This window comes from Mobula hypostoma, chromosome 5 (assembly GCF_963921235.1).
Source record: "Mobula hypostoma chromosome 5, sMobHyp1.1, whole genome shotgun sequence".
Lineage (NCBI taxonomy): Eukaryota > Metazoa > Chordata > Chondrichthyes > Myliobatiformes > Myliobatidae > Mobula > Mobula hypostoma.
Genome location: NC_086101.1, coordinates 104,519,701 through 104,663,879, shown reverse-complemented (window position 1 = coordinate 104,663,879; position 144,179 = coordinate 104,519,701). Strand labels below are relative to the sequence as shown.

General features: G+C 45.9%; 1 protein-coding gene across 1 annotated transcript; it reads left to right on the top strand.

Annotated features, from left to right (window-relative positions):
* Positions 1-80,693: 80,693 nt before the first annotated feature.
* polr2a (RNA polymerase II subunit A) lies at positions 80,694-143,872 on the top strand. Its single transcript, XM_063048688.1, has 29 exons — positions 80,694-81,005; positions 87,623-87,755; positions 89,744-89,880; positions 91,806-91,979; positions 92,846-93,127; positions 94,654-94,815; positions 95,560-95,780; positions 97,092-97,224; positions 98,565-98,689; positions 99,682-99,892; positions 101,345-101,554; positions 101,638-101,806; positions 105,445-105,539; positions 105,628-105,831; positions 106,698-106,920; positions 109,857-110,040; positions 110,788-110,959; positions 111,832-111,937; positions 116,331-116,536; positions 117,925-118,149; positions 120,510-120,756; positions 125,217-125,317; positions 125,735-125,842; positions 137,173-137,355; positions 138,445-138,648; positions 140,542-140,728; positions 141,074-141,187; positions 141,838-141,987; positions 142,613-143,872. Exons 1-29 carry the CDS (start codon positions 80,919-80,921, stop codon positions 143,725-143,727), a joined length of 5,868 nt encoding a protein of 1,955 aa, XP_062904758.1. The 5' UTR covers positions 80,694-80,918; the 3' UTR covers positions 143,728-143,872.
* The last annotated feature ends 307 nt before the right edge of the window (positions 143,873-144,179 follow it).

Genomic DNA, 144,179 nt, shown 5'->3' with positions numbered 1-144,179 from the left:
TGGTGAGTACATGAAGGGAAGAGTGTGACAGTGAGGGGTTAACCAGAGGGAGATGGTGAGTATGTGAGGCGAAGAGAGAGAGTGAGGGGGGAGCCAGAGGGAAATGGTGAGTAGGTGAGGGGTAGAGAGTTGGAGGGTGTAACCAGAGGCAGATGGTGAGTAGGTGAGGGGTAGAGAGACTAAGGGGGGAACCAGAAGGACATGGTGATTAGCTGAGGGTAAGTGAGTGAGAGTGAGGGGGGAACCAGAGGGAAATGGTGAGTAGGTGAAGGTTAGAGAGAGTGAGGGGGAAACCAGAGGGAGATGGTGAGTAGCTTTGGGAAAGAGAGTGAGAGTGCCGGGGTAACCAGAGGGAGATGGTGAGTAGTTGAGGGGTAGAGAGAGAGTGAGGGGGGAACCAGAGAAAGAGATGGGGTGTAGGTGAGGGGAACAGAGTGGGGGGGAACTAGAGGGAGATGGTGAGTAGGTGAGGGGTAGAGAGGGAGTGAGGGGTGAACCAGAGGGAGATGGTGAGTACGTGAGGGAAAGAGTGTGAGAGTGAGGGGGGAACGAGAGGGAGATGGTGAGTAGGTGAGGGGTAGCAATAGAGTGAGGGGGGAACCAGAGGGAGATGGTGATTAGGTGAGGGGTACAGAGGGAGTGAGGGGTGAACCAGAGGGAGATGGTGAGTAGTTGATGGGAAGAGAGAGAGTGAGGGGAGAACCAGAGAGAGAGATGGTGAGTAGGTGAAGGGAAGAGAGTGAGAGTGAGGGGGGAACGAGAGGAAGATGGTGACTAGGTGAGGGGTGGAGAGAGAGTGAGGGGTGAACCAGAGGGAGATGGTGAGTAGGTGATGGGAAGAGAGAGAGTGAGGGGGGAACCAGAGGGAGATGGTGAGTGGGTGAGGGGTAGAGAGAGGGTGGAGGGAACCAGAGGGAGATGGTCAGTAGGTGAGCGGAAGAGAGAGAGTGAGGGGGAAACCAGAGAGAGATGGTCAGTAGGTGAGCGGAAGAGAGAGAGTGAGGAAACCAGAGGGAGATGGTGAGTATGTGAGGCGAAGAGAGAGAGTGAGGGGGAAACCAGAGAGAGATGGTCAGTAGGTGAGCGGAAGAGAGAGAGTGAGGAAACCAGAGGGAGATGGTGAGTAGGTGAAGGGTAGAGAGACAGTAAGGGGGCACCAGAGGGAGATGGTGAGTATGTGAGGCGAAGAGAGAGAGTGAGGGGGAAACCAGAGAGAGATGGTGAGAAGGTGAGGGGAAGAGAGAGAGTGAGGGGGGAACCAGAGGCAGATGGTGAGTAGGTGAGGGGTAGAGAGACTAAGGGGGGAACCAGAAGGACATGGTGATTAGCTGAGGGTAAGTGAGTGAGAGTGAGGGGGGAACCAGAGGGAAATGGTGAGTGGGTGAGGGGTAGAGACAGAGTAAAGGGGGAACCAGAGGAGGATGGTGAGGTGTAGAGAGAGAATGAGAGGGGAACCAGACGGAGATGGTGAGTAGGTGAGGGGTAGAGAGAGTGAGGGGGGAACCAGAGAGAGAGAGATGGTGAGTAGGTGAAGGGAAGAGAGTGAGGGGGGAACCAGAAGGAGACGGTGAGTAGGTGAGGGGTAGCGAGAGAGTGAGGGGTTAACCAGAGGGTGATGATGAGTAGGTGAGGGGTAGAGAGTTGGAGGGTGTAACCAGAGGCAGATGGTGAGTAGGTGAGGGATAGAGAGGGAGTGAGGGGTGAACCAGAGGGAGCTGGTGAGTAGGTGAGGGGAAGAGAGAGAGTGAGGGGGGAACAAGAGGGAGATGGTGAGGTGCAGAGAGAGAGTGAGAGGGGAACCAGAGGAGGATGGTGAGTAGGTGAGTGGGAGAGACAGTCGGGGGAACCAGAGAGAGATGGTGAGTAGCTTTGGGAAAGAGAGTGAGAGTGAGGGGGGAACCAGAGGGAGATGGTGAGCAGGTGAGGGATAGAGAGTTGGAGGGTGTAAGCAGAGGCAGATGGTGAGTAGGTGAGGGGTAGAGAGGGAGTGAGGGGGTAACCAGAGGGAGATTGTGAGTAGGTGAGGGGTAGACAGAGAGTGAGGGGGGTACCAGAGGGAGCTGGTGAGTAGGTGAGGGGAAGAGAGAGAGTGAGGGGGGAACCAGAGGGAGATGGTGAGTGGTTGAGGGGTAGAGAGAGAGTAAGGGGGTAACCAGAGAGAGATGCTGAGTAGGTGAGGGGTAGAGAGAGAGTGGAGGGAACCAGAGGATGATGCTGAGTAGGAGACGGGAAGAGAGAGAGTGAGGGGGGAACCAGAGGGAGATGGTGAAGTGTAGAGAGAGAGTGAGAGGGGAACCAGAAGGAGATGGTGAATAGGTGATGGGAAGAGAGTGAGGGGGGAATCAGAGGGAGATGCTGAGTAGGTGAGGGAAACAGAGTGAAGGAGGAACCAGAGGGAGATGGTGAGTAGGTGAGGGATAGAGAGAGTGAGGGGGGAACCATAGGGAGCTGGTGAGTAGGTGAGGGGTAGAGAGAGTGAGGGGGTAACAAGAGGGTGATGGTGAGTATGTAAGAGGTAGAGAGAGTCAGGGGGAAACCAGAGGGAGATGGTGAGTAGGTGAGGGATAGAGAGAGTGAGGGGGGGAACCATAGGGAGATGGTGAGTAGGTGAGGGGTAGCAAGAGAGTGAGGGGGGAACCAGAGGGAGATGGTGAGTAGGTGAGGGGTAGAGAGAGTGAGGGGTGAACCAGAGGGAGATGATGAGTAGGTGAGGGGTAGAAAGAGTGAGGGGGTAACCAGAGGGTGATGGTGAGTCGGTGACGGGAAGAGAGTGAGGGGGGAACCAGAGGGAGATTGTGAGTAGGTGAGGGGTAGACAGAGAGTGAGGGGGGTACCAGAGGGAGCTTGCGAGTAGGTGAGGGGAAGAGAGAGAGTGAGGGGGGAACCAGAGGGAGATGGTGAGTGGGTGAGGGGTAGAGAGAGAGTAAGGGGGTAACCAGAGAGAGATGCTGAGTAGGTGAGGGGTAGAGAGAGAGTGGAGGGAACCAGAGGATGATGCTGAGTAGGAGACGGGAAGAGAGAGAGTGAGGGGGGAACCAGAGGCAGATGGTGAGTAGGTGAGGTGTAGAGAGAGTGAGGAGGGAACCAGAGGGAGATGGTGAGGTGTAGAGAGAGAGTGAGAGGGGAAGCAGAAGGAGATGGTGAGCAGGTGAGGGGTAGAGAGAGTGAGGGGGTAACCAGAGGGAGATGGTGAATAGGTGATGGGAAGAGAGTGAGGGGGGAATCAGAGGGAGATGCTGAGTAGGTGAGGGAAACAGAGTGAAGGAGGAACCAGAGAGAGATGGTGAGTAGGTGAGGGAAACAGAGTGAAGGAGGAACCAGAGGGAGATGGTGAGTAGGTGAGGGATAGAGAGAGAGTGAGGGGGAACCAGAGAGAGAGATGGTGAGTAGGTGAAGGGAAGAGAGTGAGGGGGGAACCAGAGGAGATGGTGAGTAGGTGAGGGGTAGTGAGAGAGTGGGGGTGAACCAAAGGGTGATGGTGAGTAGATGAGGGGTAGAGAGAGAGTGAGGGTGAACCAGAGGGAGATGCTGAGTAGCTTAGAGGAAGAGAGTGAGAGTGAAGGGGTAACCAGAGGGAGATGGTGAGGTGTAGAGAGAGAGTGAGAGGGGAACCAGAGGGAGATGGTGAGTATGAGAGTGGTAGAGACAGTCGGGGGAACCATAGGGAGCTGGTGAGTAGGTGAGGGGTAGAGAGAGTGAGGGGGTAACAAGAGGGTGATGGTGAGTATGTAAGAGGTAGAGAGAGTCAGGGGGAAACCAGAGGGAGATGGTGAGTAGGTGAGGGATAGAGAGTGTGAGGGTTAACCAAAGGCAGATGGTGAGTAGGTGAGGGGTAGAGAGAGTGAGGGGGGAACCAGAGGGAGATGGTGAGTAGGTGAGGGGGGAACCGCAGGGAGGTGGTGAGTACGTGAGGGGTAGAGAGAGAGTGAGGGGGGATCCAGAGGGAGATGGTGAGTAGGTGAGGGGTAGAGAGAGGGTGGAGGGAACCAGAGGGAGATGGTGAGTAGGTGAGGAGTCGAGAGAGAGTGAAGGGTGAACCAGAGGGAGATGGTGAGTGGGTGAGGGGTAGAGAGAGAGTAAGGGGGTAACCAGAGAGAGATGCTGAGTAGGTGAGGGGTAGAGAGAGAGTGAGGGAACCAGAGGATGATGCTGAGTAGGAGACGGGAAGAGAGAGAGTGAGGGGGGAACCAGAGGGAGATGGTGAGGTGTAGAGAGAGAGTGAGAGGGGAACCAGAAGGAGATGGTGAGCAGGTGAGGGGTAGAGAGAGTGAGGGGGTAACCAGAGGGAGATGGTGAATAGGTGAAGGGAAGAGAGTGAGGGGGGAACCAGAAGGAGATGGTGAGTAGGTGAGGGGTAGTGAGAGAGTGGGGGTGAACCAAAGGGTGATGGTGAGTAGGTGAGGGGTAGAGAGAGAGTGAGGGTGAACCAGAGGGAGATGCTGAGTAGCTTAGAGGAAGAGAGTGAGAATGAAGGGGTAACCAGAGGGAGATGGTGAGGTGTAGAGAGAGAGTGAGAGGGGAACCAGAGGGAGATGGTGAGTATGAGAGTGGTAGAGACAGTCGGGGGAACCATAGGGAGCTGGTGAGTAGGTGAGGGGTAGAGAGAGTGAGGGGGTAACAAGAGGGTGATGGTGAGTATGTAAGAGGTAGAGAGAGTCAGGGGGAAACCAGAGGGAGATGGTGAGTAGGTGAGGGGTAGAGAATTGGAGGGTGTAAGCAGAGGCAGATGGTGAGTAGGTGAGGGGTAGGGAGGGAGTGAGGGGGGAACCAGAGAGAGATGCTGAGTAGGAGAAGGGTAGAGAGAGGTTGGAGGGAACCAGAGGGAGATGGTGAGTAGGTGAGGGAAAGAGAGTGAAGGAGGAACCAGAGGGAGATGGTGAGTAGCCGAGGGATAGAGAGAGAGTGAGGGGGGAACCAGAGGGAGATGGTGAGTAGGTAGAGAGAGAATGAGAGGGGAACCAGAGGGAGATGGTGAGTAGGTGAGTGGTAGAGAGAGTGAGGGGCGAACCAGAGGGAGCTGGTGAGTAGGTGAGGGGTAGAGAGAGTGAGGGGGAAGCCAGAGGGAGATGGTGAGTAGGTGATGGGAAGAGAGTGAGGGGGATATCAGAGGAAGATGGTGAGTAGGTGAGGGATAAACAGAGAGTGAGGGGGGATACAGAGGGAGATGCTGAGTAGGTGAGGGAAAGAGAGTGAGAGTGACGGGGGAACAAGAGGAAGTTGGTGAGAAGGTGAGGGGTAGAGAGAGTGAGGGAACCAGAGGGAGATGATGAGTAGGTGAGGGGTAGAGAGAGTGATGGGGTAACCAGAGGGAGATGGTGAGTACATGAAGGGAAGAGTGTGACAGTGAGGGCTTAACCAGAGGGAGATGGTGAGTATGTGAGGCGAAGAGAGAGAGTGAGGGGGGAGCCAGAGGGAAATGGTGAGTAGGTGAGGGGTAGAGAGTTGGAGGGTGTAACCAGAGGCAGATGGTGAGTAGGTGAGGGGTAGAGAGACTAAGGGGGGAACCAGAAGGACATGGTGATTAGCTGAGGGTAAGTGAGTGAGAGTGAGGGGGGAACCAGAGGGAAATGGTGAGTAGGTGAAGGTTAGAGAGAGTGAGGGGGAAACCAGAGGGAGATGGTGAGTAGCTTTGGGAAAGAGAGTGAGAGTGCCGGGGTAACCAGAGGGAGATGGTGAGTAGTTGAGGGGTAGAGAGAGAGTGAGGGGGGAACCAGAGAAAGAGATGGGGTGTAGGTGAGGGGAACAGAGTGGGGGGGAACTAGAGGGAGATGGTGAGTAGGTGAGGGGTAGAGAGAGTGAGGGGTGAACCAGAGGGAGATGGTGAGTACGTGAGGGAAAGAGTGTGAGAGTGAGGGGGGAACGAGAGGGAGATGGTGAGTAGGTGAGGGGTAGCAATAGAGTGAGGGGGGAACCAGAGGGAGATGGTGATTAGGTGAGGGGTACAGAGGGAGTGAGGGGTGAACCAGAGGGAGATGGTGAGTAGTTGATGGGAAGAGAGAGAGTGAGGGGGGAACCAGAGGGAGATGGTGAGTAGGTGAGGGGTAGCAATAGAGTGAGGGGGGAACCAGAGGGAGATGGTGATTAGGTGAGGGGTACAGAGGGAGTGAGGGGTGAACCAGAGGGAGATGGTGAGTAGTTGATGGGAAGAGAGAGAGTGAGGGGAGAACCAGAGAGAGAGATGGTGAGTAGGTGAAGGGAAGAGAGTGAGAGTGAGGGGGGAACGAGAGGAAGATGGTGACTAGGTGAGGGGTGGAGAGAGAGTGAGGGGTGAACCAGAGGGAGATGGTGAGTAGGTGATGGGAAGAGAGAGAGTGAGGGGGGAACCAGAGGGAGATGGTGAGTGGGTGAGGGGTAGAGAGAGGGTGGAGGGAACCAGAGGGAGATGGTCAGTAGGTGAGCGGAAGAGAGAGAGTGAGGGGGAAACCAGAGAGAGATGGTCAGTAGGTGAGCGGAAGAGAGTTGGAGGGGGAACCAGAGGGAGATGGTGAGTAGGTGAGGCGAAGAGAGAGAGTGAGGGGGAAACCAGAGAGAGATGGTCAGTAGGTGAGCGGAAGAGAGAGAGTGAGGAAACCAGAGGGAGATGGTGAGTAGGTGAAGGGTAGAGAGACAGTAAGGGGGCACCAGAGGGAGATGGTGAGTATGTGAGGCGAAGAGAGAGAGTGAGGGGGAAACCAGAGAGAGATGGTGAGAAGCTGAGGGGAAGAGAGAGAGTGAGGGGGGAACCAGAGGCAGATGGTGAGTAGGTGAGGGGTAGAGAGACTAAGGGGGGAACCAGAAGGACATGGTGATTAGCTGAGGGTAAGTGAGTGAGAGTGAGGGGGGAACCAGAGGGAAATGGTGAGTGGGTGAGGGGTAGAGACAGAGTAAAGGGGGAACCAGAGGAGGATGGTGAGGTGTAGAGAGAGAATGAGAGGGGAACCAGACGGAGATGGTGAGTAGGTGAGGGGTAGAGAGAGTGAGGGGGGAACCAGAGAGAGAGATGGTGAGTAGGTGAAGGGAAGAGAGTGAGGGGGGAACCAGAAGGAGACGGTGAGTAGGTGAGGGGTAGCGAGAGAGTGAGGGGTTAACCAGAGGGTGATGATGAGTAGGTGAGGGGTAGAGAGTTGGAGGGTGTAACCAGAGGCAGATGGTGAGTAGGTGAGGGATAGAGAGGGAGTGAGGGGTGATCCAGAGGGAGCTGGTGAGTAGGTGAGGGGAAGAGAGAGAGTGAGGGGGGAACAAGAGGGAGATGGTGAGGTGTAGAGAGAGAGTGAGAGGGGAACCAGAGGAGGATGGTGAGTAGGTGAGTGGTAGAGACAGTCGGGGGAACCAGAGAGAGATGGTGAGTAGCTTTGGGAAAGAGAGTGAGAGTGAGGGGGGAACCAGAGGGAGATGGTGAGCAGGTGAGGGATAGAGAGTTGGAGGGTGTAAGCAGAGGCAGATGGTGAGTAGGTGAGGGGTAGAGAGGGAGTGAGGGGGTAACCAGAGGGAGATGGTGAGTAGGTGAGGGAAAGAGAGTGAAGGAGGAACCAGAGGGAGATGGTGAGTAGCTGAGGGGTAGAGAGACAGTGAGGGGGGAACCAGAGAGAGATGGTGAGTAAGTGAGGGGTAGAGAGAGTGAGGGGGAAGCCAGAGGGAGATGGTGAGTAGGTGATGGGAAGAGAGTGAGGGGGATATCAGAGGGAGATGGTGAGTAGGTGAGGGATAGACAGAGAGTGAGGGGGATACAGAGGGAGATGCTGAGTAGGTGAGGGGTAGAGAGAGTGAGGGGGAAGCCAGAGGGACATGGTGAGTAGGTGAGGGGTAGAGAGAGTGAGGGGGAAGCCAGAGGGAGATGGTGAGTAGGTGATGGGAAGTGAGTGAGGGGGGAATCAGAGGGAGATGGTGAGTAGGTGAGGGGTAGACAGAGAGTGAGGGAGGATACAGATGGAGATGCTGAGTAGGTGAGGGGTAGAGAGAGAGTGAGGGGGGAACCAGAGAGAGAGATGGTGAGTAGGTGAAGGGAAGAGAGTGAGGGGGAACCAGAAGGAGATGGTGAGTAGATGAGGGGAAGAGAGAGTGTGAGGGTGTAACCAGAGGGAGATGGTGAGTGGGTGAGGGGTAGAGAGAGAGTGAGGGGTTAACCAGAAGGATATGGTGAGTAGGTGAGGGGAAGAGAGAGAGAGTGACGGGGGAACCAGAGGGAAATGGTGAGTAGGTGAGGGGTAGAGAGTTGGAGGATGTAACCAGAGGGAGATGGTGAGTAGGTGAGGGGTAGAGAGGGAGTGAGGGGTGAACCAGAGGGAGCTGGTGAGTAGGTGAGGGGAAGAGAGAGAGTGAGGGGGGAACCAGAGGGAGATGGTGAGGTGTAGAGAGAGAGTGAGAGGGGAACCAGAATGAGATGGTGAGCAGGTGAGGGGTAGAGAGAGTGAGGGGGTAACCAGAGGGAGATGGTGAATAGGTGATGGGAAGAGAGTGAGGGGGGAATCAGAGGGAGATGGTGAGTAGGTGAGGGGTAGACAGAGAGTGAGGGGGGGATACAGAGGGAGATGCTGAGTAGGTGAGGGAAAGAGAGTGAAGGAGGAACCAGAGGGAGATGGTGAGTAGCTGAGGGATAGAGAGAGAGAGTGAGGGGGGAACCAGAGAGAGAGATGGTGAGTAGGTGAAGGGAAGAGAGTGAGGGGGGAACCAGAGGAGGATGGTGAGGTGTAGAGAGATAGTGAGAGGGGAACCAGAGGGAGATGGTGAGTGGGTGAGTGGTAGAGATAGAGTAAGCGGGTAACCAGAGAGAGATGCTGAGTAGGAGAAGGGTAGAGAGAGGTTGGAGGGAACCAGAGGGAGATGCTGAGTAGCTTTGGGAAAGAGAGTGAGACTGACGGGGTAACCAGAGGGAGATAGTGAGTAGTTGAGGGGTAGAGAGAGTGACGAGGGAACCAGTGGGAGCTGGTGAGTAGGTGAGGAGTAGAGAGAGTGAGGGGGTAACCAGAGGGAGATGGTGAGTAGGTGAGGGGTAGAGAGAGTTAGAGGGGAACCATAGGGAAATAGTGAGTAGGTGAGGGGTAGAGAGAGTGAGGGGGTAACCAGAGGGAGATGGTGAGTAGGTGAGGGGTAGAGAGAGAGTGAGGGGGTAACCAGAGGGAGATGGTGAGTAGGTGAGGGGTAGAGAGAGAGTGAGGGGGTAACCAGAGGCAGATGGTGAGTAGGTGAAGTGAAGAGAGTTGGGGGGGGGAACCAGAGGGAGATGGTGAGAAGGTGAGGGGAAGAGAGAGAGTGAAGGGGTAACCAGAGGAAGATGGTGAGGAGGTGAGGGGTAGAGGGAGTGAGGGGTGAACCAGAGGGAGATGGTGAGTAGGTGAGGAGAAGGGGAGAGTGAGGGGGAAACCAGAGGGAGATGGTGAGTGGGTGAGGGGTAGACAGAGAGTGAGGGGGTAACAAGAGGTAGAAGCTAGGTTGGTGAGTGGTAGAAAGAGGGTGGAGGAAACCAGAGTGGAATGGTCAGTAGGTGAGCGGAAGAGAGAGAATGAAAGAACTAGAGGGAGATGAGGAGGAGGTGAGGGGAAGAGAGTGGGGGGGGGAACCAGAGGGAGATGGTGAGTAGATGAGGGGAAAAGAGAGAGTGAGGGGATAACCAGAGGGAGATGGTGAGTAGGTGAGGGGTAGAGAGTGTGAGGGTGTAACCAGAGGAGGATGGTAAGTAGGTGAGGGGTAGAGAGAGTGAGGGTGTAACCAGAGGGAGATGGTGAGTAGGTGAGGGGAAGAGAGAGAGTGAGGGGGGAACCAGAGGGAAATGGTGAGTAGGTGAGGGGTAGAGAGAGAGTGAGGGGAAACCAGAGGGAGATGGTGAGTGGGTGAGTGGTAGAGAGAGAGTAAGCGGGTAACCAGAGAGAGATGCTGAGTAGGAGAAGGGTAGAGAGAGGTTGGAGGGAACCAGAGGGAGATGGTGAGTAGGTGAGGGGTAGAGAGAGGTTGGAGGGAACCAGAGGGAGATGGTGAGTAGGTGAGGGGTAGAGAGAGTGAGAGGGGAACCATAGGGAAATAGTGAGTAGGTGAGGGGTAGAGAGAGAGTGAGGGGGTAACCAGAGGGAGATGGTGAGTAGGTGAGATGAAGAGAGTTGGGGGGGGGGGGAACCAGAGGGAGATGGTGAGTAGGTGAGGAGTAGCGAGAGAGTGAGGGGGGAACCAGAGGGAGATGGTGAGTAGGTGAGGAGTAGTGAGAAAGTGAGGGAGGAACCAGAGGGAGATGGTGAGTAGGTGAGGGATAGAGAGAGAGTGAGGGGGGAACCAGAGAGAGAGATGGTGAGTAGGTGAAGGGAAGAGAGTGAGGGGGGAGCCAGAGGAGGATGGTGAGGTGTAGAGAGATGGTGAGAGGGGAACGAGAGGGAGATGGTGAGTAGGTGAGTGGTAGAGACAGTCGGGGGAAATCAGAGGGAGATGCTGAGTAGCTTTGGGAAAGAGAGTGAGACTGACGGGGTAACCAGAGGGAGATGGTGAGTAGTTGAGGGGTAGAGAGAGTGACGGGGGAAAAAGAGGGAGCTGGTGAGTAGGTGAGGAGTAGAGAAAGTGAGGGGGTAACCAGAGGGAGATGGTGAATAGGTGAGGGGTAGAGAGAGTGAGAGGGGGTAACCAGAGGGAGATGGTGAGTAGGTGAGATGAAGAGAGTTGGGGGGGGGGGAACCAGAGGGAGATGGTGAGTAGGTGAGGGGCAGAGAGTCAGGGGGTAACCAGAGGGAGATGGTGAGTAGGTGAGGGGTAGACAGAGAGTGAGGGGGGAACCAGAGGGAGATGGTCAGTAGGTGAGTGGTAGAGAGAGAGTAACCAGAGGGAGATGCTGAGTAGGTGAGGGGTAGAGAGAGAGTGGGGTGGGGAACCAGAGGGAGATGGTGAGTGGGTGAGGGGTAGAGAGAGAGTCAGGGGTTAACCAGAGGGAGATGGTGAGTGGGTGAGGGGTAGAGAGAGAGTGAGGGGGGAACCAGAGGGAGATGGTGAGTAGGTGAGCGGTAGAGAGAGAGTGAGGGGGTAACCAGAGGGAGTTGGTGAATGGGTGAGGGGAAGCAAGAGAGTGGGGAGGAACCAGAGGGAGATGGTGAGTAGGTGAGGGGAAGAGAGAGAGTGAGGGAACCAGAGGGAGATGGTGAGTGGGTGACGGGTAGAGAGAGTGAGGGGGGAACCAGAGGGAGATGGTGAGTGGGTGACGGGTAGAGAGAGTGAGGGGGGAACCAGAGGGAGATGGTGAGTAGGTGAGGGGTAGAGAGAGTGAGGGGGTAACCAGAGGGAGATGGTGATTAGGTGAGGGGGTAACCAGAGGGTGATGGTGAGTAGGTGAGGGGAAGAGAATGAGAGTGAGGGGGGAACCAGAGGGACTTGGTGAGTAGGTGAGGGGTAGAGAGAGAGTGAGTGGGTAACCAGAGAGAGATGGTGAGTAGGTGAGGGGTAGAGAGAGAGTGAGGGGTGAACCAGAGGGAGATGGTGAGTAGGTGAGGGAGGAACCAGAGGGAGATGGTGAGTAGGTGAGGGGTAGAGAGAGAGTGGGTTGGGGAACCAGAGGGAGATGCTGAGGAGGTGAGGGGTAGAGCGAGAGTCAGGGAACCAGACGGAGATGGTGAGTAGGTGAGGGGTAGAGAGAGAGTGAGGGGGGAATGAGAGGGAGATGGTGAGTATGTGAGGGGTAGAGAGAGTGAGGGGGTAAGCAGACGGAGATGGTGAGTAGGTGAGAGGTAGAGAGAGTGAGGGGCAACCAGAGGGAGATGGTGAGTAGATGAGGGGTCAAGAGAGAGTGAGGGGGGAACCAGAGTTAGATGGTGAGTAGGTGAGAGGTAGAGAGAGTGAGGGGGTAACCAGAGGGAGTTGGTGAATGGGTGAGGGGAAGCAAGAGAGTGGGGAGGAACCAGAGGGAGATGGTGAGTAGGTGAGGGAGGAACCAGAGGGAGATGGTGAGGAGGTGAGGGGTAGAGAGAGAGTGAGGGGGGAACCAGAGAGAGAGATGGTGAGTAGGTGAGGGGTAGAGAGAGTGAGGGGGGGAACCAGAGGGACATGGTGAGTAGGTGAGGGGCAGAGAGTCAGGGGGTAACCAGAGGGAGATGGTGAGTAGGTGAGGGGTAGACAGAGAGTGAGGGGGGAACCAGAGGGAGATGGTGAGTAGGTGAGTGGTAGAGAGAGAGTAAGAGGGTAACCAGAGGGAGATGCTGAGTAGGTGAGGGGTAGAGAGAGAGTGGGGTGGGGAACCAGAGGGAGATGGTGAGTGGGTGAGGGGTAGAGAGTGAGTCAGGGGTTAACCAGAGGGAGATGGTGAATAGGTGAGCGGTTGAGAGAGAGTGAGGGGGGAACCAGAGGGAGATGGTGAGTGGGTGAGGGGTAGAGAGAGAGTGAGGGGGGAACCAGAGGGAGATGGTGAGTAGGTGAGTGGTAGAGAGAGAGTGAGGGGGGAACCAGAGGGAGATGGTGAGTAGGTGAGTGGTAGAGAGAGAGTAAGAGGGTAACCAGACGGAGATGGTGAGTAGGTGAGGGTTAGAGAGAGAGTGAGGGGGTAACCAGAGGGAGTTGGTGAATGGGTGAGGGGAAGCAAGAGAGTGGGGAGGAACCAGAGGGAGATGGTGAGTAGGTGAGCGGTAGAGAGAGAGTGAGGGGGTAACCAGAGGGAGTTGGTGAATGGGTGAGGGGAAGCAAGAGAGTGGGGAGGAACCAGAGGGAGATGGTGAGTAGGTGAGGGGAAGAGAGAGAGAGTGAGGGAACCAGAGGGAGATGGTGAGTGGGTGACGGGTAGAGAGAGTGAGGGGGGAACCAGAGGGAGATGGTGAGTGGGTGACGGGTAGAGAGAGTGAGGGGGGAACCAGAGGGAGATGGTGAGTGGGTGAGGGGTAGAGAGAGTGAGGGGGTAACCAGAGGGAGATGGTCAGTAGGTGAGGGGGTAACCAGAGGGTGATGGTGAGTAGGTGAGGGGAAGAGAGTGAGAGTGAGGGGGGAACCAGAGGGACTTGGTGAGTAGGTGAGGGGTAGAGAGAGAGTGAGTGGGTAACCAGAGAGAGATGGTGAGTAGGTGAGGGGTAGAGAGAGAGTGAGGGGTGAACCAGAGGGAGATGGTGAGTAGGTGAGGGAGGAACCAGAGGGAGATGGTGAGTAGGTGAGGGGTAGAGAGAGAGTGGGTTGGGGAACCAGAGGGAGATGCTGAGGAGGTGAGGGGTAGAGAGAGAGTGGGTTGGGGAACCAGAGGGAGATGCTGAGGAGGTGAGGGGTAGAGAGAGAGTGAGGGGGGAATGAGAGGGAGATGGTGAGTATGTGAGGGGTAGAGAGAGTGAGGGGGTATGCAGACGGAGATGGTGAGTAGGTGAGAGGTAGAGAGAGTGAGGGGCAACCAGAGGGAGATGGTGAGTAGGTGAGGGGTCAAGAGAGAGTGAGGGGGAACCAGAGTTAGATGGTGAGTGTGTGAGGGGTCAAGAGAGAGTGAGGGGGGAACCAGAGGGAGATGGTGAGTGGGTGAGGGGTAGAGAAAGAGTGCGGGGGGAACCAGAGGGAGATGGTGAATAGGTGAGGGGAAGAGAGAGAGTGAGAGGTGAACCAGAGGGAGATGGTGAGTAGGTGAGGAGTAGAGAGAGAGTGAGGGGTGAACCAGAGGGAGATGGTGAGTGGGTGAGGGGAAGAGAGAGAGTGAGAGGTGAACCAGAGGGAGATGGTGAGTAGGTGAGGAGTAGAGAGAGAGTGAGGGGTGAACCAGAGGGAGATGGTGAGTAGGTGAGGGGTCAAGAGAGAGTGAGGGGGAACCAGAGGGAGATGGAAAACGGTGGGGAGGGAATTACCAAATGTTAGAGATTTTGATGTTCATGCCATCAGATTAGATGGCACATGAGGGGATATGAACACAAAAGCACCTCAGTACCTGAACAGTCACTTGTGTATGCGTGTGGAGGGGGTCGGACTGTTTATCTCAACATGGATATGCCAGTGCAGTGCTGGTGGACATTACTGACCCTGGTGTGAGCACTGTTCACTGAATACCTTTTGCACATTAACCCAGGGGTTCAGGACAGGAGTGAGTGAGTATGTGTTTTCAACAGTGTGAGCTGTGAGTGCTCCCCACCTAGACATGGGTAAACATGAAAGTACATCAATAGGTTTCAAAAGGTACATTTAATGTCAGAGAAATAGCTTGTACACCTCTACCATGTCTCCTCTCATCCTCCTTCTCTCCAAAGAGTAAAGCCCTAGCTCCCTTAATCTCTGATCATAATGCATACTCTCTAAACCAGGCAGCATCCTAGTAAATCTCCTCTGTACCCTTTCCAATGCTTCCACATCCTTCCTATAGTGAGGCGACCAGAACTGGACACAATATTCCAAGTGCAGCCTAACCAGAGTTTTATAGAGCTGCATCATTACATCGTGACTCTTAAACTCTATCCCTTGACTTATGAAACCTAACACCCCATAAGCTTTCTTAACTACCCTATCTACCCGTGAAGCAACTTTCAGGGATTTGTGGACATGTACCCCCAGATCCCTCTGCTCCTCCACACTACCAAGTATCCTGCCATTTACATTGTATTCTGCCTTGGAGTTTGTCCTGCCAAAGTGTACCACCTAACACTTCTCCGGGTTGAACTCCATCTGCCACGTCTCAGCCCACTTCTGCATCCTATCAATGTCTCTCTGCAATCTTCGACAATTCTCTACACTATCTACAACACCACCATCCTTTGTGTCATCTTCGAACTTGCCAACCCACCCTTCTACCCCCACTTGCAGGTCGTTAATAAAAATCACAAAAAGTAGAGGTCCCAGAACCGACCCCTGTGGGACACCACTAGTCACAACCCTCCAACCCGAATGTACTCCCTCCACTATGACCCTCTGCCTTCTGCAGGCAAGCCAATTCTGAATCCACCTGGCCAAACTTCCCTGGATCCCATGCCTTCTGACTTTCTGAATAAGCCTACCATGTGGAACCTTGTCAAATGCCTTACTAAAATCCACATAGATCACATCCACTGCACTACCCTCATCTATATGATTGTGTTGGTCATTAAGCAAATGACACATTTCATTGTGTTTCGGTGTACTTGTGACAAATCAAGCCAATCTTTATCAATTAGTGAAGGGTAACCGGAAGGTCCAGGGTTGGGGGTGGGGGGGTGTTGGTCAGAAGAAAGAGACCTCAAGGGAGACACAATGGGAAGAGAGGAATACCAGTCTATAAGCAGCAGTGATAGGGTGAAGGGTCATTTTTTTCCAGTGTTGGGAATTGAAAACTAGACGTTATAACTATAAGATTAAAGGTTTATCCAATCACAGACACAAGAGAAAATCTACCCTCTCTGACCCTCCTCCGTCTCCCCGCACCCTCTCCCTTTCCCTCTCTCTCTTCCCCCTTTTCCCTCCTTCTGCCTTTCCCTCCCTCTCTCTTTCCTCTTTCTCCTCCCTCCCATCTCTCTCCCACCTCTCAGTGGGAAGGGTCAAATGGACAAGGAAATCATGTAGGGAGTGATCCCTGCGGAAAGCAGAAAGTGAGAGGGGAGGGGAGGGAAAGATGTGCTTGGTGGTGGGTTCCTGTTGGAGGTGACATTGGTCCCTCCCCACTGATGTCCCATCGGGCACTTATCCTTGCAAGTGGAACAAGTGCTACACCTGCCCCTACACCTCCTCCTTCACTACCATTCAGGGCCCCAAAGAGTCCTTCCAGGTGAGGTGACACTTCACCTGTGAGTGTGTTGAGGTCATATACTGCATCCAGTGCTCCTGGTGTGGCCTCCTGTATATCAGTGAGACCCGATGTAGATTGGAGGCCGCTTCGCCAAGCACACGAAAAGCAGGATCTCCCAATGGTCATCCATTTTAGAGGGTTATAGAGGGAGGGAGGAGGAGAGAGGGAGGGAGGTCAGAGAATGAGGTAGGGGAGAGGGAGATAGAGGGTCAGAGAGGGAGGGGGATAAGAGAGGGAGAGACACAGAGAGGGAGGGAGGGAGTCAAATAGGGAAGGAGGGGATCAGAGGAAGGGAAGAACAGATAAGAGAGGGAGGAGCAGAGAGAGGGAGGGAGGTCTGAGATAGAAGAGTGAGTCAGAGAGGGTGGAAGAGAGTCATAGAGGGAGGGAGGAGGTGAGAGAGGGAATGAGTGGGTTAGAGAGGGAGGGAGGGGGGGTGAGAGGGACAAGGGAGGTCAGAAAGTGAGGGAGGAGCAGAGAGAGAGTGGGGTGAGAGGGACGGAGGGAGGTCTGATGGAGGATGGAGCAGAAATGTGGAAGGGAGATCAGAGGGGGAGGGAAGGGGTTAACTATGGTGGGATCAGAGAGTGAGTGGGGTTAACTAGGGTGGGTGGGGTCAGAGGGAGGGAAGGGGTTAACTAGTGGGTGGGGTCAGAGGGAGGGAAGGGGTTAACTAGGGTGGGTGGGGTCAGAGGGAGGGAAGGGGTTAACTAGGGTGGGTGGGGTCATGGGGGGAGGGGGTTAACTGGGGTGGGTGGGTGGGCTCAGAGAGGGAGGGAGGGGGTTAACTGGGGTGGGTGAGGTCAGAGAGTCAAAGAGGGAGGTAGGGGGTCAGAGAGGGAGGGAGGTATATCAGTGATTGGGGTAGTGGGTTAGGGAGGGACAGAGATAGGGAGGGGATGTCAGAGAGGGAGGGAGTGGGGTCAGAGGGTGAGAGGGAGGTCAGTGACAGGGAATGGGATCAGAGGGAGGGTGTGAGGTCAGTGGGAGGGTATGAAGTCAGAGAGAGGGATGGGGTCAGAGAGGGAGGGAGTGGGGTCAGAGAGGGAGGGAAGAAGCTAAGAAGAGAGAGGGAGGTAGGGAGTGGGAGTGAGTCAGAGAGAGTTGGTCAGAGAGGGAAGGAAGGGGTCAGAGAAGGAGGAATGGGGATCAGAGATGGGGGCTTCATGGAGGGAGGTCAGTGACGGAAGGAATGGGGTCAGAGAGAGGAGGTGAGGTCAGAGAGGGAGGGGTGGTGATAGAGGGAGGGAGGGTTTGGGTTCAGGGGAGGTGTTGGGTTCAGAGCGAGGGAGTGAGATCAGAGGGAGGGAGAGATGTCAGAGGGAGGGAGAGGGATCAGAGGGAGGAAGTGGGGTCAGAGGGAGTGTGTGAGGTCGAGGGAGGGAATGGGGTCAGAGGGAGGGAGTGGGGTCAGAGAGATGGAGGGATTCAAAGCGAGAGGGAAGGAGGGAGGCCAGAGAGTTGTGAAGGAGGTCAGAGAGGGAGGGAGGAAAGGGTTCATAGGGAGGGAGTGAGGTCAGAGAGGGAGGGAGTGGGTCAGAGGGAGGGAGTGGTGTCAGAGAGGGATGGCTGTAAGTCAGGGAGCAGATGGTCAGAGAGGGAGGGGTGAGGTCCGAAGGAGGGTGTGGGGATAGAGATGGAGACATGGAGGTCCCAGTGGGAAGAACTGGGGTCAGAGAAGGAGGGAAGGGGATCCAAAAGGAAGAGAGGAGCAGAGTGGGATGGAGGGGGGTCAGAGTGGGATGGGGGGTCAGAGTGTGATGGATGGGGGTCAGAGAAAGATGTTGGGTGGGGTCAGAGTGGGAGAGCGTAGTCGGAGATGGAGAGCGGGAAGGAAGTCAGAGATAGAGGGTGGGAGGTCCAGGAGGTGGTGGTCAAAGATGGAGGAATTTCAGACAGTGGAAAGGATTCAGAGGTAAGGAGGTCCAACAGGAAGGGAGGAGAGTCAGAGAAAGACGGAATGGAGTCAGAGAGGGAGTGACGACACAGCCAGCCAGGGTGAGGGGACAGTCAGTTCCAACGGATGGCCAGGGTGAGGGGTAGTTAATTCCTCGCACACAGTCAGGGTGGGGGGGGGAGATGCCTTTGTGGGGTTGATTCACTTTGGCAAAGTGGCTCTGGAAGTGATAAGCTACTAGCGCATTGATATCAAAGTCAAACACATACAGAGTATGCCGATCCATAGTCAGTATTGCCTCCTGTCAGAAGCTGCCATCACAGATGGAGAAGATGTCTTAACCAAGGTGGGCAAAACGGCTGCAGGAAAAAGCAGAGTGGTTGAGGGAGGTTGGGGTTTAGTGAGTGGATGGCGATGGGGAATGAGAGGAAAGTGGGAGAGGAAATGATGGAGAGAGGGGAAGGCAACAGGAAGGGAGAGAGGATGGTGGAAGATATGGGGATTGGAGTGAAGGCAGAGAGAGGGAGAGAGGGAGGGAGGGGAGAGTGGGGGAGATGGAGATTGGAGTGGAGGCAGAGAGAGGGAGGGAGGGAAGAGTGGGCAGAGAGAGGCAGAGGGGAGGGAAGGCAAGGGAAAGAGGACAGAAAGTGGGGGGAATGAGGAGAAGGTAGAGAAGTGAAAGAGGGTGAGCAGGGCAGAGCGAGTGATGTTTGAAGTACTGGAATGTCATCAGTAGTTTTGGAACATTATCTAAGAAAGGATGTGCTAGCAAAGAGGAGAGTCCAAAGCAATTTCACATGAATGATCCCAGAAATGAAGCTGTTAACCTGTGACAAGTGTTTGATGGCTCTGGGCCCATAATCGCTGGAGTTTAGAAGAATGGGGGTGGGGGGATCTGGTTGAAACCTATCAAGTATTGAAAGGCCTGGGCAGTGGACTTGGAGAGGATGTTTCCTATAGTGAGAGATTCTAGGACCAGATGACACAGCCTCAGAATACAAGGACATTACTTTAGAATTGAGATAGGGAGGAGTTTCTTTAGACAGAAGAAGGTGAACCTGTGGAATTCGTTGCAAAAGACAGCTGTGGAGACCAAGTCATCGGGTATGTATAGAACAGAGGTTGATAGGGTCTTGATTAGTCAGGGTGTCAAAAGGCAGGAGAATGGGGTTGAGGGAAATAATAAATCAGTGTTTTGGATTTCAGATTTTTGAATCTGGAAGGAGATAGTTTGGGATTGCCGTAAATCCAACTCTGGTTTTATGTACTACCAGAAAGCAGTTTTTGTCTGACACTTGCTTATCACACATGTGTACTTAACAGTAAAAACCATTACATAACATTATCATGAAAATATAATGTGTGCAGGGTAACAAAAGCAACAGGGAGAATACCTGAATCAGCGGTGGAACAACAAACAACAACAGGCTTTCAGTCTCCACCACGATGCCGTGGTTTGATTACAGTTACAGTTATTTTTATGTTCAAAGTTCAAAGTAAAATTTATTATCAGAGTACATATGTATTCCTGAGATTGTTTTTCTGGGGCATACTTAGTAAATCTATAGAAGAGTAACTGTAAACAGGATCAATGGACAACAAACTATGCAAAGATAAATATAAATAAATAGCAATAAATAACGAGCATGAAATAACAAGATAAAGAGTCCTTAAAATGAGACCATCAGTTGTGGGAACACCAGAAATAGAATGAATGTAGTTATCCCCTTTTGTTCAAGAGCCTGATGGTTGAGGGGTAGTAACTGTTCTTGAACTTAGTGGTGTGAGTCCTGAGGCACCTGTACCTTCTACCTGATGGCAGCAGTGAGAAAAGAGCATGGCCTGGGTGGTGAGGATCGTTGACAGATGCTGCTTTTCTACACTAATGTTTCATGTAGATGTGTTCAATGGTTGGGAGAGTTTTACCCGTGATACACTGGGCCAAATCCATTACATTTTGTGGGATTTTCCACTCAAAGGCATTGGTGTCCCTATACCAGACCGTAATGCACAATTTCCACCACACATCTATAGAAGTTTGCCAAGATTTCGATGACACGCCAAACCTCTGCAGACTCCTGAGGAAGTAGATGCGCTGTGGTGCTTTCTTTTTAATTATATTTATATGATGGGTCCAGGACAGATTCTCTGAGAGAGTGATACCCAGGAATTTAAAGTTACTGACCCTCTCCACCTGTGATCCTCTGATGGTTACTGGCTCATGGACCTCTGGTTTCCCTTTCCTGAAGTTTACAGTTAGTTTCTTCGTCTGATGTATAAAAAACAATCAGTTTTGGTGTTAGATTTTCATTGGCTCCGATCCTCACAAATTCATCAGTGAATTTCTCTCAACACACATCAGAGTTGCTGGTGAACACTGCAGGCCAGGCAGCATCTCTAGGAAGAGGTACAGTCGACATTTCGGGCCGAGACCCTTCGTCAGGACTAACGGAAGGAAGAGCTAGTAAGAGATTTGAAAGTGGGAGGGGGAGGGGGAGATCCAAAATGATAAGAGAAGACAGGAGGGGGAGGGATGGAGCCAAGAGCTGGACAGGTGATTGGCAAAAGGGATATGAGAGGATCATGGGAAGGAGGCCCAGGGAGAAGGAAAAGGGGGAGGAGGGGAAAAATCCAGAGGATAGGCAAGGGGTATAGTGAGAGGGACAGAGGGAGAAAAAGGAGAGAGAGAAAAAATGTGTGTATATAAATAAATAACGGATGGGGTACAAGGGGGAGGTGGGGCATTAGCGCAAGTTTGAGAAGTCAATGTTCATGCCATCAGGTTGGAGGCTACCCAGATGAAATATAAGGTGTTGTTCCTCCAACCTGAGTGTGGCTTCATCTTTACAGTAGAGGAGGCCATGGATAGACATATCAGAATGGGAATGGGATGTGGAATTAAACTGTGTGGCCACTGGGAGATCCTGCTTTCTCTGGCGGACAGAGCGTAGGTGTTCAGCAAAACGATCTCCCAGTCTGCGTCGGGTCTCGCCAATATATAGAAGGCCACATCGGGAGCACCGGACGCAGTATATCACCCCAGCCGACTCACCGGTGAAGTGTCGCCTCACCTGGAAGGACTGTCTGGGGCCCAGAATGGTGGTAAGGGAGGAAGTGTAAGGGCACGTGTAGCACTTGTTCCACTTACAAGGATAAATGCCAGGAGGGAGATCAGTGGAGAGGGATGGGGGGACGAATGGACAAGGGAGTTGCATAGGGAGCAATCCCTGCGGAAAGCGGGGGGGGAGGGAAAGATGTGCTTGGTGGTGGGATCCCGTTGGAGGTGGTGGAAGTTACGGAGAATAATATGTTGGACCCGGAGGCCGGTGGGATGGTAGGTGAGGACCAGGGGAACCCTATTCCTAGTGGGGTGGCGGGAGGATGGAGTGAGAGCAGATGTGCGTGAAATGGGGGAGATGCGTTTGAGAGCAGAGTTGATGGTGGAACAAGGGAAGCCCCTTTCTTTAAAAAAGGAGGATATCTCCATCATCCTGGAATGAAAAGCCTCATCCTGAGAGCAGATGCGGTGGAGACGAAGGAATTGCGAGAAGGGGATGGCATTTTTGCAAGAGACAGGGTGAGAAGAGGAATAGTCCAAGCTGTCTCCAGAGATAGAGACAGAAAGATCTAGAAAGGGGAGGAAGGTGTCGGAAATGGACCAGGTAAACTTGAGGGCAGGGTGAAAGTTGGAGGCAAAGTTAATAAAGTCAACGAGCTCAGCATGTGTGCAGGAAGCAGCGCCAATGCAGTCGTCGATGTAGCGAAGAAAAAGTGGGGGACAGATACCAGAATAGGTTTGGAACATAGATTGTTCCACAAAGCCAACAAAAAGGCAGGCATAGCTAGGACCCATATGGGTGCCCATAACTACACCTTTAGTTTGGAGGAAGTGGGAGGAGCCAAAGGAGAAATTATTAAGAGTAAGGATTAATTCCGCTAGATGGAGCAGAGTGGTGGTAGGGGGGAACTGATTAGGTCTGGAATCCAAAAAGCGGAGAGCTTTGAGACCTTCCTGATGGGGGTCCCTTCCTCCACCATCAACTCTGCTCTCAAACGCATCTCCCCCATTTCACGCACATCTGCTCTCACTCCATCCTCCTGCCACCCCACTAGGAATAGGGCTCCCCTGGTCCTCACCTCCACCCCACCAGCCTCCGGGTCCAACATATTATTCTCCGTAACTTCCGCCACCTCCAACGGGCTCCCACCACTAATCACATCTTTCCCTCCCCCCCACCCCCCGCTTTCCGCAGGGATCGCTCCCTACGCGACTCCCTTGTCCATTCGTCCCCCCATCCCTCCCCACTGATCTCCCTCCTGGCACTTATCCTCATAAGCAGAACAAGTGCTACACGTGCCCTTACACTTCCTCCCTTACCACCATTCAGGGCCCCAGACAGTCCTGCCAGGTGAGGCGACACTTCACCTGTGAGTCGGCTGGGGTGATATACTGCGTCCGGTGCTCCCGATGTGGCCTTTTATATATTGGCGAGACCCGATGCAGACTGGGAGATCGTTTTGCTGAACACCTACGCTCTGTCTGCCAGAGAAAGCAGGATCTCCCAGTGGCCACACATTTTAATTCCACATCCCATTCCCATTGTTATATGTCTATCCACGGCCTCCTCTACTGTAAAGATGAAGCCACACTCAGGTTGGAGGAACAACACCTTATATTCCATCTGGGTAGCCTCCAACCTGATGGCATGAACATTGACTTCTCTAACTTCCGCTAATGCCCCACCTCCCCCTCGTACCCCATCCGTTATTTATTTATATACACACATTCTTTCTCTCTCCTTTTTCTCCCTCTGTCCCTCTGACTATACCCCTTGCCCATCCTTTGGTCTCCCCCCCCCCGCCCCTTGTCTTTCTCCCTGGGCCTCCTTCCCATGATCCTCTCATATCCCTTTTGCCAATCACCTGTCCAGCTCTTGGCTCCATCCCTCTCCCTCCTGTTTTCTCCTATCATTTTGGATCTCCCCCTCCCCCTCCCACTTTCAAATCTCTTACTAACTCTTCCTTCAGTTAGTCCTGATGAAGAGTCTCGGCCCGAAATGTCGACTGTACCGCTTCCTAGAGATGCTGCCTGGCCTGCTGCGTTCACCAGCAACTCTGATGTGTGTTGCTTGAATTTCCAGCATCTGCAGAATTCCTCGTGTTTTTTTAGTGAATTTCTCTGCTGCTTTGTGATCAGCAAAGTTCAAAGTACAGCTATCATCTAAATATATACAATATACAACCTTCAGATTCGTCTCCCATCACAACAAATAGCCAATAGAATCCATTAAAAAACTGACAAACACCCAATGTGCAAACAAAAAGAACAAATCATGCAAACAATAAAAGTGAGCAAATTCCATTCCGAACTAGAGTGAGTTCACAGCCACAAAACTAAACCATTCAGAACTAAAGTTCACTAAAGTGACTTCACAGCCACTGCAGCCGATCCAGGAGCCCGTTAATTGCAGCCCACAGCCTCAGTTCAGTACAGAGACTGAGCTGCGATCCCATTCCTTGCCTCCGACCCTGACTCCCTGACACCCTGACCTTTTCAATCTGGTTTAGCACTCATTCCTCACCCTCAGTCCCAGGCCCTGCACCTCAATTCAGTCCACACATGCCAGGCTACAACCATCCTGCACCTTCAAGACTTCAGCTCATACTGCAAAAAAAACAAGCGGTTCAACACGTTCAGCTCCAAAAGGGAAGTTACATGCAGTGATTGCAGTGATTGTTGTCCAGCAAAATCTGATTAATAGAAGCTTTGTCTTTAAAGTTTTTTAAATCTTTAAAAATGTAATGCCGTGCCTTTTCTTCAATTTCTATAACACACTTCATTTTTCACTTTCTGTTTTTCATTAACCTCTGTTCAATCCATATGTGAGGTCACTTCTCAGAACTGTCTGTGATGCACACAGCCCTGGGAAACTTCCCAGGCCCTATGCAATTTTCCATTTGTGAATTCACGTCAGCACTCAAGAAAATTTTGGATTTGGGAGGTTTTTGGATTTTGGAATTTCAGGTAAGGGGTACTTGTTCTCCTAGGTCCCTCTGTTCTACAACACTCCCCAGGGCCCTGTTGTTCCCCATGGAAGTCTAGTTTGACTTCCAAAATTGCAGCAGCTCGCACTTAGCTGGATTGAATACTATTTACATTATTTAGCCCACTTAACCAGCTAATCAAGGGAGTGTCCTTTAATTTTTTTATCACCTTATTGACTGTCTACGATACCACCGACTTTCACGTCATCTATAAACTTACTAACCTTGCACACTCTCAGCCAAGCTGTTTCTAATCAAAATGAACAACGTAGGACCCTGTGGCATGCCAGTAGTCAGTGACCAAGAAACAACCCTCCACAACACGACCAACACAAGCACAAGAGGTTCTGCAGATGCTGGAAAGCTCCAATTACACACTGATGTTTGTAGTTTTGTGGTAGTACAGTGTAATGTATTAAAATTCCTACGAATTACAATAAGACTATATTTTAAAAGTGCAAAAAATAGTGCTGTTTTGCCAAAAAAAATTGAGAAACTTTTATAGCTGCACAGTGGAGAGCATCACAGCCTGGTATGGAAACACCAATGCCCAGGAATGGAACAGGCTGAAGTGGTGGATGCAGACCACACCTCCCTACCACTGAGTACATTCACATGGGGCAATGCCACAAGAAAGTGGCACCCATCACCAAGGATGCCAAAGCTCAGGCCACCCTCTCTTCTTGCTACTGCTGGTTTTCACAAATAAAACAAAGTGAGCTGTCTACCCATAACGCCAAAACCAAAACACAAAAGTGCACTAAAAAAAAAACCTTACATAACAATGTCATCATGTCAGACCATGTCAGCATTTCTGAGTTTCTCCCAATTTTGTTCCATTTCTCCCAATTACGTTCCCTACACAGGCTCCCCCCACCACCCCAGAATTCACTAAAACCGGCATTGTACGTCTGTCCGGAGCTCAGACAAGCTGCCTGTCTTCGGTCCCGTGTTCCATGGTTGGAGGAACCACAGGTGCCTCCGGCTTGTCCAGAGGTGTGCTGACACGCTCATGGTCATGTCATGATGCCAGGGACATGGCAGTGGAATCCTCCAAATCTTCGTGGGCCAGTTTAAGGCAATCTACCGAAATTTGTTTATGTGTGATAAAAGGCTTTTCTCCCTTCCAAAACAAGGAATGGGCCATCATAAGGGGACCTAAGGGGATGTTGGCATGCGTTATGGTGGACTAAAACAAATGAGATGCAATGTAGGTCAACAGGAACCCAAGATGCTGGGAGGTAGGGACAACCGGTGGAAAGGAATTGTATTTACTGAGGAGGGTGGAATGCTGTTGAGAGGCCGACCAGGTGGTTGTGACATCAGGAATGAAATCACCTGACACCCGTAACAACTGCCCGTACACCAACTCAACTGCGGATGACTGCAGGTCTTTTGGAGCTGCCTGAGCCCCAGCAGAACCCATGGGAGATGATTATGCCAACACTCACTGGTCAGGGGAGTGCTCAGAGCAGCCTTTAAGGAGCAGTGAAACCGTTCGCATAGGCCGTTGGACTGCAGGTGAAATGACGTGGTCTGATGTATCCTAACGCCAAGATTCTGGGCCATCGCAGCCCAGAGATCTGAAATGAATTGGGGACTGCGGTCAGAGGAGCCCAGCTGCAGATGAACGCCCAAGCCACGTCTGCGGTTTTCGTCGATGCTAGAGGGACAACCTCTGGCCACCTGGTGGTACAGTCCACCACGGTAAGAAGATGCATGAAACCGTGGGAGAGGGAAAAAGGACCAACAACATCCACATTGACATGGCAAAGCATCACTCAGGGTACCAATGGTGCCTGAACATATCAGTTAATTTTAGCCCAATTACACACATCCTTTCTGAGGCCGTGTCACATAAACTTTAGCGCAATGAGTTTCCAGGAGGGCTTCCGGCCCAGATGAGAGAGGCTGCATATGGAGTTGAAAACGATCAGTCTTCAGTTTGTGGGCACTATGGGGTGAGGGTGACCGGTTGAGATACTGCACAGGAGAGAAACCCCAGCTTCCTCAAACCTGATGTCAGCCATCTGCAAGCCCGTAACTGTTCTGAAAGCCTAAACCTCTGAATCAGAAACTTGGTCGGATGCCATGCCGACATAGTCATAGTGTACAGCCTCAACTTCTGACTGTGTGAGATAATCAGCCATGACATTATTTTCCCCTTGATATGTTGTGCATCAGTTGTGACCTCGATTATATAAGCCAGGTGGCGTTGCTGCCATGCAGACCAAGAGTCTGATATTTTGGCCATCAGGTGCATGAGGGATTTGTGGTCAGCAAACACTGTGAAATAGCGACCCTCTGGAAGATAGAGCAGACAGCCAGATAGAGACTGAGAAGATCAAGGTCAAATGTGCTGTATTTCCTTTCAGGGGGACAGAGCTGCTGGTTCAAGAAGGGGAGTGGCTGCCACACGCCTCTGACCAGCTGTTCATAACAGCACCCACAGCATAGTCTGAGGTGTCAGTAGTAATGGCTATAGGAGCATTGGGGAGCAGGCGCACCTGTAAGGGTTAGTCAGAAAGAACTCATTTGGTATTATTCAAAAGCCCTGATCATGTTCACTGACCAGTCAAGCACGTGATTAGGGGTATTGCCTTTAATACAGGGGGAGCACAAGTTCAGCAGCTCGCAAGATGACACGGTGACAGAAATCCACCATGCCTAAAAACTCCTGTAGTTTTTTAGTAGTGCAGGGCAGTGGGAAATCCATAACAGTGGCTACTTTTGAAGGGAGGGGTTTTGTACCTTCTGTGGGCATGTGATGGCCGAGAAAGTCAATGGTTGACAACCCAAATTCGCGTTTAGCAGAGTTAATAATCTACCCATGCTGGCTTAAGCGCTCGAAAATTGTGCCGAGAAGAGATACGTGTTCAGATTTGGATGCACTGGTGTGTCATCCAGGTCAACAAAAAGAAAGTATTAGTCTTTTAATACAGAGTCTTATCAGTTATTGGAAAGTCTGTGCTGCATTTTCAGCCCAAATGGCACACGCAGAAACTCAGAGGCCAACGGGGTAATCACAGCTATTTTGGGAATGTCCTGCAAGCACACAGGGACCTAATGGTAGCCCCTAACAAGATCAGCTTTGGAAAAAATTGACTTTCCAGCTAAATATGCTGAAAAGTCTTGAATGTGTGGGACAGGGTAATGATCCAGGGAGGTGGCCTCATAAAGGCATCGGTAATCCCCACATGGGTGGCAACCAACATCAGACTTGGGGACCAGATGAAGGGTTGAAGCCCAGGGGCTATTCGAACAGCATAAAATGCCAAGTCTTTCCCTGTTGACAAGCTCAGCCTTCATGGTTGCCAGCTTTTCTGGGTCCAGTCTACATACGCAGGCATGGGCTGGTGGGCCAGTTGTGGGAATGTGGTGCTTGACCCCATGTTTTGTGACTGTTGTGGAGAATGTGTTGGGCACATGGCCAAGTGGTTAAGGCGTTCGTCTAGTGAACTCAAGGTCGCTGGTTCGAGCCTCAGCTGTGGCAGCATGTTTGTGTCCTTGAGCAAGGCACTTAATTACACATTGCTCTAGTGTCTGTGCAAGGAGTGGCGTGCCATACAGACTTCCAATCTGCGCCTTGTAAGGCATGAAAATGCCCGACACAGGCCTCTCATGGTCTGAGTCCACGTTCCCCCTCCCTGTGGAGAATGTGGGTTTGGAGAAGTTTGGGAATTCACCCAGCAGTCCAGTAAATTCACATATGGTAGTGCATGCGCTTGCCAAGAGTCATTATGGGGAACTTACTGGGGGAGCAGGGTAACGACCCAAGGTCCCTGACATCCACAAGCCGGCAGATCTTAAGAACCACTAAATATCCTCGAGCACAAGGAAATCTGCACCGAGCAGAGGTCTAGCCACTTTTGCCAGGAAGAAGTTCCATGTGTAACATCGCCCACTGAAGCACAGAGTCACCCATCGTGTCCCATAGGTCTGATCCTGCTGCCATTGGCGACCTTCAGCAAGGTGTCTCACTCTTTGCCTTCTCATCAATAGGCGGTGCTGGCAGCATTCACTTGAGCATCCATGTCACACAGGAAGCATTGCCCTGAAAGGGTGTCTGTAATGTATAGTTGGAACCCACAGACCTCTGTTGAAGCCGCAAGGCAGTCGGCACTTCCTAGAGTTCTTGCTAAAGTGCGCATGGAAAACATACAATCCAGCGTTGTCTGTTTCACAGCCACGGGCATGCTTATGTTGCAGAGCTAGGCTGACTAAGCTTATTGAGGTAGAGAAAGGAGGAGGAATGGTTCACTGCTGCCTAGCCGAGTGTAGACTATCAGCAATCTGGGATTACATCCCAGAGTCCTGAAAGAGTTTGCTGAAGAGATGGCAGGTGCTTTGGTCATGATCTTTCAAGAATTCTGGCATGGTCCCGGAAGACTGGAAGATTGCAAATGTCATTCCACTCTTTAAGCTAGAAGGAAGGCAAAAGAGAGGAAATTATAGGCCAGGTAGCCTAACATCAGTGGTTGGGAAAGTGTTGGGAATCTATTATTAAGGATGAGGTTTTGGGTTACTTGGAGACTAATGATAAAATAAGTCAAAGTCAGCATGGTTTCTGTAAAGGGAAATCTTGCCTGACAAATCTTTTAGAGTTCTTCGAAGAAGTAACAAGCAGGGTGGACAAAGGAGAGGCAGTGGATGTCATTTACTTGGATTTTCAGAAGGTATTTGATCACGTGCCACACGTGAGGCTGTTTAACAAGATAAATCCTATGGCCTTACAGGAAAGATACTGGCGTGGATAGAGGAATGGCTGACAGGCAGGAGGCAATGAATGGGAATAAAAGGGGCCTTCTCTGGTTTGCTGCCAGTGACCAGAGGTGTTCCTCAGGAGTCAGTATTGGGACCACTACTTTTCACATATTTTGTCAATGATTTAGATAATGGAATTGGTGTTTTTGTGGCGAAGTTTGCAGATGATGTGAAGATAGGTGGAGGGATAGGTAGTGCTGAGGAAGCAATGTGATTGCAGCAGGACTTAGACAAATTGGAAGAATGGGCAAAAAAGTGGCAAATGGAATATAGTGTTGAGAAATGTAAGATAATGCGTTTTGGTAAAAGAAACAATAGCGCAGACTATTATCTAAATGGGGACAAAGTTCAAACATCAGAGATGCAGGGGGACTTAGGAGTCCTTTTGCATGACTCCCAGAAGGTTAATTTACAGGTTGAGCCTGTGGTAAAGAAGGCAAATGTAATGTTGGCATTTATTTCAAGGAGAATAGAATATAAAAGCAAGGAGACAATACTGAGCCTTTATAAGACACTAGTCAGGCTGCACTTGGAGTATTGTCGACAGTTTTGGGCCCCTTATCTCAGAAAGGATGTGTTGTCATTAGAGAGAGTCCAGAGGAGGTTCACAAGGATGATTCCTGGAATGAAAGCGTTAACATATGAGGAATGATGGGCAGTTCTGGGCCTGTACTCACTGGGGGTAGGGGCAGGGGGAAGGAATCTCATTGAAACCTACTGAATATTGAAAGGACTAGATAGGTGGATGTGGAGAGGATGTTTCCTGTGGTGGGGGTATCCAGAACTAGAGTCCACAGCCTCAAAATAGAGGGGCAACCTCTTAGAACAGAGGTAAGGAGGATATTTTTTAGAAATATAGAAAACCTACAGCACAATACAGGCCCTTCGGCCCACAAAGCTGTGCTGAACATGTCCTTACCTAAGAAATTACCTAGGGTTACCCGTAGCCCTCTATTTTTCTAAACCCCATGTACCTATCGAGGAGTCTATTAAAAGATCCTATTGAATCTGCCTCCATCACCATCGCCAGCAGCCCATTCCACGCACTCACCACCCTCTGCGTAAAAAAACTTGCCCCAATATCTCCTCTGTACCTACTTCTAAGCACCTTAAAACTGTGCCATCTCATGTTAGCCATTTCAGCCCTGTGAAAAAGTCTCTGACTATCCACAGGATCAATGCCTCTCATCATCTTATACACCTCTATCAGGTCACCTCTCATCCTCCATCGCTCCAAGGAGAAAAGGACAAGTTCACTCAACTGATTCTCATAAGGCATGCCCCCCAATCTGGGCAACATCCTTGTAAATCTCCTCTGTACCCTTTCTATAGTTTCCACATCCTTCCTGTAGTGAGGTGACCAGAACTGAGCACAGTACTCCAAGTGGGGTCTGACCAGGTTCCTATAAATCTGTAACATTTCTTCTCGGCTCTTAACCTCAATCCCAAGGTTGATGAAGGCCAATACACCATATGCATTCTTAAACACAGTCAACCTGCGCAGCAGTTTTGAGTGTCCTATGGACTCGGACCCCAAGATCCCTCTGATCCTCCACACTCCCAGAGAGTAATGAATCTGTGGAATGCTCTGCCCAGACCGCGATGGAGGCCAAGTCCGTGGGACTATTTAAAGCGGAAGTTGATCGTTTCCTGATTGGTCAGGGCATCAAAGGATATGGCAAGAAACAGGTGAGTGGGTTGAGTGGGATCCAGGATGAGCCATGACCCTAGAGCATCAGGGTCACCAATGTAGGTTTTCGTAACTAAAATGAAGTGAGGCGTTTTAGGATTAATGAGACCCGTATCACATCTTATTGATCTCCAAACCCAAACACAAAAGTGCACTAAAAATCCTTATGTAACAACATCATCACATCAGACCCGCCTTTTAAAGTGAAACCCCAATTTAAGGTCAGTGGTTGTGAATTATGTACATGTCTCCCAATTACATTACCGAACACTATTAGCATCAGGCAGGGGGTACAAAAGCTCGTGGTCCCAGACCACCAGGTACAGGAACAGTTATTATCCTACAACCATCAGACTGCTCAACCGGTATACTCTCACCAAAACTCTTAACTAATTCCACAATCTTTTTTTCATTTATAAAAATTACTTTCTCTCTCTTTTTTAAATATATATAATTAATTTGCTCAATATCTCCCTTACTGGCCGAAAGCGGCGGAGACAACTCCACAGCAGCCGGCGGCTCTTGACTCTTCCACCACCGTCGCCGTCCCACGCACTCTTTATATAACCTCGGTTGCAACCTAGCTTCGAACTAATTCCACAATCTACAGACTTACTTTCAAATACACTTGTATTCTCAGCATTTTTAAAAATTTGTACAATTTGTGTTCTTTTTGCACATTGCCTGTTTGTCAGTCTTTATTTAAAATTTTTCATAAATTCTCTGTTTGTTTGTTTATTTATTTACTTCCCTATATACACCTGAAGAAAAGTAATCTTGGGGTCGGATATGGTAACAAATTTTAGTTTGAACTTTGAATCCCAAGTACTAGAAAATCCTCCTCAAGCCTCTGATTCTCCATCCACCCGCAAACTTAAAAATGAACAGAGCATTGAATCGCCATCCTAACACAGAACACTACAGCACAGTTCAGGCTCTTCAGCGCACAACATTGTGCCGACCTTTTAACCTACACTAAAATCAAATTAATCCTTCCTTTCCACATGGCCCTCCATTTTTCTATCATCCTTGTGCCTCTCTAGGAGTCACTTATATAGCCTTAATGCACCTGCCTTCTTTGCAGGCAGACTCAAAAGCCCGCAAAGTTAATTCGGATGCAAGGATTTTCGAACAACTCTAACGACTCATGCTGCAACTGTACTGGGTACTGGTGAGGCCGCACCTGGAGTACTGTGTGCAGTTCTGGTCTCCATACTTGAGGAAGGATATGCTGGCTTTGGAGGCAGTGCAGAGGAGGTTCACCAGGTTGATTCCAGAGATGAAGGGGTTAACCTATGAGGAGAGATTGAGTCGCCCAGGACTTTACTCTGGAATTCAGAAGAATGAGAGGGAATCTTATAGAAACATACAAAATTTTGAAAGGGATAGATAAGATAGAAGTAGGAAAGTTGTTTCCATTGGTAGGCGAGATGAGAACTAGGGGACATTGCCTCAAGATTCAGGGGAGAAGATTTAGGACGGAGATGAGGAGAAACTGTTTTTCCCAGAGAGTGGTGAATCTGTGGAATTCTCCGCCCAGGGAAGCAGTTGAGGCTTCTTCACTAAATATATTTAAGATACAGTTAGATAGATTTTTACATAGTAGGGGAATTAAGGGTTATGGGGTAGATGGAGCTGAGTTTACGGACAGATCAGCCATGATCTTATTGAATGGGGGGCAGGCTCGATGGGCCAGGTGGCCTACTCCTGCTCCTATTTCTTATGTTCTTATGACTCAACAACTTTTAAGTCCATGAGGCTTCACAGAAACCATAGAAACTACAGCACAGAAACAGGCCTTTTGGCCCTTCTTGGCTGTGCCGAACCATTTTCTGCCTAGTCCCACCGACCTGAACACAGACCATATCCCTCCATACACCTCCCATCCATGTATCTGTCCAATTTATTCTTAAATGTTAAAAAAGAACCCGCATTTACCACCTCGTCTGGCAGCTCATTCCATGCTCCCACCACTCTCAGTGTGAAGAAGCCCCCGCTAATGTTCCCTTTAAACTTTTCCCCCCTCACCCTTAACCCATGTCCTCTGGTTTTTTTCTCCCCTTGCCTCAGTGGAAAAAGCCTGCTTGCATTCACTCTATCTATACCCATCATAATTTTATATACCTCTATCAAATCTCCCCTCATTCTTCTACGCTCCAGGGAATAAAGTCCTAACCTATTCAACCTTTCTCTGTAACTCACTTTCTCAAGTCCTGGCAACATCCTTGTAAACCTTCTCTGCACTCTTTCAACCTTATTTATATCCTTGCTGTAATTTGGTGACCAAAACTGAACACAATACTCCAGACAACACACATAAAAGTTGCTGGTGAACGCAGCAGGCCAGGCAGCATCTCTAGGAAGAGGTGCAGTCGACGTTTCAGGCCAAGACACTTCGTCAGAACTGGCCTCACCAATGCCTTATACAACCTCATCATAACATTCCAGCTCTCATACTCAATACTTTGATTAATAAAGACCAATGTACAAAAAGCTCTCTTTACGACCCTATCTACCTGTGATGCCACTTTTAGGGAATTTTGTATCTGTATTCCCAGATCCCTCTGTTCCACTGCACTCCTCAGTGTCTTACCATAAACCCTGTATGTTCTACCTTGGTTTGTCCTTCCAACGTGCAATACCTCACACTTGTCTGCATTAAACTCCATCTGCCATTTTTCAGCCCATTTTTCCAGCTGGTCCAAGTCCCTCTGCAGGCTCTGAAAACCTTCCTCACTGTCTACTACACCTCCAATCTTTGTATCATCAGCAAATTTGCTGATCCAATTTACCACATTGTCATCCAGATCATTAATAAAGATGACAAATAACAATGGACCCAGCACTGATCCTTGTGGCACACCACTAGTCACAGGCCTCCACTTGGAGAAGCAATTCTCTACTATCACTCTTTGGCTTCTTCCAATGAGCCAATGCCTAATCCAATTTACCACCTCTCCATGTATACCTAGTGACTGAATTTTCCTAACTAACCTCCCATGCGGGACCTTGTCAAAGGCCTTACTGAAGTCCATGTAGACAATATCCACTGCCTTCCCTTCATCCACTTTCCTGGTAACCTCCTCGAAAAACTCCAATAAGATTGGTCAAACATGACCTACCACGCACAAAGCCATGTTGACTCTCCCTAATAAGTCCCTGTCTATCCAAATGCTTGTAGATTCTGTCTCTTAGTATTCCCTCCAATAACTTACCTACTACCGACGTTAAACTTACTGGCCTATAATTTCCCGGATTACTTTTCGATCCGTTTTTAAACAATGGAACAACATGAGCCACTCTCCAATCCTCCGGCACCTCACCTGTAGACAGCGATCTTTTAAATATTTCTGCCAGGGCCCCTGCAATTTCAACACTAGTCTCCTTCAAGGTCCGAGGGAACACCCTATCAGGTCCCGGGGACTTATCCACTTTAATTTTCCTCAAGACAGCAAGGACCTCCTCCTTTTCGATCTGTACAGTTTCCATGATCTCACTACTTGTTTCCCTTAATTCCATAGACTTCATGCCAGTTTCCTTAGTAAATACAGACGCAAAAAACCTATTTAAGATCTCCCCCATTTCCTTTGGTTCCGCACATAGCCGAATACTCTGATCTTCAAGAGGACCAATTTTATCCCTTACAATCCTTTTGCTCTTAATATACCTGTAAAAGCTCTTTGGATTGTCCTTCACTTTGACTGCCAAGGCAACCTCATGTCTTCTTTTAGCCCTCCTGATTTCTTTCTTAAGTATTTTCTTGCACTTCTTATACTCCTCAAGCACTTTATTTACTCTCTGCTTCCTACATTGAGTTCCTGATGCACAGCCCTCAGCCAACAGGAGAGGCCACACAAGGTTTACCCAAAACATGTGCAGCCAGCAGTTTTGTAAGACAGGACAGAAAATTAGCATCAAACTTTTCCAGGGACAGCTCAGGTTAGATGCAGAGTGAAGATCTTTCTACACCACCCTGTCATACACTCCAGGGCAAGGATTGCATGGGTTAGATACAGGGTAAACCCCAGTCTATACTATCCTATCAGATCAGTAGGTTAGATACACTGTTCCAATACACAATCCTCGGCTAAGAACAACAGTGGTTACAGCCTCTGTTTGAGTATCTGAAGTTTGAGTATCACTTTGACTATTGTGAACAGTTTTGGGCCCTTTATCCGAGAAAGGATATGCTGAAACTGGAGAGGATTCAAAGGAGGTTCACGAAAATAAAAACAACAGGAATTCTGCAGATGCTGGAAATTCAAGCAACATACATCAAAGTTGCTGGTGAACGCAGCAGGCCAAGCAGCATCTGTAGGAGCACTTGATGGCTCTGGGCCAGTATTTGCTGGCATTCAGAAGACTGAGGTGGTGAACTCATTGAAGTGGATACAGCCCAGTCCATCACGGGTACAGCCTTCTCAACCATTAAGCATATGTACATGAAGCATTGTTGCAGGAAAGCAGCATCTATCATCAGGGACCCCCACCACTCAGGTCATCATCACTGCTTCCATTTCTGGGAGAACTCCTCGCATTGCCCACTGGGAACTGACATTTTTATATTATGCACACACAGGTCATGCTCTCTTCTCACAGCTACCTTCAGGTTTAAGGTATATTAACAGTTATTGCCCCTCAACCATCAGGCTCTTGAACTAGAGTGGAAAACTTCACTCAAATTCACTTGCCCCATCACTGAATTGTTCGCACAACCTATGGACTCACTTTAAGGACTTTTCATCTTATGTTCTTGATATTTATTTATTATTATTATTTCTTTTTTCCTTTTCTTTATTTTTATATTTGCAGTTTATTGTCTTTTGCACACCAGTTGTCACCCTGTTGGTGTGGTTGTTCACTGATTCTATTATGGTTATTGGAATTATTGAGTATGCCTGCAAGAAAATGAATCTCAGACTTGTATATGCTGACATATATGTACTTTGATAATACATTTACTTTGAAATTTGAACTTGATGGTGTGGGACACAAGGCTTCTGTGCCCCCCTCCAGATGACAGCAGTGAGAAGACAGCATGGCCTGGATGGCAGGGTCCTTGATGGAGAATTTTCTCTCCATTTAGAAAATTGTCGACACTTAAATTTCTTCTACCAAAGTGCATGATCATACACTTCCCAACACTGTAATCTTCCCATCTGCCATTTCTTTGCCCATTCTCCTAATCTATCTAAGTTCTTCTGCAGTCTCTCTATTTCTTCCAACTACCTGCCCTTCCACCTCATTTCATCTGTAAACTTTGCAACAAAGCCATCAATTCCATCAACATTAACATTAACATATAATGTAAATAGAATCAGTCCCAACACAGACCACTTAAGAACACCACTAGACAATGACAGCCAACCAGAAAAGGCTCCCTTTATTCCCACTCTTTGCCTCCTGTTAATCAGCCACTGCTTTACTCATGCTAGAATCTTCCCTGTTATACAGCCTTGTTAAGCAGCCTCATGTGTGGCACATTTGTCAGAGGCCTGAAACTCTAAACAAACCGATTCTCCTTTGTCTATTCTGCTTGTCATTTCTTCAAAGAATTCCAACAGATTTGTCAGGCAAGATTTTCCCTTGAGGAAACCTTGCTGACCATGGCCTATTTTATCATGTGCTTCCAAGTACCCTGAGACCTCATCCTTGATAATTGACTCCAAGATCTTGACTGAGGTCAGGCTAAGTGGCCTATAATTTCCTTCCTTCTGCCTCTCTCCCTTCTTGAAGAGTGGAGTGACATTTGCAATTTCCTGTCTTCCAGAACCATCCCAGAATCTAGTGATTCTTGAAAGATCGTTACTAATGCCTCCACAATCTCTTTAGCCGCCTCCTTCAGAACCCCAGGGTGTACACAATCTGGTGCAGGTGACTTGCTTATCTTTCAGATTCCCAATTCTCCCACGTAATGTTAATTTCAAACACTTCTTGACCCCTGACACCTGGAACTTCTACTGCACTGCTCGTGTCTTCCACGGTGAAGACTGATGCAAAGTACTGACTCAGTTCATCTGCTTTTCCATGTCCCCATTACTACTTCTCCAGGATCGTTTGCCAGTGGTCTGATATCCACTCCCCTCTCTCTTTTACACTTAACGTATCTGAAGAAACTTTTGGTGTCTTCTTTAATATTATTGGCTAGCATACTTTCATATCTTTACCTTCTATTTACCTTCTTAATGACTTTTTTAGTTGCCTTCTGTTGGTATTTGAAAGCTTCCCAATCCTCTACCTCCCCACTAATTTTTGCTCTATTATATGCCCTCTCTTTGGCTCTTATGTTGGCTTTGACTTCTCCTGTTAGCCACGGTTGTCACCTTGCCTTTACAATACTTGTTCCTCTTTGGGATTACGTATCCTGTGCCTTCTGAATGGCTTCCAGAAATTCCAGCCACTGCTGCTTTGCTGCCATCCCTACTGGTGTTCTTTTCTGGCCAACTCCTTCCTCATGCCTCTGTAATACTGATACATCTAACTTTAGCTTCTCCTTCTCAAAATACAGAATGAATCAAATCATATTATGGTTACTTGGCCCTAAGGGCTCTTTTACCTTATGCTCTCTAATCAATTATGGTTCATAGCACAACACCCAATCCACAATACCAGTGGTGACATCAGCAAACTTAAAAATGGCATTGGAGCTGTACCTAGCCACACAGTCAAAAGTGTAAAGTGAGTAGAGCAGGTGCCTTGTGTGCACCTGTGCTGGTTGAGGTTGTGGAGGAGTCAGGAACAGGCAATATCCTTCAACCAACAGGCTCCTAAACCACTCACTCACTCACCTCCCTCCAAACTGATTCCACGCCCAATGGACTTGCTTCCATGAACTCTTCAACTCATGTTCTCAGGAGTATCTATCTGTTTGTTTGTCTTTTTTTTTTGTTTTCCACATTGGTTGTCAGATTGTGTGAAATTTTTCATTGGTTCTATTATATTTCTCCATTCTACTGTGAATACTTGTAAGAAACTATATCTCAGGACAGTATATGGTCATATATATATAATTTTAGTGTAGGTTAAAAGGTCGGTACAACATTGTGGGCTGAAGAGCCTGCACTGTGCTGTAGTGTTCTGTGTTAGGATGGCGATTCAATGCTCTGTTCATTTTTAAGTTTGTGGGTGGATGGAGAATCAGAGGTTTAAGGAGAATATTCTAGTATTTGGGGTTCAAAGTAAAATTTATTACCAAAATATACCTATGTTACCATATCCTACCCCGAGATTAATTTTCTTCAGGCATATATAGGGAAGTAAATAAATAAACAAACAGTGGAATTTATGAAGAATTTTACACAAAGACTGACAAACAGCCAATGTGCAAAAGATCACAAATCGTACAAATTTTTTAAAATGCAGAGAATACAAGTTGTAAAGAGTCTTTGAAAGTGAGTCTGTAGATTGTGGAATTAGTTCAGAGTTTCGGTGAGAGTATACTGGTTGAGCAGTCTGATATTTGTAGGATAATAACTGTTCCTGTACCTGGTGGTCTGGGACCACGAGCTTTTGTACCTCCTGCCTGATGTTAATAGTGTAGGGTAATGTAAATTGGGAGACATGTACATAATTCACAACTACCGATATTAAATTGGGGTTTCACTTTAAAAGGCGGGTCTGATGTGATGATGTTGTTACATAAGGATTTTTAGTGCACTTTTGTGTTTGGGTTTGGAGATCAATAAGATGTGTTACAGGTCTCATTAATCCTAAAACGCCTCACTTCATTTTAGTTACGTAAACCTACATCGGTGACCCTGATGCTCTAGGGCGATTCCAGAGTTATTGAGCATGTTGGCCAATGCAGTTGCTTTAAAACTGCCAGAGTTTTGGGAGCAAAATGCCGTCACTTGGTTTCTACAAGCTGAGGCCCTGTTCATTCTGTGAGAAATCTCTGCAGACAACACCAAATACGTGGTAGTGTCACTCAACAACTATATCGCTGCGAGAGTGGTGAGTCTCCTGGAACACCCTCCTGAACACGATAAATACAGATTATGAAAATTCTTCTTTTACAGACTTTTGGACTATCAGAGTCTGAGTGCACCAAACAGTTGCTCTCCTTGCCCGGCCTCAGCAGTGCTAGGCCATCGGAGCTAATGGACCACAAGGTGTCTCTCCTAGGAAATCACCATCCTTGTTTTATTTTTAAGGAACACTTCATGCAGCAAATGCCTGATCAAGTTCACATAGCCTTCGCTAATGCACCTCTGAATGACGAAAAGGAGCTTGCTAGGATTAAATCATAAAACATAGGAGCAGAATTAGGCCATTCATCTTGTTGAGTCTGCTCCACCATTCAATCATGGCTCATCCTGGATCCCACTCAACCCACTCACCTGTTTCTTGCCATATCCTTTGATGCCCTGACCAATCAGGAAATGATCAACTTCCGCTTTAAATAGTCCCACGGACTTGGCCTCCATCGCAGTCTGGGAAGAGCATTCCACAGATTCATTACTCTCTGGGAGTGTGGAGGATCAGAGGGATCTTGGGGTCCGAGTCCATAGGACACTCAAAACTGCTGCGCAGGTTGACTGTGTTTAAGAAGGCATACAGTGTATTGGCCTTCATCAACCTTGGGATTGAGGTTAAGAGCCGAGAGGTAATGTTACAAATTTATAGGAACCTGGTCAGACCCCACTTGGAGTACTGTGCTCAGTTCTGGTCACCTCACCACAGGAAGGATGTGGAAACTATAGAAAGGGTACAGAGGAGATTCACAAGGATGTTGCCCAGATTGGGGGGCATGCCTTATGAGAATCAGTTGAGTGAACTTGTCCTTTTCCGCTTGGAGCGACGGAGGATGAGAGGTGACCTGATAGAGATGTATAAGATGATGAAAGGCATTGATCATATGGATAGTCAGAGGCTTTTTCCCAGGGCTGAAATGGCTAATACGAGATGGCACAGTTTTAAGGTGCTTGGAAGTAGGTACAGAGAGGATGTCAGGGGCAAGTTTTTTCACTCAGAGGGTGCTGGGTGTGTGGAATGGGCTGCCGGCGATGCTGGTGGAGGCGGATACGATAGGGTCTTTTAAGAGACTCCTCGATAGGTACATGGAGCTTAGAAAAATAGAGGGCTATGGGTAACCCTAGGTAATTTCTACGGTTAAGGACATGTTCGGCACATCATTGTGGGCTGAAGGGCCTGTATTGTGCTGTAGGTTTTCTATATTTCTAAAAAATATCCTCCTTACCTCTATTCTGAAAGGTCACCCCTCAATTTTGAGGCTGTGGCCTCTAGTTCTGGATACCCCCACCACGGAAAACAGCCTCTCCACATCCACCTATCTAGTCCTTTAAACATTCAGGAGGTTTCAATGAGATTCTTTCACCCTGCCCCCCCCCACCCACCTCTTAGCATTCTTCTGAATTTCAGTGAGTGCAGTCCCAAAACTGCCCATCGTTCCTCATATGTTAACGCTTTCATTCCAGGAATCATCCTCGTGAACCTCCTCTGGACTCTCTCTAATGACAACACATCCTTTCTGAGATAAGGGGCCAAAAACTGTTGACAATACTCCAAGTGCAGCCTGACTAGTGTCTTATAAAGGCCCAGCATTGTCTCTTTGTTTTTATATTCTATTCTCCTTGAAATAAATGCCAACATCACATTTGCCTTCTTTACCACAGGCTCAACCTGTAAATTAACCTTCTGGGAGCCTTGCAGAAGGACTTCTAAGTCCCTCTGCACCTCTGATGTATGAACCTTCTCTCCATTTAAATAATAGTCCGCACTATTGTTCCTTTTACGAAAATACATTATCATACATTTCTCAACACTGTATTCCATCTGCCACATTTCTCCCCATTCTTCCAATTTGTCTAAGTCCTGCTGCAATCACATTGCTTCCTCAGCACTACCTATCCCTCCACCTATCTTCATATCATCTGCAAACTTCGCCACAAAAACACCAATTCCATTATCTAAATCATTGACAAAATATGTGAAAAGTAGTGGTCCCAATACTGACCCCTGAGGAACACCTCTGGTCACTGGCAGCAAACCAGAGAAGGCCCCTTTTATTCCCACACAATGCGTCCTGCCCGTCAGGCATTCCTCTATCCACGCCAGTATCTTTCCTGTAACACCATAGGATTTATCTTGTTAAGCAGCCTCATGTGTGGCACATGGTCAAATACCTTCTGAAAATCCAAGTAAATGACATCCACTGCCTCTCCTTTGTCCACCCTGCTTGATACTTCCTCGAAGAACTCTAACAGAGTTTTTAGGCAAGATTTCCTTTTACAGAAATCATGCTGACTTTGACTTATTTTATCATTAGACTCCAAGTACCCTGAAACCTCATCCTTAATAATACGTTTGTAGATTCCCAACACTTTCCCAACCACTGAGGTCAGGCTAACTGGCCGATAATTTCCTCTCTTTTGCCTTCCTTCTAACCTAAAGAGTGGAATGACATTTGCAAGCTTCCAGTTTTCCGGGACCATGCCAGAATTCTTGAAAGATCATGACCAAAGCACCTGCCATCTCTTCAGCAAACTCTTTCAGGACTCTGGGATGTAATCCCAGATTGCTGATAGTCTACACTCAGCTAGGCAGCAGTGAACCATTCCTCCTCCTTTCTCTACCTCAATAAGCTTAGTCAGCCTAGCTCTGCAACATAAGCATGCCCGTGGCTGTGAAACAGACAACGCTGGATTGTATGTTTTCCATGAATTCTTTAGTAAGAACGCTTGGAAGTGCCGACCGCCTTGCAGCTTCAACAGAGGTCTATAGACACGGTGGGTTCCAACTATACATTACAGACACACTTTCAGGGCGATGTTTCCTGTGTGACATGGATGCTCAAGTGAGTGTGCTGCCAACATCAACTCTTGATGAGAAGGCAAAGAGTGAGAAACCTCACTAGAGGCCGCCAGCAGCAGCAGGATCCAGACTTATGGGACACGTAAGTCCTTGATGAAGGATGCTGTTTTCACATGACAGCGCTCCTTGTAAATGTGCTGAATGGCAGAGAAGACTTTTCCTGTGATGGAATGGGCTGCATCCTTCACTTTTGTAGACTTTTCTGTTCATGGGTACTGAAGGAGAAAAAGGCCATAGTACAGACACAGGATAAAAATCTCCCTACACTGTCCAGTTAAACCCTGGGCAGGGACAGAACAGGTCAGATACAGGGCACCATCAGTTATGCTGTTTTGATGTCCCATGATGGCACTGCAGCATAGCCAATGACCTGGTTACAATTCCCATTATCGTCTGTAAGGATCTCCGTGACCATCTGGGGTTCCTACAGATGCTTTAGCTTCCTCCCACATTCCTAGGACATGCTGTTAGGGTTAGTAAATTGTGGGCATATTATGTGGCCATTGGAACCATGGAGGAACCTGCGAAATGCCCCTAGCACATCTTCAGACATGTTGGTTGTTGATGAAAACATCACATTTCACTGTATATTTCCATGTACACATGACAAATAAAACTAATCTTTGCTCTTTACATAGTTCCCACACCCGAGGTAAATTATAGTATGCTGATGTCTCAAACAGTAATCTTTGCACTGATACGCCCATTACTGATTACCAGAAAAGCTCAACCCATTTTGTGGTCTCACGGTCCCCCGGCCGCTTGGAAGCGGGGGGGGTCTCATGAACACCCGGCCCTTTGGAAGGGGGGGTCTCACGATCCCCCGGCCCCTTGGAAGGGGGTCTCACGAACCCCCAGCCCTTTGGAAGGGGGTGGTCTCACGATCCCCCAGCCTTTTGGAAGGAGGTCTCACGATCCGCCTGTCCTGGGGTGCTTCAGTCCACCTGGTCTAGATAGAGTCACTGGGTACGACAGCACAGAAACAGGCTCTTCCGCCCATCTACTCTATGCCAAGCTGGTACTCGGCCTTGTCCCATTGAACCACACCTGGACCATATCCTTCCATACCCCAGCCATCCACATACTTAGCTAAACATCTCTTAACTGTTGCAGTCGAACCCACATCCACCACTTCCACTGTCAGAACATACCACACTCACCCACTCTCTGAGTGGAAAAGATCCCCCTCAGGTTCCCCTTAAAATTTTCACCTTTCACCCTATGACCCAACCTATAGTCTCACCCAACCTCAATGGAAAAAGCTGCTTGCACTTACCCCATCTATATCCCTCATAATTTTACGTACCTCTCATTCTGCTACACTCTAGGGAGTAAAGTTCTAACCTATTTAACTTTCCCTATAACTCAGGTCCTCAAGCCCCAGCAACATCCTTGTAAGCTCTCTCTGTTCTCTTTCAATCTTATTGTAGGCAGGTGACCAGAACCATCTCTCTCTCTCTCATTCATCATAAAACCCTCAAGTTACCCTTACCCCTCCTCTCTCAGGGGCATTAAACCAGATTCTGTGCAACCTTCCCTGATGGCTTAACTCTTTGGAACCACTTCTCATGTCTTTCAAATGCCAGGGCTGAGAGCAAGGATGTGCTGAGAAAAAGTGGCCGGCAGTTACTAACTAAGTTCAGCTCTGAAGCAGACTGGTAATTTCTGACAGCAATGGGAGACAGAAGCACAGACGAGCCCAACCAGGGAAAGGTGGGAGGGGCTGGCACTGTGAATGAAATAGATGTGTGATCAGGGCTGTCAGAAAAGCAAACACAGGCTCTCTGATACGTTACCTTGAACTTCAGTAAAAGACCAGCCACAAGCTACGTGGCACTTACAGCATAGAACAAGGCCATTCAATCCTTCTGTTCCATGCTAGCATTTCTACACCACACCAACCTATTCCCATCCCTTTCCATCTCCATTTCCTCCTCCTATTCCTGCTGTCCTGGCCCAGCATCCCCTCAAGCACATCTCTCCTGTTCACCTTTCCTTGGACGCAAATTCTACTCTCTTTATTTTGCAACAGATATCTTGGATGGAGGGGCCTCTGTTCTGGGTCTCACACCCCAGCACAATGAAGAGCTTTGATGGGATGGAGATGGAAAGTATCAACATCAACAGCCCAGACAACACCAACCCACTGCAATTCACCTACACACCCCAGCACCATCAATATCAATGGCCCAGACAATATCGACCCACTGCAATTCACCTACACACCCCAGCACCATCAATATCAATGGCCCAGACAGCATCGACCCACTGCAATTCACCTACACACCCCAGCACCATCAATATCAATGGCCCAGACAACATCGACCCACTGCAATTCACCTACACACCCCAGCACCATCAATATCAATGGCCCAGACAACATCGACCCACTGCAATTCACCTACACACCCCAGCACTATCAATATCAATGGCCCAGACAACATCGACCCACTGCAATTCACCTACACACCCCAGCACCATCAATATCAATGGCCCAGACATCAACCCACTGCAATTCACCTACACACCCCAGCACTATCAATATCAATGGCCCAGACAGCATCGACCCACTGCAATTCACCTACACACCCCAGCACCATCAATATCAATGGCCCAGACAACATCAACCCACTGCAATTCACCTACACACCCCAGCACCATCAATATCAATGGCCCAGACAACATCGACCCACTGCAATTCACCTACACACCCCAGCACCATCAATATCAATGGCCCAGACAACATCGACCCACTGCAATTCACCTACACACCCCAGCACTATCAATATCAATGGCCCAGACAACATCGACCCACTGCAATTCACCTACACACCCCAGCACCATCAATATCAATGGCCCAGACAACATCGACCCACTGCAATTCACCTACACACCCCAGCACCATCAATATCAATGGCCCAGACAACATCGACCCACTGCAATTCACCTACACACCCCAGCACCTTCAATATCAATGGCCCAGACAACATCGACCCACTGCAATTCACCTACACACCCCAGCACTATCAATATCAATGGCCCAGACAGCATCGACCCACTGCAATTCACCTACACACCCCAGCACCATCAATATCAATGGCCGAGACAACATCAACCCACTGCAATTCACCTACACACCCCAGCACCATCAATATCAATGGCCCAGACATCAACCCACTGCAATTCACCTACACACCCCAGCACTATCAATATCAATGGCCCAGACAGCATCGACCCACTGCAATTCACCTACACACCCCAGCACCATCAATATCAATGGCCCAGACAACATCAACCCACTGCAATTCACCTACACACCCCAGCACTATCAATATCAATGGCCCAGACAGCATCGACCCACTGCAATTCACCTACACACCCCAGCACCATCAATATCAATGGCCCAGACAACTTCGACCCACTGCAATTCACCTACGGTTGAAACAGGAATAAGACAGACATCATCTCCCTGGCCCGACACTTGTCTCTGGAACTCCTGGACAGTAGAGACATCCATGTCAGACTACAACTCTGTGTTCAGTACTGTAATTTCAAGCAACTTCTGGATAGAGGAGTCTACAACTGCATCCTGGACTTCCTGGCCAACAGACCACAATCAGTAAGGACAGGCAGCAACATCTCCACCGCAGCTATTCTCAACACTGCTGCCCCATAAGCTGGTGTCATCAGTCCCCTATGGGTATTTACAGGAAAATAAAATAATGTCATGAAGTTTATGAAAAAGTATAAATAACAAAGACCGACAAACAGTAACTGTGCTATAGAAGACAAATTGTGCAAATAATATAAATAAGTAAACAATACTGACCACATAGCTTGTTGAGTCCTTGAACATGAGTCTGTAGGCTGTGGAATCGGTTCAAAGCTGAGGTGAGTGAGGTTATCGATGCTGGTCCAGACGCCTGATGGTTGAAGGGTAATAACTGTTCCTGAACCTCATGGTATGGTTCACAAGGCTCCTGTACCTCCTGCCGTAAGGTAGCAGCAAGTAGAGCACAGGGCCTGGGTGGTAGGGGTCCTTGATGATGGGTGCTGCTTTCCTGTGACAGCTCTCCTTGTAAGAGTGCTCAATGAAGAGAGGGCTTTGCCTGAGATGGACTGAGCATCACAGATGCTGGTAGCTATTTCAAGAGCAAATCTGAGAGGGAATTAAATATGAATATGAGAAATGTCAATGTCCTTTGGCAGCTGTGGGTTCCAAGCACAGTCAGGCAGTCAGAGCCTGTCTCAGAGCCCGACATTGAAGTCCAAAGGGCAAAATCTGAGAGAGAGAGGACACAAGTCAGTAGGAAGGGCAGAGTAGCCAGAGTCTTGGTGTATAAAGCTTGGTGCTGGACAACAGACTGCGTGGACAGTGGGGAAACAGTCAGAAATGATGATCAGTAACTCCATCGAACTGCTTTGTTTTCAGTTCAAAGAGCTTCAAGCCGTAGAACTGTTAAACACCGCACAGATACGTGTCACTGTTCGAAACACAGGAGATGCTGCAACTCCAGAGTAACACACAGAATGTAGAGGAACTCAGCAAGTCACGCAGCATTTATGGAGAGGAATAAACAATATTTTGGGCTCAGACTCTTTAGCAAAACTGGAAAAGAAGGGGGAAGAAGTCAGAATAAGAAGGTGGGGAGGGGAAAGGAGTACAAGCTGGTAGGTGACAGGTAAGACCAGGTAGGGGTTGAAGTGAGAACCTGGGAGGTTACCCTGTAGTGTGTGATGGGACAGTGTGAAAGGAGTTTCACTCTGTGCCTGACCCTGGAGTGTGCGATAGGACGGTGTGGAAGGAGTTTCACTCTGTGTCTGACCCTGGAGTGTGTGATGGGACGGTGTGGAAGGAGCTTCACTCAGCGTCTGACCCCAGGAGAGTGTGGAGGGAGCTTCACTCTGTGTCTGACCCCCGGAAAGTGTGATTGGAGAGTGTAGAAGGAGCTTCACCCTGTATCTGACCCTGGAAGTGTTTCGGTCAATCCATAAGACTACCGCAGGAGCAGAAATGGGCCATTTGCAAATCAAGTCAGGTCTGTCATTTTAAATTGTCTGAACCCCTTTCTCCAGTCTACTCCCCATAACTTTTGACACCCTTACTAATCAAGAACCTATCAATCTCCATTTTAAATACACTCAATGACTTGGCTTCAATAGCCATCCGTGGCAACGAATTCCACAGATTCACCAACATCTGGCTGAAGAAATTCCTCTTCGTCTCTGGTCTACTTCTATTCTAAGGCTGAGCCCTCTGGTTCTAGACTCTCCAACAACATCCTCTGCACACCCACTCTAACTTAGCCTTTCAATATCCATAACGTTTCAATGATATAATCTCTTATTCTTCTAAACTCTAGCAATTACAGGCCAAGAGCCATCAAACACTCCTCACATGTTAACCACACCCACCCATGTGTGGCAACGTACCTGATGTCCATGCTCTTAGTTGCTCCAGCCTTCGCTTGGATCTCATTGGCTGTTTCCTTGGAGCTTTCATGGTGTGCTGGGTGTCGCCCTTTGAACACATGGAGGCTTGGTTCAACACACCTGTCAAACAACAGCACCAAGCATGGTTTTGTATTTTGTGCTTACCAAGCATGGTTTGTTTGGAACACATCTTCACCAGGCCCTGTCCCACCCTTACCAGATCCCTCGCCCCATTAAACCTCTGCTCTGCTATTATGACTGGCACAGAGCTGAGGAATCCTCACCTGGCACCCTGCATCCCTACCACAGATTCCTCTCCCCATTAAAACCCCCAGCATTAAGAGCCTAGTCTCAGCTCCAAAATCACCAAACTCTCCGACTCCCTCTTCAACTGTAATTCAACCCTACTCCAGGAACATCTTCGACTCCCTCTCCCTCTCTTTCAGACCACATATAACACCACCCTCTTTCACTGAGCTTCTCATGATACGGTTTGACTAGAGGATGGTTTGAGAACCACACCCCCACCCCTCCCCCTCCCCCTCCCAGCAGCTGATAGAGCCACTGCCTCGCCGCTCCAGTCACCCAGGTTTGATCCTGCTGCCTGCGTGGAGTTTGCCCATGGGTTTCCTCGGGGAATTGCAACATCCCAGAACCACGCCATTCAATCCCAGAACCATGTGCACTGTAAATTGCCCCTTGTGTAGCAGGTGGTAGAACAGATGGAAAGACTTGGTTGCAGGGAAAACAAGTTGGGGACGGGGGTGGCATTCAGCTAGAACTGGTGTGATGAGCCAAATGGACTTCTCCTATATGAAAATGCAGACTTTGTCAATGTGAAATTGCTGTTATGCAATTTCCCCTCACATTCACCTCAGCTGGAGTGAGTTCCACATTCTTCCCACCCTCTGGATAAATGAGAGGGTAGGCAATGGGAAGGGCTGATTTGGGAAGGACAAGGTAGGCGAGGGGTGCAAGAGAGAAGAAAGGATTGGCAAGCAGGGGATTGTTTCTGAATGGAAAGGGAAGCAGAAGGGAAAGATTGTTCTGGTTATTCCATTATAGGAAGGATGTCAAACCTTTAGAGAACACTTGCAAGGATGTTTTGTTATGAGATATTGTTGAGCGAACTAGGGCTTTTCTACTTGGACCAAAGGAGGATGAGGGGTGACTTAATAAAGGTGTACAAGATTATAAGAGGCATACTGTAGGTAGAATGGATATGAATAGCCAGACTTTTTCCCAAGGGCAGTATGGCTGATACTGGGGGCATCATTTTCAGGTGATTGGAGGAAAGTATAGCAGGGGTGTGTGGTCAGAGTGTTTTGTCCTTTTAAACAGGGTGTCGGGTGTCTGGAACAGGAAGTGACGCTGAAAACAAATATATTAAGGACATTTAAGAGACTCTTAGATTGGCACATGGATGAAAGGAAAATGGAGGCTATGTAGGAGGAAAGGGTTAGATTGATCTTGGAACAGGTTAAAAAATTGGGACAGCATTGTGACTGAAGGGACTATGTTCTAGATGAGGAGAGGGTGTTTGGGGAAGGAGAGGAAGTTTGGAAAGTAAAAGAGAGAATGCTGTGGGGAGGGAAAGGAGTTGGTGTTTGGGAGGTAGAGAAGGGGTGGGAATCAGTGGGGTGATTGGGTTGGTGAAAGAACATAGTTGGACAAGAAGGAGGGAGAATGGTGTGGACCAGCAAACTGAGGAGGGCAGAAGGGGGAGGGCTGAGCAGGGAGGTAGCCTGATATGAGCTTACATTGGTGACATCTCAACAAGTAGTCCTCTCCGACACCTGAGGTTCAGCCTGGGGCCACTTCCACATGCTGTTGTTCCCTGCTGCTGGACCAGCTTGCTCAGGGGGGTGGGTGGCAATTATTTTGAGGACCATGACCTTTGAGAGGTGGAAGCACTAACAGACACAAGCTGGATCTCGTTCTTCTCAAACCACTCTGTCCGGTGTTTGCCTGCTTGCCACTGTCCAATCAGACAAAAGCCTCTTGTAGAGCTCACAAGGACAAGACAGGGATGTTGGAAAGTTAACTAAAACAAAAGACATCATGTATTTACAGGATATACAAAATATGCTTTTTTATTCTGCATGGTTATTGTTTTACCTTACTCTGCAGAATACTTTAACCACTTCGAAGAATAACATCACACTCAGGAATACTTCTTCCAACTAAAACATTGCAATATTTTCAAGTCACAGTGGAGGGGCTTACAGGGAAAAATGGTAAAGTGTATTGTAAATATAGTTGTATCATGCCTGATTTTAGGTTACCTGCTAACACTGTTGCCTAATATAATTTAGTGTCTGATGTTACTTATCTGACTAAATATTTTTGCAATGGTCTGTGAGCGCTTTGAAATTCACATGGCAGAGTCTGGTTAAAACAATTAACGCAGGAGTAGTTTTTGGAAACTTTTACCCAACTTTTCAAGCTTACATCACGACATACAACCTGCTACTTTAATCTTAGCACTTCCTTTCTATCCCTCCCCCACTCGACTCTTCACTGTAACATTTCTGATTCAACGGGAGTCCCATTACTTGACATTTTAAATCAATACAATTTGCATGGAAGAATCGACCTTTCAGTAACTGAGAACTGCCAACGGATTTCTGTTAATTCTTTCACGTAACTGACTGACAGTTAGGATTCATTGTGATTTAATTCTTGGTTACATTTGATTTGGAAACCCTCAAATCCTACCCTATCGACCACAAACAGGCTGATGCCGTAAAATTATTAATGAAATCAAGGCTGCATTTAATTGCTAACAAGAGAAAATCTGCATATGCTGGAAGTCCAAGCAACATACACAAGGAACTCAGCAGTCCAGGTAGCATCAATGGAAAAAAGTACAGTCGACGTTTCAGGCCAAGACCCTTAAATAGGACTGGAGAAAAAAAAAGCTGAGGAGTAGATTTAAACTGGGGGGAGGGGAAAGGGAAACACAAGGTGATAGGTGAAACCGGGAGGAGAGGGATGAAGCAAAGAAAAGGAAGTTGCTTGGTGAAAGAGATAGAGGGCAGGAGGATGGGGAGTCTGATAGAAGAGGACAGAAGGCCATTGAAGAACGAAAAGGAGGAGGAGCACCGGGAGAGTTGGTGGGCAGGCAAAGAGAGAGAGGGAAAAGGGAATGGGGGAATGGTGAAGGGGGATTACCAGAAGTTCGAGGTCGATAGTCATGCCATCAAGTTGGAGGCAACCCAGGCAGAATATAAGGTGGTGTTCCTCCAACCTGAGTGTGGCTTCATTGCAACAGTAGAGGAGGCCATGGATAGACACGTCGGCATTGGAAGTGAAATTAAACGTGCATGAAATGGAAGAGATGCGGTTGAGGGCAGTGTTGATGGTGAAGGAAGGGAAGCCTCTTACTTTGAAAAAGGAGGTCATCTCCTTCATTCTAGAATGAAAAGCCTTATCCTAAGAGCAGATGCGACGGAGATGGAAGAATTGAGAGAAGGGGATAGCATTTTTACAAGTATCAGGGTGGGAAGAGATATAGTCCAGGTAGCTGTGAGTCAGTAGGTTTATAACAGACATCAGTAGATAAGCTGTCTCCAGAGATAGAGACAGTGATTCCGAGAAAGGGGAGGGAGGTGTCGGAAATGGACCAGTAAATTTGAGGGCGGAGTGGAAGCTGGAAGCAAAGTTGATGAGGTTGACAAGCTGGGCATGTGTGCAGGAAGCAGCAGCAATGCAGTCGTCGATGTAGCGTAGGAAAAGTGGGGGCGAACACCAGAGTGTGCTTGGAACATAGACTGTTCCACATAGCCGACGAAAAGGCAGGCAGAGCTGGGAGCCATACAAATGCCCATGACTACCCCTTTTGTTTGAAGGAAGTGGGAGGAGCCAAAGGAGAAATTATTAAGAGTGAGGGCAAGTTTCACTAGACGGAGGAGAGTGGTGGTGGAGGCCTTCCTGGTGGGGATGGAGATGTACAGGGACTGGATGTCCATAGTAAAAATGAGATGATGGGGGCCAGGGAACTTGAAATCGTTGAAAAGATCCAGAGTGTGTGAGGTGTCACAGATGTAGGGAGGAAGGGACTGAACTGGGGGGGTGGGGGGGGGAATAAGACAGAGTCCAACTGCAGGGAGAGGGGAACTAGAGTGTTAGAGCAGATAATGAGGTGGAGGAGGATGAAGGTCATGTGAGAACTGCAAGTATAGTACATGGAGTAAAGCCAGATCTAACATACAGAGAGGCTTTGAGGAAAGAGAAGCAGAATAAAGGGTGTAAAGACAGTAAGGTAGAAGGGCTGAAATGTGTGTATCTCAATGCAAGAAGCATCAGGAACAAAGGTGATGAACTGAGAGCTTGGATACATACATGGAAATATGATGTAGTGGCCATTACAGAGACTTGGCTGACACCAGGGCAGGAATGGATTCTCAATATTCCTGGATTTCAGTGCTTTAAAAGGGATAGAGAGGGGGGAAGGGGAGGAGGGGTGGCATTACTGGTCAGGGATACTATTACAGCTACAGAAAGGGTGGGTAATGTAGCAGGATCCTCTTTTGAGTCAGTATGGGTAGAAGTCAGGAACAGGAAAGGAGCAGTTACTCTATTGGGGGTATTCTATAGGCCCCCTGGTAGCAGCAGAGATACCGAAGAGCAGATTGGGAGGCAGATTTTGGAAAGGTGCAAAAATAACAGGGTTGTTATCATGGGTGACTTTAACTTCCCTAATATTGATTGGCACCTGATTAGTTCCAAGTGTTTAGATGGGGCAGAGTTTGTTAAGTGTGTCCAGGACAGATTCTTGTCACAGTATTTTGACAGGCCGACTAGGGGGAATACCATACTAGATCTAGAATTAGGTAACGAACTGGGTCAGGTCGCAGATCTCTCAGTGGGTGAGCATCTGGGGGACAGTGACAACTGCTCCCTGGCCTTTAACATTATCATGGAAAAGGATAGAATCAGAGAGGACAGGAAAATTTTTAATTGGGGAAGGGCAAATTATGAGGCTATAAGGCTAGAACTTGTGGGTGTGAATTGGGATGATGTTTTTGCAGGGAAATGTACTATGGACATGTGGTCGATGTTTAGGGATCTCTTGCAGGATGTCAGGGATAAATTTTCCCCGGTGAGGAAGATAAAGAATGGTAGGCTGAAGGAACCATGGGTGACAAGTGAGGTGGAGAATCTAGTCAGGTGGAAGAAGGCAACATACATGAGGTTTAGGAAGCAAGGGTCAGATGGGTCTATTGAGGAATATAGGGAAGCAAGAAAGGAGCTTAAGAGAGGGCTGAGGAGAGCAAGAAGGGGGCATGAGAAGGCCTTGGCGAGTAGGGTAAAGGAAAACCCCAAGGCATTCTACAATTATGTAAAGAACAAAAGGATGACAGGAGTGAAGGTAGGAACAATTAGAGATAAAGGTGGGAAGATGTGCCTGGAGGCTGTGGAAGTGAGCGAGGTCCTCAATGAATACTTCTCTTTGGTATTCACCAATGAGAGGGAACTTGATGACGATGAGGACAAAATGAGTGAGGTTGATGTTCTGGAGCATGTTGATATTAAGGGAGAGGAGGTGTAGAATTTGTTAAAATACATTAGGACAGTTAAGTCCCCAGGGCCTGACGGAATATTCCCCAGGCTGCTCCACGAGGTGAGGGAAGAGTTTGCTGAGCCTCTGGCTAGGACCTTAATGTCCTCGTTGTCCATGGGAATGGTACCAGAGGACTGGAGGGAGGCAAATGTTGTCCCCTTGTTCAAAAAAGTTAGTAGGGATAGTCCGGGTAATTATAGACCAGTGAGCCTTATGTCTGTGGTGGGAAAGCTGTTGGAAAAGATTCTTAAAGATAGAATCTATGGGCATTTGGAGAATCATGGTCTGATCAGCATGGCTTTGTGAAGGGCAGATCGTGTCTAACAAGCCTGATAGAGTTCTTTGAGGAGGTGATCAGGCATATAGATGAGGGCAGTGCAGTGGATGTGATCTACATGGATTTTAGTAAGGCATTTGACAAGGTTCCACATGGTAGGCTTATTCAGGAAGTCAAAACACATGGGATCCAGGGAAGTTTGGCCAGGTGCATTCAGAATTGGCTTGCCTGCAGAGGGCAGAGGGTCGTGGTGGAGGGAGTACATTCGGATTGGAGGGTTGTAACTGGTGGTGTCCCAAAAGGATCAGTTCTAGGACCTCTACTTTTCGTGATTTTTGTTAATGACCGAGATGTGGGGGTAGAAGGGTGGGTTGGCAAGTTTGCAGAGGACACAAAGGTTGGTGGTGTTGTAGATAGTGTAGAGGATTGTCGAAGATTGCAGAGAGACATTGATAGGATGCAGAAGTGGGGCAGATGGAGTTCAACCAGGAAAAGTGTGAGGTGGTAAACTTTGGAAGGACAAACTCCAAGGCAGAGTACAAAGTAAATGGCAGGATACTTGGTAGTGTGGAGGAGCAGAGGGATCTGGGGGTACATGTCCACAGATCCCTGAAAGTTGCCTCATAGGTAGATAGGGTAATTAAGAAAGCTTATGGAGTGTTAGCTTTCATAAGTCGAGGGATAGAGTTTAAGAGTCACGGGGTAATGATGCAGCTCTATAAAACTCTGGTTAGGCCACACTTGGAGTACTGCGTCCAGTTCTGGTCACCTCACTATCGGAAGGATGTGGAAGCATTGGTGAGGGTACAGAGGAGATTTACCAGGATGCTGCCTGGTTTAGAGGGTATGCATTTATGATCAGAGATTAAGGGAGCTAGGGCTTTACTTTCTGGAGAGGAGAAGGATGAGAGGAGACATGATAGAGGTGTACAAGATAATAAGAGGAATAGATAGAGTGGATAGCCAGCGCCTCTTCCCCAGGGCACCACTGCTCAATACAAGAGGACATGGCTTTAAAGTAAGGAGTGGGAAGTTCAAGGGGGATATTAGAGGAAGGTTTTTTACTCAGAGAGTGGTTGGTGCATGGAATGCAGTGCCTGAGTCAGTGGTGAAGGCAGATACACTAGTGAAATTTAAGAGACTACTAGACAGGTATATGGAAGAATTTAAGGCGGGGGTTATATAGGAGGCAGAGTGTAAGGGCTGGCACAACATTGTGGGCCGAAGGGCCTGTACTATTCTATGTTCTAAACTGATATGAGTTCAGTGGGGTAGAAACAGGGTGCAACAATGGGTCTGCCTGAACAAACGAGTTTATGAATCTTGAGGAGGAGGTAGAAACGGGAAGTGCGGGGTGTGGGAACTATGGAGTTGGTGGCGGTGGATGGGAGATCCCCAGATCTAATAAGGTCAGTGATGGTGTGGGAGACAATGGTCTGGTGGTCTTTAGTGGGATCCTGTTCAATTGGTAAGTAAGAGGAGGTGTCTGAGAGTTGTCGCTGGGCCTCAGAAAGGTAGAGGTCAGTCGACCCACCGGACTATCTGCGGGTTTGAAGGTGAGGTTCGGATTAGTGCGGATTTCATTGCTTTCCGGGTAGATATGAGGGGAATCTGATCCCCAAACTCCCCTCTGAATTATTAATTGCTTCATGTTTTGCATCATTTCTTGCCCCTCCTCACCTTTGCTGCGTGCTTCTAATTCCCAGACGATGCTGCAACTACAGCCTCTACTGCACTGTACCGCGATGGTGAAACCGCCGCAGACCATTTGGAACTTTAAGAAGCCACGCCAAATCTCCCGCGTTGAACACCTTGCCCAATGGGTGCTCGGCGTCTCTGCTCCGCGTTCCCACTGACGCACTTCCGCATACGCCCTCTGCCAGCCTTGATTAATTGAACAGTGGAGCTACCCGCGATGTGGATGCCGGACTAATAAAACTAAAGATTGCTAATCCCATCCGCCTGCTCATGGTCTTTGAATTTAGTCATAGAGAGCTACGTCACAGCAAGAGGCTCTTCAGCCCATCTAGGCCGCGCCGAAGGACTAGATAGTACGGGATCGATGGGCTAATTTAGTGCTCTCTACCCCTCCCACCTATGTATCTGAAACTGAAGACGAATGTGCCAAAAGCTCTCATAATGATCCTATCTACCTGTGATGCCACTTTCAAAGGAATTATGGATCTGTGTTCCCAGCTCCTTCTGTTGTACTGCACTCCTCAGTGCCGTACCACTCACTGTAGATCCCACTGCTGGCTTTGATATCCCTCTTCACTGTCTACTACGTCCTCAATCTTGGTGTCATCCACTTTATGTTTAGCGGTCATGGGCAAGGAAAAGAGATGAAGCTGTTATTGGTGACTCCCTGGTCCTCTGAACTCTCCCTGCTAACAGACCCGTCTCTCACCACCATCCAGACGGCAGACGTCGAGGTTGGTGAATTCAATACCGAGGACTGAAGGGCAGAGGTCCTTCCTGCTGTTGGAGGACCTGGGTCTGCAGGTTCAGAGGTCATGGTGTCCCAGCCTAGTGAGGCAGGGGGTGGTGTTTGTTTTGCTGCTGTGATTGTCTTGTATGTTGTTCTGCTGAGCATTGTGGTGTCTTGATCTCGACAAGGGCAGGGATCGGTGCTTCTCCCCAGTGATTTACCACCTATAATCTATGATTTGCTTGAGGGAACTAAATCAGAATATGGCCAAGTGTGCAAAACTAGGCAGATTGTGAGTAGGATGCAGCAGATAAGTGAGGGGGTGCAAAGATGGCAGATGAAATAAAAAAACAGAAAACTGTAAGGTTATGCACTTCAGAGCATGAAGGAGAAAAACACTACTTTTAAAGAGATAAGGAAAAGTGGTTACTCAAAAGGACCTGGGTAAACTGGAGGTGAACTTGCAGGTCAAACTATCCAAATGATTTGGTGAGGGGATATTTTATAGAAGTATACAGAATAATAAGTGGAATAGATAGGGTAAATGCAAGCAGGTTTTTCCCCCACTGAGGAGAAACCTAGAACTAGAGGGCTTAGGTTAAAGTGAAAGATTAAATGTTTAATGGGAACCACTTCACTCAGAGGGTGATGTGAGTGTGCAACAAGCTGCCAGTTTAAGTGCTGGATGCTGGTTCGACTGCAAGTTACCATAAGTTTGGATAACTACATCGATGGAAGGCTAAGGTCTGGGTGCAGATTGATGAGACTAGCCAGAATAACAGTTCAGCAAGGACTGCATGGGCCAAAGGTTCTGTCTTCTGTTACTCAAAGTGACAAGATGAACATCAAGTGCAGAGCAGAAGTAGTACTTCAAGTGTACAGGTGAGAATGCATCTGGAATACTGAAGATAGATTTATTCTCCTTACTGAAATGCAGTAGATTCACTATTCTGGTTCTTGCAATTGCAATATTATCATTTAAATAAGATGAAACAGATTATGCCTGTATGTTGAGGTGATCTCACTGAAATTTATATTGTTACTCAGCCTGAAAGGGTAAATAGAGGGAAGTAGTTTCCCAGGCTGATGGGACTAGAACCAGGGGTACCATGAGTTGAAGTTTCTTTATGCAGAGGGAGGTAAATCATTGGAACTCATTTAAGATTCAGATACTGAGGCTAGTCAAAAGATTTAAAGATGAGTTTATTTGTCACATGTACTTCAAAGTGCATTATTTGAGTCAACCAAGACTGGGGGCAGGCCGACAGCGTCACCCCTATTCCAGTGCTAACAGGGCATTACAACTCTTTGGTATGTGGTCATGTTGATTACAGCAGGGGTTTCCAACCTGGTGTCCATGAACCTCTTGCTGAATGGTACCCCTGCCTTACAGAGAGAGGTGGGTATTGAACCCCAATCAGTGATCTGCAAAGCATCACGCTTAACTTTACTCTACATTGGCTATTAAAGGAAGTGGGGAATACAAGGCAAGAATGTGACACGGAGATAGAAGATTTTAATGAGCAGATGCAAAGGGCTATGTACTTCTGCTCCAAATTTTCATGTTCTTATTCAGTTTTAAAGAGAGGATTTGAGTGCAGTGCACAACAGAAAGCTACAGCACAAGAGTCACTTATCCCAAGGCGTTTACACCAACCCAATAAGAATTTATTTACATTTCAAAACCTACTGAATGTTCAAAATTGGCAGGATACTTTAGGAAGGTTGTTTGTCTGAGATAAAGTATATTAGAAATTTAGTGGATAGGTTTCAGGGGTGAGGAATTTCAGCTACAAAATTAGACCAAAGAAATTGGGTTGAGAAGTGTAAAAAGATTAGCTTCATTTGTCACACGGACAGCAAAACATACAGTGAAATGCATCATTTGCATCACTATCCAACAGTTTGTTGATGTGCTGGGGACAACCCACAAGTGTCATCATGTCAACCTGGCATGCCCACAACTCACTAACCCTAACCTGTACATCTTTGAAATATGGGAGGAAACCAGAGCTTCTAGAGGACATCCACATGGTCCTTGCAAACAGCAGCAGCAATTGAACTTCAATGGTTTGCACGATAATAGCATTACATTAACTGCTTTGCTACTACATTGTGTAGGATATGACTAAACAGCTATGCAAAACAAAATAGGAGGGGGTTAAAGAGGGTAGGGGTGAGAACAGAATACAGGAAAAGACAGGAAGTATGTAAGATTAAAATCTCACCATCTGCTTTAATTACCAGGAGTCACGCAGAGCTTTCAAAAGAAAATTAGAGTGCTGGAAAAGAGTTGGACAGGCTGGATTACTTAACATACAGCTTGTACCCATCTGGTGGGCTGGATAGACACCATCTGTACACTAACAGCTCTATTAAGCAATGTTGAGTTTAAGACTGAATTAAACACACTGGTGTCATTGCCTTTGCCCTTGCCCATTGACCTAACTTGACCCTCTGTTCAGTAATCCCTCAACTTTTCACCTGTGAACAGCTTGGCCCTTCTCCATAGCTGCCTCCAGAATTACATTCTCCATGTTCCTCCAATGTGGGCCCCGAACATCTTGCATACCCAGAGTCTTAAACTCCAAAATTACTGTGCCTTAATCCTCTCTGGTCTCTTCCCCATCTTCAAAAAATATTAATGTAAACCAACTCCATGACAAACACATTGTATTTATATTTACCATAGCCACAGTGCGGTGCAATACTTTTGTTCATATTGGATTGTATTGCTTGTATAATTTTGAACTATTTAGATCTTTTTCTTGCAAATGTTATGTCTCTACTGCAACATACCTGTGATGCTGGTACAAGCAAGTCGCAAGTATGTGTATGTACAGGTGCAATAGGGCTTGTTTTGATGTTGTTTTGTCACTTGAAATGTTCTGCCAAACATCATGGGCATGCTAAGTTGGCCCCAGAACACTTGAAGGCAGCACATCCTTGTTGTGTTAATGTTAATTTGAAAGGATGCATTTCAACTGTTTCAGTGTACATGTGACAACTTAAATCTTTTTGTCTTGTGTCTTAGCTCATTGCTTCACAGGATGTTAAATTCAAGTTGTAGCTGAAAGTTGATGCCACTCAGGAAATCCATGATGCAAGACTCCCCACTATTCTGCAACAATACATGCCCCAAATTTTGCTACACAGGATTTTCTAACAGAATTTAACACAAAGGTACAAGGACAGATGACCACCAGCATGGTCAAAAATATGTGTGGTGTGGAATGAGGTGGGTGGTGAGCTTCTTCAATTATACAGGAAGGACAAGAAATTTAGAGGGGGATACCAGAACAAAACAGAGAAAACACAGAAAGAACTCAAGGAGAAAGATTTGGTTTTTCTTCTCTTTATTGCCAATAAAAATATACCGATAGAAACTGTGCACGGCTCTATATTTGTTGTGTCTATTCAGTGCTACACAGTGGTAGTTTGTCTCAAGTACCACTACCACTCTGATTTACACCCCAAGTTAGCCCCTCAGTCCTACTCTACACCTTTGTTTTTCCCACACTGAGCTTCAGTGCCCCCTCACCGACAAACACCAAGGACTCTCCCCATCTGATCTTTCCTGTATAGTTAGCATCTCACTCCCAGCAAATGGCCTATGGCACCAATCTCTTTGCAGACTGTATACTTGCAGAAAGGAAGCAAAGTGCCTTATCCCAGTTGATCTTGAGCAGATGTGTAACAGATCCAGTCTGCTCATAGGGACATGTACAGAGACATGTGTATGAAGTTACATCAAGTGGTGCTGGAAGATCACATTAGCGAGAGACACTCATTGGTTTGCCCCATACAAGATGTAGTTAAGGAAACACTGCTGACTCCACATTTCACACTGAAGAAGCACATGCGGTTGGGAAAGACATTGTTGATTCAGGCCGAGGCCCTATGTTTATTATTTATAAATAAAAACACTTAAGGATGTTATAGCCGGGGGGGGGGCGCAGAAGAGAGAGAGGAGGTGGTGGTAATGGGGACAAGCTCCCACTACTTATTAAATGCTCCCAATGGCATTGGCATGCGCCTCAAATAGCCTCTGACAATCAAGTCCAGTTCGTGGCTTTCACATGTGGCTTAACTACTTCTACCGACATGAGAAGAAGCAAAGGCTCCCTAAAACCAGTCGCTTTGGGCAGATGAGAGTTGGCAGCCATGGTTGGCAGCTCATCTAGGAGAAGCAAAACTCTGATCTCAAACCTCCACTGCCTTACGGCTATACCCACTCATGGGGGAAGGCTTTGGGAGTAAACCCAGAGGGAAAAATCCAGAGTCTGGACTGACAACTCCTGGAACACTGCTGGTACCAAAGTGTATCAGTCTCTGCCATTCCTTTGGGTTCATCAGATGCGTAGAGAGTGGGAGCTAGCTACATGGGTAACAGCTTGCTCTCCATATTGTACTGCTCCAGGCTAGTGTACCTAGACAGCCAGGACGCAACATCCATGGTCAACTCTGACCAACAGCGGACCATGCTATGCATTGAGATACAGTGCAGAATAGGCCTTTCGAGCTGCCCTGCCCAGCAAACCCTTATTAACCGTAGCCTAAATCACAGTACAATTTATAATGACCAATTAACCCACCAACCCCAACTGTGGGAGGAAACCAGAGCGCCTGGAGTAAAGCTACAAGGTAGCAGGGGAAAAACATACAAACTCCTTATAGACAGTGGTGGGAAACGACCCTGGGGATGACGGTATTGTACTAACCACTACGCCACCGTGCTGCCCTAATATGACAGATTGAAAAAGGAAGGTATCTATTATATTTTTTAAAAAGGTATAAATAAAATGCAGGGCAGGTGATAGGTCTTAAGAGTCATACAGCATGGAAGCAAGCTCTTTAACTCAACTCACCCTGTCGACCGTGTTGCCCTTGTACCTAGATGGCCACAACCACTACTTCATTCCAAATATATAGATCCTTTGTGTGAAGTCTCCTTTAAATCTCTGACCTCTAGACTTAAATGAATCCTCCAGTCCTTAAGTGTCTCAGCCCAAAACATTGACTGTTTACTGTTTTCCATAGATACTACCTGTCCTGCTGAGTTCCTCCAACATTTTGTGTTGCTCAAGATTTCCAGCATCTGCAGATTTTCTCATTTCTGTTAAACCGAATCCTTCTTGGTTTTAGCACCTCATCTGTGGGGGAAAAAGGACCACAGGCTTCAGCCTGTTTGGAAGTTATGAAATTACAGAGAGCAAATAATTAAGATTCAAGTCTATTGTCATTTAACTGCAATATATATTATTATACATTTTAAAAACAGTACGATATAGAAATAAGACATTTCTTCGAACCAGGGTGTAAAGCACAGTAGTACATATTAACACAAGATAACTGGAGGGTATGGATAAAACCTACAGGTGAATCACATACAATTACTAAAGTGTATTAATATTTAATATTGTAAGGAACAGAACAATGGCACTTTGAATAAGATACAGCAGGAAGTGCCAAAGCCTAATGGCCTGGGGGAAGAAACTGTCTCTTACTAGCTCTTCCTTCAGTTAGTCCTGACGAAGGGTCTCGGCCCGAAACGTCGACTGTACTTCTTCCTAGAGATGCTGCCTGGCCTGCTGCGTTCACCAGCAACTTTGATGTGTGTTGCTCATTCTAACTGTTCTTGTTTTTGTGCATTTAGCCCCCTGCTTGATGGTAGAAAGTCAGAGGATGCTGGATGGATGGGTGGGATCCTTATAAATGTCCTGATAAATGTCCCCGATGGATGGTAGGGAGACCCCCATGATCCTCTCAGCTGTTCTCATAGTTCTTTGTAGGGACTTCTTTACCAATGCGCGACTGTTCCTATACCAGATTCAAAGTGCTTTTATTATCACAATGTATAAATTATACAACTTTGAGCTTTGGTTGTTTATAGGCAGTTGCAAAGCAAGGAACCCGAAAACAAAACAATTTTTAAAAAATTAAACCAACCCTCAGTGCACAGAGAAAAAACAAAAAAAAAACAAATCATGCAAACAATGGAAGCAAGCAACAACAGCATTCTGAACCAAATTCAGTCTAAATCCCCACAGCAGCCCAGACTAGGCCCAAAGCCTCAGTATTCAGTTCATCATTTAAGCAAGGCAAATCAGTGAGAAGTTTGCAGACACAGCAGCCGGATCAGTCTCACGGCATTAGCGTCATGGAGAGAGAAGCCCCAGACTATCTGGGCCGGCATTTAACATCCAAATCTTGCACTAGGACCAGGCCCCGCCTCTGCAAATCATTCCGGGCCTAGATTTCACTGGCGGAGAAGCTGCTCCTGACCTCTCCAAGTCAGCTCCGCGCCCAGAGGATCCCACTTCGTCCATCTATCTTAGAGTCGGTATTTAGATTGCCCAAACAGCGTGTTGTACCTGGCATTAGGACCCGGGCCCCTCCACTGCAAATAGCTCTGGACCTAGAACACCACACCCAACAATTCGCTTCTTTGGAGAGGCAGTTCTCAACCTCTCCAAATTGGCTCGGTGCTTGAAGCAATCAGGCCAGCTGGACAAGCATCGGAACTCCTGTCCCATCTTCTCCCACCCGAACTGTTCACTCCAACCAGCAGGGGTCCAACTCCAAGTGCGTCGATTTTGCAGCGCACCAGCAGGGTACATACTGCGAATTCACTTTGCCTTTGCTTGCCTCTTCATTGTTTGCAGCGATAATTTGTCACAATTTACTTCACTGAACATTTTTTTTTGCTTTCGAACTACCAATAATTCTATCCCTTTGATAGAATGGACAATATATGAACTGTTAATTAGTGATCACCAAAAACTTCAGCACGCGTTCAGGGAAGGAATTAGAGCCATCTCAAGCACTAACACATCATTATAGGCTTATCCCTACACACTTTAGACAGGTCTGTTTTGGTAACTCTACGTTCAGGGAGTTGCTCCTCAACACAGAGTTCGTTCTGCTGATTTGGAAGTGGGAGTCTGTTTCATGACAAACACTGTGGTGCTCAGATGTAGCAGTCTTATTGAACATGTTCCCCCCGACCCAGAATATCCCATTATTAAGAACTGACCGTACTACTTGCCAAGAGAGTTCTCCTGTGATCCAGACTATAGTTTATATGCTGCCAAAAACCGATGTTAAACAGGAAACTGAGATACTGAATGTCACCATCAGCAAATAAAAACCTTTAAGCTTTTCAAATAATTTTGGGGACTTAATCAGACTGTTTGAAAAAATCTCTGCCCTATTTTCATCAACATATCACCTGCACCACCAGGGGTCCCAACAAACTCAACCACTAATATACTGCGATTAGGAATACCTACTGTTCCATGGCTAGACTGCATTTCAGGAAATCTGATCACCTGGCTGTCCTCTTCCTACCTGCATTTCAGCAGAAGCTAAAGAGCAAGGCTCCGGAAATAAGGACAACAAAGAGGTGGTTGCGGGAGGCAGAAGCAGCTACACCATTGCTTCGAGTTGGTAGAGCGGATAGCTGTTCAAGGATTCAGAAGATCTGAACCATGACACCATGGCTGTCAGTCTTTATAAAAACAGGCACAGATAAATGTTTGTCTACACAAAATCATCCAGAGTCTTCCCCAACCACAAGGCCTGGATGAACCATGAGATCTGTAATCTTGAAGGCCAGGCCTGATGACCAACCAAGATGCAAGGAGTCTAGCTACAATCTCCAGAAAGCCATGCTATGGGTTGAACTTGAATCACTGAAGGATGCTTGACAGCTGTGGGGCAGGGCTTAAATGCCATCACCTCCTACAATGTGAAACCAAGCCATATAGGTGACAAAGGCTCCTCTCCCAGATAAGCTCAATGGCTTATATGCCCACTTTGACCATCAAAGCATGGAGACCCCTTCAAAACCTCCCACAGCACCCAATGATCCTGAGATTTCAGTCTGAGGCCAACACAAAAGCATCCTTCAGAAAGGTGAACCCATTGAAAGCATCCTGACTAGTGCTGAACTGGCTGAAGAGTTCACCAATATCTTCAACCTCTTGCTTCAGCAGTATGAGGTACCCAACTACTTCAAGTAGGCTTTAATGATACAGTGCCTAAGAATGTGGTATCCTGTCTCAATGAGAATCACCCAGTAGCACCTACATCCAATGAAGAACATGGTAGATGGAGCTTAGAAAAATAGAGGGCTATGGGTAACCCTAGGTAATTTCTAAGGCAAGGACATGTTCAGCACAGCTTTGTGGGCTGAAGGGCCTGTATTGTGCTGTAGGATTTCTATGTTCTAAGAAGTGCTTTGAGAGGTTGGTGATGAAATACATCAATCCCTGCTGGAGAAGCTACTTGGATCCACTCCAGTTTGCACAACGGGTTAACAGCAGATACTATTTCATTGACTCTTCAATCAAACCTTGGAACATCTGGAAAGCAAAGATACCCAGTCCACGGGTAAAGCCCTCCCCACCGCTAAGCACATCTGTCTAGAGGGCTGTCACAGTAAAGCCGCATCCATCAAGAACCCCCAACACCCAAGCCATGTTCTGTTGTTGCTGCCATCAGGAAGGTGGTACAGGAGCTTCAGGATCCACACCACAACCATCAGAGTTTTGAACCTGAGGAAATAATTTCACTTGCCCCATCAACCTATGGACTCACTTACTTTCTTTTTTTTTTAAATTTAATTTTTATTGATTTTCAAGTGATACATGAGAAAAAAAATATCTACCCTCCCCCCCCCGATATATACTCCTACCTAAAAAGAAAAAAAAAGGAACTGCCTGAATATTGGAAGGTTTGCACATGCTCCATGGGATAAAAATAAATTTTATATATATTTGTTACTTTCCCCCAAAGAACCAAGATCTTCATCATCGGAGCTATAAATAAGGGCTCCAAATATTCAAAAATGTTACATATTTATCTCTTAAAATCTAAAACATTACTTAGCTTCTCAACTCTCATAGTTCCCTGGGGAATCTCTTTGAACTTCACCATGTTGCCACGTGTTTCCCTCCCAATCATCCAGGCAAAAAGAAAAATAGATAAGATACAAAAAAAGAAAAAACAAAATACACCCCCCACTAATGTTGTGAATGAAAAGATACACAACACTACCCCCCTCCATTGTGCAGGTCATGGCTATTGCCACACTTGCACACATGAATAATGTAGCGATTGGACAGTGTTTCTTCCAGCTCCCCCACAACAAAAAATTATATATAGAAAAAAAATTAATGTTATTATTCCCAGCTAATATTCCTCAAATTTTAACCTTTCTTCCCCTCCCTCATATAATTAATAATATATTTATATATTCATCTGCCTAAAAATTCAACAAGCCTAATCCTTGATCCAGTCTTCATCTTCAATCCATCTCGCTCCCCTAAGTTTGTTTTTGTATCTGGTGAATATTCAAAGAATCTCGCACAAACTCCTCCGCTTTCCAGTAATCGTCAAAAAATCTTTTTTCTCCACCAGGCAAGAAGATCTTCAAGGTTGCAGGATAACACAATATAAATTGATAACTGTGATCCCATAGGGCTTTTTTCACTGGATTAAACTTCTTCCTTCTTTTCAAAAGTTAATAACTTATGTCAGGGTAGAGAACAATTTTCTTCCCTTCTATCATCAGTGGCCCTTTTCTCTTCTTGGCAGCTCGGGCAGCCGCCTGTAGAATCCTTTCTTTGTCTTGAAATCTTAAGAATTTTATTAAAATTGATCGTGGATATTGGTCATCTTATGGTTTTGGTCTTAGAGCTCTATGTGCCCGCTCAATTTCAATTGATCGGTCTTCATCTTTCATTTGCAAGGTTTTCGGGATCCATCTTTGAAAAAATTCTATTGGATTATCTCCCTCTATACCTTCTTTAAGACCAACAATTTTAATGTTATTACGTCTACTAAAATTTTCCAACACGTCCACTTTCTCCAAGAGTCGATTTATTTCCATGTTCCAGACCAGCACATTATTTTCTGTTTTTTTCACTCTATCGCTAATATGCTCGATTGTTCTTTCCGTCTTCTGAAGTTTCTTATCCATTTTATCCTGTCTTTTCATAGCTTTATCATAGCACATCTTCACATTTCTAAGCTCTGTTCTTAATTTTCTTAATTCAGCCATTAATTGCAATAAAGCCTCTTATGTCTGCATCGTCTCCTTTACTTCCAATCTCTTCCAGTTCTTCCTCCTCCTCTTCATCTGTATTCTCTGCAATATCCAATTCTGACTCTGAGTCACTTTCAGTTGCAGTGGCCGTCGGTTCTTGTAGTTTAAATTGTGTCGATTTGCGCATGCGTACTTCCGGCATCTTCTTCCGAGAGACCGCTACCGCCACCATTGCTCCCCGTTCTTCTACACCAGAGATAAAATGCGTCTCCTCTGAAGGAGATCCAACCTGAATCCGAGGCTCCATCGCTGCAGTAGGCCCTTTTTTCTTCCCATCTCGCGGCAACTTCACAACAACAGACTTCTTCTGTTGCGGTTTACGAGGCATATCGTAGAGTAGTCTTATGAAGTTTTTAAGTTTTCAGAAAATATTTATTAACTTTACTTTGTTTATACGGTACTTTGTTGATTTTTTACGGGAGAGCTGGATTTACACGTCTCAATCCTACGTCATCACGTGACGCCCCCCCATGGACTCACTTTCAAGAGCTCTACTTATTTTTTCAATACTTATTTTTTTTATAATATTTCCTGCCCAATTTGCATTTACACAATTTGCTGTCTTTCCCACAGTAGCTGTTCGTCCATCCTGTTGGAAGCAATCTTTCATCAATTCCATTGCATTTCTTGTACTTATGTGAATGCCCACAAGAAAATTAATGTCAGGGTTGTATACAATTACATATATTCAATGAGGTTCCGCTCATGGGGATGTACCATAATTATAAGTACACAATTCTGCAGAGACACCAGTCTATATTCAAAATGTTAAAGTGGATACAGTAATTATTCGGCAGTTCATGTCAATCTGTATAAAGCAACATACAGAAATAGATTCTCCCCAGATTTGCTACGTTATATAAAAACTTGCCTGACAAGCTTCAGCCCCTTGTGACTCAGCCCACACTCACAGCATTTGCCCATATCCCTCATGATCTTATATTCCTCTAAAAGGTCATCCCTCAATTTCCTATATTCCAGGGAATGAAGTCCCAGCCTCTCAAGCTCTCCTTGTAATTCAGGCTCCCAAATCCAGGCAACATCCTGATAAACACAAGATATGCTGGAAGTCTAGAGTAACACACACAAAATGTTTGAAGAAATCAGCAGGTCAGGCAGCATCTAAAGAGGTGATAAACAGTCTATGTTTCAGCCCAAGACCCTTCATTAGGATACATCTTTTCTGCACTCCTAGTTTAATAACATCTTTCCTACAAACAGGGTGATGGTGAATGATGTCAGGCAGGTGGGGTAAGGGTGAAGTTGGGAGCCAGAGGCAGGTGAATGTTAGTGTGGAAGCAGACACAAACAGGAAAGAAAGGCTGCATATGGAACAGGGTTCTGGAAGATGAGAGTGAAGCTAGAGACACGTGCTGGACGATGACAAGGGGACAAGGGCACAAATGTTACCAGTGTGATATGGAAGGAAGGGGATTAACAAGAACCATTAGAGGGTCAAAAGGCAGGTGGAACCAGATTGGAAGCCACAGGCAGCACAGCAGCATATAGCTTTACAGTGCTAGAAATGACGGCTCAATTTCCAGAGCCTGTAAGAAGTCTATATGTTCTCTAGCTTTTTGCACATTATCTGTGGAATAATTTTGAATTATGGGATTAATATGGCTATTCTATTTCAGTGTCTAGTGCTCAGCAAACTGGAGATGATTGTTACAAGAGGGATTGTTTTTTTTTATTAAAGCTTCACTAGTACATGGGAAAAGGGTACTGAGGATTTCAGCATGCTACAATCATCACAAGCACTTACCAGTAAGGTGCACAAAGACCTTTTGTGGGCTTCAATCATTGTGGTTTACCAGGCACTTGGCAAAGGACAAAAAAAAAGTAGCGAGATGTAAACAGTGGCCATTGTGGGTGTAAGCCACTGTTAGAGTGACCCAGAGGCTTAAACTGAGGTGTAAACAAAGTGGCCACTGAGGGGGTGGATCACTGTTAGAGTGCTCCAGAGGTGAGAAGAGGCAAAGGCCCCAAGTTTCTTTCTTCGTCTTAGTACACAGCTAGTGCTGGAACTGGAATGGTGCCTTTCCCTCCGGGTGGTTATTTTCCACATGTCAATATTAAAAAATATTCAAACACATAGTATTGTATCACAATTCCGTTCATTACAAAGCTAATGGGCCCTCAGCTGTTTAAAGTGTCACTGCATACAGAGTTTGGGGCTGAATGCCTGCTGGTTATTGTCACATGGAACTCCACATTGGGTCTCCAAGTCCACTATAAAGAACGTGAAAAACCAGATCCAGTACAATTACTTGATTTCACCACAGTACTCCTGAAAGAAATAACAAAACATGAAAAGCCACTTCACAGCAAGTTTATTGACCATATTTAAACCAATATTAATTGCAAATTATTCTATTACAGAATATGTTCTATTTGGGTCGGGGTCAGATAGAAGCAAGGCTATTATCACTGACATCACAAAATCTGTTTTGTGGCAGTACAGTCAATATAAAAACACTATAATCTACAATATATAAAAAGCATACAGTGCAAAAAGAGCAAAATAGTGAGATAGTGTGATAGTGTTCATGGACCAGGGATCTGATTGCAGTAGGGGAAAAGACAGAACTGGAAGACCAATATAATATTAATAGATCCCTGAAAAGCCAGTGCATTGGGGCAAGTAAAGGATATATTTAAAGGATAGATTAGGCACTGAAAAGTGATGTAGTCAAATGAGCCAGTGAAGACAGACAGGCAAATTGTGTTATGTGAACACTGTCAATGGAGCAATGGGTCAGATGGCTCATTTGTGCTGTACGTCCAACATAAATAACAGGACTACAGTGATAAACTTGTAGAGAACTGTGCATTTATCCCATCACACTTCCCACATCTTCCACAAAGCAGCCATCTTTTGGCACTATCTCTGGAAACTAGCCCATCAAGTCTTGACTGACAGGAACACCAAACTACCAAGCAGACTCTGGGCGGCAGATTTTGGGGAAAACTAATCTTGTATTCCTCAAGATGTACACCCAGACTCTATTACCAAGAGCAGAGACCACAAACTCTACACAGAGGTCAGGACTGAACTCAGGTCCCTGGAGCAGTGAAATAGCTGCAATACCAACGCAAATACATTATCTATTAATATGACACACTTGATGACATGGGATATTGTAAGCCACCCTAGACCAAACCAAATACTATCGGGGGGGGGGGGGAGCACAAACAATAGTAGCGAACCTGAGAATAGTAAGCAAAGCTGCTTGGCAGCACAGGAGGCCATGGCTACAAAGGGTAGTTTCACAGCCGAGACCAAATTGCACCTCTACCCATCGGGGCAGAGGACACTGCCACAGTTCTACATGGGTAATCTGTATGCATCTTGCCAAAAATGACACTAAAATGAGAGGCACTATGGGACTGGGGTGCAAAATTTTTATTTTGCATGCAGTTTAACTTTCCTGTGCTTGCTTACATCTTTATATAATTACTCATATACACGTAACTGTTAGTGAATTTTCCATTATAATGCAGCTGCTTCTGTATTTTCTTACAAATGTTAGTTTTCAGTAGTAGGTGTCCCACCATTCGGTTGTGGCTATTTTACAGGTCAATTGTATCACTAGAGCTGGCTGTTATCTCTCGTCCAAGTACGAAATGACCACACCTGCTTTAGTCTCCCCCCCCCCCCGCAATAATTGTTCCTTTTTGCTCTCGTAACATTTAACAAAACAATCTAAGCAATAAGTTTTATTCTTCATTCTTGACTTCAGAAGAAACTTGGGATCACCAAAGAATCAGTCAGAATCCAGAAGCTTAAAATCCATGTAAGAGACTGGCAATAGTACATAACATGCAAGGTTTAATGGCATGCACACTTGGTTAGAAGGGAAGAAAATTGCTAAGTTGCTCCTAAAGAGGTTGCAGCAGAGAACTTAAAATGCTAGAATCTTTTTCAATAAAAGACTGCAAAGATAAATCCTGGACCTATAGACTCAGATTTATAATTGAAACAGTGAAATGTGGGGGACTTCCGGGTCATCAAGGGAATGGCGGCGTAAGGAAAAGGTCTCTCGACAAAAAAGGTAAACTGCCCCAAAATCGAATTTAGACAAATACTTAATATTGCATAACTATATTAATAAAAGGGGCAAGGATGATGTCTAAGAACAAGAATAAAAAGTCCGCTTCGAAGGCTGATAAACATAAAGAGATGCAGCAAGGCAACGGGCCTAGCTCCCCCACAGCAAGCCAAGACGGAGATAATGAGGGGGAATCGGTGACTCTGTCTTTGATTCTCGGAGAGATTCGCGAGTTCCGACAAGATAACAGCAAACAGCTGGAAGATATTAAAGGAGAAATAGTAAAAACTAACTCGCGGATAGATGAAGCCGAAGTGAGGATTGTTGGAATTGAAGAGAAGCTACAAAACGCCGAGGAAGTGATAGCAGAAATGCTGAAGCTACAAGACCAGCTCCAATGGAAACTAATAGATCAAGAAGGCCGCTCGAGAAGGGAAAATGTGAGGATCTACGGAGTTCCCGAAGGAACCGAAGGTAAACCCGGATTGATGATTCCCTTCGTGGAGAAGCTGCTTAGAGAGAACCTTGATATACCGGCCGCAAAAGACCAACAGATAGAAAGGGCTCACCGCGCGTTGGCACCACAGCCTCCGGCAGGCGCCCAGCCCAGATCGATTCTGATCAGATTTCTCAGTTACAGAACGAAGGAAGAGGTGCTTAAAAGAGCATGGCAAAAGAAAGGTTTCATGTGGAACAACTGCAAAATCAGTTTAGACCACGACTACGCACCGGGGATTCTTGCCAGATGGAAGGAATATACGGAAACACGGAGAGTCCTGAAGGAAAACAACATCAGATTCCAGACCCTGTATCCAGCTCGGCTGAGAGTCTTTTACGACGAAGGGACAAAAACTTACGCTACGGTGGAGGAGGCAACGTTGGACCTGGCGGACCAGGGACTACCTATTAAAGTTATCACCCAACCGGAGTCGATACTGGAGAGGATTCGGCAGAAGTCGTGGCAGTTAGTGGGGCGAGGACGCTCCACTTGAACCAGAGTGTCAAACTACAAGGAAAAGCTGCAAATATTCAGACACGAATGTACAGAGAATACAGATTAATTAAGAGAGATGACTGAAAAGAGTAAATCGGACTTAAAACTAAAATGAAAACTGGTAACTGAAAATAAACTAGGCGGAATAACTTGAATGATAGCAATATGGTCCAGACATAAATAGGAGAAAATTCTCTATGATTATTCAAACTGCTGAGGGCCCTCTAACACAGGGTGAAGATTGAGGTTATCTAGGCGGGTCGGTGCTCAGGCCTCACTGTGGGAAGTCGGGAAAAATTTTCAAATGTTATACGTTCAGAAATGTCTAGGGTGTGGTTATATGTCTTGGTTTACTGTTGAGAAGGGATTGCTTACTGTTTTTAGAAAAGGGGAGTGCTTTTTTAGAGAAAAATGCAAACTGAATTGGTAAAAATAATTTCCTATAATGTTAATGGGGTTTTGAATCCAATTAAAAGAAATAAGATTATGTCTAAATTGAAAAAAGAGAGGGCACAAATAGATTTCCTCCAGGAAACACATATGAGCCAATCTGAACATGGAAAATTAAAAAGAATGGGCTTTAAGCATGTATTTTATTCATCATATAAATTGAGTCACAAAAGAGGGGTAGCTACTTTAATATCAAGTACTCTTAATTATGAACATATTTCAGAGACTAGAGACAAAGAAGGACGGTTTGTAAAAATCACAGGAAGAATAGAAGGTACAGAAATAACATTGCTGAATGTTTATGCTCCTCCAGGTAGTGAATGGTCATTTTATAGACACATTTTTGACCTAATGGTCAGTTCTCAAGGGGTAGTAATTTGTGGAGGGGATTTTAATATTAGATTAAATCCTATATTAGATTCTTCAAGAATAGTTACTCAGAATAAACCTCTGACTCGGAAAGTGAATTCATTAATGGAGGAGTTGGGAATTATAGATGTCTGGAGGGAATTACACCCTACAAGTAAAGATTATACATATTACTCTTTCCCTCATTCAGCCTATTCAAGGATAGACTATTTCTTTATCTTTAATACAGATAGACTCAGGATAAAAAACTGTAATATTGCAACAATTGATCTGTCGGATCATAGCCCAGTCTCTATGTCTCTAATCCTGGAAAGGTAAATGAGGAAAACACTATGGAGGCTAAACTCACATATACTCAATAACCCGAAAGTAATGGAGAGATTAAGGGGAGAAATCAAAGAATATCTAGACCTTAATGACACGGGAGAAACATCACCAGTGATTTTATGGGATACATTGAAAGCTGTACTGAGAGGGAAAATTATTTCCATTACTACTCACATGAAAAAAAATCAATGCACAAAAATTAGCAGACCTTCAAGGAAAATTAAAACAACTTCAAGTTGTAGATAGCAACAAAAGTAATTCAAATCGAAAACAGGAAATTAGGAAATTGCAAAGTGAAATTGATGATATTTATACGTTGGAAACTCAAAGAAATTTTCTTTACCTGAGACAAAAGAATTATGAAGTAGGAGGTAAATCAGCTAGATTATTAGCATATAAATTACGAAAACAACAAGCAGACAATGCAATTCATAAAATAAAGAATCCAAAGACAAAGCTTGTGGAGAGTACAATAGGGAAAATTCAAGAGAGTTTTGAAACATATTATCGAGAGCTGTACTCCCAACCTCGGGCCCCCAATGAGCCCTATATAGACAGTGTATTGAATTTTTTAGATCTACCTAAACTTACAGATTTACAAAATGAAAGTTTATTAGAACCAGTAACTGTCAAAGAACTGAACGTGGCCATCTCCAGGTTAAAGGCTGGAAAGTCCCCGGGTTCTGATGGGTTTACCTCAGAGTGGTACAAGTCCCTGAAGACACAGTTAGCCCCATTACTACTTAACACCTTTAATTGGATCTTGCAGAGAGGAGAAACTCCACCTTCCTGGAGAGAAGCAATTATTTCAGTTATTCCTAAAGAGGGTAAAGATAAACTAGAATGTGGCAATTATCGGCCAATTAGTGTTCTTAATTTAGATTACAAACTATTTACATCTATATTAGCGCGCAGATTGGAAAAGCTTTTACCTGGCCTAATCCATTTAGACCAGACTGGATTTATTCAACAAAGACAAACACAGGACAACACAAGGAGAACTCTGCACATATTAGAACAGGTTATTAAGAACGAGACAGAGACAATGGCAGTAGGATTGGACACTGAGAAAGCTTTTGATTCAGTTAGTTGGGCATTCCTATACAGAGTGTTAGGAAGATTCGGCTTTCAGGAGAGGTTTATTAAAGTAATTCAGACTCTATATGACAGCCCTACAGCCCGAATTAAGATAAATGGGGACCTCTCTGACTCCTTCATTTTGGAGAGAGGCACTAGACAGGGATGCCCAATTTCTCCTCTCCTTTTTGCGCTGTATATTGAACCACTTGCCCAACTAATAAGACAGAGCAAAATCGTAAAAGGCATCAAGGTGGCAGGGACTGAACAGAAAGTGGCGTTATTCGCAGATGATGTTTTGGTCTATCTGAGTGAACCAGAAAAATCATTTATAGGATTGTCTACACTGTTGGATGACTTTGGAAAAATATCAGGTTATAAAATAAATGTAAAGAAAACGCAGGTTATGTCCCTAAATTATACACCATCCAAAAAATTGCAGGATACATACGATCTTAAGTGGGAAGCTAAATCATTAAAATATTTAGGAATAACCCTGCCGAAGGATCTTTCAACACTGTCACAGGTAAATTATGGGCCATTAATCTCAGAGATAAAAGCAGATATGCATAGATGGAATCTTATCCCCTTTTTAAGTTTAAATTCAAGGATAAATACTATAAAAATGAATATTCTTCCTCGGTTATTATATCTTTTCCGTACTTTACCAGTGGAGGTGGATGATAATCAATTCAGGGAATGGGACAAATGGATTTCCTGCTTCATTTGGCAAGGAAGGAAACCTAGAATTCGATATAACACCTTACAGTTAGGGAAGGAAAGAGGAGGTATGGTTCTTCCTTGCCTGAGAAATTATTTTTATGCCTCACAGATAACCCCTCTGTTATATTGGTGTAATAGGGAATATAAGGCTAGATGGAAGGAAATAGAATTTGGATTAGTTGACAGTTTTCCTCTTCAGGCCTCAATAGCTGACAAAGGATTGATGGCCCAGTTGGAAAAATTTAATAATGCTTGGATAAATCTTACATTAAAAGTATGGCAGAAGGTGGTTAATTCATGTGGAATTAATAACATGCTAAAACTCTTTAGATGGTGTGCATATGATACCGAATTCCTTCCCAACAGAGGAGATAAAAGATTTGAGCTATGGATAAAGAAAGGTCTTACAACCTACCTCTCATTTATAGATAAAAGAGTATTACAAAGTTTCCAAATCCTGCAGGACAAACATGGCCTAGAACATGATGACTTTTTTTTTTTTAGGTACCTTCAAATACGAAACTATGTTAACCAGAGTTGTAGATATACAGACCTATCAACAGTAGAATTAGAATTTTTCAAGATTCTGAATTCGGCTTGCAGTTCAATACCTAGTAAATCAGTTTTTCGCCTATATAATGCACTGTTCCATGCTAAAAATATAAATACACTGTATATTAAAGAGAAGTGGGAGAAAGAAGCGGGGTTGGTACTTTCAGAGGAGGCTTGGGGGAAAATCTGCAGCTTTCAATGGTCCTCGACTAATTCTTTGACTTGGAGAGAACATTGTTGGAAAAACATTATAAGATACTTCAAGACCCCATATCAGGAAAAATATAAAGATACAAATGTGATGTGTTGGAGAAGGTGCGGCTCCAAGGAGGCAAATCATTTTCATATTTTCTGGGATTGCCCTAAATTAAGTCTATTTTGGGAAGGTATTCATAGAACATTAGTTAAGGTACTTAGGTCCCAGATACCTCTGAACTTTGAGACGCTCTATTTGGGGCATGTATTGTTCCTTGAACAGAAGGAAGATATAAAGTTGCTGCAGGCCCTCTTAGCGGCAAGTAAGAAATCAATCACTAGAAAATGGCTAAATCCAATACCACCTACATTAGAAGATTGGTACGAAATTATCTTGGAAATATTTAAAATGGAAAAGTTGACTTACTCCCTGAGAACTCAAAAAGAAACATTTTATCAAATCTGGAATAAATGGATTGAATATATAACCCCAATGCGAGCAGACTTTAGATGACTCTCCTAATGATTTATATTGCTCTTCTCATCAACACAGTAATATTGCAAACGTAAGCACCCCTAGTCAAAATGTTTGTTTTTTTTTGGAAAATAGAGAATTAACACAAGTAAAGGGAAAGATTTGGGAAAGGGATAAAAAAAAAGAAAAAATTAAGTAAATAAGTACATAGGGATTGGATAATTATGTCTGCGGGCAGGAACAAGCACGAACAAATTGGGATATAAACACCTACAATGGTTGGTATATAGGCTAGTATGCAACATTTTGGACCAGTGGAAATGGTCCAGAAGGGTTGTATGGAAACTATTATTACCATTTTTCTTAACAACTAATTTCATAACTTAGCCTAATAGGTTAGATTTACCACAGTACATAATTATCTATTTAAATGTTTATTTTCCTTTTATATCATCTCAATGTGTACTTAAGAATGTATAAATAATTGTAGTTTTATACATATAAAAAAATGGAAAAGGTTATATGTGTGAAAAAAGTACATGATAATTGTGAATTCCTTATCCAAATAAAAATAAAATTAAAAAAAAAAGAAACAGTGAAATGTGCCAGTCATGTGCCCAAGGATGTTTTGGGGGCAGACTGCAAGAGTCACCAATTAAGTGCAGGCCACTTTGTTTAATCTGACTAGAGAAGCTTCAAGAAACAACAATCCGCAACAAAATTAAACACAACTTGGATATGCTGAATTAATAGAAAACATTTCAGAATTTGTAAAGAGATAAATCATATTTGACAAAAGCAATGGCTTCTCTACTTGAGATAATGGATGCTTAATCCAGGTTGCTGGCACTAGTAGTATTATGCTAACTGCTGTGGTACTGTACCACCCATTACCAGGTTAAACAGATAGATGAAGTTAAAACAAATGGATGCTGTCTTTAATAAGGCCTTTGACAAACTCCCAGCTGGCAGGTGATCTGCAAGGTCAGGTCGCATGAGCTACGTAACTGAGGTGGATTCAGAATTGACTCAATGATAGGAAGCAGAGGATTGTGATGAGTGGGGTGCCCCAGGGGTCAGTGTTAGAACCTCATTCATATTGAAATAAATTTCATAAATGACCATTACCAAATTTGCTGATGATACTCGATCAGGGTCTTGTTGACAGTGAAGCAAGTTACAATGAATTGTAAAGAGATGTTGATCATTTCAGGCAGGGGCTCCCAACCGAGGTCCACTGACACCTTGCTTAATATAATTGGGCCATAGCATAAGGAGGTTAGAAACTCCTAAATTTAAGGGAGATGGGCTGAGAAAACAAATGGATTTTAACTATGTATGTTAGTGATGTATTTTGGACGATTCTTACAGTGAATGGCAGGGCACAAGTGTTGTGTGAACAAAGAGAACTGGGAGTACAAGTTTACAAGTTTGCTGAAAGTCACTGGGCAGGTGGATAGAGTGGTGAAGGCAGCACTTAGCATTCAGGCCTTCATCAAACTTAGGAATAGGGACATTATGTTACAGTTATACAAGTCATTGCTGAGGATGCACGGGAGCATTGTGTATTGTGAGAGGGTTAATAAAAGGTTTTAGGTTGCTGAATTAGAGAAAACAGTTGACCAGTGCAGAGAATGAGGGGTGACCTCATAACTTTATTAAAATGGATAAGGCACAAATACGAGATTAAAGATGAGAGATTCAAGACCATAAGACAAAGGAGCAAAATTAGGCAATTCGGCCAATCAAGTCTGCCCTGCCATTCCATCATGGCTATTTATTATGCCCCTCAACCCCATTTTCCTGCCTTCTCCCCATTACCTTTGACAGCCTTACAAATCAAGAACCTATTAACCTCTGCTGTAAATATACCCAACTGACTTCACCTCCATTGCTGTCTATGGCAATGAATTGCACTGACTCAGCACCTGATAAGTAACTTCCTTACAAAGAAGGGAGTAACTGCAATGAGGAAGCAGCTGAACATTCATTCATTCATTTATTTATTTAGCAATACAGCAGGGAACAGATCCTCCTGGCCCATCAAGCTGTGCCCCCTAGCAACCCCTGATTTAACCCTAGCCGAATCCACTGGGATTGAACTCTGAACTCCCACCCCCAAACTGCTTCACTGTATTGTATTCCCCATGCATGCTTGTGCTCCCAACTATTTTTAAACCTCCTTTCCATGCTTGAAAAAGACAAATATCGGGCAAAGATAAACCTCAGCGAAATCACATTGGCTGATTGCTCAGAAAACTCCAGCAAGTTTTGATTTAGTTTTCATGGGCAACACCGGGACACATTGAAATCAATGACAACTAATTTGCTGCCACCTTCCTGAAGTTTGGTGGTGACCTCATCTTTGTTGCCAGGTTTGAGCACAGCCATGGGTTTTCCTGGTCTTTCCCCTTGTTGCTATTTATACAAAGCTTGCCAAGAGTTCTAACGTTTAGAGGCATTTGGATAGAGCTGATTGCAGACAACTGGGGATAGCAGGGAGATTGTTGAGGATCTGTGGTGCTGAAGGGCCTGTTTCTATGCTGTATCACTCTCTAACTCCATGTAGGATGATGTGAAAGGAAGGTCACATGGACTCAGGGGGCTGAAGTACCTGCTTCTGTCCTGTAGTTATTTCTGGCTCAGACTTAGATGTACACAAGCTCACATCTTTGATTTTGTCAGGGTGGGCTGAGAAAGTTCTGACGCTGTACTTACAACTGGTGGTAAAGCATGCATTCTGCTGTGAGGACTTCAGAAAAGATATGATCAGGGTGCAGAGGAGAAAGGATCTGGAAATTCGTAGTGTGTGGATTTTATCCTGCAAAGAGTAGGGTGAAAGTAGATGCAGAAAAGCTGTTCCTCTTGGTGAAACGGCCAAGAAGAGAGTCAGCAAAATAACCAGAGTGGAAACTATTTGGAATGCCCCAGAATATTGGACAGAGTGGTGGATGCAGATTTAACTGGTACTTCACAATTGGAATTACAGGGCTTCAGTGAAAGTGTAGAAGTGACTCTATATAGAAAAATATAAAGGACCAGTAGCTACACTGGCAAGGAGTACTGGCACTCCTACTGTTCCATCATTTTGATGTACCCACCAGCTCCTCCATAGCCAGAGGACTATGCATCAGATCCACTCCAGTGCAAAGTCTAATCTTTACTCCTGTTAATTAGCACATCAGTCCACTAAACTACAACTACAAGGAAGGTTACTAACTGCAGCCTACACATTCCCCAAAGGCAAATGAATCAACTACCAGAAAAATACAAGGCAACAGAAACACTGAGCAGAACAGATGACACCTGTGGAAGATGGAACAAAAGTGTTGGATAATACACAAAGGAGGGTCTTTGTTTCAAGGAAGGCAACTAACATTTCTTCCTAGCTAAAGCACCTTAGTCCTGGCATACCCTTGTAAATTTCACTTGCCTCCTCATCTTTTCAGTAACAACGCCAGAAATCTAATTGTGGCTCAGCTCCTGTCTCATACCTGCTGGTATTAGACAATTATCTTTCATGCATTCTAAGATGTTTTATTTACTGTTTCGACTGAATCCATATTTCAACTATCAGAAAGCCTTTGACAAGGTGCCACACATGAGGCTGCTTACCAAGTTAAGAGCCTATGGTATTATGGGAAAAATTACTTACCTGGTTAGAGACATGGCTGATTGGTAGGAAGCAGTAAGTGGGAAGCAGTAAGTTGGCTGGCGGTGACTAGTGGTGTTCCATGGGAGTCAGTGTTGGGACTGCTTCCTTTTATGCCATATATAAATTATTTAGATGAAGGATTAGATGGCTTTGTTGCTAAATTTGCAGATGATATGAAGACTGGTAGAGGGGCAGGTAGTGTTGGGGAAACAGGTAGGCTGCAGAAGGGCTAGATTTAGAGGTATGGGCAAGAAAGTGGTAAATGTTGGAAAAAGCATAACCAAGCACCTTGGTAGTAGAAATAAATATGCAGACTATTTTCTAAACAGGGAGAAAAATTCAAAAATCTGAGATGCAAAGGGCCATGGAGTCGTTGCACAGAACACCCTAAGCGTTAACTTGCAGGCTGTGTCTGTGGTGAGGAAGCCAAATACAATGCTAGCATTCATTTCAAGAGGTCTAGAATACAAGCGCAGGGATGTGATGCTGAGGCTTTATAAGGCACTGCTGAGGGTTCAGAGAAGGTTCATAAGGATGAAAGGGTTATCATATGAAGAACATTTGATGGCTCTGGCCTGCACTCACTGTGGACAGGATGTTTCCTACGGTGGTTGAGTCTAGGACAACAGGCCACAGCCTCAGGATAGAGGGACATCCATTTAAAACAGAAAAGCAGAGAATTTTCTTTAACCAGTAGGTGATGAACTTGTGAATTTTGTTACCACAGGCAGTTGTGGAGGCCAGGTCACTGGGTGTATTTAAGGCAGAAACTGAAAGGTTTTTGATTGGTCACAGCATCAAATGTTATGGGGAGAGGCTGGGTTGTGGGGCTGAGGAGGGGAAAAAGGAGCAGCCATAACTGAATGGTGGAGCAGACTTGATGGGCTGAATTGCCAACTCAAATTCCAGACAAGGATCTGCTGCAGATCAGAGGCAGTGATGTTTCTACATTAGGTCAGGCCTCAGATTTTAATAGTGGCCCTTGGTCTGCATACAAAGAAGCAAATTATCTAAAAAAATTCAGACTTACATTTATTACATATAAATGACTTACATATACAGACTTACATATTATGCATATATCAAAACAATGAAATACACCATTTATATTAACCAACACAACAAAAGATGTGCTGGGGGCAGCCTGCAAGTACTGCCACGCATCCCTTTAAAACAAAGGAGGGATTTCTTTAGCCAGAAGGCGATCAGTCTGTGGAATTCATGGCCATAGACAGCTATGAAGGCCAAGTCATTGGGCATATTTAAAGCTGAGGTTGTTTGGTCCTTGATTAGTCAGGGAGTCAAAGATTATGGGGCTGAGGGGGAAAATAAGTCAGCCATGGTCAAATGGCAGTGCAGTCTCGATGGGCCTAAAGGCCTAATTCTGCTCCTATATCCTAAATGCACCAGCTGGACAAATATCCAGACCCAAGTTCCCTCGGTTTTTGGAGGGGATCTTGAATGTCTTATGGAAATCGTGCTGCTCGTACCCAGGGCCAGTGAGTGTAGATATGCAGTGACAATATCAATCTGTGATCTGAGTGTGGACACTCAGACCATATCAATCTTAGCGAACTATGTTAGACCAGTAAAATTTACAAACTGATAACATTAACCTGAAGAACAAAAGAAATAGGAACAAGAATAAGCCAGTCAGTCCTTTAAACTTGCTCTCCCTTTCAACAAGACCACAGCCCATCATCACTTCCACAGACTAAGAATCAAATTTGACATCTATGACATGCATGGCCCTAAATATTTGGAACTATTTGTATTGATGTTATTATTGAATTAGCCTCATCTTATTGCAAACCAATCATTTAGGACTAATATATATTTTAAAGTCTAAACTATTAAACATTTATAAGTATATGCTCAAGTTTTTAAATTATATTCTATATTAAATACCTAACGTTATAAAGCATTAAGCTCTGCTAGCCCTGTATTTTTTTTAACATGGTATTTTGGAAAGTGAACCTTTTAATTTGTAGTCAAGAATAAAGTTGTTTTTAAGTAAACTTACCAATTAAAACTTGTAAAAATGCGATTTTGCTCCTCCCGAAAAGATGAGCAGCTCGATTTAAGCGCACGTTTAAAATAATTTAAACAGAAAGGTATAAAAAGCTACGCCACAGGCACATTTTACTTAGGCATTTGTAAAGTTCGGATGATCGTTTCGGAGAGAGAAAAGAGACTTGGCCGTTAAAAGAGTTTTAAAACTTGTAAACATTATGCGCGACTTAACTTAGTATAAAAATAGCGTTTTATTCCGGTTTAAAACTCGAAGACAAGACCTACTTATCCATTGTTGGTCAACGGCTACCAAACAACTTGCCACCATTTTCTCTACATAATCACAATCGGGGCCTTAGCTAACAAATCCCCACCAAACGTTCTTTAAACGCGTATTTAATGGGGTTTTCATAATCTAATAGTTCGGTAAGTCAACCCCTTCACGCAAAGCCAGTTTTTTTCTCTTGGCTTCCATCCCTCCCAGCAAAAATACTCACCAGTAGGCTCTCAGCGGACTTTCCTGATAACCAAATACCAACCTAAGACAACAAGGATGCGGGTACCCGGTTAGGATAGACCGAGGCTCGGCTGAGAAATGAGAATTTCGACGAAAATAGCACGTAAGAGATACTGACTAACGGAAAATCAGAATTGGGCTTGATTCGATCCAATTTAACAACGAAATTTTTCTTTGGGGGTGTGAACTGACGATAAAAACATGGCTAGTGAACAGTGCTTCCGGTGAAAAGAACCTAGGCCGCAAGCACTACAACGCCTCAGAACCGCCGAGCGTTGCTGCTTTCTCCCCTCTCTGGGTCCGCCAAAAAAATCCCTTTCCCTAAACTTCGGTAATTCTCGGGCATTTCCGTAGCAACCACGGAGGCGGGGTTCCGAAAATTAAAATATGCAACGATCCGAACGGCACGAGCGGGGCCAAACCCCACCCAGCGTCCCGTAGCTGGACCAATCAGCTACACGCTGGCCCCGTTCGGCCGAGCTCATTTCCATATGGTGGTGTTCGAGTCCCTGCGATAGAAGTTTGGTGACCCCGTAGCTATCTGAAATCTATATAATACGGCGCACAAGCTATTGAGTCTTCAGATGCGCTTCGAGCGCATTCGGTGCGGGAGGGAAAAAGGGGAGGAATAGGGAGGTGTTGGTAGGGGTGATAGTTAAAGGTGAAAACGTGGGTTTCCGATTTTTTGTAGTCAATGTGAGTGTTACTGTCGCGTTGCCCGGTGGCTGTTAAAGTACGATTTTACACAATTTTCTCAAAGGTGAGAGGGAGTTATTTCTTACCCGCCCCCTAAAGAGACGTCGCTAGACTGCTGGGAGTTTGAGCCATGCAAGGACCTCCTTCCGGAGATAGCGCATGCCCACTGCGCTCCATCAAAAGGGTTCAGTTTGGTATCCTGAGCCCAGATGAAATGGTATGTTTTTAGACTTGTATTTTGTTCTTTAGGGTTGGGCGATTCAATTTTAATCTGTATAAACGATCAAAGTGTTGTATTTATTATTCGCATTTTAATTTTATTCTTTTAAGCTTTTTTTCGCTATATTGTGACACTTTGCGAACTTCTATCTAATTTTATCTCAAAACTTTTTTATACTCGACCAAATTGTGTAAACAAAAATCATGATTAAATGGGTATGCTTTTAAACTCCAGTTCTGCAAAGTGAATGATACTTTTATAACTCGTTAATTTCTGCAAAGTCTTTTGAGTATTTATCGAGGGAGTCTTGTATGCTGCCTGTAAGATTTAAAGAAACATGGCTTTGAAGAAACAAATCTTTTTTTCTTCTAAAGTCTTTTTCCTGGCCTGTGTCCTAAATTTTTTACTGTGAATTTAATGTGAAGTTTTTAACCTGTGACGTAGGCAGGACAACTGTCATTTAAATTTCCTTTTGCAGGTGTTGAATATAAGCAGAATAGAACTATTTGGCTTACGATATCCAAAACTACTTCCCCCTCTCCATCTCTGCCTGCTGTGTTCCAGTATATTCTTCATAAATGGGTGGATCTCCACTTCCTCTTAATTCCCTGATATCTCCCAGGCTTCAATTTTTCTTGCCCCTCTTCACTCACTTTGATTGTTAATCAATCAGATATTGATTTTAATCTAATTTAGTAATGCCAATAAATTGCTCTTCCAGTCTCATGTGGCTGTCCTGTTCACTGCAGTGCCAAAACCTTTAATCCAAGAGTTGTACTGAAGGTTTGTTCTTCTGGGAAAGAGGGTGTCTTGAAAGCACAGTTGTGATTTGAGCTACACTATTATAAAAGATTGCTGGAGTTGGTGACTAGCTTTGGATTATCCATGAGCCTCTGCATCACAGTAGTCCAATGAGGGAGACTAACTGATGGTTAATGACTACTAAGCCAAGCATTGTCCTGCCTGCTTTAATGATGCCTCTGGTTTGAGCAGATTCAAGTGTCACCAAGGCTTTTCACAGAATAAAGGAGGTGAACTGTCTGCAGTTGTTAAGCATTGCAATCTAGGAACTGGCTTCGTTAGATTCTTTGCTGCTTCCTGCTGTGATTTTCCTCTCCTCCTTGGGGCAATTGGCCTTGTCATGCTGAACTACAATGGGGCATGGGACCACTGTACATCTGCTCTGGATGATGTGCTTAAACACATTGGAATACTGGAAATGTTGAGCACACTTCCAGGGGATTTGGGATTGCTGCAAATGGCTTCATTTTTCTCGTATTAAGAAGGACTGCCTCACCTGCGGCCCAGCTAATAATTGCCTGCAGCACCTCAGGCCTGCTGACAACAGAGCCTCTCCTTGTGCAATTCGTGCCATAAGATCAGGTCAGGAGGCATCAGTCCAGGACCACCTCATTCAAACTTGAGTTGACATTGACTGTAACATGGGAGTGATGTAATTGTAACACATTCCAGCAAAAACTTGTTTGCCCATGCAGTGATCATCTTGTAAAATCCCGTAGGTATGGGTTTGGCTCTGGCACCATTTTTATGTGACTGTTGATTTGGCATGTATGTTGGCGTTTAAAGATTGTTTGCAATAAAAACAAATTACCAATAAAACTTTATGCTGTGAGTTTCTCCTGTTATTTTCCAGTTCACCTGCCCACCTCCCAGAATCAGCCACTACCTCATTAACATCTGCCAGTCAGTTGTAATAACACAAATGTAGGCTTTAGCCCATTACCCAAAATGCCTGCCTTAAAGTTCATGGCTGATGAGCCTGGCCTCTACTTTTCTGCCTGCTTACTCCCCTAAGTGGTACCTTCTAAAGTGCCTCAACTCCAGTTTTTTTTTTAAAAGAAAAGCTGTCCATTTCAGCATTGACTGTGTCACTCCAGGGCTTGACAGATGATGGTAAAGATTTGTGGTCCTTCAGTGAAATGTCGTCATTTTGACCAAAACATTAGACAAGTACAAATAGAGGCAAGCTGATGGCAGAGTGCAAATGTTTTAGCATCCTACTCTTGCCTCAACTTGCTATTTGAGGTGATTGTGAGGGTGCCATAATGGGTTTGCCTATACCTTCACTGATTCTCCAAACATTGTAGTGTACATTATCCAACAAAGTCAGCAGACTATCGTGTGATTCTGAGTTTTTAAGATGGAGAAGGTGGTGGCTCAGAAGAATGCCAGAGTTTGGGGCCTCAGGCAGTATGAGGTGTGGTGGGTGGTTTCCAAGGGGTCTATCTGGAGAATGCTTTAGAAGCTTGCAATGCTGAAGGACACCATTGTAATGGGAATTCAGTAAGACTGTAGGGTTTTTAACCAGACAAGACTTACCAAATTAAATTTTTAGTTTGGGCTTGAGGGCTGCACGAGAGGTCCTTCATGCCTGTTTACTTTGGTGTCTGCTTGGCCCTGTCAACTGGTAAATATTTTCCCTTCAAGTATTTATTTTTACTCCATTTTGACTGTTACTTGTACAGCCCTGTTTAGAAATTCCATCAAGTAAATTCTATTTGCAAACAAATACAGTAATGAATGTGTCATTTGCAAAGGATGTGCACTGGCCTTTCTGGAGTTCCTTTCAGCTCTGAATCACAACAGTCTTTAACTTTTGAGGTCTGCCCTGTGAATGTTTACTTCTGGAGAGGACTGCCACACTGTATTGTCAGGGGGATTACAATTCTGTGAACCTCAGAGCAGTGAAAGTTGAAAAATTTCCAAGTGGTTTCATGACGATAGGGTTGGTGGCTGAGACTAGCAAAGGAGTGATCCTTGTGTTTGGGGGGTGGGGGGGGGCTCTCGATTGCCTAACCCTGTACAGGTTGACCCTCACTAATCCGGCACTATTGGGACCTGAGGAGTGCCGGGTTGATTAGTGAAAATGCCGAATTACAGAAGGATCACATTAAGCATCAGTGCTGGATTATCGAAGGAACTGGATTATAGGTAGTTGGATTAGTGAGGTTGACTGTATTGTAAGGCAGCTTTGAGCATGGATCCAACAAGTAATGTTTTGTATGTCCTTGGATTTTCCCTATGGTTACATTCCCATTGGAAAATAAGCACAGTGTATGATTACTATGCCTCAACTACTTCCTAAAAATACAAAGTTTCCTGTGAATTGACTCAACTGGCATATCATACACAGCAAGCAGAGTCTTGGTGGGAGGAATGGGTAATTGTACAGATATAATTGGTATCCTGTGTTTTACACACTTACTAATGGTGGCTGTCCATGTAAATGGTACCCAGTAGCAGGTCTAAAGGCTGATTTATACTTGTGCATCAAATGTACAGCGTAGTGGCGCACCCTACGCTGTACTCTACACAAACCCTATGCCGTAGCCTAACGTGCACCTCTCAGTGATGTAGACTGCAACAACTGATTGGTCCACTTGGTAGCATTGCATTTCCTCATACGCTGCAATAGCTTCCCATTGGACGACTGAAGGGCACAGAAGGAACTCTGGCTGCAATGCTTTCCATAAAGCTTTACAGACCTCCGAAATTGATGCCAGTTTGTAGCTAGCTGCTACAGCCTGTTGACTTCCACCTGAAGCTAAAACTTGAATGGTGATTGCCAGTCTTTGAGTATACTGTATGTACACTGATGCACTATTAATGGTTGGAGATCAAATCTACCTGCTGACATCTGAAAATATTTGAAATGCATTTCCTCGTCCATGTCTGTGGCTGGACAAGGCAAAGAAAATTTACCCTCCTTCAGTTTCAGTCGCCATTGTTTGAAGTTTGAGTTTCTTCGTGTTGCATTTCAACACAGTGGCATAGAAACCCCACCACCAACTAGCGTTTTGGCAGTGAATTGGAGCACGACGCAGACACACCAATGCACAAGTATAAATGCTCACAACGGCGTTGCCCACTTGCGTAGGCTACGGTGCAATCTAGTACGTACAAGTATAAATCAGCCTTAACAGAGGTAGAATCTAAACAGGGGAAAGTGTAACTGCGCTAATCACATACTAGCAGCAAATGGCTTGATTTGGTGAGGAGGTGTGGATAATGGCGCTGCTGCTGAGGAATTTAGTTACAGTATGGAAGGTATTTGGTAAAATTCCACTAAGTGTGGAGTCACAATTGGACCAAGGTTCTAGGCAGTAAGGTAGAAGCACGATGGGTTTCTTCTTCCTACTAGAGGCAGCTGGAGTATAAAGACTCAGGGTCCACAAATGTTTTTTCTATGTAAATAACTTTATCTTGTAATATTTTGGAATAAAGTGTATTTTTGGGAAGAAAACTAAAACCAAAGTACAGGCAGGGGAAGGATGTGGAAAGAATTTCTGGATTATGTTGGAAATTGCACATCAGTCTCCTGCTGTAATAAATGGGATGCAGTGAATTGAACAGCAGTATAGTAGGATGGGTGATGGGCTGGATGAGATTGATTGCCCTCGCCCAATGAAGAAAATCTGAGATTTACGGAGTGTGTTTAATTCTGGCCTGAAAGCAGATGCTGATGATCCATGAAAATGGTTCATTTATTGTGCATACATAGAAATGTACAGTGAAATTCCTCAGCTATGTTGACAACCAATGCCTAATCATGTGCTTGGGGCATCCTATAAGTTTTGACACATTCCAGTAGCATAGCATAGCATCACATAGTATACCTGCCCTGTGCAGCAGAACTTCTCTGCTTTCTGCCTGTCTAGAATTTGACTTCCTTATTGAAGAGAGGGCTCCCTGACTGAGCAAAACAGTCACATTTGGGTCTTTGATATGCAGGATGTTTGCTCCCATCTGTCTGACACCCAGGAATCATGTTGACAGATCTGTGAATCCATACAAAACCACAACTGGAAGTTTCAGCAGCACACTTTACAGGATACCATGGCTGCTCCTTGTGGAAAAAATACCTCTGGGCTCAAAGGGCAGTGTTCTTAGTGGGTATGGGATGCTGGCTGGTGGTTAACTTCCTCTGCTCCTGCATAATCTATGGGTGTTGGTGATATGTCTTTTACACTATTTGTCAGTACTTGTGCCATCCACTGTATTGGTGCTGCAAAGCCTGATACTGATCTTTTGCCCTTTGCCTGTTGTGGTGATGGGGTCCAGTGGAAATTTATCGCCATTAAGGTGCTAATGCACCTGCTGCTCCCCAATAGATGGGGAGAGACAGCCAAAACTATGTGTATGATCTTGTTCATTTGGGGAGTGACTATGATAACTTTATTGCGATTTCTGACCAAACTTGAGCAGTCAGCCTCACTGAAAATAACGGGCATTGAAGATTATGCATGAAAGTACATTCCTGTGCAAAAGTCTGGGGTGCACATAATATGCTCAAGACTTTGTAAATCTGGCGGGAGCAGAGGTTGCTGGCAATGGCAAGAGTGGAGTGCCGTGGGAGGGCTGTGAGACAGGTGGCAGAGGAATGCCAGCCAGTGGGTGGTGCAGGTGCAGACACACCAGCCCTGAAACACCAGAGGGGGTCATTTGATTCCAAACAGTTGGTTTATTGATCATTACAGAGTGTCCCTCTGGTGTTTCCCACGCCTTCCCCTCTCCTGCCCCCTTCCCACTCTCAGTCCACAATAGACCCATATCAGAATAATGTGTCATCACTCATCTGTATCATGAAATTGTTCTTTCGTGGAAGCACAATACATAAAATTACTACAGTAATGTAGTAAACATCTTGGGGGACCCTAGCTATATAGTGTACATAAGACACAGTACTGTAGGTGAGAAGAAACTGTTGGGAAGGTGGAGTGTAAGTAATAATTGGATAACGAAGCAATAGAAGTTATGAGCAGCATGGTGGCTTAGTAGTTAGCCTCACATTTTATAGTGCCAGCAGCCTGGGTTCAATCCTGCACTGTGCGATATGTAATGAATTTGTACCTTGTGATCGCATGGGTTTCCTGTGAGTGCTCCAGTTTCTTCCCACATTCCAACTCCAGGTTAGTAAGCTGTGGGCACCCCACATCAGTGCTGGAAGTGTCGTGACTCTTGCGGGCTGCTTCCAGCACATCCTCAGACAACACATTTCACTAATAAAGATCCTTATTGCACCCAGGGGAGGTGTAAAGGCCAGTGCAAAGCCTGCTGTTGGATATAGTGCTTCTCATCAGAAGAGTCTGAAGGCTCCAGATTACCTTTGTTCCAAGGGCTGTTAGTGGTAAAACTCACTCCTGCATGGAGTGAGGAAGTTGTCATATGAAGAGTGATTGATGGTTCTGGGCCTGTATTCATTAGACATCAGGGGTTACCTCATTGACCCCTTGTGAAAGGCCTTGATAGAGTGAATGTGGAGAGAACGTTTCCAATGGTGGGGAGTCTTAAGACCAGAGGACACAGCCTCAGAATAGAGGGGTATCCTTTTAGAAAGGAGATGAGATGAATTTCTTTAGCCAGAGAGTGGTGAATCTGTGGAATTCATTGCTGTGGAGGCTGAGTCACTGGGCATATTTAAGGCAGAGGTTGATAGATTCTTGATTGGTCAGGGCATGAAGGGAGAAGACAGGAGATTTGGGCTGAGAGGAACAATGGATCAGCCATAATGAAATTGCAGAACAGACTCGATGGGCCAAATGGCCTGGTTCTGCTCCTATATTGGATGGTCTTATGTTTTCTGTCATTCCCAGAAACGGATGTCTGTAACTGAAGGTGGAATCAAGTACTCAGAGACCACGGAGGGCGGCCGCCCAAAGCTGGGTGGGCTGATGGACCCCAGGCAAGGTGTAATTGAAAGAACTGGAAGGTGCCAGACTTGTGCAGGTAAGTGACTTGCTTGGAGAAGGAATATGGTAGTGTAGCGGTGTTACAGCACCTGCAACACGTGCTGAATTCCCACCACTGTCTGTCAGGATATTCATTCTCCTCTTGACTGTGGGTTTCCTCCCACATTCCAAGACGTACGGGTTAGTGGACTAATCGTTCATATGGATGTAATTCGGTGGTGTGTGCTCACTGGGTTGGTAGGGTCTGTTACCGTGCTAGATCTCAAAATAAATAATAGCTGCACCATACCTGACTACTCTGCACAAAAAATAACAAGTGGTTTCCCTGCTTCCCATCCCTAATTGATCAGTTCGAAGCCTGGAGTCACTTTTCTGTTTATAGTGGTGTTTGTTAAGGGATGGGATCCAATTAGTCTCTGTTTGTGTTACGTAACTAGAGGGATTCCAGTTTAAATATAGTTGGCGTCTTACTCTGACAAGGCTGGGTCTCCGGGGATGCATGGCAATCTGCTGTTATTCTGAGCCTGATTTCCAGTCTAATCCCACCTCTATATAACAGGGTAGTGAGATCGTAAACAGCAGACAACTGAATGGTTACATCACTGCTCTGTTTAACCAGCACTAATGAAGGGTTGGCAAGAGAAAAATAAGTTTCTCCAACCTGATGGCATGAACATCGACTTCTCTAACTTCTGCTAATGCCCCACCTCCCCCCATATCCCATCCGTTATTTATTTTTATACACACATTCTTTCTCTCACTCCTTCTCCCTCTGTCCCTCTGACTATACTTCTTGCCCATCCTCTGGGTTCCCCCTCCCCCACACCCGGTCTTTCTCCCTGGACCTCCTGTCCCATGACCCTCTCATATCCCCTTTGCCTACCACCTGTCCAGCTCTTGGCTCCATCCCTCTCCCTCCTGTCTTCTCCTATCATTTTGGATCTCCCCCTCCCCCTCCCACTTTCAAATCTCTTACTAACTCTTCCTTCAGTTAGTCCTGACGAAGGGTCTTGGCCTGAAACGTCGACTGTATCTCTTCCTAGAGATGCTGCCTGGCCTGCTGCGTTCACCAGCAACTTTGATGTGTGTTGCAAAAGTTTAGCAATGTTGTGTTGGCAAGGGATGTACAGTCTGCATTTACACTCAGTGACCACTTTTTAGGTAAAGGAGTGGAACAGCTTTCTGTTGCTGTACAGTTTGATATGTGTGTTCAGAGACGCTCTTATGCACAATGCTGTTATATTCCCTCGTTATTTAAGTTACTGTTGCCTTCCTATCAGCTTGAACCAGTCTGGCTATTCTCCTCACCTTTCATTAACAATGCGTTTTCACTCACAGAAGTGCTATTTGTTGTTCTTTTTGGTTTTTTTGATCATTCTCTGTAAACTCTAGAGACTGTTGTATGTGAAAATCCCAGGAGATCAGCAGTTTCTGAGATACTCATACCACCTTGTCTGACACCAACAATCATTCTACAGTCAAAGACACTTGGATCACATTTCTTCCCCATGCTGATGTTTGATCTGAACAACAACTGAACTTCTTGACTGTGTCTGCATGTTTTTATGCAGTGAGTGGCTGCCACATGATTAGCTGATCTTTGAATTAATGAGCAGGTGTACCTAATAAACTGGCCACTGAGTGTATGTAGCTCAGTTAATGTCATTAAACATTCCTAGGTGCTTCACAGAAACACAAAGCAACACCCAGATCAGATAACGGGCATTTTCGGAAGCACCTTGAAGGAAAAGATTGAAGAAGTTCCAGGGCTCAGGGTTTGGCCATACAAAAGCATTACAGCCAGCGGTATAAATTGGGGATGTGAGCGAAGTCTGTCTTGGGGAATTCCAGTGTGCAGGAACTCGGTAGACAGAAAGTGACAGGATGTTTGAATACAAGGTGTCTGAAATTCAACCTTCCAGTGGGGTCAACTCATGCCAGAGTTGGTGGGTGAGCAGTGCCTGATGGAAGCGGGTCCCTGTCTTTGTGCTGTAATGTGGGCTTTGATCTTGTTTGTGTTTGCAGGTAACATGACCGAGTGCCCAGGGCACTTCGGCCACATCGAGCTGGCAAAGCCTGTTTTTCACGTTGGTTTCCTGACAAAGACAATGAAAGTTCTGCGCTGCGTCTGTTTCTTCTGTTCCAAACTGCTGGTGGATTCAGTAAGTGGTAGTTTGTGCCTCTATTTGTAAGTCTGGAGCACAGTGAGATGTATAAATCCTTTCAACTTCAGCTTCCCATATTTCTGTACTTCCACATTTCCTTGCTCGGTGCTCTCCCATTCTCTCTAGTTTTACCTATGAGTTTTTCTTCCAACAGCCTCCACCTCTCCCCACTTTCTCAACCCCTTCCCCAAAGCTGAAACACCACAGGCAGTCTATAAATCCCCTGACCCTGTACGTCTTTGTGGGGGGGTAAAAACTGTAGCACCCAGGATTATAGAGAATGTGCAGAGTCCCCACAGACAATAGCAGTTTGGGAGGGTCAATGTTGAACCTGGGTCTCTCTGAAGTTGTGAGGCAGCAGCACAACTAGCTGAGCCAATGCAGTCCCTTAAATAGTGTTTATTTAGCAGTGTTGAATGAGGCCTAACTGTTGATCACAGACCTAATGAGAGAAGTTTGAACATACAACATAGATTAGTACAGTACAGGCCCTTCAGTCCAACCTTTTAACCTACTCTTGGATCGATCTGACTCAAACCTCCCACATAGCCCTCCACTTTTCTTTCATCCATGTGTCTATCTGGTTAGTTGGCATCCATCTGTCTCGAAGAGCAATGGGTGATCCTCATCCCAACCTGGGCAGAAGGTATGGAGATCCTGAGATGCCAAGTTGTCAAGATCCCTCTCTTGGCCTCACCAGTATAGTCCAAAGGAATTTTTATGAAGCAAGGTTCATATGTTTGGCACCAGGTTAGCTGCAGGAGCTGCCGGACGGATGTTCAATGATGTCCAGCTGCCTTAGGGGCTCCACTCCATATTTGCTCTCTGGGTTTACTCCTGTAGCCTTCGTCTCTCCCGAGGCGACACACAAGGCAGTGGGGCATCAGTGACTATCTCAGATTGTCTTGTGCCCTTAATGCATTTTCCTCTACCACCACCCCTAATGGGGTGTTCCACACGTCTCCCATTCTGTTTCAAAGAAAACATTTCCTATGACATCACCCCCCCCCCAAGAGAGTTTCCTCCAATCACCTTAAAATTATGCCCCTTTGTATTAGCCATTTCTGCCCTGGGAAAAAATCTCTGGCTGTCCACTATCTTTGCCCTCTTATCACCTCTATCAAGTCGCTTCTCGTCCTCCTTTCCTCCAAAGAGAAAATCCCTAGAGCTTCACTCCAGTCTTTAAGTCGATGTGTCCTCTGTTCCAGCTCAGTTCCCCACAGCCATCAGATTCTTTCCCCTCTTCTCCTGCTGTGAAATGTTGGACAGCAGCCAATGCCTATCCTCCTGCCGGGTAGCTGATCTGTGCACATGGGCCTGGGCAATTAGTGTTGTCAGAACCATTTATTTTTCTTCCACTGAAGCAAAGCCTCAAATCTCCAATGTCAAATTACATTTCTAGTTTAATTCCCATGTAACGATGAGGCCACCCTATACCATGGCAATGCTCAAACGCAGATGTGTGTGACTGATAGGCTGTGTGTTCACTTGGCAATGGTCCCAGGTCATGAGCATTTGTTGTCTCTGGGTCTGTACTCTGAGAGTTCAGAAGGATGGGTGGAGCAAGTGTGTATGGAACCTCACTGAAACCTTCTAGATATTGAAAGGGCAGGATAGTCTGGATTTTAAGTCCAGGGAAGTCCAGGATCCGAGGGTGCTCAAGAACATAAATGATTGAATACAGATTGGACTTGATTGACCAAATGACTTAATTATGTTCTGCTGGTCTTGTGGCTCTACTCTAGTCTGCAACCTGTAGCTAACCTCAAGGCTGTAGCCTTAATTATGGTCTGAAACCTCAGCATTCCTATTCTAGAATTGATATGCTGTAGAAGTCTGTTCAGCCCATCCTGCCTGTGTCTCTGACAGTATGGCCGCATCTCTGTAGTTTAGAGAAATTTCTTTCCACTCTCTCCCCGTAGAATAATCCTAAAATCAAAGACATCTTGATCAAGTCGAAAGGACAGCCACGCAAACGTCTGACCCATGTGTACGACCTGTGCAAGGGCAAGAACATTTGTGAAGGAGGAGAAGAGATGGACAACAAGTTTGGAGTGGAGCAACCAGAGGGTGATGAGGACCTCAGCAAGGAGAAGGTAATGGTGCTGGGATTGGGTGTTTGTAACCCTTCCCTCCTTTTTAAAGCTAATCTTATCAGGTACATACAGAATCTATACGTTGATACCTTGCTGAAGAAGTTCAAATAGTCCCAAGTTTTCCTGTTCAATTCCCCCTTCTGAAATTTGCTGTTGACTTTGAGTGTGACTTCCAGACACTCCTTGTTGTAGACAGAAAGAGTCTGGGGTTTACGCTTGGATTAAACGTTCTCTTTATTACAAGCTGGTGTTATCCTAGAGCAAATGCTCCCTGTTCCAAAGCTGTCATTATTGTTATTTCTTCTCTTCTTCCTCCCCCGCTATCTCTACCCTGCATGTGCTGTTTGCACAGTGGAAGGTATGCTTTTTGCATTGTCAAGCTGCAGCACCTCTCTTCTATGTGAGCTGTGTGCAGTTCCACTTTTACCTTGCATGTGCAGTGGCAAGCTTCGTCCTTTATGAAGCTGTTGCCAGGCTAGTATTGAGCCATATGTTTCCTGTAGTTCACCTTAGCCTAACAGTCTGGGGCTCAGGTTGATTGATTGAGCCTGTTACAGATGTTTATTGCCTGGAATCAACTATTTTATCTAAATAGTACATGTTCATCCCATATCTTTCACTGCTGTGCTGTAGAAATGTTCCCTGCTATGACTTTACTATTCTCTATTACATTGTGGTAACGAGTTCCCCAACTTGCTGGGTGAAGAATTGCCCCTAAATTCCCAATTGAATTTCTTGGTGACCAATCTGATGGCCATTTGGTCTTCCCACATCCAAATGAGCCGCCTTGTGTTTCCATTGAGAGCCACAGGTCTTTGCTGTTTTTCGATGCTCATCGTTCGTTTTCTTTCCTCCTGTCTCCCCAGGGCCACGGGGGCTGCGGTCGGTACCAGCCTCGCATTCGGAGGGTGGGCTTGGAGCTGTATGCTGAGTGGAAACATGTAAATGAGGACTCACAGGAGAAGAAGATCCTACTGAACCCAGAGCGCGTCTACGAGATCTTCAAGCGCATCACCGATGAGGAGTGCGTCATCCTGGGCATGGACCCCAAGTACGCCAAGCCCGAGTGGATGATCCTGACCGTCCTCCCTGTGCCGCCTCTCTCTGTGCGTCCAGCTGTCGTCATGCAGGGCTCAGCGAGGAACCAGGTACCAATTCTGTGGGGTGAGGTAGGGAGGATCAGAAAACTGACGCACTAGACACTGATAACCTCAACACTATGGGTACTGGGGGCAAGAAGGAACAGCTGCTTCCTTCAGAGCACAGAACCTAGCAATTCTCTTTTACTGCAGTCCTTAATTGGTGGGAAAAGATCTGCAGGGGGGAGGGCACATTCCAATCAGAGCCTGTTACACCAGTCCCTCAAGTAAAGCCTGCACAGTCCAGTTATGCCGTACGCCTTACTAACCCTTGTATGAGAAAGGAATCCCACACATTCACATGGAGAACCTACAAACTCAGCACAGACAGTGGGGGGAATTGAACCCCGATGGCTGGTGTTGTAATAGTAATTGCGCCTGGTGCCCTCCGACTTTCTTGTGAGCTCTAAGCTCTGTTCTGTTCAACATGGGAAGTTAACCAGCTCCCCCCTCTGCTGATGCAGATCCATCATTTCTTACAGTTATGACTTAATTAAATTAATAATGCTGCAGGTATTATTCATTTAACCTCCTAATTCCTGCACCAGCCACCCCTTCTTCTACCAGTCTGTGTTAGAGAGGAGGGGGTTAACAGGGTTAACAGGCATCTGGTTGGCAGGACATGATTCAGCTCAGCTGTGACACTTTCCACCGACAGATGGCAGTACAGGCATCTACAGACCTGCCATTGAAGATCGGACGTTGGAGCAGAATTAGGGCCATTCAGCTCATTGAGTTTGCTCTTCCCTTCTATCATGGCTGATTTTTCTTCCCTCTGAACTCTTTTTCTGCTTTTCCCTGTAACCTTTAAGGTCTTTACTAGTAAAGAACGTATCAACCTCTGCTTTAAATATACCCAATAACCTGGCCTCCACGGCTGTCTGTGCAAATGAATTCCACAGATTCACCACCCTCTGGCTAAAGAAATTCTTCCTCATCTCCCCACTCCTATTTTGAGGTGCTCTGAACCTAGCCTCTCCCACTATAGGAAACATCCTCTCCATGTTCAATTTATCCAAGCCTTTCAATATTCAGTAGGTTTCAGTGGCAGTCTTCCGTGCCCCCCCCCCCCCAATTATCCTATCCTCCAGAGAGTAGACTCAAATGCTTCTGTTAACCCTTTCATTCCTAGAGTCATTATTGTGCATGTCCTCTGAACCCTCTCCAATACCTGCATAACCCAAAATTGCCAATGTCTAGTAGATCCTCAACAGTACATCCTTGCTTTTATATTCTAGGCCTCTCGAAATAAATGCTAACATTGCATTTGTTTCCCTTACTACTGACTCAACCTGTAAGTTCGCTTTTAGAGAATCCTTTCAAAGACTCTCTCAAGTCCCTTTGCACCTCTGATTTCTGAATTTACTCCCTGTTTAGAAAAGACTGTAGCTTTATTTCTTTACTAAAGTTTGGGCAAGGTATTGGAACTTGGCACCTCAAGGGGAGAGGGCAGTGTGATGGATACATCAAGGTTTGAGCCGGGGAAGGGGTTGACTTTTAAGCTGCTGTAAACCCGACCTGCGTCTTGCTCCCAGGACGACCTGACACACAAGCTGGCTGACATCGTGAAGATCAATAACCAGCTGCGGCGCAATGAGCAGAATGGGGCAGCAGCTCACGTCATTGCCGAGGATGTCAAGCTGCTGCAGTTCCATGTGGCCACCATGGTGGACAATGAGCTGCCCGGTCTACCCAGGGTGAGTGGAGCCGGGTCTGGTGGGTGTCTTTGTTCCAACTATTCTCAAGCAGTGGGATGGATTCAAGATTCAGATTCATTTATTTATTGTATGTACGTTGAAACAATTCCTCCCCCCCACCCCCATGAGAGGGCAAGAGCTGGCTCTTCAAAGGCTAAACTCCAACCCAAAAAACAAGGTATTTTGAGGTGTACATAATGGGCAAACCAATTGGGTTCAGTAAAGCTTTCTGGGAGCTAATCCTTAATATTTAAACGAGGAGACGCAGGAGATTCGGATTCATTTATCATGTGCAAAAGTCTTAGGTACATATAGCAAAGGCTCTTGAGACGTTTGCTTGCTACTGTACATTGAAACATAAAGCAAATATTTGTGTTAACCATCTACACAACCCAGTGATGTACTGGGATGCCACCAGGTGTCACCAATATAGCATGTCCACAAGCAACAAGACAACAGCAACTCAAAACAAGTCTTTCCTCCCCCTCACTCTCACACAGCCTGAAATGCTGCCAACTGTTCGCTTGGACATTACTGTCTGCAGCACTATAGTTTGCAGTAACTCAGCTGGGACACTGCTTTAAAGCAAAGTGCTTTGAGTGCCCTGATCTGCCCTGCTAATTCTGCTGCCAGGTGCTGGTGCGCAAGACCTGGCCATTTGTGGGAGCCTCGTCTCATCGCTCGTTGAAGGGTGGGTCAGCTGTGCAATTCTCAATTTCATCTCTTTTGTTCAAAATGTTTCAGGCGATGCAGAAGTCAGGCCGTCCCCTGAAGTCCCTCAAACAGAGGCTTAAGGGGAAGGAAGGCCGGGTCCGTGGAAACCTGATGGGCAAGCGTGTGGATTTCTCAGCCCGTACTGTCATCACACCTGACCCCAACCTCTCCATTGATCAGGTCGGCGTGCCTCGATCGATTGCTGCCAACATGACCTTCCCTGAAATCGTCACTCCCTTCAATATTGACAGGTGGGTATACTGAGGTTTGTTCTCTACTTGTAGCTGAAGCACTCGGGGTTGCAGGATCCTTCATAACTGAAACAGCAATCACGCTTCATCTCAGTGTTCAATGTTGATATTGCAGTGCAGTGTGATAAGTTCCAGCATAGACCTTGTTAGGTGGGGCTGGCAAGGGCTGTCTCTGTTTTCACTGCTTACTCTGGACAGTCATAAGACCATAAGATATAGGAGCAGAGTTAGGCCATTCAGTCCACTGAGTCTGCACCGCCATTCCATCAAGGCTGATCCCGATCCTTCTCAACCCCATACACCATCGTCACGCCATATCCTTTGATGCCCGGACCAATCAAGAAGCTATCAATTTCTGCTTTAAATAGACCCACAGGCTTGGTCTCCACTGCAGTCTATGGCAGAGCATTCCACAGATTCACTACTCACTGGTTATAAAGTCCCTCCTTACCTCTGTTCAAAAAGGTCACCCCCTCAATTTTGAGGCTGTGCTGTCTAATTCTGGATACCCCCACCATAGGAAACATCTTCTCCACATTCATCCTATCTAGTCCTTTCAACATTCGGTAGGTTTCAATGAGGTCCCCATGCATTCTTCTAAATTCCAGTGAGTACAGGTCCAAAGCTGTCAAACGCTCCTCTGTTAACACAACTTGACACTAGCTAAGGGGGAAGAGCTGGGTGAGATTATGAACATTAAAGAAAAGATAAAGATAAGGTTTATCTGTCACATGTACATTGAAATATAACATGAAATCTGTCGTTTGCATCTAATCGAATCAGAATAGCACTGAGCAGCCCACAAATGTCACCAAGCTTTCGGCACCAACAGAGTATGCCCACAACTTATTAACTCTAACTGTACCTCTTGAACGTGGGAGGAAACCAGAGCACCTGGAGGAAACCCACATGGTCGTAGGGAGAATGTCCCAGCTCCACACGGATCACAGTGGGAACTGGACCCTGATCTTCTAGCCAGTGCTGTGAAAGTGTTAGGCTGACCATTGCACTAAAATTCAACATAGAAGGACCAATGGAGAGGGAAGGAAAGAAAATAAATTTTAATGGAAATTCTGGGTAACACATGAAATTAGGAGAAATTCAGATCAGGCAGCATCTCTGGAGGGGAATAAACAGTCAATGTTTTGAGCTGAAATCGTTCATCAGGAATTGTTAGTTACAGCTCTGAGTTTGAACAAATTTTTATTCCCCTGGAGCCTGATTGGCTATTGGAATTCAAATCCATCTTGGTGAGGGGTGCAAGTGTTTCAGCGGGCTTTGTAACAAGATTATCTCTTGATGTTTGTGCAGACTCCAGGAACTGGTGAGGAGAGGCAACAACCAGTATCCTGGTGCCAAATACATCATCCGGGACAATGGTGACAGAATCGACCTGCGCTTCCACCCCAAACCCAGCGACCTCCATCTCCAAATCGGATACAAGGTCAGTGTGAAGTTCTGGTTGGCAACTTGCTTCACAATGAAGCTGAGAGTGCGGTTGTACTGCTGCAAGTCAGCTCTCATGTCCGATCTGAACCACAGTTTGACACTGAGTTCTCGGCTCTATTGCCATTCAGGCATAATCTCCATTTTCTTAAGCTTGCAGGCTTGGGGTCTGCCAAATTAGATCTCCATTTTCTTCCTTTTATACTTGGTTGGATTTTGGAAGCTGTTGACAGTTCTCATCTTGTCTTCTGTATGAGTTGCTCTGGGTGCTTCAGTTTCCTCCCACATCCTAATGAAGTATGGGTTAGGATTAGTAAGTTTTAAGCATGCTGTGGTGGCACTGTGGGCTCCCTAGCACATGGTCAGACAACGTTGGTCACTGATGCAACAACACCTTTCATTGTACAACCCTCATCTGCAACTCTCTCTACCCCGATTCTGTGCTCATTCACTTCCAGCCTCTTGTTCATCCCTGATTTCACCGTCTCCTGTCCGGGGGGAAGGAGAAGATGTAGTGGTGGGTCCTGGGCTGCTGAGGGAGAGTTTCTGCACTACTAGTTGGATAATCTGTTGGCTGACCTGCTAAACCAGCGACTCTCATTGTGGCTTCGGTGGGTATCAGCAGTGTCATAATCTGTTGTGAGCTAGGATCTTCTCTCAGGCAGTCCTGAACCAATGACTTTCACATCAACATCACAGTCTCCCTTCTCCCTCTTTCTACTGTCTGACAGTCTACTGTGCACAAATAATTTGGCTGTAAGATCGTTTTGGACATCCTGAGTTTCATCTTGGCTTGGTGTAGTTGAGCCAGTTTCTGCTGGAACTTAATAAGTATGACTGTTGTAAGAAAGTAGTCTATCTATCTATCATTCCATCCTCTTCCCTTCAGCAGCTCCCAACCCCAAACAAAACTAAAGATTAGCTTGGTTACGTGTATATCAAAACATGCAGTGAAATGCATCACTCTGCGTCATCGACCAACACAGCCCGAGAATGCGCTGGGGACAGCCAGCAAGTGTTGTTGCTGTGACTCTGGCACCCAACATAGAATGCCCATAACTCACTAACCGTAACGTATTGCAATATGGAAAGAAACCAGTGGATCTGGAGGAAACCCACGTAAGGAAGACATGGAAACTCCTAACAGAGAGCTGTGGTAATTGATCCTCCATCACTGATACTGTAAAGCATTAGACTAACTACGTTGCCCCTCCCAGCCCATGCATTCCACCTCTGAGTGTGTGAAGCTTCTCATGGTTGCTGTGTTTGAGGTGACACATGGTTCTGTTTCCACTCTCTCCTGCCACTTACACTCTAGCTTCCGTCCATTCATTGCAGGTGGAGAGACACATGTGTGATGGCGACATTGTCATCTTCAACCGGCAGCCCACGCTGCACAAGATGTCCATGATGGGGCACAAGGTGCGCATCCTACCCTGGTCCACTTTTCGACTCAACCTCAGGTGAGTGTCTGACCCTCCCTATGGCGAGGGTTTCACAATTCCTCGTGGAGATCTGCTTGCCTTTTCAGTTTCCGATACTTGGCACCACTAACCAATCAAGATGCTTGCCTATCCCATTGAATAGGTCCTGAGGGGCCGAATGATCTCTCCCGTTCTGTGTAACACTTGAGTGGCTGGCTGACATTCTGTTTATGTGTGAAATTGGGAGGCAAATATTTGAAGTGTCTGTTTATCTGCTTAGGTGTATCTGAATCAGGTTTATTACCACTATTTCTTAAATGAGATGTTTGTTTTGTGGCCAAAGTACAGTGCAAAGGCAAAATTTTTATGAATTACAAAATAAATAATGCAAAAAAAGGGACTAATTGACTAAAAGGAGTGATGTTCATGGACCATTCAAAAATCTAATGAAGAGGAAGAAGCTGTTTCAGAATTGAGTGTGGGTTTTCAGACTTTTGTAACTCTTCTCTGAAGGTAGTAAAAGAAAAGGGTATGTCCCTAATGTTGAGGGTCCTTAATGCCACCTTCTTGACTCCCCATCATTTAATGGTATCCTTGATGGTAGAGGGTTGTGGCTGTGATGAAGCTGACTGAGTTCACAAATTCTGCAGCCTCTTGTAACCCTCCATAGCAGACAGTGGTATTACCAGTCAGAATGCTGTCCTCTGTACATCCATAGAAATTTGAAGGAGTCTGATATACCAGATTCAGTTGCTACCAACGGCTAAAGGGTGTCATTGGAATAAGTGGTCAGAGTGTACACAATTACTTAAAAGAATTGGCATTGCATTGATGAACTTTACAATTTGAAAAGCGCAAATCAATTGGTAGGAGCCAGACTGAACAGTCATGAGTGTGGGGTGCTGAAGCTGGGTCCAGTCTACACCACGGTCATTCAGCACCATGTGATGGTGCTCATGGTAGAATGAGGCATGGTACTTGGAAGAAGCAACCCTTTCACCCTCAAGCATAATGGTTGTCAATTACTGCAGTGTGACAACTCCGTACAATGCGGATTTCGATGGTGATGAGATGAATCTCCACTTGCCTCAGTCGTTGGAGACACGAGCAGAGATTCAGGAGCTAGCCATGGTACCCAGGATGATCGTCACGCCACAATCCAACAGGCCTGTCATGGGCATCGTGCAGGACACGCTGACAGCTGTGCGCAAGTTCACCAAGCGAGATGTTTTTATGAGCCGGGTAAGACTAGCTTGTTTTTAGAAATGTTAATGTTTTGGATTGATTTAGCTTTAAGCCTTCTCCATTAATTTCTCTTCTTGCCCAGTCTGTTTCCTGATTAGCAAATTGGACAGCACGGTAGCATAATTTTTAGTGTAACACTATTACAGCGCCAACAACCCAGGTTCAATTCCCACCACTCTGTACGGACTTTGTATGTTCTGCCATGACAACGTGGGTTTTCTGTGAGTGCTCAGGTTTCCTCCCGCATTCCAATGACGTACAGGTTTGTAGGTTAACGGTCATTGTGTGGGAAGGGCTGTGACAATCACTGAGATTGTGGTGGTCATAAGGTGTTGATAAGACATTGGGAGGGGCAGTAAGGTTCCAGGCGTCGTGGAAGTGAGGTATATTGCCCTCCCCCCTCACCACCTCACTGGAGAGAGCATCACACCCCACGGTACAGAGGAGATTTACTAGATGCTACCTGGATTAGAGAACAGGCTGAGCATGCTCGGGCTTTTCTCTTTGGAGCAAAGAAGGATGTATGGCCACTTGATAAGAGGCATGGATAGGGTGGACAGCCAGAGACTATTTCCCAGGGCGGAAATGGTTAATACCAGTGAACATAACTTAAAAAGTGATTGGAAGAAAATATGAGGGGGATGTCAAAGTGTGAGTGCATGGACTGCTGTGCTGGGGTGGTGGTACAGGCAGATACATTAGGGACATTTAGGAGACTCTTTAGCTAAACATGGATAATAAAATGGAGAGCTATGTGAGAGGGGTTAGGTTAAATTTGGAGTCAGTTAAAGGGTCCTGGGTTGTGATGTTCTATGTTCTACAATATGCTGTCCAGTTGATCCTCTCTCCTGTTTGTGGGATCTTTCCAAGTGACTGCACTTCAAAAGTGCTTCATTTACGGTGCAAACCATTCGTACGTCATTGCATTGTATCAGTGCAGTAGTACAAGGAAGAAGCAATAAGAGAATGCAGAATAAGATCAACTTCAAAAAAGAGGACATCTCAGCACAGGGTGAAACCTGGATCACCATTCTGCAAACGTAAAGCTGCTGAGTCTTTGCTACCAAAGAACTGCAGTTGCATCCCAGGGCAGTGAGGGATTCATTTCTATTTAGAGATGCAGCACAGTAACAGGCTTTTCTGGCTCAACGAGCCAGTGCTGCCCAATTACACCCCTGTGACCGGCAAATCTACTTATCTGTACATCTTGGACAGTGGGAGGAATCCGGAACACCTGGAGGAAATTTACAGTTCTGGGCAGAACATACAAACTCTTATAGATAGCAGTGAGAATTGAACCCAGTCACTGGTGTACCCTGCTATTACACTGTGCTTAAGGGTCTATTAATGTTGGGGTGATGTATTCGGCTTCTCTTTACACACAGTCGAGTGTTTTGTGGGGGAGAATGGATGACTGAAGTAAATTGTTGACCCTGCGGTCTGTTCCAGGGTGAGGTGATGAATCTGTTGATGCATCTCTCGACCTGGGATGGTAAGGTGCCTCAGCCATCCATCCTGAAACCTCGGCCCCTGTGGACGGGCAAACAGATCTTCACACTGGTCATCCCAGGGCACATCAACTGCATCCGGACGCACAGCACTCACCCGGATGACGAGGACAATGGTCCCTACAAGCACATCTCACCGGGAGACACCAAGGTCAGTATAAATTCAGTGAAGGGCCTTGCAGGCTTGTAAAGTGTCTGTGTTGACCTCTTTACTTCCCCCCACCTTGTGTGCAGGTGATTGTAGAGAATGGGGAGCTGATCATGGGAATCCTGTGCAAGAAGTCGTTGGGTACCTCAGCCGGATCCCTGGTACACATCACCTTCCTGGAGATGGGTCATGACATCACGAGGCTGTTCTACAGCAACATCCAGACTGTCATCAACAACTGGCTGCTGATTGAAGGTGAGATGCAGGAGAATCTGCAGGTACTGGAAGTCTTGGAACTCAGTGGGTTAGGCAGCATCTAGTAAGAGAAACAGTAGGACATGCATGGAAACTGCAATACAACTGAGGGATTTGGGAAGGCAGGTCCATAATTCCTTGAAAGTGGCATCACAGGAAGATAGGGTTGTAAAGAGAGCTTTTGGCACAATTGCCTTCATAAATTGGGAATTGGGGTGTTAAATTGGTAGCTGGGATGTTTCATTGAAGTTGCAGAAGACATTGAGGCAAAATTTGGAATATTGTGTAGAGTTCTGGTCACGTACTACAGGAAAGATACCTATAAGATTGAAAGGGTGCAGAGGAAATTTACAAGAGTGTTGCCAGAACTTGAGGTCCTGATTTGTAGGGGAAGGTTGAATAGGTCAGGACTGTAGGTCTTGGGATTATATTCCCTTTAGTGTGGAGAATGAGGGGAGGTTTGATTGAGCAGCATAGATAGGGTAAATGCAAGCGGGCATTTTCCACTGAGGTTGTGTCAGACTAGAACTAGAGGTCATAAGTTTGGGGTTAAAGGTAAAATATTTCAGGGGAACTTGAGTGGGAATCTTCTTTACTCAGCAGGTGGTGTGAGTGAAGCAAGCTGCAAGTGGATGACAGTTCGATTGCACCATTTAAGAGAAGTTTAGATAAATACATGAGGATATTAAGGACTATGGTCCAAGTGCAGGTCAATGGAACTAGACAGAATCAGTTTGCCATCGACTAGATGGGCTGAAGGGTCTGTTTCTGTGCTATAGTAGTCTAACTTTTTGGAGGGAAATGGCCAAGTCCAGATAAAGTATCTTGGCCCAAAGTGTTGACTATTTCCTTCCATAAATGCTGCCTGACCTGCTAAATTTCTGTAACGTTTTGAGGTACTCACTAAGTTGTGGCTGAGATACTTTGCCTGCACTGCAGGCATGTTCTGCTGGAAGTACTCTTATGATTTGGAAGAAAAAGGGCACTGCACCAACACCAAAACCTCATTCCAACTGTGAAGCATGGTGGAAGGAGTATCAAGACATTTTACAGGAGAATGTCAGGGTGTCATTCCATTACCTGAAGCTTAATAGTGCATAATGCAACAAGAAACAGGAGTAAATCAACAACAGAATAGTTTAACAAAAGACAATGTGTTTTGGAATGGCCAAGTCAGAGTCCAGACCTTAACCCAATTGAGATGCTATGGCATGAACTGGAACAGTTTTGTATGGAGGAATCATCTAAATTCCTCCTCCTCGTCGTACAAGTTTGATCAGCAGCTTCAGGAAACTTTTGGTAGAAGTTACTACTGTTAAAGGAGGTTCTACCAGTTACCAAATACAAGGGTTCACATACTTTTTCTATCCTAGATGGTGAATAATTAAACATTAAAGACATAAAGTTCAATAAAGATGTGAAAAGTACAATTATTTGTGATATTTAGGCAGATTGTGTTTGTCTATTATTGTGACTCAGATGAAGATCAGACCACATTTTGTAAGTATAGTAATACTATAAACCAGGTTCACATGCTTTTTCTTGCAGCTGTAGGTAAATAGTGATGAGAGTTCATGGTCTCTTCAGAAATCTGATAGCAGAGGAGAAGAAGCTGTTAAAACATTAACTGTGCCTTCAGACTTCTGTACCTCCTGCTAATGGTAGTCTAAGTCCTGCCTCTCCACTACAGACCCATCCTCTCTGGCCTCTCCTCATAGCTGTGACACACCGTACCAGTGTATCTCCTCTACACCTTCCCCAAAGCTACCTCATTCCTGGCTGCCACACTTAGAGGAGGGAAGTGGTAGTGTTCATGCGTGCACAGAATTTGTAGATGGTGTTGGAGCTGCACCTAGCCACGATGATAAGTATAGGGAGAGTGGAGCAGCAGTGTAAGTGCACATCCTTGACGTGTGCCTGTGGCCTGTGTCGATCCTCAGTGAGGAGGAGACATTGACTGCTTCTGTTGGTGATAGCTGGGCTCCACTGCAAGCTCACAGACTAAAGACAGTGGAATTGGGGCAGGGAGACTAAAGCAGTGTTTCGTTTTGTAAAGTTCTGGTCTAGAATGGAGAACCTGAAAGTGGATTTCAGAAGTGTTGTTTTCAGAAGTAGATTAAGCAAATAGTTGGGGAGGATGGTTACAGAGCTGAGGGTGGGAATTATGAGGAAGATGCTTCAAACTTGGGTGGGAAAGTCTCGTGTGCTGAGACTTGGTGTCTGCCCACACCCCTCCTTCCCTCACATGGTTGTGCTTCCATCGCAGCTGTGTAGAATCACTCTGGAGGTACAGCAATAAAGGGAGTATATTTTGCTGCTGGCTCGGGATTTTGACCCATACCAGCATTTCACTTCCTTGACATGATCTGTAACTCTGCTGATTGTTCGTGTCCTGGCAATGGAGCATGCTTTCCAGTCTGTGGGCCAAGGCTGTGAGACCTTTCCTGGATCAACAGCTTTGCTGTATCTGTTCTGACTAAAGCCATGATGCAGCATGGGATTGAATGCTGCTTCAGAATCTTTTTTTTATTCTCACTGACATTTAGTCGTGAAGCTTATTGTTTTGCAGCAGCAGTACATAAAAAGTTACCATGTTACAATATGTTTTTTAAAAGTGCAAAGCAGGAATAGTGAGGTAGTGTTCAGAAATCTGATGGCGCACGGGAGGAAGCTGTTCCTAAAATATTGACTCTGTACCCCCTGTCTGGTGGCAAAAGGAAGAGGGCATGTGCCAGATGGTGAGGGTCTTCAATGATGGCTATGAGTGATCAGTCAAGGGTGAGTGCGGTCCTCCTGTTCTGATATCTGCTGTCTGTAATACACTGATACTACATGCACAGGCAGCATGAAGGTGGTGACACAAGTAGACAGGTTGCTGAGCCAGGATTTTGGTATTGGTTTATTGTTGCGTGAAAAGCTTGCCTCGTATATTGTTCATACAGATCTGTACTCTGCCGGGAGACTGGAATGGATTGCTGGACATCGTCACTCAGGGTCACCATATAAATGTTCCCACCCCCACACCCCCGAGTGAATTTGTGCCCTTGCTCACCATTTTGAATGATATGTTTTGCACCTTGGCCTCAAAGGAATGCTGTCTCGTTCAGCTGTATCTATGTAGGATTTGAATGATAATTAGATTTGATTTTGATTTGACTGAGTTATGCTGCTCGAACACAGGAAGGCAGCACCGGGAGAGGCAAGGCCCCCAGCCGCAGGCTCCCTCTCTGACATCCCAGCTGGCCCCTTCCACACCAGTCCAGCTACTCCAATCAATGAGCAGCTCACTGATCAAGTAGCCTACAGTACCTGAAGCTCTTGGGGTAAAATTGTCTTTGGATTGTGAAAAATAAACAAATTCTACAAAGAAAAAAGCACCTTTGGTTGGCTGCCATCTTACTGGAAGTCGTTCTCAGTGATTCTATCCAAAGCAGTGAGATAATATCATAAATTTACCAGCATGTTGGTTCTCAGTACAACACCGAGAAACATTGCACAGGGCAACTTTCCTTTTCTTTTACTTTTTTTCTTTTTTGGAAAAGTGCAGAAATGTTGAAACAGGACATGATTGTTCAATCCTTTGCTCTGCTCTTCAGCATGATCCAGGCTGACATTTCACCTGTCTTGTTTTGTGGCAGGTCACACCATTGGTATTGGTGATTCTATTGCCGATGCTAAGACCTACCAAGACATTCAGAATACCATCAAAAAGGCCAAGCAAGATGTCATAGAGGTGAGCCCTATGAGTTTGCTGTGTATTGGATGGCAGTGACCTTTCTATTCCCAGTCCAGGTGTGTTAACCACTTCCCTCCAACCACAGGTCATTGAGAAAGCTCACAACAATGAGCTGGAGCCCACGCCAGGCAACACCCTGCGACAGACCTTTGAGAACCAGGTAAACCGAATCCTGAACGATGCCCGTGATAAGACTGGCTCGTCCGCCCAGAAATCCCTTTCTGAGTACAACAACTTCAAGTCCATGGTGGTCGCTGGCTCCAAAGGATCAAAAATCAACATCTCACAGGTGAGCTTTAACCAGGCTACAGGTTGGGGGCTGCGTGTGTCCCGTGCAGTCAATTCCTTGCTGCCTGTCAGTGCCTAATGCTTGGATGAAGATCCCTAGGGGTGGAGCTGTAGAATTCTCTGATGGTTATTCAAATTCCATTTATCACGCATACATGGAAACATACAGTGAAATATGCCATTTGCGTCAATAGCCGATGCAACCTTAGCTTGTTCTGGTGAGGGGGTGGAGGGGAGCTCAGAGATATCACCATACTTTCTGATACCAAAATAACATGCCTATGATGTTCAGTAGAATAACACAACAACAGCCAAACAAGCCCATTCCCTGGTCTGCCAGCCAGTCTCGCACATAGACAGGCTGCCAACGTCCAATCCCTGGGCCAAGCTTGCAGATATCAGACCTCTAACTTCCAAATACCCTGACCCCAGGACTTTGAGCTCCTGACTCAAAGCTGGAAATGGAAGGACTCGTTGACTTTCATCTTCAGTGCCTGCCAACGCAACGCTAAGGTAGCTGACCTCAACCGCAGAGTGCGCTAACCTGGTCTCTGACCTTCATCTCCTGCCCCAGCCTCTAGCTCCCCTTCATCCCTGTAACTAAACCCAATCCTTTCCCTAAATTCCAATCATACAGTGTGTTAGAAACACATCAAAGCTCCCTTTGTGTAGTCCTTTACTACAGTCCCAGGAGGTGGGCAACTTGGGTTAGATGCAGAATAAAGCTCTCTCCATTGTCCTGTCATACCACACTGCCTGAGTAAGTATAGACATGTTAAACTCAGTGAAGCTCCTTCAGTACTGTCCCATCACCCACTACTAGAATGGGTCAGCAAACGGTAACTGGACTTTGTTTCTCCACCTCAGGTTATCGCTGTGGTGGGGCAGCAGAATGTGGAGGGGAAGCGGATTCCTTTCGGCTTTAAGCACCGCACTCTGCCGCACTTCATCAAGGATGACTACGGCCCGGAGAGCAGAGGTTTTGTGGAGAACTCTTACCTGGCTGGCCTGACCCCCACTGAATTCTTCTTCCATGCCATGGGAGGCAGAGAGGGTCTGATTGATACTGCTGTCAAGACTGCTGAGACAGGTAACTCTCCCATTCACCCTTCCATTCTGAACAGTGCTCACAGGGACACATGAAATCTTAAGATTTCCACTCTGCATTGATATACAGAGAGACCTCAGTCCAGAACTCCCTGAAACTGGCAACACAAGAAGATAAGGTAGTGAAGAAAGTATATGGCATGCTTGTCTTCATCAATCATGGCATTAAATTGTGTTGCAACTGCATAAGACTTCGGTCATGCCACATTTCGAATATTTTATGCAATTCTGGTCACTGAATTACAGGAAGGATATAGAGGGTGCAGAAGAGGCTTGTATGGAGGGGGAATAAGCAATCGTCGTTTCAGACTGAGACCCTTCATTGGGACTGAAAAGGAAGGGGGCAAAAGCTGAAATAAAGTGAGGGGAGGGGGAGGAGTAGAAGTTAGGTGATGGGTTAAACCAGGTGAGGGTGAGATGGGTGGGGAGGAGGAGTAAAAGAATCTGAGAGATGATTTGTGGAAGAGGTAGAGTGCTGAAGGAGGAATCCAATAGAAGACAGTGGACCTTGGGAGAAAGGGAAGGGGTAAAAAAAATCAGAGGGTGGTGATCTCACCTGCCCATCAGCTGAGGTTCAAGATGCTGCCTGAATTGGAGAATGTTAGCCAAAGATGGAGGTTGGACCAACTTGTATTCTTTTCTCTGGATTATTGAAGGCTGAGGAGCAGCTTGTTGGAGGATTTGAACTCAATTGATTATGAATTGACTTTCTTTCTTATATCCTTCACATACATGTGCAATTTAGTCATTTGTAATAAATAATATGTACAACAGGACAGTCACTATAACATAGAAATACAATTGTATCAGCATGAATTAATCAGTCTGATGGCCTAGTGGAAGAAGCTGTCCCAAAGCCTGTTGATCCTGGCTTTTATGCTCTGGTATCATTTCCCGGATGGTAGTAGCTGGAACAGTTTGTGGTTGGAGTGACACGGGTCTCTAATGATCCTTTTTATGTACTTGTCTCTAGATGTCTTGAATAGTGGGAAGTTCACATCCACAGATGCACTGTGCTGTCCGCACCACTCTCTGCTGAGTTCTGCGATGGAGGGAAGTACAGTTCCCATACCAGGCAGTGACGCAGCCAGTCAGGATGCTCTCAATTGTGCCCCTATGGAAAGTTTTCAGGATTTCGGGGCCCATACGAAATTTCTTCAACCATCTGAGGTGAAAGGGTGCTGTTGTGCGTTTTTCACCACACAGTTGGTGTGTACAGACCACGTGGGATCCTCAGTGATGTTTATGCTGAGGAACTTAAAGCTGTTCACCCTCTCAACTCCAGATCTATTGATGTCAATAGGAATTAGCCCATCTCCATTCCTCCTGTAATCCACAACCAGCTCCTTTGCTTTTGCGACATTGAGGGAGAAGTTGTTTTCTTGACGCCACTGTATCAGGGTAATGACTTCTTCTCTGTAGACTGTTGTTCTAAGACCAATCAATGTAGGATTAGCAGATTGGAGCTGTGGCTGGTGACACACGTGGATCTACAGAGAGTAAAGGAGGGGACTTAGGGCACAGCCCTGAAGGGGTACCTGTGTTGAGGGGTAGAGGTGAGGGAGCTCACTCTTACCACCTACCGGCGATCTGACAGGAAGTCCAGGATCCAGCTGCATAAGGCATGAGGTCTCTGAGCTTCTTGCCAAGCCCGGAGGAAACTAAGGTGTTGAATGCTGAACTATAGTACAAGAACAGTTTCTCACATCCCTCTTCTCCAGATGTGCAAGGACAGTTTGTAGAGCAGTGAATATTGTGTCATCTGTTGATCGGTTATGTCAGTAGATGAATTGTTGAGAGTCCAGTGTGGGTGGCAGCATGCTGCAGATGTAGTTCTTGACCTGCCCCTCAAAGCATCTGTTTAGTGCAACAGGACGCCAGTCGTTCAAACATGTTACCTTGGTCTTTTTAGGTACAGGAACAGCGGTGGATGTTGTGAAGTAGAAGGGCACTCTCCACTGGGAGAGGGAGAGATTAAAAATGTCTGTACACACATCTGCCAGTTGTGCCGCGCACATCCTGAGTACCTGCCCTGGGATACCATCCAGTCCCGCATCTTTGCAACAGTCCACTTGTTGGAAACACCTGCATACTTCAGCCTCAGAGATGACTAAGCTGCAGGTCGCATCAGCAGCTCTTCTCGGGGGCTCAGTGTTGGCGACATTGAACGGAGCGTTAAAAAAGAGATTTGGTTCCTCTGGGAGAGAGGCTGCGATGTTGGCAGCACCACTGCATCTAGCTTTGAAGTCTGTGATGGTGTGCAGGCCTTGTCATAAGCTGCATGTGCTGTTGGTGGAGAGTTGTGTCTGGATCTTGTCCCTGCATTGTCGTTTTGCTGCCTTGATGACTTTGCATAGATCGTAGCTGCATTTCTTGAGATTTATGAAATTCAAGAGGTATTTATAGAAAGTGTTTTTCAGGGTAGAAATGTTAAATACTAAAGGTTTAAGATGGTGGGGAAAGCTTAAAGGAGATGTGCAGAAGTTTTTATAACAGATTTATAACATGCTGCCGGGGAGGTGGTGGAAGCACATATATATGATGGCATTTGGACAGGCAGGAAATGGAAGATCGGGCCATGTGCAAATAATAAGTTTTATTGACACTTGAGAGAGTCTGCAGGTGCTGGAAATCTTGAGCAACACAAAATGCTGGAGGAGTACAGCAAGTCAGGCAGCACCTTTGGAGGGGAATATTCTGTGCCGAGATACTTCATGTCATCTCCTGTTCCCCTCCACAGATGCTGCCTGACCTGAGTTTCTCCAGCATTGAGTTTAGATTAACAGTCATTGCGTGCCAAATGGCCTATTGTGGTACAAGGTCTCACAACATTCCCTCTCACAGCTGATACCACAGCCTGGAGTTAGGCTGCCAGTTTCCAGATGAAGTGTTGACAGTGGGTTTCCACCTCCTCACCAGGTTACATCCAGAGACGTCTGATCAAGTCCATGGAGTCTGTGATGGTGAAGTACGATGCAACTGTGCGGAACTCTATTAATCAGGTGATCCAGCTGCGGTACGGGGAGGATGGGCTGGCAGGAGAGAATGTGGAATTCCAGAACCTGGCATCAGTGAAGCCATCCAACAAAGCCTTCGAGAAGAAGTAAGCAAATTCATTTCTTCCATGGAGTCACAGCAGAGAAACGGGCCCTTCAGCCCATCTAGTCCATGCCAGCCTGGTTTTCTGCCTCATCCCATTCACATGCACCTTGATCACAGCCTTACATACCCCTTCCATTTACTTATCCAGACTTCTCTAGATGTTGAAACCAAACCCATGTCCACCACTTCTCCTGGCAGCTCGTTCTACATTCACTTCTTTCTGAAGAAATTCACCCTTGGGTTCCCCTCAAGTATTCCCATTAAACATTTCACTTTTCACCCTTAACTTATGACATCTAGTTCTAGTCTCACCCAATCTCAGGGGCTAAAACCAATATGCATTTACCTTGTCTATACCATCATAATTTTGTATACCTGTATCAAATCTCCCCTCATTTTCCTACACTCTATGGAATAAAGTCCGAACACATTCAGCCTTTACTTAAACTTGGGTTCTCAAGTCCAGGAAACATTTTTGTAATTTTTATCAGTACTATTTCAATCTTACTGATATTTCTCCAGTAATAGTATCAGAATCCTGTTTATTATCACAGACTTTAGTTGTGAAATTTGTTTCGTGGCAGCAGTAGTCCAGTTATCTACACTTGATAAAAAGTGCTGGGGATCCTGAGGGAGGCCGAAGGGTTAAAACCGAACCGGTCTGAGTCTGTGTGTAGCCTGTTCCATGCCAGGTCTCCGAGGTCACTGGGCAAAGCTCTTGGCCTGTCATCATCTTGTTCTCTGACAGGTTCAAGCTGGAGTACACTAATGAGCGAAGTCTGCGCAGGACCCTGCAGGAGGACATTGTCAAGGAGATCCTTAGTAATGCTGCCATCCAGAATGAGCTGGAGGTGGAGTTTGAGAAGATGAAGGAAGACAGGGAGGTTCTGAGAGCAGTCTTCCCCACTGGAGACAGCAAGGTAGGACGGTTAACAGTTCCACTAGGCTGTGTGTGGTTCCACTGCATTCTCCTGGAATCTCAAAGTTATACATAGTGAAGTGCAGACCATCCTGATGAGCTGATGAACATTTTGTTTCAATGTATCTTGTCCTGAGCTGCACTGGAAGTGTGGATTGCTCGGACATCTGAGGCTTGAGCTGCAGCACAGCTCAGGGCCATAGGCATCTGAAACAAGGCAGCACTTCATTCATATGAAAAGCCATCAGGGTCATTTATTGCATCCGGCTCTCCTCTTCTATCAGTGAGATCCATTGCAGATTGGAGGACTACTCTTTCATGCATTTTCACTCTGTCCACTGTAATAGATGGGATCTCCCTCTGAGCAGCATTATAATTCCACTTTCTTATTCCTACACTGACATGTCTGTCCAGAATCTCTTCTACTTCCACGTCGAGGCCAGTTGCAGGTTGGAGAAGCAACACCTCAAATTCAGTCTGGATAGTCTCAAAGCTGATGGCATTTCTCTAACTTCCAGTAACCCACCCTGCCCACCTTGTTTTCCCTTGTCCCTCTGCTGCTCTGCCTCCCCTTTATTCTATGGTCTTTACTGTCCTCTCCTGTCAGCCCTCTTCCTCTCACTTTTCACTTCCCAGCTTCTGGTATCACTTTTTGCTCCCCACCCCATCTTCTTGCTCACCTGAATTCACCTGTCGCCTGCCAGCTTGTGCTCCTCCACCCACTCTCTTGTTCTGGCATCTGTCCTCTTCCATCCAGCCCTGATGAAGGGTCTCAGCCCAAAATGTGTACTATTCATGGCCTGCTGAGTCCCTCCAGTGTTTAGTGTGAGATTGGTTTACTTGCTGTTGACCTCTCCTCCCTCTGGCCTTCAGGTGGTTCTTCCCTGCAACCTGCTGCGGATGATCTGGAATGCCCAGAAAATCTTCCACATCAACACAAGAACGGCGACCGACCTGCACCCCATTCGTGTGATTGAAGGTCAGTTCTGGCTGAGTGACAGATACTGCTCACATTCTCCCCACACCCCTAATAGAATGCAGAACAGTATAACAGTCAAGGCCCTTTGCCCCATAATGCTGTGCTGACCTTTCCCATACTTCAACCGCCTTAAAAGTATCTCCTTCATATTAGCCATAGCCTCCACGGGGGGGCAGGGAGATGAAATCTGGCTATCCATTCTATTTATCCCACTAATAATCTAGTATTCATTTATCAAATCACCTCTCATCCTCCTTCCTTTACAAAGAGAAAAGTCTTAGCTTGCTCAACCTATCCTTGTAGGATATGCTCTCTAATCCAGGCAGCATCCTGTTAAATTTCATCTGCGCACTCTCTAAAGCTTTTACTGAACATAATATTCCAAATGAGGTCTAACCAGTGTTTTATAGAGCTGCAACATTACCTCGTGGCTCTTGAACTCAATCCTCTAATGAAAGCCAGCGCACCATATGCCTTCCTAACAGCACTGTCAACTTGTGTGGCATTTTTGAGGGATCTATGGACATGGACCCAAGATGCCTCTTCACACTGCTAAGAATCCTGCCATTAGCCCTGTATTCTGCCTTGAAATTCAACTTTCCAAAGTATATCACTTCACACTTTTCTGAATTGAACTGCATCTGCTCCTTCTTAAGCCAGCCCTGCCTCCTGACAATGTCCCATTGTAACCTTAACTATTCACAACATCAACAATCATCTGCAAACTTACCACTTCTGCATCCAAGTCATTTATAAAAATCACAAAGAGCAGTAGCCTCAGAGTGGTCCCTGCAGAACACCTCTGGTTATTGACCTCAGGGTATTAACCTTCATTGTCCCTCTGTTCAAAGTTTGGGTCCGAGTTTATGGATGTTGGCTCTTTATTAGCCAAGGTTCAGAGCTCAGCCTCAGGGATACATGCAACCACATGAGCTCTGGTCAACATGCTGCAGAGCTCATAACGTGTGAGTGACAATGCAGAGGATGTGTTGCTATGTGTGGGCAGGAGTGGGCATGGCTTTCTTTGGAATGAAGCTGGCTGGTGAAATATTTAACCCGTAGTTACAATGGAGAAAAGTTATCCCAGACATCACAGGGTAACCAACGTGGACTTACCCTGGCATTGGGTCACTGGGGGAAAAGATTAACTGACGTGGTACGATTGGAGTTTCTAATTGTATGGAGCTCGCTGCCTGTAGGGTGACAAACCAGAGTTTTTCTCTTTATAAAGTGAATAAAACTGCAGATGCTGGAAGAACTCAGTCACCCAGCTTCTGGGGTAAGGAACCAACTGAATATTTTGGGTTGTCCTCACTACCCCAGTACATTACTTTATCTTGTCACAGATTGGTTTCTCCTATCCTGTTTCCCTCTCCCACTTACCAAGTGCCTGAATAAGCCTTGACTTGCAGTTGAGCTGGAAACAGGCAATGGGAACTGACCCAGAGTAACCCAGGTTTCGGCCAGTGAGGGGAAGGGTGCGCCCTAAATTTAACAGAAAAACAAATTGTGCAGAGGATACGGAGGCTTGCAGAGGGATACAGATAGATTAAGTGAGTGGGCAAGGGCACAACATTGGTAAATACAAAATCATCTATTTTGAAATGAAAAACAGAAGATCAGATTACTTAAATGAAAGGTTGCAGCATACCTTGTGCAGAACGTCTCGTGCTTATGCATGAATCGCAAGAGATTGGTTTGCAGGAGCAACAGGTTATCGAGAAGGCAAATGGAATGGTGCCTTTCATTGCTGGACAGAATGAATTTAAGCAAAGAGATTATCCTACAACTGTACAAGGTATTGGTGAGGTTGGACCTGGTGTACTGTGTACAGATCTTCCTTCCTTGTTTAAGGAAAGATGTACTGACTTTGGAGTCAGCGCAGAAGTAGTTCACCAGGTTAGTTCTGGAGGTCGGGGTGTTAACCTATGAGAAGAGATTAAGTTGCCTGGGACAATACTCACTGGAATTCAGAAGATTGAGAGGGAACCTTATTCCTATTCTTGTGCCTAGACTGCATTTTGGGAAATCTGATCACTAACAGTCTTGCTCCTAACTGCATACAGACAGGCTAAAGAGCAAGGCTCCAGAGATTAGGAAACCAAAGAGATGGTCATGGGAGGCAGAGGAGCAGCTACGAGTCAATGGACTGGACTGTGTTCAAGGGCTCACCAGAGGATCTGAACCAATCCACCACGTTTGTCACGGATTTAATAAAAACAGTTGGCGACAAGTGTTCCCCGCAATATCATTCAGTCTTCCCCAACCACAAGATCCAGCTCAACCATGAGGTGTGCAATCTGCTGAGGGCCAGGTCAGTAGCATTCAGATCTGGTGACCAAGTAAAATGCAGGGTCCTGATGGGTCTCCAGAAAGCCATCTCACATGCAATGTGGCAATTCTAGGACAAACTTGAAACACTGAAGGATGCTCGATAGATGTTTCAGGACTTGAATGTTACCACCACCCACAAAGTGAACCAAGCAACATATTTGACAACAAGGTTTTGCTCCCAGATGAGATCAATGTCTTTGATGCTCACTTTGACAGTCAAAGCATGGAGGCAGCTTTACAACCTCCAACAACCCCTGATGAATCTGATTTCAGTCTCTGAGGCTGAGATGAAGGCATCCTTCATGATGGTGAACCCACGGAAAGCATCCAGCCTAGGCATGGTGACTAGCTGAGTACTAAATATCTATGTTAATCAACTGGCTGGAGTGTTCACTGATATCTTTAAACCTCTCTTTGGCAGACTGAGGTACCCACCAGCTTCAAAGCAGGCTTCAATTTACCAGTGCCAACGAACAAAGTGGTAGCCTGTTTTAATGACTGTTGCCCAATTGAACTCCCATCCACGGTAATGAATTGCTTTGAGAGGTTGGTGATATCAGCTCCTGAGAAGCAACTTGGGTCCACTCCAATTTATAACAGGTCAACAGCAGATGATATTTCATTGGCTCCTCACTCAATTCTGGAACATCTAGACAGCAAAGGTGTATATAACTGCAGCTTGACATTCGATACTGTCATCCCCTCAAAACTAAACAATAAGTTTGGCCTCAATACCTTGTAGATTCTCCATTTCCTCACTTGTAAGCCCCTGTCAGTTCGTATTGGCAATATCTCGATAATCTCCATCAGCACGGGCACTACCTTGGTTCCCTGCTTTGTCACTTTATGCCTAGCACAACTCCAGTGCCGTATTCAAATTTGTTTAACACCACCACTCAAGTTGTCAAATCAAAGGTGGTGATGAATCAGCATATAGGAGGGAGGTGGAAGATCTGGCTGAGTGGTGCCATAACAACCCTCGCTCATTGTCAACAAGCTGATTATTGATATCAGGAGGAGGAAACCAGTGGTCCGTAAGACCATTCTCATCAGGAGTCAGAGGTGGAGAGGGTCAGCAGTTTTAAACTCCATTCCTGAGGAGCTGTGCTGGGTCCAGCACGCAAGTGCCATTATGAAGAAAGCACAGCAGCACCTCTACTTAGAAGTTTGCAAAGATTTGACACATCAGAGTTTTAGATGACAACTTGTATAGATGTATATCAGAGTATATTGACTGGTTGTATCACGACCTAATATGGGTCCACCAATGCCTTTGAAGGGAAAATCCTACAGAAAAGTAGTGGATACAGCCCAGTCCATCGCAGGTAAAGCCCTCCCCACCATTGAGCACATCTTCACGAAGTGCTGTGCATCCATCAGGACCTCCACCACACAGGACACATGCTCTTCTGATTGCTACCATCAGGAAGATGGTACAGGGGCCTTGGGACTCACCACCTGGTTCACTTGCCCCATCACTGAACTGTTCCCATAACGTACTGACTCCTCATTTCGTATTCTTTATTGCTTATTATTATTTTCTTTTTGCATTTGCACAGCTTATCTTTTGCACATTGATTCTATTGTGTTTTGTGTATTTACTGTGAATGTTCGCAAGAAAATGAATCTCAGGTTTGTGTGTGGTGACATATATGTACTTTGATAAGGAATTTACTGAAAAGAAAACTATAAAATTATGAAAGGGACTGATAGAGGCAGGAAAGTTCTTTCCACTAGTAGGTAACACCAGAACTAGGGGACATAGCCTTAAGGTTCAAGGGAGTAGATTTACGTCAGAGATGAAGATAAACTGTTTTTCCCAGAGTACTGAATCTGGAATTCTCTGTTAATCTTATTAAATACATTTAAGGCACAGTTTGTAGATCTTTGTACTACAGGGGAATTAGGGTTCTGCAAAAAGGCGGGAAGGTGGAGCCAGATCAGTCATGATCTTATTGACCGGTGGAGCAGACTCGACAGTCCAGATGGCTGACTCCTACTCCTGCTTGGGTTCTTAGCTGTGCTGCACCATCCCAGAAGCTGCTCTTTGTCTCCCCAGGTGTGAAGGAGCTGAGTAAGAAGCTGATCATTGTTAACGGTGATGACCCCCTCAGCCGGCAGGCCCAGGAAAATGCAACGCTGCTCTTCAACATCCACCTGCGCTCCACTCTCTGCAGCCGCCGCATGACCGAGGAGTTCCGCCTCACCAGCGAGGCCTTCGAGTGGCTGCTGGGGGAAATAGAGGCCAAGTTCAACCAGTCCATTGTAAGTACCTTGCCTGTCCCTGGCATCTTTTTTCCTATGCTTTAGTGTAAGGGATGGGTGTGTGGCCAGATCTCCTCTCCACTTGTTCCCACCTCAGCAGTGAGTGAGAGCAGTGCATGCCAGCTCTAATGTAGCTCACCTCCACGTGCCCAAGCTGTGTTGTTTTTTTTCAGTTCTTTCATACATCAGAAATGTTCCAAATAGCGGGAGAGTTTAGGACCAGAAGGCACAGCCTCAGAATAGAAGGGTGTCCCTTCAGAACAGATGAGGATGAATGCCTTTAGCCAAAGGGTAGTGTATTTGGGATTCATTGCCACCAACAACCATGGTGGCCATTGGTTATATTTAAAGTGGAAGTTCCTGATTAGTAAGGTCATCGAAGGTTACGGGGAGAAGGAACAAGAGTGGGGTGAGAGGGATAATAAGTCAGCCATGATCAAACGGTGGAGCAGACTTGATGAGCCAAATTACCTAATTCTGCTCCTCTATCTTCTGGCTTTAAATGCACCAGTTGGAGAGTTACTCAAATGTTTAAGCCCAAGTTCCATTGGTTTTTTTGAGAAGGAGGGATTTCAAGGTTCCCACTGCCCTCCTGTCAGAAAAATGCCATACACCAGCTGGGTTTCAGTCTCCTGGCTGTGGCTTCCTTATTCTGGTTCCACTCTCCCTGCATTCCTCTTCCCCCACTGCCCCCTTTGGTCTCCTCCTCTGTCTTGAACACTTTAATCACCAGAACACCTCAAAAGTTCATCCATAAATCATATCTGTTCAGTAATGTGTTGGAATACTTAGCACAAGTTGGTATTCCACCCAGTCTGTCTGTTTATATAGCCTTCAGTGACTAAATTCCTTGCACTTCCCTCTGCTCTTAGTTTGGCCTCTTAATTTAACCCTGTCAGACCCACCAGGGTCGGTTTGGTGGCCAGCCTGTTACTCCTTTCTCCCCTCCTACACCAATGTCTCTAATATAAAACATAGTCCATTTTGTATCAGTAACTTCCACCATGCTGCTCTAGAGTCTGAAGATATTCTTCCTGGGGGAAGAAGTTGTGTAGGGGGCTAGGGTACATCGGTTTCTTAAAGGGTTATGGGACAGATAACTGCAGACATGTTCTCTCTTGCCTTTGCTGCCTAAGTCTCAGTCTTCCCCTCGAACTGGATTGTGCGTTACCTGTGTTTCATTGGTGAGATAAGTCACTAGTACTTGTAAAAGCCCACATGTAAGAGCTGGTGGATTGGTTGGGGCAGGAGCATGAAAGATGTATGGGCCAATGCTGAGTGTGGCTGTGTGGTTTGTGTGGGATGGTTTGCAGTGAATCACTGTCCTTGCCTAGCAATAGCAGGGTTTATGCATGTAGAATGCTAATGTTTCTCTCACTGCCCTCCAGGCCCACCCTGGGGAGATGGTGGGTGCTCTGGCTGCCCAGTCGCTGGGAGAGCCTGCCACTCAGATGACCCTGAACACCTTTCACTATGCCGGTGTGTCAGCCAAGAACGTCACCCTGGGTGTTCCACGTCTGAAAGAGCTGATCAACATTTCAAAGAAGCCCAAGACGCCCTCACTCACTGTCTTCTTGCTGGGACAGTCTGCCAGGGACGCTGAACGTGCCAAGGTATGTGACGCAGTGGGGTTAGAGAGGAGAAAACTCTTCAGTGTTGTGAACCTTTGGTAATATTTTCCCCAGCGGCCTGTGGAGAGGTCAATATGAACACTCAGTGGAAAAGGAAGGTGAATACAGGGTCAGTGGCAGAATTCTCAGTGTGGAGAACAGGAATATTGGGGTCCACATCCATAGATCCTTCAAAGATGCCTTACAAGTTAAATGCGTGGTTAAGAAGGCATATGGCATGTTGGGCTTCATTAGTTGGGGAATTGAGCTCAAGAACCGTGAAGTAATGTTGCAGCTCTGTAAAACCCTGGTTGGACCTCACTTGGAGTGTTGTGTTCAGTTCTGGTTGCCTCATTGTAGGAAGGATGTGGAAGCTTTAAGGATGGTGTACAGGATATTTCCCAGGATGCTGCCTGAATTAGAGAGCATGGCTTATAAAGATAGGTTGAGTGAACTAGGGCTTCACTCTTTGGAGCGAAGGAGAATGAGAGGTGACTGGAGGTGTACAAGATGATGTATGTGCCAGTGATATTAAGCTGGATTCTGATAGTGAACTGCCAGACTTTTTCCCCAGGGCAGAAAAGGCTAATACAAGGAGCATAACTCAGGCAAGTTTGGGAGGAAATCAGAGCTTGTTTCTTTTTTTTTTAAACACAGTGTTGCATGTGTGGAATGTGCTGCCAGAGGTGTTGACGTTAGGGACATTTAAGAAACTCTTAGACACATGGAGGGTAGTGTAGGAGGGAAAAGTTAGAGTAGATTAAAAAGGTCAGCACAGTGTTGCAGACCAAATGTACTGTGCTGTCATGTTCTCTGTGCTGTAGGGATAGGATTAAGTGGAGTGGATGAGGTAAGAGTTGAGCCAAGATCATGTGAATGGTGATGTGGGATGGAGCAGTTTCAGTCTGCTGTGCATGGTTAATTAAAGCCTCCAGGGTTGGGGAAGCTTTGCCTGTGTGAGGCACCATTGTAGTCCTGGAGGTGTGCTGCATGGCTCGAGACAGACTGAAACTACTCCTCCCTCAGGGAGTGTCATCGCAATTAACTGGACTCCTTCCTCATTCTTTATTTACCAGTGCACAAGGAAAACAACCTGACCCCGTCACCAAACTGCTCTTAACCCTGAACAAAATGCCAGTTTTATACAGAAATTGACCGATTGGTAATCTTGTATATGTTCCAATTCCTTATTTGCATAATCAGTCTCTAATCACACTAAGCTCATGGAATCTCCACATTAAAGGCAATATACTTGAGAATTAGTAAAATAACTGTCCTTTAGTAAGTGTCACTTTGGATTGCATCCTTGTCTCGATGTGCTAAATGGCTCCGGTCCCTTGCGTTGTGAAGCTATGCTTTTCATAGAAACATAGAAACATAGAAAATAGGTGCAGGAGTAGGCCATTCGGCCCTTCGAGCCTGCACCGCCATTTATTATGATCATGGCTGATCATCCAACTCAGAACCCAGCCTTCCCTCCATACCCCCTGACCCCTGTAGCCACAAGGGCCATATCTAACTTCCTTTTAAACATAGCTAATGAACTGGCCTCAACCACCAATGAGGAAGTCTGCAGATGCTGGAAATCCAAACCACACAAAATGCTGGAGGAACACAGCAGGCCAGACAGCATTTATGGAAAAGAGTACAGTTGACATTTTGAGCCAAGACCCTTCAGCAGGACTGGAGAAAAAAAAATGATGGAGTTAGATGTTGCTATACTTTTCAAAGACCTTTCCTTGGGTTGACTGGATGCTGTCTGTAAAGTATCCTTGCCTAGACATTGTCTTAACCCTTGCCTTCCCACAGCCTCAACAGTAGCTGTGACAGATTCCACCATTCAAAGGGTAATCAAGGCAGTTTTCCCCATTGCTATCCCCACCCAAGTCATGATCAGATTTTTTTTTTTTTAGGGAGCTAGCACTGTAACAGACCCATCTGGCCCGACAAGCCTGCACTGTCCAATTAATTTACTAACCCGTATGGGAGGAAACTGGAGCACCGGGAGGAAGATGCATGCTGTCATACTCCTTTGTATGTTTGCATGAATGTACAGACAGCAGCAGGAATTATACCTGGGATACTGGTGCTGTGCCAACCACTATCCCAGCCGTGCTGCCCCTAAGGAATTGTTTTTCTGGTATTGCAGCTTGTGGGTGCTTGCTGTGCATATTGACAGCATTGTACTTGAACAGATACCCCCTTTAGAAGAGCCTGAGGTGGTGGAGTATACTGTGGGTGAATCACTATCCCACCCAGGGTGGGGTGGGGTAGTGGACTCCACTGTCCGAACCAGCATCCTACCCTCATCCCCACGTTGCCGGACAGGGTACCCTCTGTGCTGACGAGTGTCGGTCTTGCAGGACATCCTTTGTCGCCTGGAACACACCACGCTGAGGAAAGTCACTGCCAATACAGCCATCTATTACGACCCAGATCCCCAGAATACAGTGGTGTCTGAGGACCAGGAGTGGGTCAACGTCTACTATGAGATGCCGGACTTTGACGTGACGCGCATCTCCCCCTGGCTGCTGCGCATCGAGCTGGACCGGAAGCATATGACCGACCGGAAACTGACCATGGAGCAAATCGCTGAGAAAATCAATGCTGGTGAGATTAGCTTTATTTTTCACATGTACTGTACATTGAAACATACAATGCCCAACACAGTCCAAGGTTGTGCAGGGGACAGCCAACATTCAGCACTCACGACTTACTAACCCTAACCCACACATCTATGGAATAGCCTGTAAACCGGAGCCTCAGAGGAAACCCACATGGTCACGGGGTGAACGTACAAACGCCTTGCGAACCGCGGTGGGAATTGAATCCGGTTGCCTGGTACTATAAAGCATTACCATGTCACCTTCAGTCTCTCCAATCCTTGCTGCACTTTTTGAGTCACTGATGCGCAGTGCAGGGTTCCTGCCTTCACCCTCTCCCTTTGTTCCCATGCCCACCAACACAGCATGCCCTTTCTCCAGCTTCTCTGAGGAGCTGTCTGCATTTGATGGTAACCCTAGCAACTTGTGTTGCTGCTGACTGCAGTCTCCTGTCCACCACCTCCAGTTTTCACTCCTTGCTTCCTGACTGACCGTTGCATCCTCTCCCAATTCTGCAGAGATGCAGATTTTTGATAAGCAAAGAGTAAAAGGTTACTGGGATAAGATGGAAATGCCAAGTTAGGTTTACAGCTAGATCCTTCAATGTAAGCAGGGTGAGGGTTTGACCCCCCCCCCACTCCTGGAATAATACAGATGCCTTTAATTGGTGTGGTAGAGAATCTAATTTCTTGGTTTAGAACTAATATATGTGGCTACTGTCATGGTCAGTCTGCCTGGCACTTACCATAGAAACCATAGAAACTACAGCACAGAAACAGGCCCTTTGGCCCTTCTTGGCTGTGCCGAACCATTTTCTGCCGAGTCCCACTAACCTGCACAAGGACCATATCCCTCCATACACCTCCCATCCATGTATCTGTCCAATTTATTCTTAAACGTTAAAAAAGAACCCGCATTTACCACCTCGTCTGGCAGCTCATTCCATACTCCCACCACTCTGTGTGAAGAAGCCCCCCCTAATGTTCGCTTTAAACTTTTCCCCCCTCACCCTTAACCCATGTCCTCTGGTTTTTTTCTCCCCTTGCCTCAGTGGAAAAAGCCTGCTTGCATTCACTCTATCTATACCCATCATAATTTTATATACCTCTATCAAATCTCCCCTCATTCTTCTACGCTCCAGGGAATAAAGTCCTAACCTATTCAACCTTTCTCTGTAACTGAGTTTCTCAAGTCCTGGCAACATCCTTGTAAACCTTCTCTGCACTCTTTCAACTAATTTATATCCTTCCTGTAATTTGGTGACCAAAACTGAACACAGTACTCCAGATTCGGCCTCACCAATGCCTTATACAACCTCATCATAACATTCCAGCTCTTATACTCAACACTTCGATTAATAAAGGCCAACATACCAAAAGCTCTCTTTACGACCCTATCTACCTGTGACGACACTTTTAGGGAATTTTGTATCTGTATTCCCAGATCCCTCTGTTCCACTACACTCCATTAACCCTGTATGTTCTACGTTGGTTTGTCCTTCCAACGTGCAATACCTCACACTTGTCAGTATTAAACTCCATCTGCCATTTTTCAGCCCATTTTTCCAGCTGGTCCAAGTCCCTCTGCAGGCTCTGAAAACCTTCCTCACTGTCTACTACACCTCCAATCTTTGTATCATCAGCAAACTTGCTGATCCAATTTACCACATTATCATCCAGGTCATTGATATAGATGACAAATAACAATGGACCCAGCACTGATCCCTGTGGCACACCACTAGTCACAGGCCTCCACTCGGAGAAGCAATTCTCTACCACCACTCTCTGGCTTCTTCCATCGAGCCAATGTCTAATCCAATTTAGCACCTCTCCATGTATACCTAACGACTGAATTTTTCTAACTAACCTCCCATGCGGGACCTTGTCAAAGGCCTTACTAAAGTCCATGTAGACAATATCCACTGCCTTCCCTTCATCCACTTTCCTGGTAACCTCCTCGAAAAACTCCAACAGATTGGTCAAACGTGACCTACCACGCACAAAACCATGTTGACTCTCCCTAATAAGTCCCTGTCTATCCAAATGCTTGTAGATTCTGTCTCTTAGTACTCCCTCCAATAACTTACCTACTACTGATGTTAAACTCACCGGCCTATAATTTTCCGGATTACTTTTCGATCCTTTTTTAAACAACAGAACAACATGAGCCACTCTCCAATCCTCCGGCACTTCACCCGTAGACAGCGAAATTTTAAATATTTCTGCCAGAGCCCCCGCAATTTCAACACTAGTCTCCTTCAAGGTCCGAGGGAACACAGCTGTCAGGTCCCGGGGATTTATCCACTTTAATTTTCCTCAAGACAGCAAGCACCTCTTCCTTTTCAATCTGTACAGTTTCCATGGTCTCACTACTTGATTCCCTCAATTCCATAGATTTCATGCCAGCTTCCTTAGTAAATACAGACGCAAAAAACCTATTTAAGATCTCCCCCATTTCCTTTGGTTCCGCACAAAGCCGACCACTCTGATCTTCAAGAGGACCAATTTTATCCCTTACAATCCTTTTGCTCTTAATATACTTGTAAAAGCTCTTTGGATTATCCTTCACTTTGACTGCCAAGGCAACCTCATGTCTTCTTTTAGCCCTCCTGATTTCTTTCTTAAGTATTTTCTTGCACTTCTTATACTCCTCAAGCACCTGATTTACCCCCTGTTTCCTATACATTTCATACAACTCCCTTTTCTTCTTTATCAGAGTTGCAATATCCTTTGAGAACCAAGGTTCCTTATTCCTATTCAATTTGCCTTTAATCCTGACAGGAACATACAAACTCTGCACTCTCAAAATTTCCCCTTTGAAGGCTTCCCACCTACCAATCACATCTTTGCCAGAGAACAACCTGTCCCAATCCACGCTTTTTAGATCCTTTCTCATTTCTTCAAATTTGGCCTTCTTCCAGTTCAGAACCTCTACCCTAGGACCAGATCTATCCTTGTCCATGATCAAATTGAAACTAATGGTGTTATGATCACTGGAACCAAAGTGCTCCCCTACACAGACTTCCGTCACTTGCCCTAATTCGTTTCCTAACAGGAGATCCAATATTGCATCCCCTCTAGTTGATCCCTCTATATATTGATTTAGAAAACTTTCCTGAACACATTTTACAAACTCTAAACCATCTAGACCCCTAACAGTATGGGAGTCCCAATCAATGTATGGAAAATTAAAATCCCCTACCACCACAACTTTGTTTCCTGCAGTTGCCTGCTATCTCTCTGCAGATTTGCTCTTCCAAGTCTCGTTGACTATTGGGTGGTCTGTAATACAATCCCACTAATGTGGCCATACCTTTCCTGTTTCTCAGCTCCACCCATAAGGACTCAGTAGACAAGCCCTCTAATCTGTCCTGCCTGAGCACTGCTGTAATATTTTCCCTAACAAGCAATGCTACTGCCCCACCTTTCATTCCTCTGCCTCGATCACATCTGAAACATCGGAACCCTGGAATATTAAGCTGCCAGTCTTGCCCCTCCTGTAGCCAAGTTTCACTAATTGCTACAACATCATAATTCCACGTGTCAATCCACACCCTCAACTCATCCACCTTCCCTGCAATACTCCTAGCATTGAAATATATACACCTCAGAAGATTTTTACCACCACTCACAACCTTTCTATCAGTGGATTTGCTTAAACTTTCAACATCATTTATTTTCACCCCAGCCACACTGTCAGCTCTGGCACTCTGGTTCCCATCCCCCTGCAAATCTAGTTTAAAGCCTCCCCAATAGCACTAACAAACCTCCCTGAAAGGATATTGGTCCCCCTGTGGTTCAAGTGTAACCCGTCTCTCTTGTACAGGTCCCACCTGCCCCAGAAGAGGTCCCAATGATCCTGAAATCTGAAACCCTGCCCCCTACACCAGTTCCTCAGCCACTTGTTCCTCCTCCAGAGCATCCTATTCCTACCCTCACTGGCACCTAGCACAGATAGCAATCCTGAGATTACCACCCTTGAGGTCCTGCTTTTCAACTTCCTACCAAGCTCTCTACACTCACTGTCCAGGACCTCTTCACTCTTCCTTGCTATGTCATTGGTACCGATGTGCACCACGACATCTGGCTGGTCACCCTCCCACTTCAGAATGTCATGCAATCGATCAGAGACATCCTTGACCCTGGCACCCGGCAGGCAACAAACCATCCTGGATTCTCTGTCACGACCGCAGAACCTCCTATCTGCACCTCTAACTATCGAGTCCCCTATCACTACCGCTCTCCTCTTTCTTCCCCCTCCCTTCTGCACTGCAGAGCCAGACTCAGTGCCAGAGATCTGGCTACTGCAGCTAGTCCCAGGTAAGTCACCCCCCCCCCCCCACAACAGTATCCAGTGCGGTATACTTGTTGTTGAGGGGAATGGCCACAGGGGAACCCTGCTCTGCCTGCCCTTTCTTCTTTATGGTGTTTATAGAAAGAAAAATCTGTGGCTCTCTGTGCCCAACAGGTTTTGGTGATGATTTAAACTGCATTTTTAACGATGACAACGCAGAGAAACTGGTGTTGAGAATTCGCATCATGAACAGTGACGAGAATAAGTTCCAGGAGGTGAGACATGAGCTGTGGCACTGAACCAATTTTCTGGCTCACTCTGGGGAAGTGGTGGATCGGCTCAGAGCTTCTGACACTGCGAATGTATGTTGAGACAGTTACTGTGTCTGACCCCAAGAGTGTGTGATGGAATGATGTAGATGGACCTTCACTCTCTGTCTGACCCCAGGAGTGTGTGATGGGATGATGTAGATGGACCTTCACTCTGTCTGACCCCAGGAGTGTGTGATGGGATGATGTAGATGGACCTTCACTCTGTCTCACCCCAAGAGTGTGCGATGGGACTGTGAAGTGTTGATGTCCAGCTGTGCTGCCTGACTAACGAGATGCCTGTGAGCTACCTACAGAACACTGAATATATATGCTGCTCACTGTGGTTCCTTCAGGCTTTCGCTGATGTACTTTTCCTTGCAGCAAGAAGAGGAGGTGGTGGATAAGATGGACGATGATGTCTTCCTGCGGTGCATTGAGTCCAACATGCTGACCGACATGACACTACAGGGGATTGAGCAGATCAGTAAGGTGAGTGCCTAGTGGGATCATCACCCATTCATTCATCTTCCCCAATGATCTGATATGAGACATGAAATCGGTCTCTGCTCAGGCAAGCTCTTTACTTCAGAACGGGGTCTTTCCTTGACCCCTGTCCCAGCTGTTTGGATATTTCCCAGCCCCTGTCTGTTCCTCTCTCAGATTTCCAGTACCCTTCTGAACCTCACTAAATCTCCCTCAGCCCTGAATTGTTTGAACAACATATGGTCTCGCTTTCAAGGACACTCCAATTCATGTTTTTTTTAATTATCTATCTACCATTTGTCTTTTGCACATTGTCAGATCTTTTGTAATTTATTTTTATTGAAATTCATCATCAAACTAACATTTCCATAAGATGTATTTCAGATACTGTGCATATATATTCATATTTGCCATAAATCTCCACATAGTATTTATCTGAAGTATACACCTATAAAAAAGGGAAAGAAAGAACAAGCAAAAGGAAAAAAACTATGTACAGGTAGGGAGTGATTTTTTTTTTACAACATATTGATTTGTGAGAATAAAATCAGGCCTATGAGGTGTTATGTAGTTAAACCACTTTTCCCAGTATGAATCAAATTGTTCCAACTTATTAATAGATGCTGTTATCTTCTCCATATTGTAAATGTCCATTATAATTTCCATCCATGCGTTTAACATTGGGCTCTCCTGTGATAACCATTTCCTGGCAAGAGTCTTTTAACCAGCCACCAGCAGAAAATTTATTAAATATTTATCTCTTTTCAACCATTCTTGAGGAATAGACCCAAAATATATCGTCTTATAAGGGTATTTCACATTTAAAAATGTCTTGTAAGGCATTGTGTATCCCACTCCAATAGTCTTTGATAACAGGGCAAATGAAATACCAGAAAATATGATAATGGTTTGCATTTTGATTTCCGCAATTTCTCCAGCAAACAGGGAGGTTACTGTCATAAAGGGATTTCTGAGAGGGTGTAATAAAGTATTTTATCAGGTTTTTCCACCCAAATTCCCTCCATTTCTGTGAACTCGTACACTTCCATTGATACCTCCATATTACTGTCCATTTTCCCTCAGATGTAATTACTCCTCCTCCCTTCTCCCATTTTTTAATGTATGGAGTTGAATGTGTTTTAAGATTTGACAAACCCTTATACACTCTTGAAATGATTCTACCATTATCTGAATTATATCCTTTTCTAAATAGTTCTATCAAACATGTACTTGCCTTGGTTACACCTTTCACCCTCCTATTAACATAATGTCGCATCTGCCAATATCGATAAAGTCTTGTTTTTCTAATAGGTGTTTCTCTGTAAGCATTTCAAAACTGAACAGTGTTCCTTCTTAAAAGTTGCTGGTGAACGCAGCAGGCCAGGCAGCATCTCTAGGAAGAGGTACAGTTGACGTTTCGGGCCGAGACCCTTCGTCAGGACCGAAACATCGACTGTACCTCTTCCTAGAGATGCTGCCTGGCCTGCTGCGTTCACCAGCTACTTTTATGTGTGTCGCTTGAAATTCCAGCACCTGTAGATTTCCTCGTGTTTGAGTGTTCCTTCTTTCATTATATTGCAAAGAACTGTTATTTCTTTAGCTGTCCAGTCCTTAAATCTAGCATCCAGTTTATTCAGCGTAAAATCCGAGTCACATGCACACCATTTAAGAATTGCAATGTCTCTCTCCAGTTTGTATTCTTCTATAATAGTTTTCCATATTTTAAGAGTACACTTCACCCACAGGTTATCAGTAGTATTTATGTAACTTTATAGGTTGTTATCAGCCAAAATTGCCTGTATGGGGATGGAAGGTATCCTCTCCAATATTTTTCCATTGAGCGTCATATGATGGGTTGCACCAGCATATCACAGCTCTCAACTGTACTGCAAAATAATCTCTGAGAAGGTAGGCCCCATTCTCTCCCCCCCCCCCCCTTTTCATGGCTAATTGCAAAGTTTTGAGACAAACTCTAGGCCTTTTACCTTGCCATATATACCTTGATAACATTTTGTTCCATTCATTGAATTGATTTTGGTTAATCTTTGTTGGTAGGGTCTGAAAGAGATATAATAGTCTGGGCAATATATTTATTTTAATGGACTCAATCCTTGAACTGAGAATAAAGAAAGGAATTAGGTTCCATCTTGTTATAATCTTCCTTAATTTTTTTTATATATAGGCAAATAATTGCATTCTGATAATTTTGCCAAATCTTTTGGCATAATGATGCCCAAATATTTGAAAGACTCTTGTTTGCCATGCCCAGCGATATTTACTTTCAGTTTCTCTTGGTGGGCTATATGAAGGTAATTGGGTTTTACCTATGCTGATCTTGTATCCTGATAATTGACCATATTGTTCAAAGGATTGCATCAATTTAGGTAAAGAGTATGTTGGTTGTCCTAGATAGATCAAAATGTCATCTGTGTGACAGGCCAATTTATGCTGTGTCCCTTTAATGGTAATTCCCCTGGTATCTTCATTTTGTCTGATGTATTGAGCTAGTGGATCCAGATACAATACAAAGAGTAGCGGTGACCATGCACAACCCTGTCTCGTGCCCCTTCCTAGGGTAAAACTACTTGATAAGTATCCAAGCAACACACATCAAAGTTGCTGGTGAACGCAGCAGGCCAGGCAGCATCTCTAGGAAGAGGTACAGTTGATGTTTCGGGCCAAGACCCTTCGTCAGGACTAACTGAAAGAAGAGCGAGTAAGAGATTTGAAAATGGGAGGGGGAGATCCAAAATGATAGGAGAAGACAGGAGGGGGAGGGATGGAGTGAAGAGCTGGACAGTTGATTGGCAAAAGGGGAAAGAGAGGATCATGGGACAGGAGGCCTCGGGAGAAAGAAAAGGGGGAGGAGGGGAAACCCAGAGGGTGGGCAAGGGGTATAGTGAGAGGGACAGAGGGAGAAAAAGGAGAGAGAAAGAATGTGTGTGTATGTAAATAAATAACGGATGGGGTACAAGGGGGAGGTGGAGCATTAGCGCAAGTTTGAGAAGTCAATGTTCATGCCATGAGGTTGGAGGCTACCCAGATGGAATACAAGGTGTTGTTCCTCCAACCTGAGTGTGGCTTCATCTTTGCAGTAGAGGAGGCCTTGAATAGACATATCAGAATGGGAATGGGACGTGGAATTAAAATGTGTGGCCACTGGGAGATGCTGCTTTCTCTGGCGTACAGAGCGTAGGCATTCAGAGAAACGGATCTCCAGGTCTGCGTCGGGTCTCACCAATATAGAACATAGAATAGTACAGCACAGTACAGGCCCTTCGGCCCACAATGTTGTGCCGACCCTCAAACCCTGCCTCCCATATAAGCCCCCACCTGTATAGAAGGCCACATCGGGAGCACCGGATGCAGTATATCACCCCAGCCAACTCACAGGTGAAGTGTCACCTCACCTGGAAGGACTGTCTGGGACCCTGAATGGTGGGAAGGGAGGAAGTGTAAGGGCATGTGTAGCACTTGTTCTGCTTACAAGGATAAGTGCCAGGAGGGAGATCAGTGGGGAGGGATGGGGGGGATGAATGGACAAGGGAGTCGCGTAGGGAGCGATCCCTGTTTTTAATCCTAGCAGTAGGATTGTCATATAGTGCCTGTATAGTTTTAATAATTGTGTCATGTAGACCAAATCTATGTAAAACTCTGTAAAGAAAATTACAATTAACCGAATCAAATGCCTTTTAAGCATCCACGCTTATTACTATTGCTTCAATTTCATTTTTTAAATATGATCCATATTGTGAAGTGTCCTTCATATATTGTCTTGTGTTTGGCATTGTTGTTTAAAACCTGTCTGATCATTATGTATCAGTGTGGGTAGAAACTCTTCTAATCGTTTGGCCATGATGGAGGTAAATAATCTATAATCTACATTAAGAACAGATGTTGGTCTAAATGACCCACATTCCATTTTATCCTTGCCTTCTTTCGGTACAGCTGAGATTATCACCTCCTTCCAGCTGGGTGGCATTTGTGCCTTAATTAGGGTCCAGTTCAGTGTGGGGAGTAAAACAGGAATTAACTCATTTTTAAATTCTTTATACCACTCTACTGTTTATCCATCTGATCCTGGTGACTTCCTTAATTTAAGCCTACTAATTACAGTTTTTAGTTCAGCTTCAGTTATGTCAGCAGTCATTGTTCTATTTGGTTCTTCGTTTAAAGTGGGTAACCAGAGAATTCTGGAAGTTGTCAATTTGGGTTATGCTTTCCCCTGGAACTTTGGAACATAGTTTTGTAAAACACTTCAAAAGTTGCTTGAATTTCACTTAGCTTTTTTATTTATCACTTTTGTTCTCGGATCCCGAATTCGATGAATTGTATTTTCTGCTTTTTTTTTCCAGTTTCCACACCAGATTTTCATTGATTTAGATCCGCTTTCATAGTGTCTCTGTTTCAGAAACATTAGATTTTTCCTGATTTCTTGTGTAGCCAAATTATTAAATTAATTCCTAATTTTAAAATTTCTAATGTATCCTGCGCCAAACTCAATTTGTGTTTCTTCTCTAGTTCCTTCATCTTATTTTGTAATTCAATAGACAATAGGTGCAGAAGTAGACTATTCGGCCCTTCGAGCCCGCACCGCCATTCTGAGATCATGGCTGATCATCTACTATCAATACCCAGTTCCTGCCTTGTCCCCATAACCCTTGATTCCCCTATCCATAAGATACCTATCTAGCTCCTTGAAAGCATCCAGAGAATTGGCCTCCACTGCCTTCTGAGGCAGCGCGTTCCACACCTCCACAACTCTCTGGGAGAAGAAGTTCCTCCTCAACTCTGTCCTAAATGACCTACCCCTTATTCTTAAACCATGCCCTCTGGTACTGGACTCTCCCAGCATCTGGAACATACTTCCTGCCTCTATCTTGTCCAAACCCGTAATAATTTTATATGTCTCAATCAGATTCCCCTCTCAATCTCCTTAATTCCAGCATGTACAAGCCCAGTCTCTCTAACCTCTCTGAGTAAGACAGTCCGGACATCCCAGGAATTAACCTAGTGAACCTATGCTGCACCTCCTCCACAGCCAGGATGTCCTTCCTTAACCCTGGAGAACCAAAACTGCGCACAATACTCCAGGGGTGGTCTCACCAGGGCCCTGTATAAATGCAAAAGGATTTCCTTGCTCTTGTACTCAATTCCCTTTGTAATAAAGGCCAACATTCCATTAGCCTTCTTCGCTGCCTGCTGCACTTGCTCATTCACCTTCAGAGACTGATGAACAAGTACTCCTAGATCTCTTTGTATTTCTCCCTTACCTAACTCCACACCGTTCAGATAATAATCTGCCTTCCTTGCTCCCAAAGTGAATAACCTCACACTTATTCACATTAAACGCCATCTGCCAAGTTTCTGCCCACTCACCCAGCCTATCCAAGTCACCTTGAATTCTCCTAACATCCTCATCACATGTCACACTGCCACCCAGCTTAGTATCATCAGCAAACTTGCTGATGTTATTCACAATGCCTTCCTCTAAATCATTGACGTAAATCGTAAACAGCTGTGGTCCCAATACCGAGCCCTGTGGCACCCCACGAGTCACCACCTGCCATTCCGAGAAACACCCATTCACTGCTACCCTTTGCTTTCTATCTGCCAACCAGTTTTCTATCCATGTCAATATTCTCCCCCCAATGCCATGAGCTCTGATTTTACCCACCAATCTCCTATGTGGTACCTTATCAAATGCCTTCTGAAAGTCAAGGTACACCACATACTGGATCTCCCACGTCTATCTTCCTGGTTACATCCTCAAAAAAACTCCAATAGATTAGTCAAGCATGATTTGCCCTTGGTAAATCCATGCTGACTCGGCCCAATCTTATCACTGCTATCAAGATATGCCGCTATTTCATCTTTAATAATGGACTCTAGCATCTTCCCCACTACTGATGTTAGGCTAACAGGGCGATATTTCTCTGTTTTCTCCCTCCCTCCTTTCTTAAAAAGTGGGATAACATTAGCCATTCGCCAATCCTCAGGAACTGATCCTGAATCTGAGGAACATTGGAAAATGATCACCAATGCATCCGCAATTTCCAGAGCCACCTCCTTTAGTACCCAAGGATGCAGACCATCTGGACCTGGGGATTTATTAGCCTTCAGTCCCATCAGTCTACTCATCACAGTTTCCTTCCTAATGTCAATCTGTTTCAGTTCCTCTGTACCCTATGTCCTTGGCTCATCCATACATCTGGGAGATTGCTTGTGTCTTCCCTAGTGAAGACAGATCCAAAGTACTTATTAAATTCGTCTGCCATTTCTCTGTTTCCCATAACAATTTCTCCCAATTCATTCTTCAAGGGCCCAACATTGTTCTTAACTATCTTCCTTCTCTTCACATACCAAAAAAAAAACTTTTGCTATCCTCCTTTATATTCCTAGCTAGCTTGCGTTCATACCTCATTTTTTCTCCCCATATTGCTTTTTTAGTTAAGTTCTGTTGCTCCTTAAAAATTTCCCAATCATCCATCTTCCCACTCACCTTAGCTCTGTTATACTTTTTTAATACTATGCTATCTCTGACTTCCTTTGTCAACCACTGTGGCCACTTTCCCCCCTTTGAATCCTTCCTTCTCCAGGGGATGAACTGATTTTGCACCTTGTGCATTATTCCCAAGAATACCTGCCATTGCTATTCCACTGTCTTTTCTGCTGGGATATCCGACCAGTCAACTTTGGCCAGCTCTTCCCTCATGGCTCTATAGTCTCCTTTGTTCAACTGCAATACTGACACTTCTGATCTGCCCTTATCCCTCTCAACTTGCAGATAAAAACTTACCATATTATGGTTACTACCTCCTAATGGCTCCTTTACTTCAAGATCACATCAAATCCTGTTCATTGCACAACACTAAATCCAGAATAGCCTTATCCCTGGTCGGCTGCCATACAAGCTGCTCCAAAAATGCATCCCGTAGGCACTCTGTAAACTCCCTATCCTGGGGTCCAGTACCAACCTGATTTTCCAAGTTCACCTGCATGTTGAAATCCCCCATAACTACTGCGACATTTCCTTTGCCACATGCCATTGTTAACTTCCCTATTCAACTTGCACCCAATATCCATGCTACTGTTTGGGGGCCTGTAGATAACACCTATTGGGGTCTTTTTGCCCTTACTGTTCCTCAGTTCTATCCACACTGACTCTAATGTTTTCCTTATTTTTTTTCTTATGAAGATATCGCTATAATCTTCCCTCTTAAGACAGCCTTCAGAGTATCCCATAAAATGGGAGGTGAAACCTCTCCATTATCATTGAATTCTAAGTAAAGACCAATTTCTTTTTTTATTTTGTTCCTTAAAATAGGGATCACTGAGTAGACCTGAATTTAGTTTCCAAATGGTATCCTTTGGTTGTAGGTCAAAATCAACAGATAAGTATATAGGTGCATGGTCACTTATTGTTCCAATTCCACAGGTGTTTATTTTGTCCTTTTCCAAATGTTATGAAGTAGTCTATTGTTGTATATAAAGAATGGGGGGCAGAATAATGAGTATAATCTCTTCTGTCGGGGAAAAGGTCTCTCCATATATCAACTCGACCAACATCCTCAAAGTGTGTTAACTTTCTTATGTAAGGACTTTGTTTCATATGTGTTTCTACTGGAAGAGTCTAACTTTGGTTGTAATTTTAAATTTAACTCTCCCCGACATATCAAGAGACCTTCTGTTTCCGTTACCATAATATTAGTAATTTTCTAGAAGAAACTAATATCACTTCCTGGGAGTATGTATGTATTCAATAGAGTAACTGAATTCCCATCTATATTTCCCCCTTACCAGAATATATCTGCCCTTCTTATCTCCCATTTCGAATACTTTTTTAAAATTTAGCTTGCTTGAGATGAGAATAGCAACCCCTCTTCTATGTCCTGATTTATATGGAGAGGAACAAATTTGAAATGAAATATCTTTATTGTCATTGTATAGTACAATTTGTCATGCATCAATACAGCGAAAATAAGTTTGCAACTCTCGTACTCAATGCTATAAAACAACAAATAAAATAAATAAACAATAAATAAAATCAGGTAACCAGCCAGTACAAGCAATGTCCAGCAGTACAAAAGCGCAACTCAGATGCATGATAGCCATAAAACCATTCTCATTAATTTTCCATGCTCATTATCACTTAAGTGAGTTTCCTGTAAATATACTACATGACCTTGTTCTTTTTTCATTTTTGATAGAATTTTACTGTGTTTGATTGAACTTAACAGCCCTTTGACATTAAAAGAAATGAATTTTAATTTGTCCTTAGCCAAGTGTATTTATCTGTCAGTTTATCATTGAAATTAGCATAATAGAACTTGGTCGATCTACTCCCTGAACAAATAAGAACCAAGAAACACGAATGAAAAAGAAATGTAATGAAGGTGTGATTCTGAGGCTGAGGTCTCTAGTAGATGACCCAGGGCTGAGCTAGAGGACACGTCTAGCTGTGGGGATAGCCTCTCCTACCTGTGAGTTGAGGGCCCCCACTGCAGTACCCATAAAAGTAAGTGGAAAAAGTCTATATCCATTACACAGAAAAGACTTCCCTGTGTTTTCCTCCTATGTATATATTCTCATTCAGGTGGGGAAAAAGGAGTGAATGAATGAATAAAAAATAAAATAATTGAGTAATATAAAGTCCACATTGTAATATGTAGTTCTTGAGATAAATATAGCATAATCTATTTTTGCTTCTGTTTAGCTTATCAACACTTGAAATTAGACCTTATGGCTCTTCTGGAGGGGGTGAGGGCTGTCTTGTGAAAATTCAGTCTCTCCCTGATATTCTTCTCTTGCCCTCCTCCCGTTCTCTGCTTTCTCGGTGCTCCCACTATTTCCCAAGCGGAGCGGGATAGCTGCTCAGGCAGGCTTTCCCTCAGTGTGATCACGCTGACGGGCAACCGTCTGTCCTTCATGGTTTCCTTTTCCACTGTCTGATACAGCTGTGTCCCGTCTTCATAAAACACTCACAGCTTAGCAGGGTACGGAGTCTGGAAGCTAATCTTTCTCTGCTTTAACAATCGCTTCACTTCAGAATATTCCTTGCGTTTCTGCAGGATCGCTGGGGGGGTAATCTTGATCAAAATATATTAATCTCTCGTTCGAAAATGTCGCCGCCTTTCCCTGGGCCTTGCGCAGAATCTCTGCTTTGGTTTTGTAGCGAAGGAATCTGATTGCTATTGACCATGGTTTATCTTCCCTGTCCCCAGAGGGCCTCGGGACAAGCGCACAGTGTGCTGTCTCAATGTCAAGTTCCATAGTTGGGGAAATCTCTGGCGTGTCCCACAGTAACTTTTCTACAAACCCCACCATAGACAACCCCTCCATTCCTTCGGGAACGTTATATATCCTGATATTCTTCCGTTGTGACCTTCCTCCTTAGTCATGTATTTTATTTTCTTCTTGATTCAACACTTTTCATCTTGCTTGGCACCCGTTCCACGTTTTGAACGTGATCTTCCACTTTTTCAATTCGTGTCCCTGCCTCCGCTATTTTTTGATTAACGTTGGTGAGCTCTGACTTAATATCATTTAGTTGCTGTTTTATGTCTTTGCGAAAGTCCCGTATCTCTTCCAGAATTTTTACTAATTTGCAGCTTCGCCGGAACGAGGCCCAGCATCAGCCTTGTTACCACGCGCTCGTGTAGGAGAGCCGCTCGTTGCAACCCCCTCATCCGCAGGCTCCGCAGTGACGCTTTTTGATCTCCATTCCTTTTCCTCATTCTTGCCCCCCTTACCAGTTCAAGTATTTTTGAGAGATCTTGTGTTCGGTGGATTAACGGGGCAAAATAAGCATTTTTCCAGAGGAGCTATTATTTTAGGCTACCATTCAGGACGATGATGTCACTGGAACCTGTTTGTCAGTCTTCGTAGCTTTTCATTGATTGTATTTCTTGTTCCACTGTGAATGCCTGCAAGAAAATCATCCTCTGGAGTCATTTGATACTTTGATAATAAATTTACTTTGATCTTTCAACTTAACACGGTCAAGAGTCCAGTGTTGCAGCACTGGACTGGTTATTGGCAATCTATTTTATGCAGACCTTACTCATCTTTACACTTGTGCTCAAGGCAGAACTGTCTCTGCTGCTCACTTTGACAGCTCCTTATCTCTGCTCTCCCACTGAACTTTAGTTTTGTTCTTTCCTGTGGTCTCTTCCCTATCGGTAATTCAGTGAAGCCCACCCTGGTCGAAATGCTCATCTGTCTGAATTAGCATAATGCTACCTATAAAAGTGCCGGCTGGTGGCATAGTGGCATCAGCACCGGACTTTGGAGCAAAGGCTCCTGAGTTCAAATCCAGCCGGCTTCCTAGGCACACTTTCCATCCGTGCTGGGTTGAGCGTCAAGCTAGCAACTCGACCTCGTAGAAAAAGAAATTGCCTGCTACTGAAACATCGACAGCAGAAAAAGTTGATGGCCTATGCTCTCTCGTGAGTTTAAAAGGCAATTTCCTTCCTTTTTTTTTAACATATAGAAGTGTCTGCAGCCCAGGTTTGATTCCAGCCACTGCATGTAAGGAATTTGCGTGCTCTTCCCATGTCTACATGGGTTCCCTCTGGGTGCTGTGGGCTTCCACATGCCAGAGACATATGGGTTAGTAGGTTAATTTGTCAAGGGTGTAATTGGGTCAGAGGGATCCTAAACTAATAGTACTGTTGCTTCATGGCTCCAGAGACCTGACCTCCACTGCTCCCTGCAGCTCCATGGGTTTCCCCATATTCTCCCATTTCCTCCCACGTCTCACACAAATCAATGCGTTGCATGCCTGTGGTATGTTCCCCTGGTGGATAGGAGTGAGAGGGAGAACAAAAATGAGGTGAGTGTGAAGGGTACTTGGAGCAACTTGGCTAGAGCAGCTTCTGTGGGGGATGCAGCAATTGTCAGATCTGCATGTGCTCCAGAATCAAGTGTATGACTGACTCTGTAAAGGGCATGTGAGTGGTCCATATAGACCTAGTGGGCCAGCAGGACTCAATCTAAACTGAATGCCCTGGAATCTGAGTCTGGCCCAAGGTCTAGAGGTCTGTCCTGAGTTTGTGTGTGTGTGCGGGACAGAGAGAGGAGAGACAGAGAAAGGGGCTTCTTTTGTGTTCTGAACATTATGGGCACCAGAATGTGAGCTGCACCCAGCACCATGTTAAGTAGTGTCAGTCATTGTTATAAACAGCACACTTCACTGTATCTCAATGCACGTGCCTCGATACGGTGGGTTAATGGTCTCCCTGTGCTACAAGTACTCCACATTTCACCGCCTGAATGGACATGATAAATATGAATGTGCCTCAGTGTGGTGTGTTAATGCTCTCTCCGTGCTCCAGGTTTACATGCACCTTCCCCAGACCGACAACAAGAAGAAGATCATCATTACAGAGGAGGGGGAGTTCAAAGCTTTGCAGGAGTGGATTCTGGAGACAGACGGCGTCAGCCTGATGCGGGTGCTGAGTGAGAAAGATGTGGACCCTGTCCGCACCACCTCTAATGATATTGTGGAGATCTTTACGGTAAATGTTTGGCCTCTACTTCCCGTTCTGATGGGTTGGTGCTTGGGGAAGGGTTGCTGGCTATTTTAAATAGCACTGCTGCATACCTGATTGTGGCTGTGATGATCACATGTAGGAGCAAGCCATTCGGCCTGTTGTGCTCTGCTAGCTGATTTAGTCAGCACTGTCCAATCAGTGCCCGGACTTCAGTCCTTTCTGCAATCCCGGAATACTTTCCATGGGTCTGATGACTGTGCTGGGCTAGTGTAGCAGTTCGCATCACAGTTTACAGCTCTAGCTGCAATATTGGGGTTCACTTCCCACTGCAGTCTGAAAGGAATCTGTACGTTCTCCCCGTGACTGTCTGCATTTCCTCCCACTTTCCAAGGCGTACAAGTTATAAATTGTGGGTATGCTATGTTGGTAGTTGATGTAAACGACACATTTCACTGTTTTTTTGTACATGTGACAAATAAATCGTGACGTATTGTCACCAAGATGCAGTGAAAAGCTTGTCTTGCATACTCTTCATACGGATCGGATCACAGTGCACTGAGGTCAAACAGTAACAGAGTGCAGGCTCATAATGAGGTAGATTGAGGTGAAACGTCCATCTTATTGTACAAGAGATCTGTTCAAAAGTTTGACAGTGGGATAGAAGCTGTCCTCGAGGCTGGTGGTATGTGCTTTCAGTCTTCTGCCTGATGGGAGGGGAAGAGAGAATGTCTGGAGTAAGTGGGGTCTTTGATTATGCTGTCTGCTTTACTGAGACAGTGAGAAGTGCAGACAGTCCATGAAGAGGAGGCTGGTTCCTGTGATGTGCTGAGCTATTTCCACAACTCTTTACAGTTTTTTCTTGTCACAGCAGAGCAGTTGCTGTACCAAGCTGTGGTGTACTCAGACAGGGTGTTGTCTGCAGTGCATCTGTAAAAACGTGTGGGTCAATGGGGACATGCTGAATTTCGTTAGCCTCCAAAGGAAGTAATACTGCTAGATAAACAAGCTATCCAATCCCAGCTCAGGCAATTCATTGTTTTCTCTGAGCTGCCGCAGGGTGATGGTTTAAAGGATATTTACCAATCTTTGTTCACTTGTCTGCGTCTGTTCCAGGTCCTGGGCATCGAGGCTGTGCGGAAAGCCTTGGAACGGGAACTGTACCACGTCATCTCCTTTGATGGTTCCTATGTCAACTACCGCCACTTGTCCCTGCTGTGTGACACTATGACATGCCGTGGACACTTAATGGCCATCACTCGGCACGGAGTGAACCGCCAAGACACGGGGCCACTCATGAAGTGCTCCTTCGAGGAAACGGTAATGTCAGAGTCCTACAGTAACCTGTTTGGCAGGGTCTGTCCCAGAAAACTGATTCCCATCAGGATTTTGGCATGTGGTGGGAGTAGTCTGCTCAGTAACAGGCCCTTGTTAGCACCACCTCCCAGGGTAAAGAACCAGACCTTCCATGGGGATCTGCAGGTTTCTAGTGCAGTATCGAGGGAGAACTGCTTTAGCTTTGAAATAGGGGTGAGGGAGGGCCTCCTCTCGCGGGTGGAGTGAGGCAGCACCACCTTGCCACTGGAGGAGGGTGAAGGGAGCTCTGTGGTTCTAATGAGCAGCAGGTGTGTTCCAGCGGGTAGGATGAGCCTAGCCAGTGTTCCTTTGACCACCTCATTTTCAGGTGACCCAGTCATTATCTATTAGCGGGAGCACATTGTGCTGAAGCAACATATATCAAAAACACTGGAAGACCAATCTCACAAACAAGAGAAAATCTGCAGATGCTGGAAATCCAAGCAACACACAAAATGCTGGAAGGCAGTCCCTATGGAAAAAGGGTACAGTTGACATTTTTGGGCTGAGACCCTTCATCAGGACTGAAGAAAAAAAGATGAGTCAGAGAGACTCTGGTCTCAGCCTGAAGCTGTTTAATTCTCCATCTTAGATACTACCTAAATTGCTGAGTTCTGCCAGCATCTCTTTCTGCATCTGTGTTTACAATGGAAGCTTTTTGGTGGTTGGGGGTGGGTGGGTCATAGAGCACTGCAGCACATAAGTCTGCACCTGGACCGTAGCCCACCCATCCATGTTCGTATCCAGCTTCTCTTACGTGCTGCAGCCAATGGTGGCCGATTAGGAAAAGGGGAGGTGCAACGAGACCTGGGTGTCATTATACACCAGTCATTGAAAGTGGGCATGCAGGTACAGCAGGCGGTGAAAAAGGCGAATGGTATGCTGGCATTTATAGCGAGAGGATTCGAGTACAGGAGCAGGGAGGTACTACTGCAGTTGTACAAGGCCTTGGTGAGACCACACCTGGAGTATTGTGTGCAGTTTTGGTCCCCTAATCTGAGGAAAGACATCTTTGCCATAGAGGGAGTACAAAGAAGGTTCACCAGATTGATTCCTGGGATGGCAGGTCTTTCATATGAAGAAAGACTGGATGAACTGGGCTTGTACTCGTTGGAATTTAGAAGATTGAGGGGGGATCTGATTGAAACGTATAAGATCCTAAAGGGATTGGACAGGCTAGATGCGGGAAGATTGTTCCCGATGTTGGGGAGGTCTAGAACGAGGGGTCACAGTTTGAGGATAGAGGGGAAGCCTTTTAGGACCGAGGTTAGGAAAAACTTCTTCACACAGAGAGTGGTGAATCTGTGGAATTCTCTGCCACAGCAAACTGTTGAGGCCAGTTCATTAGCTATGTTTAAAAGGAAGTTAGATATGGCCCTTGTGGCTACAGGGGTCAGGGGGTATGGAGGGAAGGCTGGGTTCTGAGTTGGATGATCAGCCATGATCATAATAAATGGCGGTGCAGGCGCGAAGGGCCGAATGGCCTACTCCTGCACCTATTTTCTATGTTTCTATGTTTCTATCTCGTCCCACACTTACCACCCTCTGAGCGCAGGTTCTCCCTAATTATTTCACTGTTTACCATTATCCCATGACCTCTAGTTCTAGTCTCACCCATCCTCAGTAGGAAAACCCTGATGGCATTTACACTATACCTCCATCAAATATCCCTTCATTCTCTTGTGCTCCAGGGAATAAGGTCCTAACATTCAACCTTTCACTATAACTCAGGAATGTTCCCACTTCCTGTACTAAGTACTGTTTTATGAAGACCAGTGTGCCCAGAATTTTTGATCCACCCACCTTTTGCAGCTGCAGACCCTCCAGTAACCCTGTTCTGCCTCTGTCTGCCCTCAGGTGGATGTTCTGATGGAGGCTTCAGCCCACGGTGAGATGGACCCCATGAAAGGGGTGTCTGAGAACATCATGTTAGGGCAGCTGGCTCCTGCGGGCACTGGTGCCTTTGACCTACTGCTAGACGCCGAGAAGTGCAAGTACGGCATGGAGATCCCCACCAACATCGGCGGGCTGGGAATTGGAGGACGTGAGTACCTTGAACTGTCTGCATTCAGGCGCTGGAGGAGAGAGCATGCGAGGGCTGGGGGTGGAAAGGAGGGGAGATTGGAGAGCTGTGTCATGGTGCCAGTCTGATGAACCAAGAGCATTTCATAAATATTAATCCGTTCCTTGGACTGAAAACCTTTCATCCACGACTCATCCAGACAAAGGAAGTGAGGGGTATTAAGTTTGGGATACAGGATTCATCCAAGATCTTAACACAACAATGGGCTCTGGCCTCGATTGCATGGGCTTGCATTGTATTCCTGAACTGTTGCTGTCAATACAATGTTATGATAAATAAAGCTAATCTTTAATTTTGTTTTCCCAGCCACTGGGATGTTCTTTGGCTCTGCTCCCAGCCCAATGGGAGGGATGTCTCCGGCCATGACTCCATGGAACCAGGGAGCCACTCCTGCATATGGAGCCTGGTCACCAAGTGTGGGTGAGTGTTAAGACCATGGTAAGCAGGCAAACTCTCTTACCTTCTCCCCATAACCTTTGCCTTTACTAATCAAGAGCCTATTAACCTCCCTTTAATACAGCCAATGAGTTTGCATCCACAATGGTCTATGGCAACGATTCCACAGATTCACTACCCTCTGGCTCCTTCTGTTCCAAAGGGATGTCCTTGCATTCTGAACCTGTGTCCTCAGGTCCTTGACTTTGACACTATAGGGAACATCCTCCCCACATCCACTCTATTGAGGCCTTTGGATATTCGATAGATTTCAATGAGAACTCCCCTCCCCCCACCCCCACAAATCATTCTTCTAAATTCGTGAGTACAGGCCCAGAGCCAGCAAACCCTCGTGTGTTAACCCTTTCATTCCCTGGATCATTTGCATAAACCTCCTCTGGACCAGCTTATTCTCAGATAAGGGACTCTAAACTGCTCTCAGTACTCCATATACAGCCTGACCAATCCTTAGAAAGCCTCAGCATCACAGCCTTGCTTTTTTACTCTCGTCCTCTCGAAATGAATGTAACATTAATTCCTTTCATGCATGGTAGATGCTGTTACACAACTGAGTGTGCTGGACTTCTGCTTGCAGTGTGATCATTTCATTTGTGGGTTTTTTTTTTGTGTTTCAGGCAGTGGGATGACTCCAGGAGCTGCCGGCTTCTCTCCCAGTGCAGCTTCCGATGCCAGCGGATTTAGTCCTGGATACTCTCCAGCCTGGTCCCCAACCCCTGGTTCACCAGGGTCCCCAGGGCCCTCCAGTCCCTACATCCCATCACCAGGTAAGTACCAAGCACAGACCACCTACAGGGCTCTCCTCTGTTTGGCCATTCAGCCTAGCTGCTCTCTGCTGGACCAGTTCACCCACCACCTTTCAGCCTGCTGATGATCCCCTCCCCCAAGCCACCACACACACCTCCACTCCCTTGTCATGCAAGAGTGACTTCCATATGATCTTAGAGTGAGGTTTCTCCTGATTTCTTGACTGGACCTTAATGGCATATTTCCTATCATAGGATGACCAAAACTAAATGCAATTATTTTTTAAGTGGCCTCATCAATGTCGTGTAAAACTGCAACATAACTTCCCAATCTCTGTACTCTATGCCTAATAAATATTGAAACCTCATTGATCCACCAACACCTCTACTTCCTCAGGAGGCTAAAGAATATCCCTGTTGACTCTTAGTAAGGTTTAGTCGATGCACCATAGAAAGCATTGTCTGGTTGTGCACATCATAGTAACTAGCCCCCTCCATGAAGGGTCTTGGCCTGAAATGTTGACTGCTTATTCCCCTCCATAGATGCTGCCCGACTTGAGTTGCTCCAGCACAGTGTGTGTGTCTCTGAATTTACAGCATCTGCAGAATCTCTTGTTTATAATCTCTTCTTACTCCTTCCCACCAGGAGGGGCAATGTCCCCCAGCTACTCGCCAACTTCTCCTGCCTATGAGCCGAGGTCTCCGGGCGGTTACACCCCGCAGAGCCCCAGCTACTCACCAACGTCCCCCTCCTACTCACCCACCTCGCCCTCCTACTCTCCCACCAGTCCGAACTACTCCCCCACCTCGCCCTCCTACTCTCCCACCAGCCCCAGTTACAGCCCCACCTCTCCCAGTTACAGCCCCACCAGCCCCTCCTACTCTCCCACCTCACCTTCCTACTCTCCTACCTCTCCCAGCTACAGCCCTACCTCTCCCAGCTACTCTCCCACCTCGCCTAGCTACTCACCCACCTCACCCAGCTATTCACCCACTTCTCCCTCCTACTCTCCTACATCACCCTCCTACTCTCCTACGTCACCCTCCTATTCGCCCACTTCACCCTCTTACTCCCCAACAAGCCCAAGCTATTCTCCCACTTCACCCAACTACACTCCCACCTCACCCAACTACAGCCCCACTTCTCCAAGTTACAGCCCCACCTCACCCAGTTACACTCCTACCTCTCCCAATTACAGTCCCACCTCTCCAAGCTACAGCCCCACATCACCCAGTTACAGCCCCACCTCACCCAGCTACTCTCCCTCCAGCCCTCGCTACACGCCCCAATCCCCCACATACACACCCAGCTCTCCCAGCTACAGCCCCAGCAGCCCAAGCTACTCCCCAACCAGTCCCAAGTACTCTCCCACCAGTCCCTCCTACAGCCCCAGCTCTCCAGAGTACACCCCCACCTCTCCCAAGTACAGCCCTACTAGTCCCAAGTACTCACCCACCTCCCCGAAATACTCTCCCACCTCTCCCACATACTCGCCCACAACCCCCAAGTATTCACCCACCAGCCCTACCTACTCACCTACCTCCCCCGTGTACACCCCCACCTCCCCAAAGTACTCACCCACCTCACCCACTTACTCACCCACTTCCCCAAAGTACTCGCCCACTTCTCCCACCTACTCACCCACCAGCCCCAAGGGCTCCACCTACTCACCCACCTCCCCTGGTTACAGCCCCACCTCCCCCACATACAGCCTCACCAGCCCTGCCATCAGTCCAGAGGACAGCGACGAGGAGAACTAAAGGAGCGAAGGCGGGGAGAGTGAGCCAGCAAGAGCTACAGTCCATTCACCGTGCCCTCTGCCGTGTGTACACGGACCATGCCAGTCTCCTCTCCTCGGTACATGTCCTCTTGGGCGTGAACTCCTCTTTTATACTGACGTTGCGGGATAGAAGTGGAGGAACAATGAATTTCTGGAAAGAATTTTAACAACCAAGAAGATTTGGAATGAATGGAAATTCAAGCTGTACAATTTGAATATGTATATTTTTTGGACCCTTTTCAATTGCGGGTGCATTAATGGGTTTTAATTGAAGGTTTCGGCCAACCTTTCTTCTTTTTCCCTGCTTTAATGCACCAGGATGTGTGAATTTCATTTTTTTGGAAATGACTCTACTGAACTTGTTTGTGGGCCTTCCTGGTACCCCAAGGGCAACAGGCTGGCTTTGTCTGTCAAGCCGAACTGATTTATTTA

What these genes read in the sequence shown, in the direction of transcription:
- polr2a (XM_063048688.1), top strand. Translation starts at nt 80,919, where the DNA reads ATGCAAGGACCTCCTTCCGGAGATAGCGCATGCCCACTGCGCTCCATC. An exon ending in AGGGCTCAGCGAGGAACCAG is followed by an intron (nt 93,128 to 94,653) that starts GTACCAATTCTG and finishes TCTTGCTCCCAG; the next exon opens with GACGACCTGACACACAAGCT. An exon ending in AGCTGCCCGGTCTACCCAGG is followed by an intron (nt 94,816 to 95,559) that starts GTGAGTGGAGCC and finishes AAAATGTTTCAG; the next exon opens with GCGATGCAGAAGTCAGGCCG.